The sequence below is a fragment of the Xyrauchen texanus genome, chromosome 37 (genome assembly GCF_025860055.1).
Source record: "Xyrauchen texanus isolate HMW12.3.18 chromosome 37, RBS_HiC_50CHRs, whole genome shotgun sequence".
NCBI classification, from domain to species: Eukaryota; Metazoa; Chordata; class Actinopteri; order Cypriniformes; family Catostomidae; genus Xyrauchen; species Xyrauchen texanus.
The window spans coordinates 30,470,481-30,579,346 of NC_068312.1; the positions used below are offsets into that span (position 1 = coordinate 30,470,481).

The 108,866-nt window shown below is 38.4% G+C and overlaps 4 protein-coding genes and 1 pseudogene across 5 annotated transcripts; 1 reads left to right on the forward strand and 4 right to left on the reverse strand.

Moving 5' to 3' along the window:
• The first annotated feature begins 30,389 nt into the window (after window positions 1-30,389).
• On the forward strand, window positions 30,390-67,556 carry LOC127630589 (spermatogenesis-associated protein 6-like; annotated as a pseudogene).
• A 4,834-nt stretch (window positions 67,557-72,390) lies between these two features.
• Window positions 72,391-78,777, reverse strand: LOC127630871 (uncharacterized). Its single transcript, XM_052108713.1, has 7 exons — window positions 78,703-78,777; window positions 74,666-76,794; window positions 74,187-74,328; window positions 73,983-74,078; window positions 73,437-73,601; window positions 73,100-73,209; window positions 72,391-72,954 (listed from the first exon to the last, which is right to left on the reverse strand). The coding sequence occupies exons 1-7, from the start codon at window positions 78,775-78,777 to the stop codon at window positions 72,846-72,848; spliced, it is 2,826 nt and encodes a 941-aa protein (XP_051964673.1). The 3' UTR covers window positions 72,391-72,845.
• A 296-nt stretch (window positions 78,778-79,073) lies between these two features.
• Window positions 79,074-89,906, reverse strand: gclm (glutamate-cysteine ligase, modifier subunit). Its single transcript, XM_052108725.1, has 7 exons — window positions 89,662-89,906; window positions 88,786-88,851; window positions 87,393-87,477; window positions 87,255-87,311; window positions 85,894-86,096; window positions 80,445-80,559; window positions 79,074-80,325 (listed from the first exon to the last, which is right to left on the reverse strand). Exons 1-7 carry the CDS (start codon window positions 89,782-89,784, stop codon window positions 80,153-80,155), a joined length of 822 nt encoding a protein of 273 aa, XP_051964685.1. The 5' UTR covers window positions 89,785-89,906; the 3' UTR covers window positions 79,074-80,152.
• Window positions 89,907-95,168: 5,262 nt separating this feature from the next.
• LOC127630880 (39S ribosomal protein L55, mitochondrial-like) lies at window positions 95,169-96,444 on the reverse strand. The gene is made up of 3 exons (XM_052108726.1): window positions 96,261-96,444; window positions 95,578-95,779; window positions 95,169-95,437 (listed from the first exon to the last, which is right to left on the reverse strand). Exons 1-3 carry the CDS (start codon window positions 96,308-96,310, stop codon window positions 95,285-95,287), a joined length of 405 nt encoding a protein of 134 aa, XP_051964686.1. The 5' UTR covers window positions 96,311-96,444; the 3' UTR covers window positions 95,169-95,284.
• A 1,497-nt stretch (window positions 96,445-97,941) lies between these two features.
• Window positions 97,942-106,658, reverse strand: paox1 (polyamine oxidase (exo-N4-amino) 1). Of its 2 annotated transcripts, none has more exons than XM_052108720.1 (8): window positions 106,443-106,658; window positions 106,048-106,234; window positions 102,471-102,897; window positions 101,812-102,071; window positions 99,451-99,700; window positions 99,204-99,316; window positions 98,891-99,048; window positions 97,942-98,698 (listed from the first exon to the last, which is right to left on the reverse strand). In XM_052108720.1, exons 2-8 carry the CDS (start codon window positions 106,196-106,198, stop codon window positions 98,537-98,539), a joined length of 1,521 nt encoding a protein of 506 aa, XP_051964680.1. In that variant the 5' UTR covers window positions 106,199-106,234; window positions 106,443-106,658; the 3' UTR covers window positions 97,942-98,536. The 2 variants fall into 2 exon arrangements, with proteins under 2 accessions (XP_051964680.1, XP_051964679.1); XM_052108719.1 differs by having other exon boundaries at window positions 97,943-98,698; window positions 106,048-106,204; window positions 106,443-106,657.
• Window positions 106,659-108,866: the final 2,208 nt, after the last annotated feature.

Genomic DNA, 108,866 nt, shown 5'->3' on the forward strand with positions numbered 1-108,866 from the left:
AATACTTTTATGGTGCTTTTTATAACCATCCACTTTCACTATTTAGGACATTCTGCCTAGACCTAACAAAACATTTATATAAATATGGGATCTCCCTCTCTTTCTGTCAGTCCTCTATCCCTCATTCTCTCTTTTCATCACACAATCCTCTGTTTCTCCTCTGATATCGCTGACCCTGAAGTCCACTGCTGGCTGAAGGAGATATGATAAAAGATAAAGTGTGAAACTGATTAAGGACAAACTCTTCTCATTTTGTCTTACCTCTGCAAACTTGTCCTGACTCAAAGTGAACTGTGTCTCAGCTCTGATTGAGTTTTGGCATTTAAGATATGGAATTAACAGGTTTTATTCAAAGCTGTGTATGGCTCATGCCGGGTTCACAAATCCTCCATGAGAGGGGCAAGAGTGAGGTGTGAGTGGCACATTTTCATTTCGATGCCCATATTGACAGATTACACTGTTACCACTGCAAGAAGCGCCCCAGATGCAGCAGTTAGCAAATAGTTTCGCCGTTGAGCCTTTTTTTGCCGCATGGCTCACACTGAGCTCAGCAGCTCTGGGTACAGTACAACACTAAAATAATCAGGAGATTATAGAAAAGACACAAAAGCAAATCAAAATGATTCAAACTGAACCTATAGTGCACTAAGATTTATATGTCTGCATGCAAGAAAACGTAATAAAATAACTTAAAGGAAATAATTAATAAGCTGCCAGACCTTTTTGCCATTCTGTGTATATAGGTGGGCATATTAGACACAACATTAACCAATCACAACCAAGTGTGCTGTTAAAGATGAAGTGCACGTTGTCCTTGAAGTAGCCATAACCTCATCTTATTGTGACCTTATCAAAGAAAACATTTGGGGAAGGACCCCATAGATAAGAGACGCGAACAATGTGAACATCCAACGTGACCACCCTGCTCACGCCCCACTCACAGAGGATGTGTGAACCCGATGTCAGATTATTGATATGTTGTTTTAAGAGAGGCAATCTTTGAAGAGTACAAACCCAGATAGACTCTAGCAGTTGGTTACAGGTCGTATGTGAGTTGGTTTGGTCAGAGCAACAACATCTCCACTACCTAAAAGGAACTATCCATTAAAATTCCACTTTGAGCTCATTTTCAGTTTCTTGGCTGGTGAATGTCATTAATATAATATCCATAAAATATCAATTTCAGAAAACCTTTTTACTACCTTGTCTCATTGAAACCCATTACTATACCTTCATTTTTGCTAAATAATTTTTATGTGGCTTGTGCATATTACAGCAATTTCCTGGTCCAATAAACACAAGAGGCGCTACAACAACAACCTCTATTCACTTTCACACAAATCACAAGTAAACAGCTGATTATCAGTTCATCAACACTTACCCATCAACACTTTTCACCCTGTTCCTCACACAATGCTTTCTAATGACATCAGAACACTTGTACTTTAGTGCATAACTTATATAGACAGATTTTAAAGTTTGCATTAGGCCCTACATAACCAACAATAAGTTAGTTTGAATGAGATCAAATTGCACGTTAGCTCAAATGATAGAGCGTTGCTCTTGCAAAGAACTGAGTAAGAGTCCTGACGAACACGTAAGTCAACATGTGAGCCGAAAGTGTATGTTTTTCATCTACATTTACTTTTATGTCACGATTGGTTAGGTTTAAGGTTTAGGGTAAGAACGTAGGTCTAATTGAACTTGATAAAGTATTAACCTTAAATAAAACACATTTTTTTCATCTCACATTTAGGACACTATTGGTTAGGCTTAGGTTTTACGTTTAAGGCAGGGAGGTAAGTTTTGTTGATTTAAAACTCGATAGAGCATTATCCTGCTTTTTAGTTGAGTCACAGTGGACATTTAACCTGAAAATGCTACAATACGTGTAATGAACCACATACTATCATTTTGCAAAAATGTTGTCATTGTCACAAAATGTTCATATGATCAGAGTGGAGAATAAACAGCTACTTTTGATTTGCCGTCAAAGGAGAATTTTTTATCTACCAGCAAGTGCTGTCAAAAACCACTCGAAGCTTGACCCTCCAGTTCAAAGCAAGCCAAACATTGATAAGCAAACAGCCTGGTTACTATGCATCTTCCTTTAAGACTCTTACTCCAACTACAGTGATAAAGAACTCCAGTCTCATTGGATGTTCCCCCTCTTGAGGAACATATGGATGACATAATTTTCCCAAATCAATGCTGCAGCTCCAATGACTTGTGCTGTCATTTCACTCTTTGAAATGATCTCTCCAATGTTGCCACACCATACTGGGGTGGTGTCACAGCTCAATAATGAAGGCTAGGGTGATAATGTCACTCTATTAAAGCTCAGCTCTCTTCCCCGTGTTTGAGCCACATGCTGGTCATACAACTCCATCTCCATATTTACCGGGAGCGATGTTCGCTCATTGATCTCTTAATTATTCTGGGAATCATTATAAGAGAGCGAGGCTTTGTTGGCCTAGCTGGCTGCTAGACACGAGATCGGCTGGCCAACAGAAGTGTGCTGATATGCTCTGTTGTTGTCATGTTCATTGGTGTCTTTTGTCTTCGTGCTTTTATTTTGAAGTTCAGTTTAGTCCTTGTTTCCTGGTTCCTGTTTCCTGTTTGGTTTCTGTCATGTTCATTGGTGTCTTTTGTTGTTGTGCTCTTATGTTGAAGTTTAGTTTAGCCCCTGTTTCCTGGTTCCTGTTTGGTTTTTTGTAGTCCTTTGTAGTTTGTTATTATGATTGGTGTTCCCTTGATTGTTTCTTCCAGGTGTCCCTCATTCCCTTGTTTGTTCCTCTTGTATTTAAACCCTGGTTTCTTGTTCAGTCCTTGTCGATCGTTGTTTGATGTATGTGCATGAATGTTTGCTGCCCTAGTTCTCTGTTTGCCCTGGTTCTCCGTTTAAGTTTATTTCCCCCTTGTGGGTTTTTCCTTTGTTTATTCATTTGTTCATTTAATAAAAGTCTAAACTGCATTTGGATCCGCATCTCCTCGTCTGCCTCGCTGCTCAAACGTAACAGTTGTTGAGTTGTGTTTATGTGGTGTGATATGAGGGTGAGTATGTCTGTGTGTAAGCAGATATTGCATTTGTTTTTCAGTGGATTAAGGACTAAAGGTCCAATTAAAATTTTTTTGGTTTAGAATGCAGGAGTAAATAATAGATGGGTAAACGCTACAAAATAAAAAACACTATTAAGGAGATAGTTTACCCCAAAAGGGTAACAAACTCACCCTCATGTCGTACCAAACCCATATCACTTTCTTTTTATCTATTGACCACAAAAGGAGATGTTAGGCAGAATATAAACCTCAGTCACTGCTCACATTCATTGCAGCCTTTTTTTTACCATACTCTGAAAGTGAATGGAGGCTAACATTCTGTCTATAATTTATTTTTTGTGTGTCATATATTTGAAACAACATAGTAAATAATGATAGAATTTTCATTTTTGGGTTAACTATACCTTTAATTTTTGTCAACAAGAGCATATACAATACTAATACAATAAAGCAATTTAATTTCACAATTATCAAATCACATTTTGCTAGTTTGATAGATTTTTTATCACACAAAATACAGTGTAAAAAAATTACATTAAATACTGTACATTAAGCGAGGAAAAAAAAAACACTATATTTACCCTGTGTGGTGATGGGGCGTGGCCTAGCAACATGTGTAGAGAGCGAGGCTGGGAGAGGAACAGTAAGTATTTACACCTGTGGAAAAATATCAATAACAGCTGTTCTGTGTTGCAGTGAGAGTTGGAGAGGGAGAAAAGAGGCAATCCAGTCCGCCGGAGGAGAGAGAGTTGCAAGCAGTAGTGTGGATGTGTGTGTTACACTGAAAAGTTTAATAAAAACATTTATGTTGACTGTTCACCTGGCCCTTGCTTCCTCCTTCAAAGAGAGTTTTTGACTTGTCACAGTGGTGCCAAAATCCAAGAATAGGAGAAGTCATCAAGACTATCCAAGAAGGTATCCACCAGACCCAACATCAAGCCCTCTTGGACTTACATTTGGAGCAGGAGCAGCATTTCCAGGACCTACTCCAAGCCCAGGTGGAGAATCGACAGGTATTGCTGAGCTGGATTGCAGAACCAGTCGTGACCCCTGCAGCAGCCATAGCCCAGTGGGGCCACAAGCTGATCCAGAGAAGCGTGGGGCTGGCCCAACACCCAGTGGGCCGCCCGATTGCTGCCCTTGCTGTCCAGGAATGCCCAGCTCACAGCCCAAAAACTTCTGGTCAAGAACGTCATTGAGTACGCAGACCTATAGCAGGTCATCTTACAATGGGTCAGCCTTAACCCCGAACAACACCAGCAGCGCTTCCATATGCTGCTGTTAAGCGAATGTGGTCACCTGTTTGACTTCACCCAACAGCTCTGCAATGCCTGTAGGAGGTGGCTGCTGGCAGAGGATCGAGACACCGAAGCTGTCATTGATCTTGTGGTACTGGAGCAGTTTGTCGGCCGGTTACCAAAAGGAATGTCTGCGTGGGTCCAGTGCCACCACCCTGCATTGCTGACGGAGGCAATCCAGCTGGCCGAGGACCATTTGGCAGTGTATTCGGGGGCCAGCGAGCCCTCTTCTTCTTCTTCTTCTTCTTCTTCTTCTTCTTCTCTCTCTCCCCGTCTTTTCCCGGCAATCGTGGGGATGTAAGCAGGTGGTGTGCGGCATGCCGTGAATGTCAGCTGGTGAATCTGCTGGCCACCCCAAGAGCGTCATTTTGCACCGTTCCATTGATCGAGGTACACTTTCGAAAGAATTCCTCATCGGGACATTAGAGAGGGCAGCATGCGGACACTTTGTATTGGGTCTAGTGGACTATGCAGTGCGGTATCCAGAAGCAGTGCCTCTGCGCAACATTTTAGCGTGAAGCGTTGCGGAGGCACTCTTTCTAAAAGAAAACCTCACTGATCAGGGCACTATGTTTATGTCACATACACTACATGAACTGTATGAATTATTTGGGATTAAATCAATTCGGACCAGCATTTACCACTCCCAAATGGATGGCTTAGTCGTAGTATTTAATCAGACCCTAAAGAATATGATTTATAAGTTTGTGCATGAAGACACTTAAAATTGGCTCGAGCCCCTTATTTGCAGTACGAGTGGTCCCACAAGCTTCCACAGGGTTCTCTCCATTTTAATTATTGTATGGGCATCGACTGCATGACGTGCTCGATGTCCTACAGGAAAATTGGGAGGAGGGACCTTCAAAAAGCAAAAACGAAATTCAATACTTTCTTGATCTGAGAGCAAATCTCCACACACTGGTGCAACTTACACTGGAGAATTTGCTTCAGGCTCAAGAAAGTCAAAGCCGGCTGTGTAATAAGGGTTCTCTACGACAGTAATTTATACCGGGAGATAAAGTTCTTGTATTGCTCCCCACATCGAGCTCTAAATTTTTCTCTGTAGCAAGGACCATTTGAGGTCACATAGCGGGTTAAACGAAAGGACAGAGGCGGAGCATGTCAGATTTACCACCTCAATCTCCTAAAACCATGGAGAGAGGCGGTCCGCATGAATTTGGCGATGGTGGTTCCGGAGAGGGAGGAGCTCGGACCGGAGGTGAACTTAGGTTAGCAGAGGTTGCCAGGTTGCAAGTAGAATTCTCTGACGTGTTCTCGCCTCTTCCTGGTTGTATGAAGCACCATATCTCATAAAGCACCATATCGAAATGACCCCGGGGCAGTGGTACGTAGTCATCCCTACCAATTACCAGAACACAAAAAACAAGTGGTACGGGACGAATTAAAGGCCATGCTGGACATGGGGGTAATGGAATAATCCCATAGTGAGTGGACCAGCCCGGTGGTTTTGGTTCCTATGATCGGCGGTATGGATTCTAGAAAAGTAAGTGCGGTGTCTAAAATTGATGCATACACGATGCCTCGTATTGATGAACTGCACAATGGGTTAGGCGCAGCTCTCTTTTATTCAACACTGGATTTAATGAAGGGATATTATCTGATCCCCTTAACTCCCATGTCCCATGAAAACATTTGGATTACACCAGTTTGTCACCCTTCCTTTTGGTTTGTTCAGGGCCCCGGCTATGTTTCAGCAGCTCATGGACAGAATCCTCAGACCGCACGCTGCTTACACTGCTACCTATCTGTAACCTATCTGTATGTCATCATTATTTTCTGTAATGATTGGCAGTGGCACCTGCAACTATATTAAAGTGGAAATACATCATCAAACTCTGTGAAAAGGGTCCACGTCAAAGAGAATGAGGTCATTATACTGTGTGTGTGTGTAAAGTTTCTCATGCTTTTCAACCTTGTGCAAACACTAACTAGACTAGAATCAATTTGGAAGATTATATTGTCTCCAGCAATACAGATCCAGGGAGCATTGGGGAAATTGTGGATAATTTTCTTTTTCTCCTTGAAGCTGTGTGCAGATTCATATCTGAGGTTGAAAGCTGCTCGATATAAATGAGTGAATTTCACAGACTAAAAGGAGTTTTGTGCAAAACCGTGCAGAGATAGTATGTAGCTTAAGTGCCCTCTAGTGATAGGAATAGGCTGTGTTGAACTTTGCTCTGTGTGCGTGTGTGTGTGCGTGCGTGCGTGCATGCATGCAGCATGTTATCTTTTTTGTTTTATGTAATCTTAAATTTTATATATTTCTTTATACAATATGATAGTAATTTATTCCACACCTATGTTGTTTTGTTATTAATTCCTCTGAAGACCTGTAGTGACCTGTAGCTGTCAGATATATGTACTCTCAGAAGGGAGTTTTACTTTCATAAAAAGAAAATTCTAAAATCACCTCTAAAAGCACTAAATGAATCATTGTAGAATCTAACATGGGGACATGTCAAATATTTAAAATGAAGTTTTGTTTATTGTGTAATGGCATCTTTAATTTACAGCCACTTTTGTAATTGATATTATACTGTAAGAAACATATTCTGATTGAGAATTTAATTTAAAGGGTTAGTCCACCCAAAAATAAAAATTCATCAAAGAGTATACTCACCCTTATTTTGTGCCAAACTCATATGGCTGAATAAGTCTATGCGACTCTTTCCCAAATGATGAAAGTGAATGGTGACTGAATCTGTCAGTCCCCAAACATTTTCTCCTTTTGTGTTTCAAGGAAGAAAAACAAAAAAAGTTAAATGGATTTGGAAGAAAATTATGGTGATTAAACAACGACATAATTTTCATTTTTGGGTGAACTATCAGTTTAAGGATTTAACAAAATTGACGGCCCAATGATTGGTTTGGTCAGAAAAACAGGGCAAACATTGCTCCTTAACACAAAAGTGTACACACATGTGTGAGCCACTTCACCTGTCATCGTATAACTCTGTCACGCACACAGCTGCTACACGCTCATATTTACAGGCTTCTCTTGCATTAATATATTTATTTGTCGGTTGTTTATCTCAGAGCGAGCTGTAAAGCTGCTGACTGATGCTGTAAGTTTTCATCGCTTTTACTGTTTCTCTATGCCTGCCCGCTGCCTTTGTGGGCTGTCATCTCCAAGGCCCAGCTGCCTGAAAAGCAGTAATAAGAAACCTATCCATGTAGAATTACTCTGCAGCCCTGCAGACTATTTTCCCTTAGTGACAGAGACAAGATAGAAACAAAAATAAAGGCAATTTACAGCATGCTGTAAAGAGTCATAACTTACATGTGAGGCCTTTCTCCTTGAAACAGGTTTTTTTCTCTCTCCATCACTTAAAACAGCTGTGCTGTGAAGAAGCGACAGGTTAGGGCTGGTTGTGCACTGTGTCTGAACATTGTGCAATTTATTAGTTGTGTGCAAAAACAAGCTGCATGTATCTCAGTGTTGATTACTTAATGTTCTCTTGTTTACAGTTTACATTGGGTTTGTGTGTGTGTGTGTGTGTGTGTGTGTGTGTGTGAGAGAGAGAGAGAGAGAGAGAGAGAGAGAGAGAGAGAGACTTGACTTTAACAATCCTTTAATTACAAATTTTCGTTAAAATAATTACATAAATACTTAAAACCTACACAAAAAAATCCACCACACTTATTTCATAACACAACCACTTAGATATACATTTGCAGAGAACCATCAATGCAAATTTCACATAAACACTTTTCCACTCCCCAAGTATAGTTAAAGGTTCCCATGTCTTTAATTAGCTGATAGTACGCATATTCCACCTTTATCCTTGATTTGATTAACCCCTTTAAAATAGCCACTGCATCAGTTGACCCCACACCATTTAATTTACTTTTACGTGACAGCCATATTGCCATTTTGGCCTGCCCAAACAAAAAATTAAGTATCACATGGATCTGCTTCCTATTTTTGTTATATTTAGGTCCATAAATAAAAAGTACAGGTGAGAACACTTCTCCTAAATTTCTACACCAATCTTCTATTTGAGATAGCAAAGCTTCAAGTCTGCCACAGTAAAAAAATAAATGTAAAACAGTTTCTGTTTGTTCACAAAATAGACACCCCTCCCCTTCCTGTGGATCAATGTGTGCTCTGTATCTGTTTGTAGCTATTATACCATGCACAATTCTCCACTGAAGGTCCCCGGACCTTTTCTCAATGGGAGGTTTGTACAAGGACCTCCAGCTACCTTTAGGAGAAGTGCCTGATCCAAAATTCTTCTGCCATTTAGATTCTTTTATTCCCTCTAAAGAGTTCATATGTGAGACTTTAACACATGTGACATACAGTGCTTTTCTCCCCGTTTCACTGAAAAGTTCCATTTCGGGAGTCTTGAAGGTAAGCAAAGACCCTTCCCTTTCTTGAAAGGCATTAAAAGCTGGTGCAATTTTTAACTCTGGGAAAAAGTCATTTATATCTTCATTTGATGTCTCCAACCCATGTTTAAAATCCATTGGCAAACATTCAAAAAGCTCATTCAGCAGTCTCTGTGTCAAGCGAATTGACCTCACACCCAGCTTAGCGGCCAGCATCTCAGCAGACATCCATTCATTTGTTGTTATTAAATGTCCAATGTTTGTAATTCCAGCATTCCTTAAACCAGACCTCATTGTCGATGACTTCAAAATGTCTAAATCCACAACAGGATTGTACAACAGGGGTTCTTCTCTCATCCAAAGGCCTCACACATCCTGGAGATTCCTTGATATATGTAATATTTGCCAGGCTTTCAACATGGATTGATAAAAAGGTGTTAATCCAGACAAATCAACTCCTTGAGTGTCCATTAGAAAGAGATGTCGGTCTAGCCCCATACTGCCCGCTTTCCTTAGGAGGGCACAGGCTACTCCAGCCCAGCTTACGTTTTTCCCATAAAGTAGTCTTTTTGCTGTCTGAAGTCTAAAAGTTTTTAGTCTGCTTTTAATATCCACATAGTCCTTGGCCTCCTTCTTGTTTGGGCAGATATAACACAGCTGCTTTTAGCCAATGCTGACCAGACCAGAAAAAATTCACCAGATGTTTTTGGACACTTTCCACCAATTCCTCGGGGGGTTCTAAGACAGTCATTTTATGCCATAAGGATGAGGCTACTAGATTGTTGCAGACCAAAACTCTTCCCCTATACGATAGCTGGGGTAGCAGCCAATGCCAGTGAGACAACCGAGCACACACCTTTTCCATCAGGCCCTCCCAATTCTGTTTCTTATATTCCTCTCTTCCTAAACATACCCCTAAATACTTTAAGTTTCGGACCATTACAATCTACACCACACCATAGGGCATCACTTTTTTCCCAATTTACTTTGGCGGATGAAGCTTTTCGATAACTCTCTAAAATATCTGTTAAAACCTGAACATCATGACCATTTCTTAAAACCACAGTAATATCATCAGCATATGCTGAAATTTTTACACAATCATTACAATTTAAAACATTTGTCTGTAATCCTGTTAACTTTTCTCTCAATTTGCAAAGGAAAGGTTCAATGACCAAACTATATAGTTGACCTGAGATTGGGCATCCCTGTCTTATGCCTCTTTGTACTTTAACAGGAACACTTAGTCCACCCACCATTTTTATCATACATGTGGCATTCTTGTACAACAATTTTATCATTGCAACAAAATTGTGTCCAAAACCAAAAGCCTTTAAAACTTTGAAAAGAAACTGGTGATCAACTCGATCAAATGCCTTTTCCTGATCTAATGATAAGATTCCTATATCAACATTATTCTCAAAGCATAATCAATAACATCACGTATTAAATGCAAATTGTCAGTGATATATCTATCTTTAATACAATAGGATTGATCTTTGTGTATAATTCTGTACATTACTTTGTTTAACCTGTTAGCCAAACACTTTGATATTAGTTTATACTCTGAACATAAAACTGCAACAGGTCTCCAGTTCTTTATTAAAGTAAGATCACCTTTCTTGGGAAGCAGAGTTAAAACTGCTCGTTGACAACTTTTAGGCATCAAACCTATACGAAAAACTTCTTGTAGTACTTCATAGAAATCAGTTCCAATTAAGGTCCAGAAGTGCTTGTAAAACTCACCAGGAATGCCATCTATACCTGGGGTACGACCTGAGGCAAGTCCTGATACTGCAGCACTTAATTCCTCAAAGGCAAGTTCTGATTCCAAAGTTTGTTTATCTTCAGCGTTTAAACAGGGAAGGTTCTGTAAAAGTTCATTTTGGCTCTTCTCATCTGTGTTCTCAGCAGAATATAACTTAGAATAAAAGTCCACTGCCAATCTCCGCATTTCTACGGGATCACTTGTATTGTGACCATTACTGTTTTTCAAACTATACATTTTTTTTTCTTGTATACTTTTATGTTCCAAGTTAAAAAAAAAAGAAGTAGGTCCATCCATATCTTTCAAAGATAAAAACCTGCTCCTCACAAGAGCACCCTTGACTTTCTCATTTAGAATAGAACTCAACTTTAATTTCTTTCTCAATCCATTCTAAAGTCGATTTCAAACACAAAGTTGAGTAAGATGTATATTGTTGACAGAATTCCCTTATATGTGTTTTACCAATTTCCCACCAAAGAGTTACATTTTCATATCTACTTTTTTCACTTTTCCAAGTTTCCCAAAATTATTTAAAGGATTCACAAAAAAACTTGTCTTGCAGTAACTTTACATTAAAATGCCAATACAAACTCTTATTTCTTCTATGTATCAAAGTACAGTCAACAGTAATAAGTTTGTGATCAGAAAAAAAAGTGGGGACAATAGCTGTATGTACAATTCTGTTTTTCATATTATTTGATAAATACAATCTATCTAAACGTGCAGCTGAAATTCTCCCCTCATTCACCTTTACCCAAGTATATTGTTTAACCAAGGGATTATTTTCTCTCCAACTATCTGTGAAATTAAAAGTTTTAATAATATTAGCTAAAACAGTAGGTGACAGAAAATTAGGTGCTTCTCCATTTCTATCAAAAGAAGGATCAAGTGTACAACTCCAATCCCCCCCTAAAATGATCAAATCATTAACCTGCTGTTGTTTTAAAAAGATCTTCAATTTATCAAAAGATTTTATCCTATCAGATCCAGTATTAGGTGCATATATATTAACAAAAACAAAAAACAGTCCATTAATCTCAGCTCTAACTGTCAATACCCGCCCTGGCTCAATTTCTTTTTTTGACAGAATTCTACCTTTAGTGCTAGGAGAGAAAATAATTGCAGCTCCTGCACTCAGGTTAGTCCCATGAGTAAGAACACACTCATTACCCCACCACAGTTGCCAGTCAACCTCATTATTCACATCACTATGAGTTTCTTGCAGGAAAATCACATCTAAGTTTTTCAACCTGCTAAATTCTACGATCATTTCTGCTTTCCTCCTATCCCTCATCCCATTAACATTTAAGGATCCCACCCGTAAAGTGTCCATAAGGAGAGAGAGAAAGAAAGCAGGCACGAAAAAAGAAAAAAACGTATTACCCATAGTGATTAATTAGATTTTTTTCCCCTCTTTGGCCTATTTTTTCCAGTTGTACTTTTTTGTCGAATTGAAGTGATGTGTTTTTTTAATCTAAAACGCTTCTGCTGTGAAAGCTCTTCATGATTACTATGTCTTCTTGCCCACATGACAGATGTTATAAACAATTTTTCTACCCTTCGTATCGTCAAGAAATTCGTTGATTTGAGCCACAGTATACAAATCTTCTTTCAACGCTTTTGACATCTCTGCTCCTTCCAACCATTGATCAACATCTTTCATGCTATCATCAGTACATTGAGACATTCCATCCAACTCATCTACTGAGCCTTCCTCTGCTTGTACATCTGTCTGAGTCACATTCTCACTATTAACCACATCTTCAACTTCATGACTTGAATGCCTTACAACAGCATCACTACATCCAGCTTGCTCACCATCACCATCGCTTTCACTCACCTCATTGTGCCCGATGACTCGCTCAACAGGCCTTTTCTCTGTCACTTGTTGTCGTGTAGTTGTAAATTCCACGATATCTGAACTGTTGTTATCTTTAGACGATCCGATCTCCGTTGAATGGACAGGCAAACGCTGTTCATTATCCTCCTACTTGTACGGGCAAGAGAAACGTTTGTGGCCTAAATTTCCACATTCGAAGCACTTAAGGCTGTCGGTACTAGCATACAGCATATATGAACTTGTTCCATGACTCACACGGAACGAGATCTCTAACGTACGCTCAGGAGCAGTGAGAAACATCAGAACCTGCCGCCTGAACGAAAGAACGTGTTTCAATGCCATGTTTTTACATCCCAGCGGGATCATTCTAACTGGACTTGCAATTTTTCCATATCTAATTAACTCTTTAGTAATGGCGTCATTTGAGATGAAAGGAGGCACATTTGAGATTGTTATTTTAGTGGCTGGAGCCGCTAAAGGAGTCATAGGCACAAAACTTTCAGCTGGTTTACTAACTGCTCCGATTTTAAAAACACTACAATCGCCTTGTTCATTCGTGATGCTGAGAGAATATTCTGAAAACCGATCAATTCTCCCACCACCACGAGTACATCCTCCACGCTAACGCCGAGCTCGGGCACACACCTGCACCCATTTCGCATCGACACATTTGGGTTTACCTGTGCAGGGTCAGACGCCATACCATCACGCGACAAAGCCGCGAGCGGCTAGAAGTACAAGTTACTTTTACTATATAATAATAATTTAACCAAAAAGGGGGGGAAAAAAAAAAGAAGAAAAAAAAGAAAAGAGAAATTGAAAAAAGAACTATTTTTTCCGCTCACTCAACAACACGCTCCACTCTTCCAACCACACTCGCACATGTGCACACAGAGAGAAAGAGAGAGAGAGAGAGAGAGAGAATGAGTGGGTGCGTTCGCCTGTTGATGATGCTGTAGTCTGTTAGTCAGCTTTCTGAATATATTGTCATTTTTGTTAAATTCATCCTATTTTCTCAGTGGAAAAATAGCCATCTAAGTAGGGGTATTCCTCCCTATATATCAGTAGCTTGTGCGCAAGAGTCTTTCGCTATAGAAACCTCAATGTCCTCCGCCATTTTGAACAGAACATTCTCTCTAATGTGGAAACTCCGGTAAGATGTAAGCGTCTTGAGATTGTGTAATTAATCAGTCTGTTGTGTCTCTCAGCTATGATGAGCCTTAATGCTTAAGTTGTTAGTTTAAAGCCATTTAAAGCTATTTCCTAGCTTTAGCAGAGTAGTAGTAATACGAGCGATCATGGAATGCTGTTGAATGTAAACACTGACTGACGCTGACTTACTTCACGTCACCAACTGGCTCATATTACACACAAAAATGGCCTTTTGCCTCCAACTGCTGTTTAAAATATGTAATGTTACAAAATGTAATTTAAAGAGGCAGATATATATATATATATATATATATATATATATATATATATATATATATATATTTCTCGCATTTCAGAATAGCATTTTGATATGCTGTTCTTCTCACTATATTTATACAGAGTGATTATCTGAGTTTCTGTAGACTTTGTTAGTTCAAACCAGTCTGGCCATTCTCTACTGACCTCTCTCATCAACAAGGCATTTCCGTACACAGAACTGCCGTTCACTGGATGTTTTTTTTTTTTTTTTGGCACCATTCGGAGTAAATTCTAGAGACTGTTCTGCATGAAAATCCCAGGAGATCAGAAGTTACAGAAATATTCAAACCAGCCCGTCTGGCACCAACAATCATGCCACGGTCCAAATCACTAACTATGTTTCCATCCAAGGATTTTTGGCAAAAAAAGTTTTAGCGCATCAAAATAAAGCTGATGGAAATGCACATTATCGCTAAAAATGTCACAAATGTCGACATATTTTTCCTTTTAACTCAAGTGCATTTACTCTATGTCAATACATCAAATATCGCAAAAAAATGGTTTGGAAAAACTTTTTGTCGATAAAATTGGCATTAACACGAAAATGAGTCACATGACAGAGTTTGCCCCAATCGTTAGCCTGTGTTAATCATGACAACAGTATTGAAAGCCAATTTATTGTACGTGATTATGGATTGATCTTTATGGCATATAGAGCCGATCTGCAAACGTGACACTTCCAGGAGTGCCAACACAAATATTTCGTGCACGTTGAACAAATGTATGGCCACTGTTTGCGATTAATTTTATCGCAGTATCCATCCATTTATTTATTAAAGTTTCTTTTCCACACCGATCAAAATAATAGACGGCAGTCACGGAATTATCCCACAGTACAAAAAACATATAATTTCTGTGCATAAATATGTTTTAAATTAAGAATAAATACACAATACGAGGTGAAAAAACTTTAAAACGTTTAAATATTTTAAATCTAACCCTCTTTACCTCAGATCGCATTTACTGCTTCTCCAGAAAATATAAATTTGCATTTTGATAATCAAGTTCAGTTGGTCGTTAATAGTTGCTGGAGTAATATGCGGGACATAATGCAGTTGTGATGGCGATGCTTTTGATTAGATGATTGTTCAAAATATTGAATATCAGGTATATATCATATGTAAACCCTGATATAACACCACACCATTTTTTTTTCTTTAATAGCTGTGCACACCGCATATACACATCTATTGATGGTCCTTATACTGAGACAGAAAGTTTCTGTCACTACTTGGTGCAGGTTGCCAGCTTGAACAGGGCCATGACGATCCGCATTCGGGTCAGAACCGGTGCCACCCTGCGATATGCGCAACATCAGGACCAATATTACAGTCCTGTCAGAAGGGCAACTGCTCCCTTTTGATTGCAATTCCTCCTCTTCTGATTGCTTTTATTTATGAAATTAAAATGACAGTAAGCTGACTAATGTCAATGAATTGCCTGAATACTCTCTCCATTTTATCAAAACTTCAGAGGAAAAAATTTGGGACATCTGTGAGACTAATTAGCAATAAATACACATTTCTGAATGGAAACGGCTTCAGGGCAGATTTCTTTTGCGCTAAGCCAAAACTTATGCAACAAAGTGTTTTTTTAGGCATGACATCACGCACACCCTTTTTATTGATACAAGACCATTTGAATGGAAACGGGCAGAAGGCGGCAAATGCCGCAATTTTATTTTGCGCATTTTCACTTTGTCAATAACAAAATAGCATGAAAAGTGGATGGAAACTAGGCTACTGAGATCACATTTTCCCCATTCTGATGGTTGATGTGAAAATGAACTATAGCTCCTGACCTGTATATGCATGATTTTATGCACTGCACTGCTACCACACAATTGGACACAATATATATATATATAAAACAAAAATAATAATAATTCAGATTATCAAATTAAAATGCATTAAATTATTGTGGCAGATGAGTAAAGCATTGATAAGACGATACAAACATTGGCTTTAGAATCCAACATGTTTTACATTCCCATATTATTGACCATAAGCCAGTCATTGGCCTAGAGTTCACAGCAATCCTTTTGCAATTAAATTTGTCAATCTTTCAGAGATCTATTTATTATTGGGGCTTTTTTAAGGACGTGTCACTGTACACATGCATCAGAAAGACACTTTTCAATTTTGTAAAGCCTAATCAAAATATAATGCAATGTATTTTGTTATTATTTGAAGACTCACTGAACAACTCAAACAAAGAGGGCACAGAAAGCAAATCTCTCTGACTTCCTTCAGGTGCCCTCCATCTAGCTGTTTGAAAGGAAGAACTCGTTTTGTGTGTGTGTTCACTTCTTTAGAGTGTTGAGCTCTGTCTCTACCCCAGACTGAAAGTCAGCTGAGCAACTGCCATTGAGAGGAATGAGAATGCTAAAATTAGCTTTCTCCAGGCAGTAAAGACCTGTTTGTTTTAGATAGTGTTGCTATGTTGGGCTGGTCGGGATTTTCAAACAATATCGAAAATAATTACTCACTTCACCTTTAAATGGCATGTAAAGGTGATTACGTTGTAAAACTGTGTGTGCATGGCAAACAAGAGTTGAGGGTGTCAGCTTCAGTAGTGGAAGGGTATTTGCCATGGCATGTAGTGCAAAGATTGGGGGCAAAAAGGTCACCGGAATCTGACATGTCACTTTTTACTTGCCGGTTGGCAGGTCTATGGAGCGTGCAGTGCAAATTATCAACAAAGACCTTTACAAATATGAATTAACTCACTGATAAAAACAAAAACAATGACAACCATATAATTACCTGCAGAGAAATTAATTTACCCTTCCTAACCCCACTACTTAAACACACACACACACACACACACACACACACACACTCACAAACACATACATGCATAATGTCAGTGTTGACAGTGGCACCACCTGAACAGAGACCTCACATTTTTTCATTATTCCATATTCTACATCAAAAAGACTTTGAAAGATCCTTCATCGAAATGACACATTTTAACTATTATACCCCACCCCGAGTCATTCACCATTGTCTCGTTATAGAATTCTGAGTATATCACGAATATAGAGCAGTGGCACTGGGGGAATAATTTAGCACATTAGATTTATCCCCACCTGTAATGTCACATAAAATTGGGTAAATTTATGATGGATGCACGGCTCAGTCGCTTTTAACCTGTAACCGAATTTTACTGTCGTCAAAGTGTCCCCCAGGCATTATAAGCTGGTTAATGCCTCTGGCAGGAAGGTGCCTCTGTACGTGACTGCTGCAGGTGTTTATGACTTCTTATGAATTTAGATTGACAGCACAGAGAGTGGTTTGAAATGACCTTTTGGAGCGAAGAGTCCTGAATGAATGCATGTACATCCACAATTGAACAGTGCCAGCTGTCGTTAAAAATGACCAGTTTAATAAAAACACATTTTACTATAGGTAGTACGGCTGCGCAGTTATGACAAAAATCCTTACAGTGAATTACTCCCATTGCTATGGTAATTATAACTATTTTAATTAAGACAATTTGACAATTTAAATAATAGAATAGTGTGGCTGGGTGGAGGGCGGGCAGGCTGATCGAGCCGGAGAGGGATAAAGGCGACCGGAGAGAGAGAGTGAGAGAGTTACGGGCAGCTGCCCGGCATGTGTTTGTGTTGGCCTTTTTGTTTAAGTTAATCATTAAACTATTATTTATATTGTTAAACAGGTTCTCGCCTCCTCCTTTCCATTGAACTTCGTTACAAATAGTCAATTATAATAAAATATATTTAAATTAATTGTTTTTTGTGTGGAAAAAAATTCTATGTTGGCTACATATCCAAAACAAACCAAGAACTGCATTTCTGAATTATTTTGTTACTATTTTATACATCATGCATGCATCTAGTACAGTAAATCAAGACAGTATACACATAATATAATAAATGTGGAATGTGGAAAGTTTTGGACTCCCACAAACACTTCTTTGTTTTAGTGTTTTAGTTTTGATGCATTGCTCAGTTGCAGTGTATATTGGTTGTATACCATCTAAACTATAAGCAGTTGTTATTGATAGACATGTGCCTAATTTAATCACCTCTGATTTGGTATTGCATTCATGCACAAATATCTATGATTGATTACCAAGGCCATAGCAAGGAATTACTGTAAGTGTCCCCTGGCTGTATATTGCTCTGGGCCCCTTACCTATTAAAATATATACAGTTTTTTATTTGTTGTGGCGCTCCGCTGGACTTTTAGGCCTCTAGAATTGTTACCACCTTCCAGGTTACTGGCTACACTCATGCCTAAAGGTGCTGTATAAGTGAATTTGTTTCATGAACAAATATGCAGAAAAAAAATGTCCTACTCACTGGTCATTGTGACAGCTTGGTAAACAGCGAACAAAAATGTGTCCACAAACCACAAGGTTTCTGTCCCCCTGTGGCTAATTCAATGGCTCAGTCACGTGAACGTTTCTGAATGCTAAAATCGCTTACAGCACCTTTAACTGCTGGAAAAAAACAAAGCAAAAAAAATAAATTACATTAATGTTGACAAACTTAGTTAATGAATTACATTTTCACTATTAGTTAATCAAGACAGTTGTAATCATAATGTTGGTTATTTATTAGATTGTGCAGCTCTACCTCAATGTAACCACAATGAACCATCATTGTCATTTACCTGCAACAAAACAAAGATTTAATTATTGATTGATGAATGAACACTTTGTGTCCAAGTTGTGCTGCTCCGAAACTTCATTTGCAAAAGTGGAAGAAACAATGACCGACTATCTTCAGAGATCCCATTTAAAACCCAGCTGGATGCTTTGATAGAGGGTTCTCGCTCTATGACTTTCAATTCACTTTGTACGGTTGTCTCAAGAGTTCGTCTTCTTAATAACTTTTGAAGTTTTGTTTGTTGGGATTATGAGACATGTAGGTCTCTGTAACATACAGCAGCTGTTGTATGTGCTGTCATGTGATCAAAAGTTAAATCCATTTTGTTTACTTTTCTGGACAATATTCCCCTCATGAAACAGCATTCACAACTCAATTTACTTTCATAATATGACAGAGTGACCAGGATTGTCAGTGATAAATAATGCAGGGGACCATGGTGAATTGATTGGATTTCGAATTTTAAAGGCAGAGCCAATTATTACAGTTTGGTGAAAGATTACAAAGACACATGAAGACCAAGAACACGTATTAAGAAAGAAAAATGGTTACATTTTGATTTTATGTTGACCTTAACACAACCAAAGTTGTGCTTTGGGGACTGGTTGGAATGAGGGTGACCTTTGAGGTTAGATTTAGAATATGAGTTTTTGGTCAAACAATACTTTAAGGTTAAGGCTTAGCTCTTGGGTAAAGATTAGTATTTGGCTTAGTGCTGCACACGAAATAGGGAATGTTTCAGTGAAATATTCAGAATAATCTTGCCTCTGCCCTTTACCAACTGACAGGTTAACAAGTCTTCTACTTCCTGTCATCAATGAAAAGAGACAGAGAAACCGCACGGTGTTATGGCGACTGTGCCATTTTCTTTTGTCCTTTAGGCTACAGACGGCTACTGAGAGAGCTGTTATCCCTGGGCTGCGCTATAAAAGTCCCACTCAATCAAGCACCACCCTTCAATGTCAGACGCCTCAGTTTGGATCCTGCAAGCTTAAATGTTGCACAGCCATCTTAAGAATGGGTCATACATATAAAGTGATACAGCACAAGCGCAACATGAAACAGATAGCTCAGTGGATCCAGTTGACTTTTATATCAATCAATCAGAGGATTTTCTGTAGACAATTCAATTGATCTGTACACTGCCAATGACAGATGGGAGATCAGCCAAACAATTGTGGTAAAGAACATTAAATTGGACTTATGAGTACCAAATAATATAATGCTATTTCAAGCTTAATAATACAAGACCACACGCATGTATTCTAGATTGAAGCCTCTCAATCAAGCTAAATGGTATAAGAGGCTCTAAACCAGTAGTTCTCAGCTGGTCTGTTGCAACCCAAAAATGGGTTACAAGTCTGTTGTGATATGGTCACAGAAAGCAGGGCAAATACTGTGGTAAATATAAAACTAACCATATAATCGTGTAAAGAGGGTGCAAATTACACCGTGACCTTCAGGGGGGTCAGAGCGAAGTTTGGGTGGATGATTTAATTTACACTTTACTTTAAGGTTATGTACATTAACACATGCACATGTAACATGTATTACATTCCAAATTTGGTTACAAGAAATAACAGTGAATATTTTTCATTGTTTGTTCATGTTAGTTCTCAATTATGTTATTACATTATTTTTTATTTTAAACTGTATTAGTGTAAGTAGAAATTGACATGATACCATGATTAAAATGTATAAACGTTGTTAATTTTTCAAATTAATTAATTGTGTAATGTTAATGTTTACACACAACCTTATTGAACTGAGCTTCTTGGTTCAAACGGTGCATTTGTGAGTAGGGTTGTTTCATTCAACACTATCATCAGGATGAGTTGATTTTATTTATTCATTATTCTTAATAATGTTATTATTTATGGCATGAGAATGACATGCCATCCTCTTCAAAAACCAGAAAAACTCTTCAATGTAAAAGAAAATACAACCCAAACTAAATTAAACACAGGATTATTTGCAATCTCAATGATACAGTATAGCCGCAAATGGGAATTATCGGAGTTTGTGGACATGTGATGGAAGCATGACCCAAATAGGCAAATTTGAAAGAATGGATCCTGTGGAGATGGTTATTTTGGAGTCAAATTGAAAGGATTTTCTCAAGTTTAGTGCTCCATAGAATAAAAATGTAATTGATATAATTTGGCATGTGCCTTAAGAATGTCCATGTGTACCAAATTTTGTTAAATTTGGGTATTGCGCTCACAGGAGATAAGCCAATTAGTTATTATAGGCCACAACCAAAAATATATTGGCTCATATCTTCTAAGCAATTCAATTAATTAAAAATATTATTCATAACTTTTTGTCAGGAGCATCTCTAGAAGATTCAAACCAAATTTTGTGCGAATCACACAAAGGGCCTAGGATGAGTTCATAAAAGTTGTTATTTTTTTGTTTTGTTTGTTTTTTAAATGTGGTAGAAAACTTTTCTTGTGGAAATGGAAATCCATATGACGAACTGATTTGGAAGCACTGGATGATTAAAAGGAAATGTACATTTTTGTTCTAGCCCTTATAGAACAATAATGTGAGTGTGCAGAGGCTTCTCTGAGAATATGGAAATCAATTATATACTTGCAGAATTAAGCCAAGTATTATATTATCCTGAATGTATTAAATTTGGAACACTAGGTGACCATGTTTTAACCAGACATGCAGAGGCGGAAATCGCGGGGGGTCGGGGGTGGGGTGGGTGCGGTCAGGTGATGCTGAGTAATTAATAAATCATATCAAAAACAAATATATGATTGTGTACTTGTGTACCAGTGTACTTTTGTCACTGATGCAGTCTGCTATGTTAGCGATTATAACGTTTAACGTTACCCTTGTTTAATACAGTCTATGCGTTTACCTAGCTTGTTTAATACAGTAGTATATCCCCACTCACACACACACCACGGAGCTTTCGTGTATTGTGGAGACTGAAGACGTGGCTAAGGGCTACAATGGGCCAAGACAGACTAACAGTCTGTTAGTCTGCAATGTTCACAAAGACAGGCTGGACAGCCTTAACATAAACAAGATTGCCAAGAGTTTGTGGGGCCCAGTGATACCAGGAAAAATACATTTGGTACTTTTGTTTAGTGCCTGTCCTGTCATGCAAGTTTGATTTAAATTACAGCTATTTTTTATTACTTAATATAGAGCAGTGACTATAACATAATATTTGTTACAAAATCATTTTATTTCTTTTATATGGGGACACTTTTTCATAATATTGACGTTTTTCATTACTTTTAAATTTAAGTTGAAAACTTATCTTTTTAATTTAGCTTTAAGTTAAGGGTATTTGTTAATTGAAGTAATAACTTATTTTTATTTCGTTTTTTTCCCTCTTTCTTGTCTATACTCAAGTCAAGTCAAGTCAAGTGGTTTTTATTGTCGTTTCAACCATATACAGTTAGTGCAGTACACAGCAAAACGAGACAACGTTCCTCCAGGACCATGGTGCTACATAAAAACAACAAAGGACCAACATAGGACCACATGAGACTACACAACGAAATAAAATACCTATATAAAATACATATATATGCCAGTGGGGATTTCTTTAAGACTGCAAGGGAAGCTCAGCTTCCCCTATAATGTCAAAATGAGAAAATGAGCTTCCCCTCTTTGAAAGACCAGCAGCCGCCACTGATATATGCCTATATAAAGTGCACGTGCAAACATGTGCAAAGTACGGGACAGTACAACAAATTACTGACAATGAACAGGACAATAGACACAGTGCAGCGCCGACCAGTACTCAGTAGTGCAAAAAGATGACAGTTTCTAAAAACGTAAACATAACATACTATGAGATAGTGTTCTATGCACATAGCAGTTATTGAGGTAGCAGACAGTTATAAAGTGACAGTAATTAAAGTGCAACTCAGGACACGTGTGTGTGTGTGTGTCAAACCAGTCTCTGAGTATTGAGGAGTCTGATGGCTTGGGGAAGAAGTTGTTACACAGTCTGGCCGTGAGGGCCCGAATGCTTGGTACCTCTTGCCAGACGGCAGGAGGGTAAAGAGTTTGTGTGAGGGGTGTGTGGGGTCATCCACAATGCTGGTTGCTTTGTGGATACAGTGTTTTTTGTAAATGTCTTTGATGGAGGGAAGAGAGACCCCAATGATCTTCTCAGCTGTCCTCACTATCCTCTGCAGGGCTTTGCGGTCCGAAACGGTGCAAGTCCCAAACCAGGCAGTGATGCAGCTGCTCAGGATGCTCTCAATAGTCCCTCTATAGAATGTAGTGAGGATGGGGGTGGGAGATGTGCTTTCCTCAGCCTTCGAAGAAAGTAGAGACGCTGCTGGGCTTTCTTGGTGATAGAGCTGGTGTTGAGGGACCAGGTGAGGTTCTCCGCCAGGTGAACACCAAGGAATTTGGTGCTCTTGACGATCTCCACAGAGGAGCCGTCGATGTTCAGCGGAGTGTGTTCACCTTGTGCTCTCCTAAAGTCAACAACCATCTCTTTTGTTTTGTCGACATTCAGGGACAGGTTGTTGGCTCTACACCAGTTCGTCAGCCGCTGCACCTCCTCTCTGTATGCTGACTCGTCGTTCTTGCTGATGAGACCCACCACGGTCGTGGTCATCGGCGAACTTGACGATGTGGTTCGAGCTGTGCATTGCTGCACAGTCGTGAGTCAGCAGAGTGAACAGCAATGGACTGAGCACACAGCCCTGGGGGCCCCAGTGCTCAGTGTGGTGGTGGTGGAGATGCTGTTCCCGATCCGACTGACTGAGGTCTCCCAGTCAGGAAGTCCAGGATCCAGTTGCAGAGGGAGGTGTCCAGGCCCAGCAGGTTCAGCTTCCAATCAGGTGCTGGGGAATGATTGTGTTGAATGCTGAGCTGAAATCTATGAACAGCATTCGAACGTATGAGTCCTTATTGTCTAGGTGGGTGAGGGCCAGATGGAGGGTTGTGGCGATGGCATCGTCCGTTGAACGGTTTGACCGATACGCAAACTGTAGTGGGTCTAGTGAGGGGGGGCAGCTGGGTCTTAATTTGCCTCATGACGAGCCTCTCGAAGCACTTCATGATGATGGGTGTAAGTGCGACGGGACGGTAGTCGTTGAGGCAGGACACTGAAGACTTCTTTGGCATGGGGATGATGGTGGTGGCCTTGAAGCACGTTGGAACGACGGCGCTGCTCAGAGAGATGTTGAAGATGTCGGTAAGAACATCTGCTAGCTGGTCTGCACATCCTCTGAGCACTCTGCCAGGAATGTTGTCTGGTCCAGCAGCCTTCTGTGAGTTTTCCTCACATCTGCCATGGTAAGACAGAGCACCTGGTCGTTGGGAGGAGGGGTGGTCTTCCTCGCCACCACGTCATTCTGCACTTCAAACCCAGCGTAGAAGTCGTTCAGCGCATCTGGAAGGGAGGCATCTTTGTCACAGGCAACTGATGTTGTCCTGTAGTTGGTGATGGCCTGGATGCCCTGCCACATGCGCCGCGTGTCACCGCTGTCCTGGAAGTGACTGTGGATTCTCTGGGCGTGTGCGCGCTTTGCCTCTCTGATTGCCCGTGACAGTTTGGCCCTAGCTGTTCTTAGGGCTGCCTGATCTCACTATACAGTTGTGTGAGGGTATATGTCTAAGAGTGTAGTCATGCCTTCATTTGCTAGGCATGGTAAATGTTTTTATGTGTGTTTTCATTATAACTGTGAAGCAACAACGTTGCTATTAAATGTGATATATAAATAAATAAAAGTTGAAGTTCAAATTCCATTGTATTTTGGTGGCTTGATTGTGTAAACAACTTTTTACAAAAAAATTATGGTTTTGAAGAATTGTTTGGTCAATTTAGTCAGCTTTTTCATTAAACCAGAAAGAAACTTTGAGAAGAAGGATAATGGAACGGTCTCCATGCTACACTAATAATAGTAGTAAGGCTTTCCTCAGTGTACACGTATCCTTGCAAGTACAATTTTGCCTGTATTATTGGTGTCCCTTCAAAAATTGCTCTTGAGAATTGTTATGTTTATTGTCCCCCCCAACATTTTGATGAAGTTTTCACCCCTGCAGACATGTAAACCAAACAAGTCGTTTTTATTACCACAGCCTTCCTATCCGAATGATGGAACTCTCTAAATGACTCATTCACGACTATTATATATATTTTTATGTGATACTGATATGTTTGCATCAGTGATAAATTAGCAATCTAATCACTTACTATTATGAATCCTTAAAAGGATTTTCTCACGAATACTGGCAAAATTATTAGATGGAAAGGATGGTGTTTAAAAGCACGTTCCATCATCCATTATTATCAGTGTTCAATTAGATCTTTTTGTTTTTTTATATTCAGTGGCTGATACTATAGATGGCTCAGGCTTTAATGTTTTCCAATGTGACTGAAGTTCAAGAGACTTCTAATGGTTCAGGAATGGATATAGCTCTACACCGTATCGTTAGACCAGATTGTCTTGAGAGGTCATCAGATACGGCAGTGTTCTGTTCTTTGAGAGCTTTATGGCATGAAATGGATTTGTGTAGGTGCAGTCACATGCAGCCTGTGGCCAATCCAGTCAGTGTACCTCTGCATGCTCATAAAGCCAATATTTCAGACCAGAGTGCTTATCTCAGCCCTTCTGTCCATGGCCATCTCCTTCCTATAAACACTAAAACAGGGCCATCTCTGATGGGGAAAATGGCAGGGAGTGCTCTGCCAAGTGTCATCGTGTGAGTTGCAGGCTGTCTAGACATTTGTGTGTCTGAGAGTGTACGTGTACATTGAGAAATATATTTGATTAAATGCATAGATGAGTGTTGAGGCATTTACTGCATCCCGTGCCATCGGAAGCATTATTGTAATTTGCTACTCAGATTCCATGCCAAGGCCGGGCTTGGGCACATTTCAGAATTTAGGAATTGTCTCTCTTTCAATTTATGAGTTGGAATTTAAATTGAAATGGCCACAACCCATGCCCAAAGCATGTCAAATTGGAATTTGAATTAGAATGACAGGAAGAGGAATTTACTGATTTGTAGTTAAAAGAATTTCAACACATTCACATAAAAGTTTGCGGTTAAAGATAATAACATCATTATAGTAGATAGAATAAGTCTATTTATTCCCTCATATGTGTAATAAATTATTTTTTCAACTGACTGGATATTTATTTAAACTAAGTTCAATACTTAGTTTAAAATATTGAAAGCAGCCGCAAATTGTCCACCACATTATTATCAGATTATTTTATAACATAATGTTTTTAAGATTGGGGTAAATGGGATAAATTCAAGCATTCTGGGAAATACATAAATAAAGCATTTTTGCAACATGGTCCATAAAATAAATGTGTGTATAGATATGTAAAATTCTTGTTTTTTTATTGGTGACAATTCAAACTTTGATTATTAATATCATCTAATATTTCAAGAACCAATATGCTGTGCGTATAATTTTTTTATGTGCAATTTATCCTAAAAATTAAATGTATTAGTAAAAACTATATTTTAAGTATTTATTTGAATTTCATTAGATTTTATTTCCATTCTACTTTCTTAAATTTAAATTTAAATTACAATTCTAAACCCTGTTTGATACTTTTGTTCAAATTCAGTATTCTAACTGAAATTTGAAAGACATTCTCAATTTGTTTCTTAGTGGCACCAACCCTGCCAAAGTCAAAGCCCAAGTTTAGCATTCATGTCCTCTTCAGCAGTTAATTTCAGTCTTGTCCTACAAAAGAGGGACAAAAGGTCCTTTCTGGGCATTTAAGCTGCGGGGAGACAATGCCTGCGTGCTTTATGTGCTCTTGTTTACTGTTTTAATTAGCATTGTTAATTGGCACTTTGTGACACCCTGGTGACAGGCTTGTCACTCCACTGTATCAATGCCAGTCTTGTCCCTAATTTGTCTGCTTGTTAGCACACGGCCGGATCCAGACCAGGGTGTCTTGTTCCTTGTCATTGGGGCATTATTGTCTGTTCGGGAGGCTGCGTGCGGATACACAACCTGGTAAACAAATTATTTGTCAGCCCATGGAAACGTCCATCTCCCTTTCATATCATCAGCCCCTTGGAGACTCGTCCTTGAGTCACAACAAAGACAACAATCGATTCAACGATCCGAGCGTATGCTGATGACATTAAGAACCTCACACGTACCAATGACACGGACTGAGTGTTGCATTCTTCCACAATGTGCTGTAATGAGCTGCGCTGACATTTTAGACCTTAGAGTCATCTGAAATGCTGTATTATCATTCATGCATATAGTTGATAATAAGAAGGTAAAAATTAAAAAAAATTCTCAGGGTTGTAAAATACTTTATTACGATATGATATAATTTGGTGTTTGCTCAACCTCTACTGACTTTGAATTCTAAAATCCTAAGGACCCTTTAAAAGTAGAAATATACTTCTATATTATTCTCAAAAAATACAATTTAAAGTACAAAGGCCATCACTTGGGTGGTACACTGTACCTCTAGCTAAAATGTATAATCCATTTTGGGCACACAATTGTATCCTAAGGACCTACTGTGTACCTTTAGTGGTTCTGTTTTGTGATTTTTTTTCCCCTCTGGGAACAAAAAAAACATATGTTTTTGTCTCCTTAAAGGGGTCATGGTTTTTCTACTCCCTTTACTGTTTGACCTGTCTGACCTGTCGACAAAATGTTTTTTTTTTTGGTAAATGATTTTGATTTCAAAGGATGATCTTACACAATATTCTTCTGAAGAAAATAAACTTAAAATTGACGATTTATTAATTTGTTTTTATTCATGTAAAATGTAATATTAGACCACTGGGTGATATCTAAGAAATATGTTCACAATATTAATTTTATTAAAAAAAAAATGTTCCTCCCTTACCGGAGTACTACATAATTTTGGATGCACCGCTGGGATGGTTGTTGGGTGGTCTGACTCCTCCATCAGTGAGACCCACCCAGTGGTTCTCTACTTACCCAGACCAACAGCAGTGAGGCAGCAGAGTGAAGTGGAGAAACAAGACTGATTAAGTGGTGCATGCGCTTGAGGCACAGTGATCACAGAAACAACGGTACCCAGGTCAGTCAGGTAACCACCATTCTCAACGCTGCTAAACACTGCAGAGAGGGGTGAAAAAAGGAGAATGGATGCACTTCAAAGTCTTCAGGAGGAGATAGGAGAGAAATTATGCATGCTGTCATGAGAGAAATTAATAGAACTTTTTTACACATCACAGTGAAAGATGTGACAAATGTGACCCGCCTCTCACTCATAAAGTATCTCAGCAGCTATTTATTGAGGAGTAAGCAGGAAGAGCTAGAGGATAGTGGTATGACTGAGTTAGTGAGCATTAATGAGAAAATAAGTGACCTCACAATGGCCACCGTTGACAATCTAGATAAAAGGGTGGAGCATGATGAAAGAGAAATGAACATGCCCCAGAGATCAGTGAGAGAAACAAACATTATAGCTGAGTCGTTCTGAGCCATGCATATCAATACTGCTGTTGCACATACCACAGCAGGGATGCAGGCGACATCAGGTACGGGGCTGACAGATCAGTCACAACCACCACAGAGACACAACACGCCAGTGATTTGGCATAAAGATTTCAAAATCTCGGGCTTGATTGGTGACAAAAGGATAGATTATAATTTTCTAGTCTGGCTCGTCAAATAGAATGTGGGCTGAGCAAGGGGTATCCTGAACAGGAAATCATAGACTCCGTTATCAGATCCATTACGCCTGTGCTTCAACTGCGTAGCTATCTTGAAGGGAAAGCTGGTTTAACTTGTCCTACACTAATACAAATTCTCCGTTCCCATTATCAAGAAAAAAAACGCGCCCAAATTATACACACAATTGACCACTGAGGGCCAGCGCAGCAAAGAGACCCCACAAAACTTCCTGATACTTGCTCTTGACCTGAGACAAAAAATTCTGTTTGCCTCACAAGAGGATGAATCTGGGATGATGTATGACCCTGTTTTAGAGCAAAATATGTTTCTGAATTCAGTCCTTACTGGTCTTCAGTCCTTATCTTTCTGATGCGTCAATTTCCAATTAAGTATTGTTGGAAAAACGTAATGTTGCTTGCTCTCATGAGACGAAAAGACAGAACAAACGGAAAACAGAACGTCAGGCCGCTGTTAACGTAACAAAGCTAGATGAACCTGTCTCCGTACAAAAATGTCAGCCTAAACAGTCAAAGCTTGATTTGATATATCAGCTAAAAAGACAGATGAAAGAAACAATTCAGCAGCCACCAGACATATCTAATCAATGCTTTGCCATTAACAATGAAGGGTTAACAGTGACAGTGACACGCCGACATTAACCGGACATTCTACAGATCAGCCAGCTGCCGCCAGAGTGGGGCTCAGGGCCAGGGCATCAAGTCCAGAGATCGGAGCCGGTCACACATGAACAACAACTATATCAACTTCAATCACAAGATCCGCAATTGGGTGCTGTATCATAGCAACAGTATACAACACCACAACTGCTTCATTTCTTGACACATTTTGCTCAACAACAGTAGCCCCAGCACCACCAGGTTCAAATACCCCCCAAGCCAGTCAGTCACTCAACAATACCCTAATGAACGGCTGTCGCAACCCCGACGCCAGTTTCAACAGCCCAGACGCCAGCAAGCTAGACAATGTTTTCAGAGGGGAGCTGCAGAGCTGTGCACCCATTGGTATTATTGGGGCAAAAGTGAACATTTTGCAGAGGGTTGCAGAGTACAGGGAACAAGAATCCAGAGGGAGGTTCAGTTAAACAGGTATGGGTTGCTCCAGAGGGACAGGGAGTGACCCAATAGACAAGCATGTCCCAAGAACGCTCAACACAACAGTTAAGGAACGAACTGCAACACTCTGTGCCTCGTGGCATAGACAGCATAATAACAGCCCAATGCCGAGTTAATCAGCACTCCCCAGTAACTTCCTGGTGGTCTGGTACTTGCAAGGGCATGAGACAAAGACTTTATTGGACACAGGTTCCCAGGTGTGTGATGAGTATGGGAAAGACAGGTACATACCTGATGTAAGACTGAGAGATATTTCCAAAGCCACGGAGACACCCCATCGCCTAAACCTTGTTGTGGCCAATGGTACTGACATGCCATACAGAGGATGGGTTGAGGTGACATTCAAGTTGGCCTACCCTGGTGAGAGGGTGAAGGAATTAGTCATCCCTGTGCTTGTTCGGAAGGGTCAACAAGTTCCTAAACCTATCATTTGGATTTACTGCAATCGAGAATGTGATGAAACAAAAAGATACAGAAAATTTGGATAAGGTGACTAACAGGCAGCTGTACCAAACCATTGTAAGTGGCTTCCCCAACCCGAAAAGCGGCAAAGTGCATAATTTCATCTATCTGGTAATGGTGGATGATCTTGGCGAGTATCCAGTGTGTACTGCAAAGGGACCTGTGAACATAGCAAAACACATGATTATGCAGATACAGTGTCAAGTTAAAATGCCACATCTGAGACAAAACAGTGTTACTGTTTGAGCCATCCATTGACCCTCAACTCCCTGAGGGCCTGGAACTGCTGGAGGTGAAAAAAGGTGCCTGCCCTTCAGTCACCTTGAGCATGCAGAACAAGACAGACCATGATATTATCCTAGGAGGTAGAGCAGTGTTAGAGATAGTGCAACCAGTTAAGTCAGTCTTTCCTGCGGCGATGATCTCTCCAAGGGGAACAGGATCTGTGACCCAGGTTAAGGTCGAAGTAACATCAAGGGAGACAGAGGAAGACAGCCTGTGGTACCCACCAGTCGACATAAGCCACCTAACTGCACAGCGTCAACAACAAGTGAAGAAGATGTTAAAGGAGGAGTGCCAGGCTTTCTCAAAATCCGACGATGATATTGGTTGCGCAAAGGGACTACAAATTAGTTTTTCCTTGAACGACAGTACACCTGTATCTTGAACATACAATTCAGTTTCAAAGCCCTTGTACCAGGAGATGAAAGACTACCTACATGACTTAATTGCTCAAGGATGGGTAGAAAAATCAAACTCCTCTTATTCTTCACTGATTGTGTGTGTCTGAAAAATGGCCTCAGACTGTGTATAGATTACAGGGACCTGAATCAGAAGACAGTGCCTGACTACCAGCCGATTCCTCTAGTGCAGGACGTCTTAAATGGCCTGGGGGGCAATTCTTGGTTTTCCCTGCTCGACCAAGGGAAGGCGTACCACCGAGGCTTCATGACCCCAGAGAGCAGGCCGTTAACAGCATTCACATCACCAGTCAACCCAAAGTTCAGAGGTTTACTCCAAGAATGGGACAAGTTAGATGAGCATGGCATACTGTACCGTAAGACGTCACAGCAGACCCAGCTTGTGTTACCGGCCAAGTTTAAGTACATCGTCCTGAGGGGACTACATGATGAGATGGGCCACCAAGGGCTGGACCAGACTACAAGCCTTATCGGAGATCGGATTTTCTGGCCGCAGATGCAAAAGGAAGTTGAGCAATATGTCCTGAGGGTGTGTCCATGCATTAAGCAAAAAAAACATGTCGGGAGAAATGTTTTTGTGAACCTCGTAAATATTTTAACATAGCATGCATAATACCTCAAGTACATACTCAGATTTATTCACTCCATGAAACTTGGTGAAGTACATTGATTGGAGAAAGTATATTTAAATATGCAAGTTGATGCATTTGTTGTGCGTAATAATTGTCATCTTGTGTAATTACATCCTCCCTTACAGGGATACTACACTAGTAGGCTACATATCTAAAGACAATTATAAATGTAACAATAATAATGATGATGATAATAATTTCAACATAAATCAATTTTAGGTTCAAGGTGGACTAGTTATTTGTATTATTTTATGATTTAATTACACATATATAGGCTATTTATAAAGTGATTTATTATTGTTCATACAAACTAAACTTAGAGTAACTCCTGAGACAGTCTGAGGTCATTTACAGTGTTCTCATAGATGACACTATACTTGCAAACAGTTTTCATATGACTGGAAAAGAAAAGAAAGAGTGTGAACTCTTTATATGCACATATTCCACAAGACATGCTCCTGCAGCATGCCTCTGAACAAACAGTGCATCAGACTTGCACATCAGCAGCTTTTTCTTTCGTCTGTTCTTTGAAATGTACTAAAGTGTGTTTCTTCAAGCACATGTCTTTGTGTCTAACAGCATTTCTTGTCATGTATCATTCCGAGACATCTTACAGCCCGCCACAGTTGCTGGTATATAGGCAAAATTGCCTACCATCGCATGATATACAGTGCATTCAGAGTATTCAGACCCCTTAATTGTTTTCACATTTTGTAATGTTGCAGCCTTATGCTAAAATGCTTTAAATTATTATTATTATTATTATTATTATTATTATTATTATTATTACATTCATCTACACTCCATACCCCATAGTGACAAAGCAAAAAAACAGATTTTTGATAACTTAGCAAATTTATTAAAAAGAAAAAAATGAAATATCACATAGGCAAAAGTATTCAGACCCTTAACTCAGTACTTAGTTAAAGCACCTTTGGTAGCAATTACCTCCAGGCCTTCCATGTTCACGCCTGCCACAGCCAATGAGCTTATTCTTGAAACCTCGTCCATCCCAGAGCCAGCATTGCAAGCCTCTCCCGTCCCAGAGCCAGCTTCCTTTAGATTTCCCTTATGCATAGACTTCATTTCCCAGAATGCACCTTTTGTTTATTACCCTCACCTGCCCTGTTACATTTGATTTTCCCTTTTTCTCAAGTATCATATTTTCATCTTTATGTATTCATCTTCTGAGTTACATTAATAAAATGAATCTACGTTTGGATACACACTTTCCCGTCTGGTCTCTCCCATAAATGTTACAGCTGCAACATAACAAAATGTGAAAACAATTAACGGGTCTGAATATTTTCTGAATACACTGTAGGCTACCTGCATTTGACAGGTGCTATTTAATGTAATGCTAATAAAACTCTATAGCTTTGTAATTTCCCCATGTTGTCAGTCATCGTCTGTCAATGAGTGTTGCAATCGCCATCAGGAAATTTGTCATGTAGCCTATCATCGATATCCAATTACGTCGCCCTATCACCCAGCTTTAAATATTAACCTACACTACAATATTTATTATTAAACAAGAGTAATGATACAATAACTCAATTTAATCGTAATTCATTTTATAATTTAATGTTTCATTGTTAACGATCACCTTTTTTGCTTAAGTGCATATAAAAGGAAAAATGGGAGAATAAAAAATTCACTAGTAGGCCTATCCATCACAAGTGCTCTCTTCAGTTCAGCAGAGCCCTGCCCACAAGCATGACAGATCTCTCTGAAACGTGATGCTATTTTTATGAACATAAATTACATATACTGAAAGTGAAAATTGTTGGGTAAATACTGCATAAATACAATTAAATATATAATATAATATGAAATCTCGTTAATACTGTTTTCTCAACAGTCTTGCTCACTAGGGGGTTCATCAGCACCCCCCTTCCCGCACCTTTGGTCCGCACTTCAATGCTATTGGCTCACACTATATTCAGTCTTCTTACAGTCTTACGCTTCAAACTAGTGCAGTGCTGCGGCTACTGCTGATTTGTACTGAACTGGAGTATAGTTTCAATGTATTTTTTACACCCCTGGACATTATAGTTAATAGATGGTTTGCACAGTTGCAGTTGGGGTCCATTTGTGATTACCTTTCACTTTTAACTCATCTCACTTGTTAGTTTTCCCTTAGATCTTAGAAATTAAAGGTGAAGCCTAATTCTGCTTTTTGATGTTTGCAGTCTGGCATCTGTTTTGCTTTTATAAGATCGTGACTTCACAGCACGGGATGCCTAACCTTCATGACTCATTATTATGCAACAACTCTCATCTACTGTCCAGGTGGAACGGTGAATGTTTTGGAAAATTCCACCCCTCCACAAGCCACCTCCCATGTTTCTGGCAGTAGCTCACATTTCCCCCTGCTTCCAGGTTGTTCCAGCCGTTCTGGTTGCTGCTGGGCTGTGGCCAGCAGCCAATCAGAGCACAGAAGAGTCCCACTTGCAGCTGTGATGCTGATGAAGTCTTCTCCTCTTCATCATCAGACCTTCTATCTCATATTTCCTGTTATAAATGTGTATGATGTGACATCACAGGTGGAGAGGCCATCTGCACACGGCAGGGTCTCTGGCTATTTCTGTCAGGGTTCCGAGCACACACACACATGCTGGCTGGAAGAGTTTCTGTTTATCAAACGGGAAGCAAAAAACTTTTTTAGAGGTCAAAGCAAAGATGTCACGGATGAGAGAGATTTGTGGAGGCTTTGGCAGAATGTGTTGTTACTTCTGCCAGACGTCATAACACTAACGGCATAAACTAGACTAGAAGTTCTAAACTGGTGGGACGTGACAGGTCTGTTCTGATATGGTTGCAGACAGCAAGGGAAAACAAAATGCTAACCATATAATTGTGCATGGATAGAATAGAAAATTAAATAGGATTCGCAACTTTTAAAGGGGAAGAGAAAAACCTTGCTATGTCTTTTGTTGTGGACATCAAGGGCTGTGCATCCAATCAAACCACAATATTTTGCCACAAATTCAACTGTCACTTGTTAAAAGTCAAATTAGGCAGATGCTAACATGGACTGGTTGTGTGACATCCCTGAAAACCATGAACACATAAATAAGATCCATTATTAAATATGGGGTTCTTTAAACAAGTGAACATTTGCAAAATTTCTTATTTTTCATGCTATTTGTTAGTCAGTCATGTGAAATTTAGAAATAAAACAGAATGCTATGTCATGCCATATAATCCTTTTAAAGTGAATCGTGCCATCTTTCCAGCCTGGTATCCAAAAATAGCAGTTGTTTTTGGAGGGCTGCAGTGTTTGCTGTCCTGGCCAGATGGGGTGTGAAGACAGTGGCTGGAGTCATGGAGAGAGTTCCCATTAGCCCGCTGGGTGAGGGATGAAGCCCAGAATGACTCCATACACTGCAGTGGCTGTCAAGGCAGCAGAGGGGTGATGAGGAAACTGCTGGATCCAGGAGCCCAAATGGTGGAGTTTAAACACAGATGCTGTGATCTCTTTGATAATCAAGGTCATGTTGGGGGCCTGTTTATTTTGCTGGAAAATTGTTACACTACACTGCAAAAAATTATAGTATAATGCAAAAAAAATATATTTCTTAGTTTTTGGCTTGTTTTCCAAATTTAAACTTATCTAATTAGTTTAATTAAACTTAATTGTTTATTTTTAAGTTTAAATTACATTTTAAATAAGAGAAAACAAGTTTAGTTTTCTTACTCCATTGAGGGTTTTTTTAAGCTGCAAAAAAATGGATTTTCTTCAGTTTTCTGTTTGTCTTGTTTTACAGTAACAAAAACAATATCTAAACATAATTATAAAAACATAAATATTTTCGAACGGAATTTAGGAAGGTGTTTGCTTAAAAAAAAATTGCCAATGTGGTAAGAAAATTATATTTATTTTCTTTAATTAAAAAACATTTTAAGCCATAAAAAATGAAAAATTACATGTGTTTTTCTTATAATAACAGCTATTTTTTCTCTTGTTTTAAGCATTAACCAAAATAAATGTTGTTAAATTTTAAAACAACACTTAGTTAAAAGTCTTGTTTTCCAGTAAAAATATCTAAACAGCAAATTAACAAAAAAATTAATGTTTCAATATAGGCTACTGTATATTTGGATATTGAAGCAGTAATGAATAACACATTAAAGGGATAGTTCACCAAAAGTTAAAATTCTCTCATCATTCTACTCACCCTCATGATATCCCAGGTGTGAGTGGCTTTCTTTCTTCACCAGAACACATTTGAAGAAAAACAGAAAAATATCTTTGCTCAGCAGGTCCTTAAAATGCAAGTGGATGGTGATCAGATTATTGAAGCTCCAAAAATCACAGACAGTTAGCATAAACATCATCCATACGACTCATTAACTCATATAAATTATGCTTCTGGTCAGTAATGGTACGCACGTGTGATGTAATCGCATTGGCACTTGAAATGCACGTGAATCACAGCAGGAAGAGCAGCTGGATGTCTCAACAGAGTGGGGTACGTGAGATTACCTCTGTATCATGGCAACACGAATACATCACTCGAGAGACAGCTTGAACTCTACCCTCTCGTGAAGCTCACCGGAAGCGATAATTTACAGTTAAAAAATACTTAAAAACGTATCTTTTTTTCGCACCACAAGTGATCGTATCGCTTTAGAAGAAATCTATTTAACCGCTGGAGTCGTATCGATAACGTTTATGCTTACTATCTCAGATTTTTGGAGCTTCTTTATCCATTTTGTGCATGAGTCCTGTATGTGTGTATTTGTGTATCATACATGTACAAGGCAGCTCGTGAGACACAAAGTCTTTTGGTTGGACCGTTCAATCCACGTTGGATTGTTTATGAGTTAAGTGCTTTGGATAATAGGATTTCAGCCATGACCTCTGGATTTATGTGGCCAGGGAAATTTTTGACTGGAAGAGATTGGAAAAATAAATATAAAAAACGACTGAATTGCCTTCCACCTTGTTTTCCTTCCAGGGCTCTTGTTTTAATCAAACTGCCTTGACAGTCAGACATGTCATCTCAGAACATCGGCAGAGGGCTAACAGCTAAAGGTGAAAAATAACACCTCTTTGTTCGTTCATCAACAGTGTACAGTCTCAAAATTGTTTCCCTGGTTAACCACAACACACAACTGAGGGAAAACGCTGCTTATTAGATCTTGATGGAACATCTATTCTAAGCCAGTGTCCTTCAAGGCAGTGATCTACCACATTCCATGACACACAAATTTACTGTATGCTCTAATTTAATGGTTTTCAATAGTTTTTTCTTCAGAAATCCACCATGGTAACAGAAATGCACAAAAATCAAAGCAATGTACAAATAACAAGAATGTCCTTAACATCACAGGACGAATCGAGTGAATAATTCATTGTACAAAATATGTTTACAAACCATGTTTGTTACCAACCACATTGCAAGTATCTAATGTATCTGGTTTATCTGACCTTAAAGGACTATTCCAGGTTTACTACAGGTTAAGCTCAATCAACAGCATATGTGGCAAGATGTTGATTACCACAAAGTCTATTTCGACTTGTCCCTACCTTTATAAATTATAAAAACAATCGCAGTTATGGTAAGGCACTCCTAATGGGGCCATTCCGTATACATTAAAATACTCACTGTTTTAAAAGTATAGCTCCAAGTCATAAACAATTTGCAAGTTAATATTAATGTAGTGTCACTTAAAACACTGTCACAGTCACCGTGTTTCCAAGGACTATTATTTTGAATTGATTTTCTTCCTCTGTCTTCAGTTTCCCCAGGACTACGTTTCCCTGAATGCACTGCCCTCATCACTGCCATCTGTTCCTCATCACAGCCACCTGTTCTCTATTCCCTCATCAGCACCTTGTGTATAAATACCCTCTAGTTTATTTCCATCTATGTCAGTTCTTGTTCGTTGTTACATTGTTTATGTTAACCGAAAAGACTGTCCAGTTTTGTAACCTTTAGTCATCGTCTTCTGTGTATCCTTGCCTTTTGTTATTGGAAATTAAAGGATTGCTGCACCTATATACTGCTCTCTCATCAATACTAAACGTGACAAACACGAGTTATAACAAGAATTAATGCAAGTGCCCTGCTTTTATAAAATTGTAAGCAGCACATTTCTGCCTTTAAACCCTCCAAATATTGGCCACATCCACTCTACATTGTAAGTGCCTCACTGTAACCTTGATTTTTGCGTTTTTAAATATGAGAGACGAGTCAAGTACAATTTATGTGGTAATCTACATTAGCCTATACCACAAATGTCGATTGAGCTTAACCTGTATTGAACCCAAAGATTATTTTAAGATGTACTCTTGTTCATGATTTTCAAGGCATGTCACGCAACCTGTCCATGTTGGCATCTGCCTAATTTGGCTGGCATCTACCAAGTGATAGATGAATTTGAGCCAAAATACTGTAGGGTTTTAGAGGACAAACAGCCTTTGATGCCAACAACTTAAGATGTGGGAAGACTTTTTTCCCTTGTAAAAGTTGATAAGTATTTATTTTGTTTTCCGAACTATGCACGATTATGTGGATGGTTGCATTTTACTCTTTGCATTTAGAATTAGTTTTTTTTCCGTGTTGTGTGCAACCCTATTAGAACAGACCTGCAACTCACCAATTGAGAACCACTGATCTAAATCACACTGGATCTATAAGGTTTAAGTGAAAGGATAATGATTTTAATGTTTGCCTTGTGTGTGGCTCTTAGTGTTAAATGGCTCCCACCATTTCAGTTGAATAGTAAGTGCCCTCACAGCTCTTTGATGCAGTGCTTTTGGTAATTGCGGTGCTCTGTAATGTGGGCATGGTGGAGGAAGGGCTTGTTGGGGTAGGTTGTGGGATAGATGCATGAATTTAAATAAAGCTCTGTCTATAAGTAACCACAGGAATGAGATGCATTTTTTTCCCCTTTTGGTTGACTTGACTGAGAGGTGTTTGATTTATTCTCACGAGGAACTGAGCGCTGGCTCGTCTGTCTGGCTTATTTACTCTCTGCATTGCTCTGCTGGGTATTGGCCAGTTATTTACTGCAAATGGTCCCATTGGTACAAGATTGAAGAAAATCTGGCATTTATTTATTTATTTATTTTTCAATTAATACCGGTACGTCGGAACAGAGATTTAAAGGTTCCACAGGATCTGACATTTTAACAGCGCCGGGGCCTAGGAGACGTTCTGATATTGCTTTGTTGTCGACTGTCTCTTTAGGAATACAGAGACAGGTCGCTGGAGTGGGCTCAAGGTGTCTGACTCTTATATGCTGGCACAGTTCTGATTTACTATGTCTGTAAAACAGGGGGGGGCCTCCTCTTACATTTATGCATTTGGCAGACACTAAAGTGGCATACAGTTCATCCAACTTATGCATTATATCAGTATAGTACATTCCATGGGAATCAAACCCATGACTTTGGCATTAGGGCCATGCTCTACTATTTGTGCTACATGCATTTGAAGCATTTAGTCTAGATATTTAATTTGAGCAATTTTTGCCTCTTATTTTCTATCTGCATTATAATCTGCATTAAATCATCAATAAGTCAATTTGTTCTCTAGATATCGGCACAAAACATTTCCTTAAAAAACATTGGTTGATCACTAATAAGGAGGGTCACTGTATGTTTAAAATTCTGTGAGGTTTTGTAGACATGCCAGTGGTTATAAACTGTAGTTTAGAGGTGCTGTAAATGTAATAATCTTTATAAAGCGAGCTGGAAGGCCCCTTAATCTCCCCTTTACAGACATGAAGCTGGTTATAAATGTGGCACAGACATTCTTGGATTACTACAAGCTCAACAACCTGATAGATGAGACCAAGCTTACAGGACACATTAAAAGGTGCATAATGGAATTTCATGTTTCACAACATGGAGCAGATGAAAATGTCATCTTACAGGAACAGGGCTGATCGTGTGTTCATTTTGGCTGTCCAAATCCTCTAGAGGTGTCATGCACCAATTTTCTTTTAATTATTGTTATAAATTATATAAATTAAAATGATCAGATCAGAATCAGAATGAGCTTTATTGCCAAGTATGCTTACAAGGCATTTGTATTGATGACAGAAGCTTCCAGTGCACAAACAATACAACAACAAGACAGAGATCATAAAAAATTGAATACAAATAAAAAGCGAATAGAAAATATAAGTATATATATAAAAAAATATATATATACTATATAAGTATGTACAAATACAAATCTGTTATATACAGATAGTGCAATGGAATGTAATGGCAGAAGAGGAAGGATATGTTGGATAAATATAAATAGACTAAGCTGTGTATTGCACATAATTATTGCTCAATGGGGAAGTTTTAACTGTTCATGAGATGGATAGTCTGAGGGATAAAAACTGTTCTTGTGCCTCACGGTTCTGTAGCTCAGTGTTCTGTAGCGCCGTCCAGAAGGCAACAGTTCAAAAAGGTAGTGGGCTGGGTGAGTCATTTTTCCAGCCCCTTTCCTCTCTGGAAGTGTACAGTTCTTGAAGGGTCGGCATTTGGAAACCAATAATCCTCTCAGCAATCTGAACAGTACTTTGTAATCTCTGATGTACGATTTCGTAGCTGAACCAAACCAGACAGTAATTGAAGTGTAGAGGACAGACTCAATGACAGCTGAGAACTATAGTACGATACTATTACTAATACTATTGCTACTATATTATAGAATTATATAAATAAACTGTATTGTTTTATTTATTTAATTAATTAATTTGGGGGGGGTCCAGTGGCAGTCCTACTTAATAAGGAACTGTCATTTATATGTTATTGGCCTATATCTTTATTTTTTTAAATCAGCATTTTAGCATTTTAATTTAGTAGATATTTTAAAATACTTTGTTTTAAATTATTTATGTCATCTTGTGCCTCCAAGTTTGAAGATGCCCCTTGGTTGAGAACCACTGATCTAGACAGTCTTAAAGACACTATTTGCATTATCATCCCATTCTGACAAAACACTCATCTAATAAACATCTGTTATATCTTTCAGCACTTTCGACAGAACATCCATCAGTCATCAAGGGAATAATACTGGAAATGGGAAGAATCAGGTGAAAGGTGATAGAAAACTAAACTTAACACACAGGGACATAAAAGAGGATCCTCAGTGAGCATCACAGCCTGGAATGTTCTAGCAGACATTGTGAACTATAGTATTTTCAATTCACCAGATATTTGTTGATGAGTTTTTACATAATGATAGGACTCAGCAAGTGTGGATAAGTCCTCGGTATTAATTCTCACTTGTGAGATATTACATAGGGAGCACATCAACTGTAAATGATCCCACCAGCCACATTTATTGCTTTTTCAGTGCTTTGGTGAATACCAACTACTTTCTTTGCCTTGCTATTTGGAATTGCCTTTTATGAGTAAAGAAATTGTATTTCACTGAGCTGTAAAGTGAGTGATTGCAATCATAAAGTGATTGCTTGTATTATAGTTTATGAATTCTTTTAATTGTCATTATAGTCATCTTAGTTGTTTGTTCAAATTGGAATGCTTGAAAATTGCTTAAATATAAAGTAAATGACCTTTAATGTTTTGTTATATTCATGCTTTGTGTTTATACATTTAATTCTGTTTGATAAAAACAAAAACATTTTCAGTTTCTTATTAAGTGCTTATATTGCAAAGCAGCAAAAGTAAGTTTGAATCGCTGTTAAGAAAACAATGTTTTTAAATACATATAAATCTTAGGGCAAGAAGCATCAAAACATTGTCTGTTGTTCACCAAAATATATCTCTAATCTTAAATACTTTCTATACCTATTTACACATCTCACTAAAAATTCGTACATATTTTAAGAGTTGACTATTTTTTAATGTCTTATAATACACCTTATGAAATCTTATTCTTATAAAATCTATTGGATGTTGACTCTATAATTCATTACAAGTGATCGTTCATTACACTCAATGAATACATATGAATAGGTTAAGTATTATTAGGATCCAAGCACTGAAAGTGCAGAGACCCTATTGTTCTTCTAAGATTATTATTATGGCCCAAACACTGAAAGAGACCCTATTGTTATTCTAAGAGTTTTTTTTTTTTTCAAGGCTTTTTGGTACTTTTGGGGTACTGAAAACATAAGATACAGCAATACATTTATGAAAATGGGAAACAGGAAGTTTCTTATATCTTCTGTTTGTATTGTGTGATTTTGATGAAAATTCAGCCGTATGTTAGGTAATGGGGGCTGAACACATTGATGTGGCTAATCACGGTCACAGCTCCACCAACTGGCAGAAGGAAGTATGGTACTTTTAACAGACTTTGAAATGGCCCTCTTGTGTTTACATGAATTGCTTCAAAATTATTTAGAATAATGTGAATACACTGCTGATTTAGATTTCTAAAGGAATATTTGATATCTTTAATACTGTTGCCATGGCAATGCATTCATTTTTATTATTCATTTCTACCTATATTTTGATGTTTCTGAGGCACTTGGCATGCTTTCATGAAATTATGCATACACATCGTTGGCCATTAGGACTGGGCAGAAGTTCACACATCTGGGGGGGGGGGGCTCTGTAGTGCCCCCTTTAAAATGGGCATGTAATGGGGTCTGTATCACCCCTGTTTTCTTCGGCTCTTACAACAGACTTTGAAATAGTCCTCTTGTAATTATGTAAATGTAATGTAAAATGCCAAATACATGTGTCCACCTTGCATTGTTTTCTGAAAGCCACCAGGTGAAACTGACCTATGGTGCTTGGTCCAGTCATCACAGCTTGCAGCTGTATTAATGTATTAAAACTGTAGTTGCAATTATATAAGAATTTGTAACATATTATATGTGTATTATGAGACATTATGAATGCACTGATGCATTATAATGCATTCATAACCTTTCCAATGCAGGTGTCATAGAAAGTGTTACCAAATATAATAATACAGATTTTGTTTAAGCCTGTATGGTAGTGTTTATAAGCATTGACAGATCTGTTCATACACAAACACATGCAAAACACAAGTGTGAGGGGCTCAAATCCAGAATGGCTGAAGCTATCAGTCAAGAAGGGTGTGAAATGCGTGTATTTTTCAGGCCAGTCAATCGGAATAACTGAAGCAATCAGTCAGAAAAGACAAAAACAAATAACTCGCATTTAGATGGCAGAGGATAAGATGGTGAGAGCTAATGTGAATGAGAAAACACATCCATCTACAAATCTCAAACACACGCACAGGTAATGGGGCTGTCATAACTAAAAGCCTTTGTGCTTATAAAGAGCTTCACCTCCCCACTGTGCTGTCATTTTAACCTCGACCCATTAGTCCCTTATGCTTGGCTCACCTCACTGCCACAAACACATCCTAATTGCTGTTGTGAACTGTTTGCATTTCCCCTCTTAAACATTGACATGGCTCATTCCTGTGTGCAATTGAACTGGCCTCCATGAGTCACTGTGAGGTCTGTCACTTAGTAATAGCTATAGTAAGTGGTTCACCTAGAGGAAAGCTCCATCATTGGGCATCATTTTAAGCAGCTTTAAACTGGGACTTAGCAATCTTTATATCCAGAGTAGAAATATCCCCACCACTTTTAGAAATTTCCATTTGTTCCTCATAATTTTTAGAGATAACCATTACTTTTCAAATTCCAATGCCTTAATGTGTCATTCTTACATCCTTGGCTTTAAGTGTTTGTGAAAAAGCATGGTTAGTGCTGGCTGCATTTTTTACATAGATAAATGTTTATAAGTAATTCATACTGAAACATGAAATAAGCTATTTAAACCCTTAATTTATAGCAGTTACATGAAATTGTTTGAATTTCATGCTGTTGTGATTCCACTTATGTCCAATTCAAATTAAAATTTTACATCACGTTCGCTATTTTAATTTGAATTTATTAATTCAGTTGTAATTCAAAAGGCATTCTTCATTCATTTCTGAATGGCACACCATGATAGATTCTGGCATACTAAATCTATTGAGGACATTGCAGCAGTTAGGTCAAAAACTAATCAAGATTATATAAAAATGAAATTCTCAAAAAAAAATTGACTTTACAAATACTGGGTTCAAAGTTACTTTGATGATTTGTCTAGGGCTTAAAGTAAAAAATGTCATGTGGTGTAGCTGTATGGAGACAAAATAAAATAAAATAAAAGAAGAATCACAATAAAAGCTGAAATTATTGGGGTGGGGGTAAGAAGTGTTGGCATGAGTAGTACAGAATAGCCTTTTTTTATTTTGACTAAAACTCAAGCAGTGAAGCAATCTTCTAAATATTTGAAACACCTTTGTCTACCTAAATCCATCTGGTGGTGTAACAAATATGTTGCTTGACTTTTGTTTTAAAATAATTTAATACAATTAAATAGTCAAACATAAAATACAAATAGACACTCAAGACTGTGTGTGAAGTTTTTAAAAGATATCAGAATTTTATGAAATGTTGTTCAGGTTAAATGGAGTGACCCTGAGAAAACATATTCATTTGATTCTTGACTCCAAATTAATGATATTTAAAAAAATGTAAACCAAAAAAAGTTGTGTACATTCTAATCTACTGTTTTTTTTTGTTGTTGTTGTATGAAACCAACATGGACACAAAAAAAATATTTCTGCCAACTTGACAAGTTGGTTTTTAAACGTAATTTTTTTTATACTAAATTGTACTAATCTGCTGACAAAAACAGCTAAAAGTCTCCTAAGCTGGTTTGCTTGATTTAGCCGGTCGCCCAGCCTAGTCAGGCTGGTCAGTTAGCTGGTTTTAAACTGGTTTTGGGCACTTTTTAATTGGTCAAGCTAGGAGACAAGCTAGACCAGCTTGGCCAGGCTGCATGACAGCTAGACCAGCTAGACCATCTTAGGCTGTTTTTTTGTTGTTGCTGTTTTCAGCAGAGCAATTGTGAAAAACATTTTACCTGTGATAAGCCAACTAAAAATACAACAGTTAAACCTATTATCTAGTAGTGATTAATTATGCTTTATATATGGAGATGATCGGATATGTGTAATGAAAATGATATAAGCTCTTTAGTTTTGGGTGATGTCTATCTGTATCAACAGGTATCATTGTTTATCTCCTAAATGTTACTTTACAAAGTTTAAAATCTGTAAACCACTGTCATTACAGTAACATCAGGATATGTATTGGTTTAGATGTATAAAATGTCCACATTGTAAACAAGATACACAATGTACATTATATATATATATATATATATATATATATATATATATATATATATATATATATATATATATATATATATATATATATATATATATATATATATATATGCACTGTATACAATAAGTAGCCAAAATTAAAAGAACAACCTAAACATTATAAACAAGAGTACATCATCCAGAATTCTAAAGGTTTTTCACAGAAAGGACCTATTGTAAAAGGTTGCAGACACTTGTAAAGGAGCATTCAGAAATGTTTCACTCATTAAAAAGGTGAGTACTTTGGAAAAATGTGTTTAAATATATACACACTCACATGAGATGGAGACTCTCGTTACATGATTAATGCAGTTGGTTAATAAGTGAGTCACGGTTAATTAACAAGTCCTACATGGACTTGCTAATGACCTTACAAAAAGTACTGTGTTGTTACCAGGGTAGATTGATGGTCTCTGATACTATGAAACTTTGATATATAGCCCTATATGATTATATGATTGATTACCATGTACCTTTGCATCATACTCCAAGGCACTTGGTATCACAGAAAATTAACTAGTGTCGTTAGATGAGGAAAATACACAAACGTGATAAAGAATACAATGCCAGAGGAGGTTAAAAATAAAGTCCAGTAGCTCAGTTCTAGGTTTGTAAAAGTTGAACGAAATTATGTTTGGTATGAAATCATGTTAATGTTTTTCTGCCCAATAGATCATTTGTCCTGGGGTAGTGTTACCATCACAATAGGACATTTATCTGAGTTTTCAGATAATCGGTAAGTATCAGAAGTCTAAGTGTGTACCTCTGTTCTTCCCTCTTGTGCTGCATGAAAAAAATGGTGTTTGTGAAGGTAAGATTGTACAGACTTTATTTAAATAGCCTTTATATATTCCAACCTGTGACATCTATCTTACAATGTTGAAAATCTCTGTCTTTATTTTCTTTCTACTCTCACTCTCTCCACCAGACCTTTGAAGGGGTGGTTGACCCAGGTGTTATATCCGTGCATCTGGAGTTTAAGAATCCTTTGGGGTATTTTTAGTTTGTCCTGTGTTCTTTCATAAACCTCAGATCAAAAAAATGACACCCTTCCATTGTGTTTTTTCTCCACGGTAGATGATACAACCTCTTAAGAGCTCATTCAGCTTGTTCCTCCAGGTGAGATCTCACATCCTTTCCAGCTGTAACCCTTATGGATATTTTGAGACTGTAAATTGAATTCAGCATATTGCTCTAAACTGTAAACACTAAAGGGATAGATCACCCAAAAATAAAATCCTCATGTTGTTCCAAACCTGTAAGACAAGAAGAGAAGTTAAGGCCTTGATGTACTTCCTACGAAATCCAAGAACGAACAGGTGTGACGTCATTTAGAACAAAATCCGGCCAAAAAGGCTATTGGTCCACGTCATTGTTAGGTGTGACCTGGAGCTCCACCCACCTGTTTATGTGTTTAGTAGGGCTTCCCCTAACCAAAGATTTTCCTAGTCGACTTGTAGTCATTAATTTAAGCCATTAGTCGACTACTCATCGCAGGTTTATGATATTAATTTAATTGCTTATATATTAATGTTGGGGGGCATCAGAAAATGGTTTGAGTTCCAGTTCTGAAAAAGAATGTTATAAGTAACATTGCTAACACTGTTCTACATTACAGAGAAATATTAAACTGTAATAATGAGCCTTTAGTGAGTCAAAATCTTCTTGGCTGTTTAGAAATTCTTTTCACTCCTGAACAAAGAATGAAAAGGAACTTCTCCGGTATATATCGAGGCTTTTCCATATATCGCTGATTTTCCATACAATGAAAGTGAATGGTGACTGAGGCTTTCATTCTGCCTGACATCTTTTTGTTGTGTTCATAAGGGAATGGAACAGCATAAGGGTGAGTCAGCATGACAGTCAATAATCCCTTTAAATTTGAGCATGGTTTTGACATTAGATTGAGGGCCCCAGCTTCTGCATTTCACACAATGCCTGAATTGTTGGGCCTGCTACCTTAATATCCACAATTAGCCAGCATCAGCAGGAAATAAATACATGATTGGGTTGAGATTTCTCATTACAGTATGCATAAATCATGTGCCTTTCCACAGAGGTCTCTTGGGCTGGTCATTTTTTGACACATGTTAATTTCTGTTGTGTTATTGCTTCAAAGTTATTTAAAAAAAAAATAAAGCTTTACTGCCAAGAAACTGAATTGAACATTCCATCATCTATTTTTTATTTGACTGTGCAGAAGGTGAAATCCTGGCTACGTTTAAAGGGTTTCTGTATACAGGTCCACGCCTGTTTCCCAGAAGCTCCGGCCCAGAGAGAGAGAGTGTGATGAAGAGATCCGTCTCCTTCCCCGTGTGTGTGTCTCTTCCTCTCAGCGCTTTGTCATATCTCTGATGCATCTTAAAAGGCAAAGGCATTTTCCTGCTATTTGCTTGAAGACGTAGATTTGTTTTGCTAAATTGATCTGCCAAGAGTGTTATTATCTGCATTTGCTGTCTGTCTTTTCATCATTTTTAAATGTTAAATAAAAAAAATATTATTCTATTCTACTATTCTCCTGACATATTCCTTCAGGGTATCTCTCCCAAAGTGGTGTTTTCAACGACGTCCATTATTGAGGAGAGTTATGTGAAGCAGGGTCAGCCTGCCATGTCTGGGAGTCTCTGGGCTTTTGCTATTAGTGGCGCTTGCTAAGGCAAGCATAATATAAAACAAGGTAAAATTATAAATAGACATACAAAAAATATGATATATAACAGAATGGCGTCTGTACATGTGCAAGTGTTAATGTATGTGCAAGGTAGCGGTATGTTCAGTTATTGAATTAAATATGTGAATATACATATGCACATGAGATATGTATTTACATTATTGCACTATGGGGGAGTCTTGAGGCATTGTTCATGTGGAAAATGGCCTGTGGTGGTGGGGGAGTGGTTGAGCGCCAGATTGTGAATGGAGACCAAGATCAGGGGATGAGAACGGAAAGGATCTTCACCTGGCAATGATTGACTCTTAGCAGCTGTTTGTCATTGCAGTGAGAGTTGAGAAGGGGTTTAAGAGCGAGCCGGACACCAGTGAGAGGGAGAGAACTGCCACGCACTTACTGAGACTCTGCTGTTTTGAAAATTGCGCTGAAAAGCAAGTTTGTGTTTGAGAAAATACATTTTTGAGTTGGATCTCGCTGTCTCCCACTTCATCCTTTCCATTAAAGTGAGATTTGTTAAAATATCCCAGAATAATAATAAGTGAGTCCGGGTGTTGTTGCTGTTGCATCACTGCGTTCACTCATGCTATGGCAGGATGAACACACTCACCAATGCATTCCACCATTTACATGGCCTGAGGGTAAAAACTGTTCTTGTGCTTGGATGTCCTGGCGCTCAGTGCTCCGTAGCACCAGCCAGAGGGATCCAGAGTGATTCTGCCTGCACGTTTCCTCACTCTGGAGATGTAGAGGTTTTGGAGGGTGGGCGGGGGGCAGTAATCCTCTCAGCAGTCCTGACTGTCCATTGTAGTTTCCTTCTGTCTGATTTGGTGACTGGACCAAACCAGACAGATATAGATGTACACAGGACAGACTCAATGATGGCTGAGTAGAACTGAGTCAGCAGCTCCTGTGGCAGGTTGAACTTCCTTTGCTGGCAAGGAAGTACAACCTTTGCTGAGCATTCTTCACAATGTAGTCTATGTGGGTGTCCCACTTCAGGTCCTGAGAGTAGAACCCAGGAACATGAATGACTGCCACAGTGCTGTTCAGAATTGTGAAGGGGAGCGCAGAGAGATTTCTCCTTAAGTCCAATTTCATCTCCACTGTTTTGAGCATGTTCCGCTCAAGGTTGTTGTGACCGCACCAGACAGCTAACTGTTCAACCTGCCATCTGTATGCAGATTCATCACCATCGTGAATGAGACTGATGACCATGGTGTCATCTACAAACTTCAGGAGCTTGACAGTGGGGTCCTTTGCAGTGCAGTCATTTGTGTTCAGGGAGAAGAGTAGCGGAGAGAGAATGCATCCCTGAGGAGCACCAGTGCTAATAGTGAGGGTCCCGGATGTGAATTTCCCCAGTCTCACTAGCTGCTGCCTATCTGTCAGAAAGCTGGTGATCCATTGACAGATTGGGGTGGGCAAAGAAAGCTGGGACAGTTTGGTTGAGAGAATATCTGGCATGATGGTATTGAAGGCTGAACTTAAGTTCACAGATAGGATCCTTGCCCCAAGTGTGTCGAGGTGTTGCAGGATATAATGCAGTCCTCTATTGTCAGCATCATCCACAGACCTGTTTGCTCGGTAAGCAAACTGATAGGGGTCCAGCAGGGGTCCAGTAATATCCTTAAGGTAGGTCAAATCCAGTCTTTCAAATTACTTCATGACTACAGACATCAGAGCAACAGGTCTGTAGTCATTAAGTCCTGTGATTTGGGGTTTTTGGGGACCGGAATGATGGTGGAGCATTTGAAGCAGCAGGGAATATCACACTGCTCCAGTGATCTATTGAAGATCTGTGTGAAGATGGGGGCCAGTTGGTCAGCACAGACTTTCAGACAGGCATGTGAAACACTGTCTGGGCCTGAAGCTTTCCTAGTCATTTGTTTCTGAAAGACTTGGCACACGTCCTCTTCACAGATCATAAGTGCAGATTGAGTAGTTGGTGGGGGAGGAGGGGGTTAGAGGAGGTGTTGGTGTGTGAAGTTAAGAACAGAGCAGGGGAGGGGTGTGAGACTGGGCCTTTCAAACCTGTAGTACAACATATTCAGTTCATCAGCCATTAGTTGACTCTCCAGAGAGTGAGGGGGAGGTGCTTATACTTTGTGGTGATATTCAGGCCTTTTGATATTCAGGATCGTTGGCTGAAAACTGATTTTTTATATTTTATAAATCCTATTTGGTATGAACTGTAAGCATCCTATTTGGTATGACGAAGCTGTCTGAGTTTTTTCTGTAACCATGGTTTTTCGTTATTGAATGATAAAAATGTCCTAGTAGGGATGCACATATCCTCACAGAAACTGATATATGATGTCACAGTATCTGTGAGCTCGTCCAGGTCTGTGGATGCAGCTTCAAAAACACTGCAGTCAGTCAAAGCAGGCTTGTAGTTCTAACTCTGCTTCATTACTCCATCTATTTATAGTCCTTACTACAGGTTTAGCTGATTTTAGTTTTTATGCTTGTAGGGTGGGAGAAGATGAACCAGACAGTGATCAGAGAGACATAAAGCTGCACATGGGACAGAGCAATATGCATCCTTTACAATGGTGAAGCAGTGGTCCAGTAAATTTCTGTCTCAGGTGGGCCATGTGATGTGTTGTTTGCATTTTGGCAGTTCACAGGTGAGGTTAGCGTTATTAAAATCTCCAAGAATAATAATAAGTGAGTACGGTGTTGTTGCTGTTGTTGTTGCTGTTGCAACGCGGCTTTCACTCACACTGTGGCGGGATGTACACACTCACCAGAATGAACGAAGAAAACGCCTGTGGTGAGTAGAAAGGCTTACAGTTGATGAAGAGTGCATCTAAATTAGGAAAGTACATCTTCTTCAACGCTGTTACATCTGTAAACCCACCTTCGTTGACGTAAAAGCAAGTTCCGTCGCCTCTCGTTTTACCCGATGCGAGCCTTGCGGTGACGTTTTGAAGACATCTTGTGAAGGTGTTAAAGTGTTTGTTCCACGTTCCTCTGTTATATGCATTGTTTGTGAGTTAATGTTACCTTATAGTTGAGGTTTTTTTTTTACGTTGAGATTATTGTGTGGTGCTTTCATCTCTTGTAGAGACATTTCGAATGAATGAAGACCACAAGGAAAAGGCCCGCAACAATCTCCTGGAACAGTCAGAAGCTTCCAGAGAGCCCTTTCTATTTCATTTTGTGATCAGGGATGACATGGAGTTATTTTAGCAACAATGTAAGGACAAAATGGGCCTGAGATTGAATTCCTCATTTGATACATTTTAAGTTTAATTTATACAGGATTGTCATGATAAAATGGGCCTAGGGGTGAATTGGTCATTTGTTGTATATATTTTTATTGTTTCTTTTAAAATTATGCAGAATTTTCTCTCTTTTTTAGTTTTTTGACATGTTTTATTTTACATAAAGAAAAATGCATGCTGCACATGTTCTTGTGAAATAAAGTATATTTTATATAAAATGCCCATAAGTTTCAAGCATTTTTTTTCACCATCATGATCAGGAAGTAACTCTCATAATACAATGAAACGGATAACTATATACAATTATATTACACAAGATCAATGTTTTAAAATGCTTATTGTACTGTACCTTAAAGAATCATTATAACATACATTATAAAGTATGATGTTTCGTTTGTAATAAAAGCAAAGTACTCTCCAAAACGTTAGGTGGCGCTACTCGGTTTCGAACGTAAGCTCCGCCCCTCACTTCAGGTTCTGGCACTGGGGTTCTGAAACTGGTGGTGTAGCCTACTTTCCAAAACGTTAGGTGGCGCTACTCGGTTTAGAACGTAAGCTCCGCCCCTCACTTCAGGTTCTGGCGCTGGGGTTCTGAAACTGATGGTGCTGCGGGTCTGCAGCTGGATACTATTGAATCAAGCTGACGAGAGGGATAAAGGTGGCCAGAGGGGGCAATTTGGGAGAGAGAGAGAGCTACATGCAGCTGCCCTGTATGTGTTTATGTTTTTGTGTTTTTATTTAATGAAATATTACTTTGATGCTTCGTCCAGTTCTCACCTCCTTTCCGTTTTACCCCGTTACAATGATTAAGTGTGAAAAAACACTGTAAATTCCAAAAGCCTAAAATGACCATATAAATAACGATTTAAGCAACTTTACAGCTCAAATACTTTTGACAGAAGAATTAATGTAAGTGCTTTGATAAAATTATAAGCATCACATTTCTGCCTTTAAACCCTACAAAAATTGGCCCCATTAACATTCATTGTATAAGTGCTTTTTTGTTTAAAAAAAAGAGGGATGCGTCAAAATATTTTTTTGTGTTCATAAGCATTATGCTACAAAAATTTGATTGAGCTTAACTTGTACTGAACCCATAATATTGCTTTAAACAAACCACAACCATAAGTATTTACCCTCATGCCATCCCAGATGTGTCTGACTTTCTTGCTTCTGCTGAACACAAATCAAGATTTTTAGAAGAAACTTTCAGCTCTGTAGGTCCACACAATGCAAGTGAATGGTGACCAGAACTCTGAGGGTCCAAAAAGGATATAAAGGCAGCAAAAAGTCATCCAATAATCTCATAAGACAGTTTTAAATCCATATCTTTAGAAGTGATATGATAGGTATGGGTGAGAAATAGATCAATATTTATGTCCTTGTTTAATGAATATCTACGATTTCACTTTCACATTCAGCCACTTACTGGTCGTGGCTGGTCAAATGAGGAGATTTATAGTAAAAATATATGTGTGAGTATGATGGCTCTCCATGTCAATCAAAACTGTCTCCTACAATCTGTGCTATTTGTTCTGTTAGCTGCTGTCATTCTAGTGGTCTGACACCCCATCTCAGGATGCTCTTTTAGTAATTACAGAGAATTGAGAATTCTCAAACCTGTCTGTCTTTGAGGATGGCCCATTTAGAGATGCTGATGGTGTCCTCGCATCATTCATGTCACGTTTCTTTGACCCTGTCTTTGGGATTGTTTCATGTAAAAGTCCTCCCTTTGTGGATGCCTCTTGCTCGGACTTGACATGGCATTTTGTAAAACAGGCTTTCTCTGCGTGATTTGCATGCATTTGAACAGAGCTTCTTGTTTTTTGTTTAATAAGCTACTTGTGGTGCTGGCTTTTGTTGTTTCAAGGACATCCGGCTTTATCTCCCATTACCAACACCAGCCGAGCCACTAATCACATCAGACAAGCACAACTCCTGCTTTAAAAAGGCCTCTTTGTCTCTCAGTCCAAAGAAAAAGGAAGAGAGAGAGAGAGAGAGGGAAAGAAGAATAAAAAGAGAAAAAGCCACTTAGTTTAATTTCATTAAATCTCTACTCTTCAAACAGCAATCTCTATCAGGGTTTACTTTTTTCTTTTCTGCTTCATAAAAATGGCTTAATATGCCAGTATGTTCCACTTAGCATTTAAATTATCGTTGTTTTTTACATCCATGTAATGCCATTATCATATTAGGTTTAGACTGGCCATCAAATGCAATTAACATTTTTAAAAACGTATTTATTCAGGCAGCGCCTGCAGGAACAGAGTTATTGAGGCTCAGAATTATGTTAGCTGAGATTAGAGTTATTGAAGTCATTTGCCTGCAAAGGTGAGATTGGAACACTGAGAAAAGGTTTACATCAGGTTACATGTATACAAAAGAAGAAGATTAGTGGATTAGCACTATAAGAACAGAAAGACTTAGGCAATATTACTGCAATAAAGTTCAATCTTATACTTTCTTTCTATTGAAGTTCTTTCATATCTTTGTTGGAAAAATATATTTTATTTTTTATTTAAAAGGTGAACTGTATAATTTCTGTGCTAAGACAAGCATCACTATTAGTAGGCACATACTTAGGGTTAAGGATTTAAGAAAGAAAAAACCTTACCCTGAGTATGAATCTTTGGCGTGTAATTAACCCCACACCATTTGTGCTACGGATATGAAGTATACTTAAAATCATGTAGCATGTTGAAAAGAGGTGTTCTATTACTTTTATAAGCAATTAGACTTATGATTTTCACCTGGCGGTCCATAAACAGGTGGAAAAGTCCCATGCGCTTATATTGACCACACATGAACTTAAGAAAACAGAGTCTTTGCAGAAAGCAGCATTTGATAGGTCATGTAAACAAGAACGCAGATTTCCGTACACCGTTTAAGGGATTAAGAGAAAGTGGTTTAACACACCGAAGTTTCTAACAGAGAACATAGCTTATGTAGTCATGTATATGCAGGGTTGGGGTGTAACGGACTACATGTAACAGGATTACATATTTAAAATACAAAATATAAGTAACTGTATTCTACTACAGTTACAATTTAAATCATTAGTAATTAGAATACAGTTACATTCAAAAAGTATTTTGATTACTGAAGAGATTATGTTGCATTTTATTGTCATTTGTTTCATTTAAAATTCATTCCTTTCAGAAGGAAACATTTCTACATATAAATGATGCGATCCAAAGTGCATTTGAACAGCGGTGAAACACTTTCTTATGATGTGTGACATTCATACGAGCAGACAGAGAAGTAAGTTTGAACTATGTTTGGAGCAGAAGAAATAGAAATAAAACTTGTCAGCTTTATGCTAAGCTATAATGCTATTTTTAGCCATTTTACATGCACATGTTACCAGGCACAATAATTTTTTTTTCACCAAGAAAATTCACGTTGGATCATAATTTCTTTTTTTCTAGTAAGATCTTTGATATTAGGGCAAAAATCGTGTTCCTGATAATAATTTTTGTATTGTTTTCCTGTAAAAATATAAAAAAATCCTTAAAACAAGATCAATTTGTTTTATCTTTTTTTAGAAACAACATTGCATAAGAAATTTATGTTTTTCAGAGAATGTATTTTTAACATGTGTATTATGTCTTACTGTACGAGCAAAGTTTTTATAGTCAAAACAAGTGAAGGTGGGCCTGGTTTGCTAATTGGTAAATACTCTTTAGTGCTACCACTCCTGGAGTTCGCTAGTTCGAAGAGTAATCCAAAGGATTTAGAATATGTTACTGACCTTGAGTAATCTAATGGAATAATGTTACAAATTACATTTTACAGCATGTATTCTGTAATCTGTAGTGGAATACATTTCAATAGTAATCCTCCCAACCCTGTGTATACACTTAAGCAGCGTTCTTACAGGTTTTTTATGAGTTCACATGTGCCTGAACAGACCGGTTAACAAAATTCATAGGATGGTGCCCAAGAACAAGTTAACACAGTGGAAAGAATTCAACATATTTGGGAGTACAGTGAGAAAAGCACATACATTCTAAACTACACCCATTTTCATGCCCTAATGTAATATATCGACTGTCCCTCACATTCGCTTATATGGACTTAAGTACATTGGGGGAATCCCGGAGTTTGACATAAGAGGGAAACTCCACTATTGCACAATTCCGCTGCAGGTAAGGAAACAAACACAGCAACAACTTGAGCAGCGGAGAATAAAAAAGCGAAGTCTTCTTCGGATGCCATGTTTTTTATTTACTCAATTGTCATAGGGAAATTATGTTGCTGTGGAGAAAGCTGCTTACTGAACAAGCCGCATGTATACGGGAGTGAAGGAATGCTGCTAAAATAGCTCATGTAAGAGCATACACAGATTTTGAGCCTTAAGCATCTTTCTCACTATAAACAGCTTTCTGGTGTCCATGTAAATGTGGTCATTGAAGGACTTGGGGATGGGTTACTTTAAACTAGGGCTAGTCCTGCAGTTGCCTAGCAACCACCCAATCACCCTACCATCCACATTGCAGCATGTTAAAAACCACCCAGAACACATTTGCAACCACATAGTAACACCCTGGCAACCCATCCACAACACTCTAGCAATGTGGTGGAACCAATCATGTTTAAATAATTTTTGTCTTGTTTTCTTGAGATCACAACTTGTTTTATGGCCTCTGTGGATTTCCATATGTATAAAAAACCATCATTATTTTTTGCAAATCCTTTTATTTGCACTAATGTCGCAGACATGTTTTATGGTCACAGTGCAACAAAAGTTTTAGAAAGTTCACAGGAATTAAGAGCCAGTTGTATGTGTGATTGCTGATGGTGTCATAACTGCTAGTAGTGTCACATAATCGCATAATTTAATTTTTTTTATAATTATTCAAGTAATTAAATTTTTTACTTATACCACAAAATTCCACAGGTATACATTATGTTTGATGCATTATGTGTCCTTTTCCATATCCAGTTATGTGGCCCTTCCTCCAAGCCCTGTCATGTAAGAAATAGCCCTGCACCTGCAAAGAAGAGAAAGCCACACACAGCGCCACCTTGTGGATACGAGAAGCCAACGGTGGCATACCAGAGCCACTGCTCTTCACCGTACACTCATCGTAAGATGTGCCAGCTGTCTGAAGACATCAGACAGCGACTACATCACCTCAAACTGGGGCTATATACGTTTAAGAAAGAGACTGTCACTCAGGGTCCTTTTGTGGTCGGTGATATTTGACTGATGATGCAATGGCAACTATTATATTTTATATATTTTGCTTAAAGTCACCCAAACTATTAAATAATACAAATGGATGAATGGGTATTGTGTACTGTGTGGTGACAAAATAATGTGAAATCAGAGCTCTGAGATTCTTTAAAGTAACACCTTGTCACGTTCCTGTGTTGTCTGGCCTATGTTCTCCGTTTCACCTATCACATTCCATGTCACATTCCTTGTGGTCCGGTCCGTGTTCTCTGTTTCACTCAGCACGTCAACTTCCATGGCACGTTTTCCTTGTTGTCCGCCCCGTGTTTCACTGTCTGTGTATAAAACTACAATTCCCACAATTCCTGGCCTCTCTCACTGCCTGCACTCTTCATTGGTCTCACCTGTGTCTCGTTTAGTCATCATTGTGTTTGTGTATTTAACCCGGTTTGTTTCACCATTCCCCTGTCGGTCTTTGATGTTTGTGGATGCCTGTCTCCGTGCTCCCGCTGATGTTTATCCTGCCTGTTCTACCTTTCATGTTTTTCGTGTTTCCAGGTTTTAGTGTCGTTTTACCCATCGTGGTCATTTCCTTTGTTCCTGTTTGTTTTGTCTCACTTTGATTTACAATAAAGTACACTGCATTTGGATCCAACCCATTGTCTGCCTCCTCCTGCATCGTGACAGAAAGACCGACCCAATAATGGATCCAGCAGCGGTTTTCACCGAACTGGCCCAGGCTGATCTGACCGTTTGCGAGTACTCGCGTCTCTTCTCCACGGTCGCCATCAACTCCGGGTTCGACGACGCTTCCCTGAAGACCATCTACTGGATCGGGTTACCATCAGCCCAGTGGTGGGAAGCGCCAGAACCCGGAGACCACACGTGGAGGGAGTACGTGAGTCTCGTCCTAAAGAAACTTGCGCCCGACGAACCACCCCTCAAGATCCCGGTTTTCGAGCCTGAGCCCACGCCTGCCACGGCCAGCGAGCCAGAGCCCACGCCTGCCACGGCCAGCGAGCCAGAGCCCACGCCTGCCACGGCCAGCGAGCCAGAGCCCTCGTCTGCCCCGGTCTGCGAGCCAGAGCCCTCGTCTGCCCCGGTCTGCGAGCCAGAGCCCTTGTCTGCTACGGCCAGCGAGCCAGAGCCCTCGTCTGCCCCGGCCAGCGAGCCAGAGCCCACGCCTGCCCGGCCAGCGAGCCAGAGCCCACGCCTGCCCGGCCAGCGAGCCAGAGCCCACGCCTGCCCGGCCAGCGAGCCAGAGCCCACGCCTGCCCGGCCAGCGAGCCAGAGCCCACGCCTGCCACGGTCAGCGAACCGTTAGCCCCGATGTCAGTGAGCCAGCGCCTGTCGCCTCAGCCGTCAGCGAGCCAGCGCCTGTAGCCTCCGGCGTCAGCGAGCCAGCGCCTGTAGCCTCCGGCGTCAGCGAGCCAGCGCCTGTAGCCTCCGGCGTCCGCGAGCCAGCGCCTGTAGCCTCGGCGTCCCTGAGCCAGCGCCTGTAGCCTCGGCCGTCCCTGAGCCAGCTAGCCAGCGCCTGTAGCCTCGGCGTCCCTGAGCCAGCCTGTAGCCTCGACCGTCCCTGAGCCAGCGCCTGTAGCCTCGACCGTCCCTGAGCCAGCGCCTGTAGCCTCGACCGTCCCTGAGCCAGCGCCTGTAGCCTCGACCGTCCCTGAGCCAGCGCCTGTAGCCTCGACCGTCCCTGAGCCAGCGCCTGTAGCCTCGACCGTCCCTGAGCCAGCGCCTGTAGCCTCGACCGTCCCTGAGCCAGCGCCTGTAGCCTCGACCGTCCCTGAGCCAGGCCTGTAGCCTCGACCGTCCCTGAGCCAGCGCCTGTAGCCTCGACCGTCCCTGAGCCAGCGCCTGTAGCCTCGACCGTCCCTGAGCCAGCGCCAGTAGCCGTGACCGTCCATGAGCCAGCGCCAGTAGCCGTGACCGTCCAAGAGCCAGCGCCAGTAGCCGTGACCGTCCAAGAGCCAGCGCCAGTAGCCGTGACCGTCCAAGAGCCAGTGCCAGTAGCCGTGTCTGTCCAAGAGCCAGTGCCAGTACCCGAGCTTTCCAGAGCTCCGCCTTCCGAGCTTTCCAGAGCTCCGCCTTCCGAGCTTTCCAGAGCTCCGCCTTCCAAACCTTCCGAGCTTTCCAGAGCTCCGCCTTCCGAGCTTTCCAGAGCTCCGCCTTCCGAGCTTTCCAGAGCTCCGCCTTCCGAGCTTTCCAGAGCTCCGCCTTCCGAGCTTCCCGAGCTTTCCAGAGCTCCGCCTTCCGAGCCTCCCGAGCTTCCCAGAGCTCCGCCCTCCGGGCTTCCCAGAGCTCCGCCTCCCGAGCTTCCCAGAGCTCCGCCCTCCGAGCTTTCCAGAGCTCCGCCCTCCGAGCTTTCCAGAGCTCCGCCTCCCGAGCTTTCCAGAGCTCTGCCTCCCGAGCCTCCCAGGGCTCCGTCTCCCGAGCCTCCCAGGGCTCCGTCTCCCAAGTCTCTCGAGCCTCCCAGGGCTCCGTCTCCCAAGTCTCTCGAGCCTTCCAGGGCTCCGCCTCTCGAGCCTCCCGAGCCTCCCAGGGCTCCTCCTCCCGAACCTCCCAGGGCTCCGCCTTTCAAGTCTCTCGAGCCTCCCAGGGCTCCTCTCGAGCCTCCCAAGCCTCCGCCCCTCAAGCCTCTCGAGCCTTCCAGGGCTCCGCCTCTCGAGCCTTCCAGGGCTCCGCCTCTCAAGCCTCTCGAGCCTTCTAGGGCTCCGCCCCTCGAGCCTCCTACGGCTCTGCCTCCAGAGCCTCCTGAGCCTTCCACGGCTCCGCCTCCCGAGCCTTCTACGGCTCCGCCTCCCGAGCCTCCTAGGGCTCTTCTCCCTGAGCCTCCTACGGCTCCGCCTCCAGAGCCTCCTATGGCTCTGCTCCCAGAGACTCCAGAACCTTCTAGAGCTCCGCCTCCCGAGCCTCCTACAGCTCTGCCCCCAGAGACTCCAGAGCCTCCCTCGGCTCCGCCTCCTAGGCCTTCCTCGGCTCTGCCTCCTACGGCTCTACTCCCCGAGCCTCCTATGGCTCCGTCTCCAGAGCCTCCTATGGCTCTGCTCCCAGAGACTCCAGAACCTTCTAGAGCTCCACCTCCCAAGCCTCCTACGGCTCCGCCTCCCGAGCCTCCTACAGCTCTGCACCCCGAGACTCCAGAGCCTCCCGAGCCTCCCTCGGCTCCGCCTCCTAGGCCTTCCTCGGCTTCGCCTCCTACGGCTCTACTCCCAGAGACTCCAGAGCCTTCTAGGGCTCTGCCTCCTGAGCCTCCTACGGCTCCGCCTCCCAAGCCTCCTACGGCCCTGCCCCCAGGGACTCCAGAGCCTCCCAGGCCTCCTAGACCTGTCCCTGTCTTGAGGCCGCCTCCCAGGCCTCCTAGACCTGTCCCTGTCTTGAGGCCGCCTCCCAGGCCTCCTGAACCTGTCCCTGTCCTGTGGCCGCCTCCTGGGCCTGGACCTGTCCCTGTCCGGTGGCTGCCTCCCAGGCCTCCTAGACCTGTCCCGGTCTTGTGGCCGCCTCCCAGGCCTCCTAGACCTGTCCCTGTCCTGTGGCCGCCTCCCAGGCCTCCTGGATCTGTCCCTGCCCCTTGGACTGCCCTCTTGCCCTTGTGCCTCCGTGGACTGCCTAATTGCCCCTTGTGCCCCCTTGGTCTGTCTCCGTGTCCCTTGTGCCTCCTTGGTCTATCTCCGTGTCCCTTGTGCCTCCTTGGTCTATCTCTGTGTCCCTTGTGCCTCCTTGGTCTATCTCTGTGTCCCTTGTGCCTCCTTGGTCTGTCTCTGTGTCCCTTGTGCCTCCTTGGTCTGTCTCTGTGTTCCTTTGTGCCTCCTTAGTCTGTCTTTGTGTCCCTTGTGCCCCTCTGGTCTGTCTGTTTTCCCCCTTGTCCAGCCCCCCTCTCCTTTAACCTCTGTTTATTTTTCCTATTCTGTTGTTTCTTAGGACCGTCTGGAATGCGGTCCTTTTGACGGGGGGCTATGTCACGTTCCTGTGTTGTCTGGCCTATGTTCTCCGTTTCACCTATCACATTCCATGTCACATTCCTTGTGGTCCGGTCCGTGTTCTCTGTTTCACTCAGCACGTCAACTTCCATGGCACGTTTTCCTTGTTGTCCGCCCCGTGTTTCACTGTCTGTGTATAAAACTACAATTCCCACAATTCCTGGCCTCTCTCACTGCCTGCACTCTTCATTGGTCTCACCTGTGTCTCGTTTAGTCGTCATTGTGTTTGTGTATTTAACCCGGTTTGTTTCACCATTCCCCTGTCGGTCTTTGATGTTTGTGGATGCCTGTCTCCGTGCTCCCCCTGATGTTTATCCTGCCTGTTCTACCTTTCATGTTTTTCGTGTTTCCAGGTTTTAGTGTTGTTTTACCCATCGTGGTCATTTCCTTTGTTCCTGTTTGTTTTGTCTGACTTTGATTTACAATAAAGTACACTGCATTTGGATCCAACCCATTGTCTGCCTCCTCCTGCATCGTGACACACCTATTGCCTAGATTACAGCTCTGCATTCTCCGGGTATTCTTTTAATCAACTTCATGATGTCCAAACTGAGATGTTTCATGAGGTCCTCTTGAGGGATTTCCCATGTACTGTATGATTGTCTAGTCACTATCCAATCATATTCTTTAAAAAAATAAAAAGTTTTGTAAATATATGTACTTGTCTTTAGAATTCATTAAAAAGTATTTAAGCATAAGTCATAAGGTCAGTTTTAAGATCAAGTGAAATTGAATTTAGTCAAGCGCATCCAAACTTAAATTTTTTTACAGTTAAACATGGATTCAAATATATGCACAAAGTGACATCCAAGTACTTGTGTCCATTTTCACTAATTAACATGTATGGTGTTATACTGTTAAGACTTTTTGATGTGAATTTTCATATTTTCATTTCTCTGTGATTGCACTTGATTAAAGCCGACAGACGGTTGTGTCAAAATGTCCGCCTAATTCTTGACTGGCGTAAAAAACATCAATTCTCCCTCTTGTTTCTTTTCCTGTGTTTTCTAAAACAACAGTCCCTCCTGGGGTGCAAATATCAAAGCTGTCATGTTATAAAAGGCAGCTCTTGGATTTGCGTTTGATATCATCGTGGCATTTTCTGTCACAGGCCTATTAAAAAAAAGAGTAGCCTTTTCAAAGGAAATCCGGAGGCTACAATTAACCTAAGTAATTAAGAGTCAGGCTATGATTAACAAATACGTCCCTCTTTATTTGAGCAGATTAGACTGCTTAGTTTATTATCATTATGTGTTTAAAGTCGGCACACTTGTTTTGCATGAAAACTAAATAGCTTGTTTCATTAGCCGGCGTGGTACCTTTACTATTTAAATGAAGTGGCACCGGTCTAATTGAAGTTTGAAAGTTGGATTGATACACAGACACCTGAATGAGTTTGAGTCTGAGTTAGTTAAAACTAAAAGTTTGTTGTCTCGCTTTCACCTTTTCACAGAAGTGATTAACCCTGAAATTAAAGACAAATGCATTTAAATAATCAATGCCCCATGTGTCATTGGAGAGTTGATGCACATTGCTTCACCTGTTAAAGAGGGGCGAAGTAGCTGATTGCATTTTCTATTTGCAGGTGCCCCGAAGCCCAGACGCATCATTGATATAATCCCCTACACATCCTCCATCTCAGTCTTCTACAAAAGGAAGCCCCCTGCATCTGAGATCACGGAGCTGTGCCACAGACATCACAGGTCACAATGGGTGTTGTGTTTTTAAAGGAATAGTTCACCCCAAAAAGAAAAATCCTGTAATCATTACTCACCCTCATGTTGTTCCAAACCTGTACAACTTTCTTTTTCCCATGGAACACAAAAGTTGATGTAAGACAAAATGTTAGCCTCCGCCACCATTCGCTTGGCGACTGAGGCTGTCATTAAGCCTAACATCCCTTTTTTGGTGAACTATCTCTTTAGTTTCAATATTTGGGCCCTCAAGAACTAGTAATGCCACTAATAAATATTATTAGAGGTGGTTTGCGTGTTGTGTATTACATAGAGTTAAAGTCAGAGGTTTACATACACCTTAGCCAAATACATTTAAACTCAGTTTTTCAAAATTCCTGACATTTAATTGTTGAAAACATTCCCTGTCTTAGGTCAGTTAGGACCACTACTTTATTTTCAGAATTAAAGTAGAGAGAACTGTTTATTTCAGAATTGATTTATTTCACCACATTCCCAGTGGGTAAGAAGTGTACATACACTTTGATAGTATTTGGTAGCATTGCCTTTAAATTGTTTAACTTGGGTCAAACGTTTTGGGAATCCTTTCACAAACTTCTCACATTAAGTAGTTGGAATTTTGGCCAATTCCTCCAGACAGGTTTGTAGTCCTCCTTGCTCGCACACGCTTTTTCAGTTCTGCCCACACATTTTCTTTTTGAAAATTGAGGTCAGGGCTTTGTGATGGCCACTCCAATACCTTGACTTTGTTGTCCTTAAGCCATTTTGCCACAACTTTTGAGGTATGCTTGGGGTCATGGCCCATTTGGAAGACCCATTTGCAACATAGCTTTAACTTCCTGTGTGATGTTTTGAGATGTTGCTTCAATATATCCACATCATTTTCCTTCCTCATGATGCCATCTATTTTGTGAAGTACACCAGTCCCTCCTGCTGCAAAGCACCCCACAAGATGACGCTGCCACCCCCATGCTTCACGGTTGGGATGGTGTTCTTCGACTCGCAAGCCTTACCCTTTTTCCTCTAAACATTACAATGGTCATTATGGCCAAACAGTTCAATTTTTGTTTCATTAGACCAGAGGTCATATCTCCAAGTAAGATCTTTGTCCCCATGTGCACTTGCAAATTGTTGTCTGGCTTTTTTATGGCAGTTTTGGAGCAGTGGCTTCTTCCTTGCTGCGCAGCCTTTCAGGTTATGTTGATATAGAACTCGTTTTACTGTGGATATAGATACATGTCTACCTGTTCCTCCAGCATCTTCACATGGTCCTTTGCTGTTGTTCTGGGATTGATTTGCACTTCTCGCACCAAACTACATTCATCTCTAGGAGACAGAGTGTGTCTCCTTCCTGAGCGTCATGATAGCTGCATGTTCCCATAGTGTTTATAATTTCGTACTATTGTTTGTAAAAATGAACGTGGTACCTTCAGGCATTTGGAAATTGCTTGGCTGATTTCTTTTGATTTTCCCATGATGTCAAGCAAAGAGGCACAGAGTTTGAAGGTAGGCCTTAAAATACATTCACATGTACACTTCAATACACCTCTTATAAGAAGCTACTTAGCTAATTGTCTAAAGGCTTGATATCATTTTCTGGAATTTTCCAAGCTGCTTAAAGGCACAGTTAACTTAGTGTATGTAAACTTCTGACCCACTGGAATTCTGACAGTCAGTTAAAAGTGAAATAATCTGTCTGTAAACAATTGTTGGAAAAAAATTACTTGTGTCATGCACAAAGTAGATGTCCTAAATGACTTGCAAAACTATAGTTTGCTAATATAAAACCTGTGGAGTGGTTAATAAATTTGTTTTAATGACTTCAACCTAAGTGTATGTAAACTTCTGTCTTCAACTGTATATAACAGTATTCACCAACAAATGCTGTCTAGATCCCTCTCTCCTTGGAAGTTTCAGATCAAAGCCCACCCAGATACATTACAAAGCAATCAGTTTGTCAACATAGAGGCTGTAAAGGAACATCAATTTGGATAATTTGGATTCATGTAGGATACTGCTAGCCTATTTTGACCCTGATTTCTACACCATGTCCTTTTAGAAGGTGTCCACCCAGGCAGCCAGGAGTGCTCAGAATAAAGTCCCCAAAGACCATTCGACCCCTGTGTCCAGCATTCTCAGAAATCAGAGTCATGTCCTTACCTGCTCTTCCCTTAGAGAACGGTGAGTTTAACCCTTTTATTTTTTAGTTTCAGATTAAAACAATATTCATCAAGAAAAAAAAAAAAAAAGCCTGGATTCGAATTTACCCATTGGGAGTTAATTGGATCATTATTAATGATCTCTAAATGACAGGTGGTTGGAGGGAAGGGGCTAAAAATAAGAGGGCTTGGTGATGTCAGCCAAAAAGTTAAGTAATTTCAGAGGTAGAGCAAGTTATTAAATTAATGAAAGATTATGCAGGCAAACATAATTATTTTCTTTTGAATAACATAATGCGGATAATTCATTGACGATAAGTGGGTGTTTCTTCAAATACACGCAGATTTAAACTTTTGCTTTTTGTTATATGAAGGTCTCATTAAAAATGTTACTATGCATTCATAATTTATTTTTGATATTATTTCCAGAATCTGATGTTTGGCCATGTTTGTTCATTACTTAAGAGAAAAGGGGGAAAAAAGAAGGGTTTCAACTAGATCAGATTTATTAAAATAAATTTAATTTTACACACAATTTACAATCATATTTGAATCAAACTACAAAATTATTATTAAGACATTTAGGTATTACAGTTTAATTTTATGTTGAAGCATGATTTTCTGTAAAGTTGCTTTGAAACGTTATGTGTGTTGTGAAAAGCACTATACAAATAATAATAAAAAATACTTTTTAAAAGCCTTTTATGTGTGGATTTTACTGTTTTAGCATTGTCCCCGATTTTCAATATCTAAAAATATAAATTATTATGTTTAAAATGGATAATCTAAACAAAGAGTGAAAAAAATAATAAACTATTTCAGGATTGTATATATATATATATATATATATATATATATATATATATATATATATATATATATATATATTTATTTATTATTTATTTTTAAATACATTTTTCCAAAAATTACGGCTATCCAACTGTTGTGGCGTCATTTCCACCACACTTAACAATGTTTTTCAAAAGGTAGTTTACTAGATAACCAAGTCGACAACAGTATCAGTGAAGAGCATGCTTGAGATGAAAAATGGAAGTTAGGGAATGATGAAGTTATATTTGAAGAAAACAAAGAAAAGCATAGTAAATATCACTTGTGAGTGGAGTATTTTTATTAGGTGTCATTTCCCAAATATAAACTGTGAAATTTGCATTAGCAAGACAGAGTCGGCTTTTAAATAATAATAATAATAATAATAATAATAATAATAATTTCCATCACACAATTCTGTTAAACACAATACAAAATTTGAGATGTAGTGGAAATAACACTTTGTTTGGCTGGAATTATAATGGTTTTCTGTGATGCATGTTGGGCATTGTTAGTAGACAAATTTAAAAGAAAATTGTTAGTGTTAAAAATGGATAAGCAAGACTTTACTATCTAGAAGTCCACAATGCCAAAAGTGTCTGAAGATAAAGAAACACCCAAGACCAGGAACATGTATTAAGAAAGTAAATATGGTCAGTTTTGATTACTGTTGACTTTTAAAGTGAACTCAGCATTTATAGTACATACTCTTCATTGGAGTTAAACAATTAGTAGGAATTTATCTTTGTTCTTTTCTTGCTGTTTGTTTTTGTCATTAGACTGATTTATTTTTTCATTAGGAACAAACAGAACCATTATACTCATTTATCTTTCCATGTGTGTTTTTCATTTTATGCTGTGCCCATGGTATTTTCCCAAATCCATAATAGATTATATGCATTTTCCTCTAACCTACCAATATGCAGTGAACATACATAAAAGCGCTACCCCATAGCCTGTTTCCTTATGAATTTCCAATTACATGATATTGACTAAATGTGCGCCTCATAAAAACAAAGGCCAGTAAACAGAGAGTCCATTCCACAAATCCATATTGTGATCACACAACAGACAAGATGAATTTACTACCCCACCTTCAGATGACAGAATCTGATGTTTGGTCATGTTTGTTCACTACTTAAGAGAACGGGAGAAAAAAAGAAGCTGTGAAAACAAGAGGAAATGTTATTGATTGGGTTTCAGCGAGATCTAATGCGTTTGACCCGACGCACAGTTTAATAAATTCTGAGAGACCCGTGTCATTGATCTAAACATCAGCTGCAAAACCAGCAAATGTTTGTTTGTTTGCTAGTCTCTCTACCGCCTCTTTTTCCACAGGGGTAAGAGCAAACATTTAAAATCAATAGACAATCTAAGACTTGAGAGTAAATAGTGAGAATTGTGTGATACTATCCTGTCAATTGAAAGCATGGCCGGAGTCAGAGACCAGCAGATTAAGCTTTGCTCCACAGATGCATGCAATGAGAGAGCATGCACGTCTTTTCTGAGCTGCTGATGGGGGAGTGAAAGAAATGTTGGGTTCTTAAGTTCAGTCTGCACTTTTATGCTTAGTTTGTGCTAATTATAAAGACTGTCTCAAGCAGTTTTCAACTAGTTCTGCTTTTAGGCCTAAATTTTAGGCGGTTACATTACACAAGTGGTGAACCAAAATATTTGTTTAGCATACCAAAATGTTCTTAAAGGGATAGTTCACACAAAAAATTTGAATTCCGTCATGATTTGATCTATTCTCATGTTGTTCCAAATCTGTATCACTTGTTTCCATTGTGAGGAGGAAAAAGATGACATGAAAGTGAATGGGGACTGAGGTTATCCTTATGAGGTATGAGGACTCATATATCCTTTGGTGTTCCAGTCATATGTGTTTAGAAAAACATGAGGATAAGTAAATGATGACAGAATTTTCATTTTTTAAATCAAACATTGAAATGTATTATGTTGGCTTGAAAAAAAAAACATTCCCTCATTCTGTAAACTTTGTTGAGGTTTTTTTTTAATTCCTAAACCAAGACAGAAATTTCAATAACTTTCAAGCTACAGCCACCAAACTCAGCACAGACATTTAGACTGTTCTGAAATAGTGCACCATGTCTTTTCTAACTAATCAGACTTACGGTTTTTGCACAGCAGAAGATCAAGTTTGGAAAAACCCCATAGACTTGCATTGACAGAATGTTTAAAAGGGCCAATAGAATGCTCGTTAATTAACAGCCAGAAATTCAAATCAGTGCATCTAATTTAAAAAAAAGATATATTATTATTATTTATTTTTTGCATAGTGTTGTTCATAATTTTTTTAGGATGAGGGCATGTCATTTGCCATGCTTCTACCACGTGACAGAATAATTGTATTATTTGCAATGAACATTGTTATCACAACCCGCAAACAAGTTTTGGGACATGACCCTCTGATCTAAAGCACAGCTTGCTTTATGGCATTTAAAGATGAAGAACCATAGTAATGCATATTCTTTTATACAAATTTGCTATTTTTTTTAACATTTTTTCCATTTTGTTTCTTCTTTATACAGGTTCTTATTCATTAGATATTATATCATTTTATTACTAGTTTATTCCTGTGCAGGTTTTGACACTCTGAACCCCAGGACAGAAGTTATGTGGATAATTCTTCATCTAAGCCTCTCTTTCTCTCTCTTGTGGCATATTTAGATGCATAGAATGAAAATATCAGCATTTGCTACAGGGCTGCAGATAAATGTCTCTGCGTGTGTATTTGTGATTTAACTTTATGATTTAACTGGTTTGAAATTTACAACAAGCCATCTGGATTTCCCAAGGTAATAGCACTCCGCACTGAAAGGGCAACAGCACAGACTAGTGGTCAGAATTGGTATTAAACTGTCGTGGTGTATTTACTCCAGTGTCCTTGATGTCATAACTAGTTCTAATGGTTCACTACATAGCCTAAATTGCGGTGTGTGGACATGCCATTCTAATCAACGGCTTTTTCTATTTCAGCTACATCCATTACTTGAAGGTACCAAATAAGTTTCCATATTAATGCTCATGGTTTTAAATTTAAAGGGTAGTTCATGTAAAACTGAAAATTCTGTCATCATTTACTCTCTTGTTGTTACAAACCCATTTGATCTGCTTTCTTCTGTGGAACACAAAAGTAGATGTTAGGCATAATGTTAGGGACTGACAGCCTTTCATTCTCTATTCACTGTTTGCATACAAAGAAAGTGAATGGTGACAGAAACGAAACATTCTACCTAACATCTCCTTTTGTGTTCCACGAAAAGAAAGTCATATGGGTTTGAAACAGTGCCAGAAATTAACTTATTGCCCCTTAATGTTTTTCAGCTGAATTTTTTCTCACGAACCCTTTCAGTTCTTAACAAGCACATATAGGTGTGGGGTTCATGTGTCCAATACATTTGGTCATGGAGAAATTTAGAATTTGACAGTTTCATTGCTTAATCGAGATTCATTCATTCATAAAAATCTAAAAATGTCTCTTTAGGGTGAGACTTCCTTTCAGGCATGTCATGTTTCACTCTTGCAGGTTCCAGAGTTCCTCCTGTCCCTCACAGAGGGACAGGAGAATCTTAAACACCCATGAACTCCACTGCAAGCTTTCCTTTGTAGGCTACGTCTAAGACAGCAATTTCTAGTAATGCTGTCATTTTGCACACAGGTTAACTTGTGCATGCTCAAAAATCACTCATTACTGTAAATGTCATTGTTTCAAACATTATCAATTTGCTCTGTCAGCCATTCTGTATTCTTCACATCCATTGTGTCAGGATGTACCACCACTGCCTTCCAGGAAGTGAACATGCTAATCACCTTACATGCTTATTCTTCACGAATCGCTTGTGCAGTAAAATCGTGGGCCGTTTAAGCGCATCGCCACCCACACTGCATTCCACTAGAACACCCTGATGTGATAGCAAAGCGAAAGAGTTCTAATTACTCTAAAGCTTCTGCAAATCCCCCTTAGAGGAAAAAAATAGAAAGTGTGTTCAGTGGGAGGGAGGTCTTGGTGCTGACGGCTGTCGTTACAGGCGTATCTTTGCAGATGAAGGAGAGAGAAAGAGGAGAGGTGCCACTGTGGCACAGTTGGGTGCCTAGCACAACGTGGCTGAAGCCCAGCTCAAGTATAGAAATGTGTAATCCACTCCAAAGTTAAATAGAGGGAAGAAGAGGGATTTATTATAAGGATATTAATCAAGCAGTTCAAAGGATCTGCTTTTGTAAAGAGTTTCACTCTTCATTGCATTAGCAGCTTTTAGAGAAATGTAATTAGCTTGGGATATTCAGCAGCACTGTTTGCATATCTTTATGCTAATTTCACCATGTTAGAGAACTGAACATTTTTTTTTTTTACAGTGTTAATATAGTGATAATCATTTGGAAGATCATCCATATTTTCAGAACTTCATTGTTAATTATATTTTGTCCTGTTTGTGTTTGTTTTGTCAGGATGAAGTAAGAAGGAAGGGGTCACAAAGAGTTTACCTGGCCCTGTCTACCATGGGTCACTGATTGACAACTGCTTACCATAGGACAGGTAAACACCCCATGTATTGCAAGGTAGCACTGTATTGATATTCCTCAAACATTCTGGTTGATTCTAAATCTCTAACACTAATGGCTCTTTTTTTCATTTTTATGAATGCGCAACGACCGTGCACTACGTCTTATCCAATTTCCATGAGCGTGCTAATTTTTAGCGCAGTTTCCATACCATTGGGGAGAGTACCAACGTAACATTCTGGCATCTTTCACAGTTTATCAAAGACAATGGGTTTTTGAGTAAATTGTATTAATATATTTTGATCATTGGAAAGCTATTTCAGGGGATAAAATAGTGTTGAAAAAATCTTAATGAAATCAATAGGCAGTCTCTGCAGTCTACGCATGCGACCTAGTAGGTCTAAATTATAAGAAACGTATATACAGTATAACATTATATTAGCCTTGTTTGATAAGCATAATTGTAATGGCAATAGAGAGAAGATATGTTCTTATTAAACAGATTATTTAAGAAGACACTAGTAAAGTAACGTGACCATGCAGTTTAAAATTTAAATATGTGGTTAACAAAGGAGATTAGAGTAAAAGTGGGCATCCAGGGTGCAGGCCCGGCTCCACAGCGGGGCCTGGATGGTCTTGGCCCACCCAATCATGAACTTGGCCCACTTTGAGAGCAACACCTACACCCACCCCTCCAACTGTCTGTCTTACCTGGTGGGTCCGATGGCCCTCCTTACATCTTAGAGCTGGAGCCAGGCCTGCCACGGTGCGATTTTCGGCCTGCCATTTTTTTTTTTTTTTCAGGTTTTATTCCACGAATGGAGTCAAGCGGTTTACGAGCAGCTCAAGACCTCCCTTTAATTTTTTTTAAATGTCAAAAAATTCGGGCCAATATGGTGATCTACCTGAAGTTGACCAATCAGGATAAGGTGTTACAATTCACAAGATCAATGAAACTGAATGTTCAAGCTTTTCCAAATTTTGAGAAAAAGGTAATGTTAAAACTGTGTTTTTCCAAAATTATTCATGACCAGATCACTGGGAAGGATTCATGAGAAATGCTATGCTGTTCTCTGCTCTTCAAACAAATAATTTGCCATACCGGTTCACTGTGACAGATAATGAGAGAGCTGTAACATTTCTGCCTTGGTCAAATTGTATTCGTCATACTTGTATTTGTTTCTACGGAAACTCAAAAAGGCCTTGTGTTATTATTATTTTTCTGTCTTGTTTTCACCTGATCTCGACATAACAAATTCTCGTGATCTCGACATAACAAAAAGTTGTTTTCAATAAGGCTATCTGGAGGCAACAGCTAAACGCATTGCTGCATAATGGATAACCAAATATGTCATTACTTTGATCAAGGACTCACTCAAGCTTAAATAGCTGTATGTCTCTCAATCCTTGACAACTTCCAGATTAGTGTCAGCAGGGCCAGACTGGGACACAATTTCAGGCCGGGAAATCCTACACCCATCCAGGCCATCCTATGCACCCAAATAAAATTTAGAAACACGGACAATATGGGTCTGCACATAACGTCCTGTGCACTGCAATTACAACTGCAATAAATAATGTTATGAGATTGATGTTTTAAATAAATGTTTGAATATAAAAAAATGCAATACTTAAACATCAAACTAAACCGCCAATAGGTGGCGGCAAGTGACCGTCTTAATTAGTGAGTCATTCATACTAAAGATTCGTTCAAAACGCCGCCCTGCTGTAGCTTTCTTTGGAACTATTTTAGTCGGTGAAATAGAACAAAAACAGTTAATATGGTTTGTGTCTAAAATGTAAGTAACTTAATAATAAATATTAACTACGCTACTTGTTTATTGAACAATAAATTCAATGTAACATTTTCAATCGTGATAATGTTCAGCAAAACAGCTCCCTTAGTTGTGTTATGTTAAACTAAATCATATGTTATAAAAAAAATAAAAAAAAAAAAAAAAAACAACAATTAGAATTTTTACCTCAGTACTTTTCTGTGTGCACTCATTTGTTTTGATTTCTCCACGACTGTAACGTTAGACGGGCGCTGCTCGCATTTTCTGTTTAACCGTTTGTCTGAGGCGTAAATTCGAATCGTAGCCTTGCCAGTCAAGACGAACAGATTCATGATTTAATGTTTTTTATTGTTATTAATATTAATAATAATTTTATTGAATAACGAATTCAAAAATGATCACTGGTAAAGGTAGTAATATAAAATAATAATAATGAAAAAACAAAATGGAAAAAAAAACGCTGGCTGGCAGCAGGCCAACTTAGTCGCCAGGCCAGCGGGAATTGTCCCGGTGCTCCCGATGGCCAGTCCGGGCCTGAGTGTCAGACACCTTAGAAGAAGACTATCACGTCTACAACTTTGTCGTAGACAATACAGTGACCCTGAACGTTTGGTCAATTTAATTGCCAGCCAACTTGAGGGACCGGGACGTCTGCATGACTGCGGTCAAGCCAGCCGCGATTTAGATCCGAGTGCGCGCATATTGCAGTTATAACGGTACTTTGCGGAAAGAACGGAAAGACGCGCTTCTTGGCTCCTGTTGAGTGCAGAAGAAAGCGAGTCTTGCTATATTGATGGAAAGCGTTTATTAAGTGTTTGTGAAATTCTGGTGTTTATGAATATGTTTGATTTAGCCTATGTGAAAGGTGCTATATTGTCTTGGTGCTATATTGACTGGTTTAGAAGTCACTTGGATAGGGCAGGTGAATATTTTATAACCAAAGTGTAATGAATTAACATAAAATTACATTTACATATTATATAATACATTTTACTTTTCTACCAAGGATCTCTCATTGTCCTTCATACCTTGTAATAAACTTTGAATTGTAAATCCTGTAGGTCAATTAAAACTGTATATATAATATTTTTTAGAAAATTTAAAGGAAAATCACAAGACTGGCTTGGCCAGTGGCTGCATTAGCTAAAAACTCAGCGCAGCTCAACATACTGAATTAAATTAATCCATATCTAATATCTTCTATTTACAGATTATCACGATGTTTCTTGTTTATATCTTGCAGTATAATTTATTTCGTCATATTTTCATCAACTGTAAGCTTTAATAAAATCATTTAATAATCTTCATGATGATCCTTTTTCATCTTGTCTTCCTTTATATATTCCATCAACAAACCTTTTTATCATTGATTCTGTTGACAAGATTGATCATGTAAAAATAATAAGGCTTACATTTATATCAAATCAGCTGTATCACGAGCTTCACCTCTTAAATTGATAAATATAATACAATGCAAACATTAATAGTCGATAAAACGCTTCAATAATATTAAAATATACTTGTAACTGGTGGAGATTCAGGAGAGTCCCCTATTCTCCATGTAAAAGCACTTTGAGTGTAGTGTCAGAATATTGTGCAATTCATGCATTAAAAATATGTAAATAAGAGTGTTTAACTTCATCAAAGCAAGTTTACATTTTTAAATGTTTAATTGTATAACATAATTATAGAAACATGAAAATAGCATGTTATAACTAAGTTTTGAATATCTTCCAGTCATGATCACATAGGCGGGGTCCAGGTAACCTAAAATCATGAGATTCATGCACCAGAGTAGTAGTATCAAAACATGACTGACGTAAAGTATTCTTCAGCAAATTGCTTGCAATTTTTTTACACTTCAACCACAGATGTCGCTAGAAAGCACATTTCTTATTAATCCTCAAATAAATTTTTTCATTCTTAATTTCTTAAATTAAAAGTGAAATGAAAATATTCTGATATTCATTTTGACATTCCAAGTGAGTTAAAGTAAACAGAGTATACATTTTAGGACTTTATTTGTGGATGTTTGCTACTCAATCTACAGCCCTGTATCTCTACCATATTGTTTTGCTTAGGCTATTAAAGATTATGATTTAAAAACAAAGTACAAAATAAGGTGAGGAAAAACATCAGAATCAGCCAAACATTTTGATATCAGTGCAGTGTTTTAATGAAATGAACTTGTATAATGATGTATAGTCCAACATAATGATAGTCCAACAACAGTAGAGAAGATAAACAAAGCACACATTTATTTGACTTGATTTATTGTGAATCCACAAAACCAAAAAAATAAGCCATGTTTGACAATGACTGTTTGCACTTAATCGATCAATCGTCTTTTTTCCATCTGCACTGTTGTTCTGTTCTACAGAGTTTTTTCTTTTCAATGGAAAAACTTTTAAAATGTGTAAATTCAGTTTTTCTCTGTACAAATAACATGTTTTTTGGCATATGCAAAATGATTCAATCATGCAAGCACTGAATTTACAGATGTTGCAAAAAATATATTTGCCATTTATATGAATTGTCTTATCTTTACATTTAAAATGTTTTATTTAAAAAATATCACAAACAGACAATAAAAATCTAATTTGCCTTATGACATTATTTATTCATTTTCTTTTTCTGAAATGTATGCTTCTTTTTGTGCATCTTGCCAGCAGCTTGTGCTGCTTTTTCTGTCATGATCTCTTGATATTTCTTTTTGTTATAGCTGAAAAAGGGGGGAAAAGTTGTTTTAGAACAATGACAATTTAAAACAATTGTGATGGCACAATTCAACTTTCAATAATAAAATGCCACTGTCATGAATACAAATAATTCAACATGTTTTTCTCCATATAGTTTCATGAGCTTACCTTCTAAACTCTGCATCAGCAAGCAGCTCTTCCACAATTGTCCTTTTTCTATGTTTCTTGGGAATTCGGGAATTATAAAAGTCCACTGGGCTGTCAACCACTGTGCCAACCTGAAACAAAAAGTGAAACTTTACTGAAAAGACTAACAATTTAGAGTTGTCTGCTTTCTTTGAACATGTACGGCTGTGGTTAATTGCAAAGCACTTTTCTACTTGTAGCTTTATCAATCCACATACGATTCTCAACTTTTTTTGTCTTAATAGCTTTTTGGAAAAAGTCGTTAGGACTTAAAGGGAACACAAAGTCTGTTTAAGGAATAATTGCTGATAAGGACTACCTGAAAGTACTTGGGAAATCCGTCTCTGTCATTTTTCTTGTAGAAACGCTTTGGGTCTAAGGCCGAGCGCATCTTCAATGCCTTCAGGTCATTTTTTAGCTCTTCTGTTAATTCAGGGGCTTTCATGTTGAACCAGCTATCACCAGTAGTCTTTTCTCTTTCTGCCTGAATATCACATTGTACAAATAAGATTATTAAACATTCACAATATGCAATTTATATAACCTTGACCCTAAAGCCTAAAAATCCAAAAGTTAAAAAAAATATATTGCAATAATAATTTGAGTGAAAACACATGTCAAATATATCGTCAGTAATAATTCTATAAAGTTTTGAATAGGTTATAATGACCTTTAAAAAAAAAATGATATAAATCCCCTTGAGAAGATCCAAAATGTTAAAGTATTTGAATATTTTATCTTATGCACTTTAAGGATGAATGGTATAAACAGGTATGCATTAGGTAAAAAGACAATCATAAAAAAAAAAAAACAGAGGGTAAAATGCTCTAAGACCATCCATGCATTCAAGAGCTCATCTGTCTACCTTGCGCTTGAGTTTAGCAGCATGCTTTGATTCCTTGTAAGGAGGCACTGCATCTTTCTTCTCCAAATCGGGAATGATAACACTCTTCTTCAGCAGCTACAAAATAAATGTTTTCACTTGCAACTCATATATGCAACAACCATTATATCACCTAGAACCTGTAGATATAAATTATAATCTACAGAATTGATGACATTCATTCACCTCATCCAGATTGTTCTGGCCCTTCTGAGTTTCCAAACTGTTGGAAAGACTCTTTGCTGGCTTGCTGCCATCAAACCTGATGTACAAACCACCAAGTTCCTTCATTTTGAGACCTGTGTCAATGGAACTGGATAATTGTGTCCTAGGAGAAAGAGACAAAACCAGTGCTTTGTCTGAATGGTTTCAAACTGTAAGAAATATATAAAGGTGAAATATAAATTTCTGCCTAAAAAACATAACCATAAAAAGGAATATAACATTAAAACAAAAATTGGCATCATCAAACAGAATTCCAAAAAATAATGGCTGATTTCTGACACCCCCGGTCTTCCGTTGAAGCCAAACAGATTGTCCCTCCCCAAACTCACACCATTGGTTGAGGCAGTGTTGCTTTGCTGGGCTGGTTGCAAAGCTCAAACAAACAATGTTTTGACTAAATAAATAGCATCAACATAACAGGGACAATAAAAATAACTTACAAAGGCTTTCTGGCTGCAAAGAGCACTCTTGAATCTTCGTCATTGTCATCATCCTCTTCATCAATAAAATCTTCCACATCCTCTTCCTCTGTTTGCTTCACATCAACATAGTACTTTTTATCAGGCCGTAGGCCAGGCCTAGTGTCTATGACAAACAGTCCATTATTGTGAGCTGCTGCTTCTACTGACATCTGATTTCCATTATGGTACATCAATTCTTCACTCTGCATGTCCTCAGCTTCCTGTGAACAATCCTCCTCTTTTTCATTTGGAGACAGACCTTCATCATCATTCTCCTCATCCTCACTGCTGTCTAGTAAACTGATCATTCCTCTCTGTGAAGAAGCTTTCTTAGATGGTTCCTCTGTAGTAGTCAAATCTGCTTGAGTAATCAAGCTTGAAGAGAGGGCTTCCACTTCAGTCAACATTATAGAGGTTTTATCCACAGTTGCCTTAACGGTGTCACTATGATCTTTGGTAACTACTACGCCTTTCTCACAACCAATACTCTTAAGTTCTTCAACATCTGTCACAATCTTCTCAGCTATAGCTGGTACAGGATCCTCTGGGATGGCACCTACTGTATCCTCCATGGTATGGTCAAAACATGCCTGATCATCAACAGCATGGTTTGCTTCCACAAACTCTTGCTCATTTTCTTCCACTGCAAAACCTCCTGTATTTCCTTTACCTTCCATGTCTGTAAGATCCATTTCAGCCACGGCTTCTTGATCTGTGTGCGTTTTGGTCCCACAGTCCTTCACCAAGTTGGCGGTTTCAAACACAATCACAGCTCTAACTTGAGACTCTGTCTCTTGTGTGCTCTGAGGTTCCAGCAAATCGACTTCTGCACCTGCACTGTCAAGACTTTCGACAGTCTCATCTTGCTCGAGAACTAGAGTGAGTTCTCCAACTGTGTCTTCAATCATGGTGCTCTCCTTGGCTTTACTTGTGTCCATGGTCATGGTGCGGTTAAGTTGTTCCACTGTGTCCTCAAGTTTCTTGTCTTCTCGTACTAGAAAATGTTCAGGTTGGGGAGGTACTAGCTCATGTTCCTCTGCCTTTCGTTCTTTCTCAGGCATGGTGGAAAGAGTTGTTAAAGGTATGCTCAAATCAGAGGTATCTCTTGCTTTGCTTCTTGTCCTGGTAACAGGAATAGCCTGGTTACTACTGGTTGAGCTGGTTCGGCTTCTACAAGGAGTTCCCTTTCCTCTTAAAGAACTTGGACTACCTTGAGAGGCGCAAACATCAGTAGCAACTGATTCAGAATCTGACACGACAACCAGAGTGTTTAGTTTGGCTTGACGTCTAGTGGACCTCCAGGGACTCATACTAGGACCAGATTTGCATCCTTCAGAGTCATATTCCTCTTCTTCAACTCCTGACTTTGCCTTGCGTCTACAGCCTCTTGGTCTGCTGGACCTTGGAGAGGAAGTGATGTCTGTGGTATCTTCAAAGTTCAAAGGGATTGGTCCGGTAGGTTTTACCTTCTGGTTTCGTGTGGACCTGCGGACCATGGAACCCTGAAGGCCGGAAACACTGGACGAGCATGACTCTGGTTCTGACGGGTCTGCTTCAGTGGAGGCAACCACAGTTTTCTTGCAGCTTCTGGTTATCCTACGAGTGTCCAGAACTTTGAGAGACAGAACAGAGCTGCAAGACTCCACCCCTGACAAATCACCACCATCATTATCCTTTGCGGCTTTAGAGGCTGCTGGAGTCTGAGATGTTTTTTTTAGACTACTTGTTGCTCTGCGTGAACGGGTCATAGAAACTGAAGAATAGCAGGATTTAGCATCAGATGCTTCGTCCTGTGCTGTGCATTTCGATTTCTCCCTGACCATTGTTCTTCTACGAGTTCTAGGAGTCACCTGCACATCAGCAACTACAGAGCTGCAGGATTCTGATTCTGAGACATCAGCTTCATGGGTAGAGTCAGGCTGTTTTTTATTTGCAGGAAGACACCTGGATCTTCTAGTCTCTTGCTTAAGTGGACTTGCTCGTAAGGAAGGGGCAGCACTGTCATCTATTGGCTCATCTGGCTGAGAATCACCAGTGAGTTCTGAATGCAACTGGTTCTCCTCCTTTATAGTTCTACGTTGTGTTCTTCTGGTCGAAGGAGTGGGCACCTGTTAGATCAAGAAGATTTGTATCAGATCATGTCAGGATTTATCATCATCAGCTTTCATGTTATTAATACACAAGTGTGACGTATATGGCATAAATAAAAAGCTAATAAATTATAGATCACTATTAGCACACAGGGGTGGGGGTGTAATCACTGGCACACAAGTAAGTGTGATGCATGCCAATCTGCCTTTTGATGCAATCCTTCCTCATAATCATGCAACATGTTTTATTTAGTTATGAGTGTGGAAACTATTAACACATCACATGTGTTGGTCATGCGGTGCAGTTGGAGGATTTCCAACCGTAGGATGGAAGGGCAAGACTCATTCATAAAGCGCTACCTTACCTGCTAGGGTAAGGTGTAAGGGTAGAGTTAGGGTTGGCTAACCTATAGTTCCTCTGACCAATCAAATCAATTTCCTTATATTACTGAATAGTCCACAGTGGCACACTGATTAACAAGCAAAAATAAAAATGGCATTCAAAAAATGTTTGCTGACACCTGTAATAGATTTAAATGTGCATGGACCACTAATGTCCGGGCCTTAATTCACCCACAAATTAAAACAAAATGGTTTACTTTCACTTAAAATGGAACTAATAATTTTGTTGTCTATTAAAGGACAATTCAAATAAACTTTGCATTGACATTTTCCTAATCCTCAATACCATAGTGTGTGTGGATTGATTTTTTCATTTGTTTGCAATTCTCAATACTGCAACAGTAATAAAAATGATCCTGTCCAGATACATTTATTTGAAATTTAAAAACAGCACAAATGCAGAACAGAAAAATCTTTACAAATATCAATAGTTTTAAAGAAATACAAATAAATAATGGTAAAGCTAAAGGGTGGACAAAGAACATTATTTGAGGTCAGTAGGTCACATGACCAAGGAGCAATTGAAATTAGAAAATTAAAAAAATGCATGTAAAATAGTGTGATGAAAATGGATTAACTAAATGGTGTGCAATATAGAAGGGTAGTCAATTAACAGTCTGGCCCTTATTTGAGGTCAGTAGGTCATCTGACCAAGGATCTAATGAAATTAGAATGTTTAAAACATTCATGCAATATGGTGTGAGACGAAAATGGACTAAATAAATGGTGTGCAATATAGAAGGGTAGTTAATGAATATTCTGACCATTATTTGGGGTCAGTAGATCACATGACCAAGGAGCTATTGACATTAGAAAGTTTTTAAAAAATTCATGTAAAATTATGTGAGATGAAAACAGAAAAACTAAAGAGTAGTCAGTTGATATTCTGACACTTGTTCAGTAGGTCACATGACCATGGAGCTATTAATATTCAAATGTAAAAAAGATTGTACTTTGTACGCTCCCAAACTAATTTGACTAGGAATACAGCTCACATTTCCAATGTTTATCAGCTTTGGAATGCGAATTAATGACCGAATCGTGAAAATAAAACATGTGCAATGTCCTCCCAACATCATGACACTTGTTTTGAGTCTGTGGCACAACTGGGTTGAACGTTATTGAGGTTTGATAGAGCGAATATCCGTCAAATATCCAACCTGAAACTTTAGCTAGGTTCTCTTGAGTTCAAGGCTACATACAGTATAACTCTCTTACATTTTTGTTTTGGAACGGTCGAGAAAGCAGAATGCAAAACATGCGACATTAAATAAAAATAAGGCAGTATTTTTCTATTGAGGCCTACATGCTTTCGTTTTCTTTTTTCATGGTAAATGTTTATTCTCCCTCCCTAGAAAGTTTCTCCACACTTCGAGCAATCTGGCTTGCCCAGGCATGTATGTATGGACACGTGCTGCAAATAATTTTTGCAATAAAGTACATTAAGCACAATATTTCTAATCATTGTCGCTTGCGGAGAATATTATAACCATATGGCTAACGCAGTGACAGTATACTGCTTACAGTGTGTCCAGAAGGTTCATCGCTGGATATTTTCGTTGGGTAGCTCACACGCGTACCTCTCCTGGTGGCCACCATCTTGCCACTGATGATGACGCCCAGCGCACTTCCGCCTGCGTGACGTGCATTCTAAGTGCACATGCGCGAGTAATCTGTGCTTTGGGTGAGTTACAAGAAATGATATGGATTCTCTAGGTTTTACTAGTGACATAATCTAGTCTAGATCATTCATATTATATAACATAATATAATACGAATTTCTAAAACATTAAAATGTTTCTATACCAACTACATTACAAATAATTATCTAAATGTCAAGTTTTACTAGGTCTACAGGAAGACACAAGCATTTGAAATGAATGAAAACACAATGGTTCATTTTCAATTCTGAAGTTTTTAATGTAGGTTAAAAGTATGTATATGTATAACACAATATGGGATTTGAAAATAGTAATTACATGTACAGTACATGAAAAATGTTCTTATACGTTTTGGACACAACAGGAATCGTCTTGACAATTTATAAATAACACAGGTAAAAATATATATTCTTACAATCCACTAGATACTGATACTACTCATTTTTTTTCCTTCAAGTGTGGAATTTTCCAGTGTTTTATATACAACTAATTAATGCTGTTCATGCAATGCATGCTAACAGCATCCCAGTTACAGAGTTACAAGTTACTCATTAGAATATGTATTTTATATCAGATTAGCAAAGCATTACATTTACACAGGGATGCAAAGGGTACAGAATTTTCTATTGACAAGTAACAAAACATCTAATTAATATTTAATGCAAAGCATCAGTCAAAATAAGTTAAACTTAAAATCCCAACAGGACTTAAAATTTAAAGTAAAATCTTTGTGGCATATTGTTTGTAAAAACTAATTCATGGTAAACATTTTAAAATAAAACGCATGACAAGTTGTTTGGGGAAATACAGGTATTTCTTCTATAAATCTGGTTGAAAATAACACTTTTTGGTGTTCTAGTCCTCTTAGTTAAAACTCTGCTCTTTCATGTACTTAAAAACCTAACTAGCTCACTAAAACAACCTTTCGGGATTTGAAGCATCTCCATTCCTTATTCTGCAGACTCGGCACCCAATGTTAACAGTTGTACAGTTCATTTTACCCACTGGACAAATACTGGGGATGAGCAATGAGGAAAACATAATCAAAATGGCTGACAAAAACTGACAAAGAGAGGCACTTTGCATATGTCTACAGGAACAGATAACATCTGAAAATTCTAAATTATAAGGAAAAAAGGCCAAAGAATAGAAGTTGTATTAACAATATTCTGTTTGAGCTTTTCAAGAGTCAAGTGAATTTCTATTTCTTCCATTAAAAATAAAAATGACTCAAATTCACTTTGAATAAATCACAGATTAATTATGTTCTCTAAATTCAGGGGGGGGGAGGAACCCTGCTCAAACAGGATGCGTTAATGGTCGCTGCTCTTTTTAGCATGAACGATGTAGCCCTTGGATTTTATGATGCCTCTGCTCTTTACTATGATGGAGTAGCGCAAGACCCACTCCAGCCTCCAGTCAGCCACATGCAGTTCCTTACTGGTCTCCTGCACTGCATCCTGGAAACCTGCTGCACTGATTAGCTCTACATACAGAAACAAGATTGGCAACACTAGCTGTTACTAATGTTATTTCATCATCACGTGGCAGAGCCGGTTCATGCACACAATCATTAAGCCAACTGACTCAGCATTAAATACACACCTTTAGGGTCATTGTGAGTTAGCAACTGTATGTCAAACTCTTTAGCAAAGGCAGTGAGATCTGGAGGCATCACACAGCAGGAGGCCAGATTCACCTGATTACTGCTTGGCTTTACCTGAATATTGTAAGAGTAAAATCAAAACACTGTCAGTTATCTTTTTAATTGCATTGTAAATAATTCCAACTGTTATGCATGATTTGATTCTAATATCATGTGTTTGATAAAAAAAATATATATATTTAATATATATATTTTAACACCAACACATAAATCATATAAGTTTAGACACATTTGACTGAATTAGCTTCTAATGCTGAAGTGTGAAACATTTTTGTTAAAATTAGTGTTGCGAAATTTAATTTGTTCATTTCTGCAATTGTTACATGTAAAAAAAAATCCGCAATTAATGCAGCATGTTTACTTCCTGAAACTTTCAAGTCGGTGTAACTGGAGACTGGAGACCTCCAAATGAGGGCGGGGTTACTCCAGAAGGGGTGGGGTTACTACAGAAGGGGGTTGCACCAACTCCAAAAGGGGGCATCACTTCCACTCACAGTTAGGATTAAGGAAAGGGTTAGGTTAGGGGCTCCCTATGGGTGATTCTGAAATGAAAGGCTGCAGCCAAGTAAGGCTGTGTCTTTTCTAGATCAGTCCTGCTGTGGCTGTAGGCTAGGCTCCTCTTCAGCATTCAACGCTATGAATGAGACGGTCTAGTAAGTTCGCATGGCTACATCATCTGCCTCTGCGGTCATGTCGTGAAAATCTAGAAAAATAATTGTGAACCAATGATTGAAGGCCACTAAGGATGCACCTGACGCAGCCTCCAAAATGTGGCCAACGAAGGCTGAGTGTGGAATAATTGAGAAAGCCTTCAACGTTGCTTGCTGACGTGGCAGCAGAGATATCCAGCCTAACTAGGCTGCAGCCTTCTGATTGAGAAGCACTCTATATCTTTGCTACCGGTTTGGAGCTCCCGCCTCTTTTTGGCACGATGAATACAGCTATATACTTCTCGAAACTTTGCACGATGGAGAAAACTGTCAGCCTTACAGACTCTGATTAGAGTGGGAGCGGGCTTAGGGCATCTACTGCCTGCCAGGAACAATGTACATTTGTGCATGTCATTCATTACGCGTGTCCCAGGCATAATAAAAACCGTAATGCTGTATCTCTTTACATAGCCCAAAACTGCTCACTTATACTTTCATCTGAACCACTGTCAAAAGCTAAACCACCCAAGTGAGACCCAACGTGTGCTGGCAAGCTGCAGCCAGGTATACTTGTACAAACTGAACGGCCTTCCAAATACGCAATACTGCTGAATACACCTTCTGTTGATCGAACAAACAAAAGTCCTGCCCCCAACTCATGCCATTGGTTGATTCAATAAAAAATAATATTTATGAGATTTTAAATATTCAACAACTTAAACTTTAGCATTTAATGTTTTATATCTGTAGATTTATTCCAATTTGTAATTATAGCATGTCCACTGATTTTATGGCATGTATTGTACTTATACAGTGCTTGTAAAAACATGTCTAAATATATCTGATTCTGCAAAAAAAAAAAAAACATTTAGCAGTGGCTAAAAGTGACATCCGACCAAGGAAAATGTACATCTTTGGCATTTATTCAAACATATTATTAAAAATTTATTAAAGATTTTGTATGCATGTTGTAGTGGTGCTTGGAGTGTAAAACTAATGTACAATTATTCGATTTGTCATGAGGCAATGAAACATGCCAATTTGCAAATTCCAATCCATCATATAAAGTTTGCACTCACTATTCCCACCCTATAATTGCTACAGGTGTGTCAGTTAAATTGTTGGCTATGTAATTAATCGTTTTATGTGGGTTTTGTTGAAAATAGCAAAGAGGAAGGAGCTGTCCTCTACAACCAAAGAGGTTATTGTCAAAATGGCTAAATCTTGTCAATCAGCTTCGGATACTGCCCGTGTCGCACGGTCCGCGAAATTATTACAAAGCACCGTGAGGCCGGTACCATGCAGAATGTAAAGCGATGGGGCCAGCCAAGGAAGTTTAGGGAGCGTTTTGACTTAAAATTTGAGAATTAAAAATCACCTCAATGTGTGACCGCTTTAAAACAGCTTCCTAAGTTCTGGAAGAGACGTGCAATGGTGAGGAACCTCCAAATTCATCTCACACTGTAAGGCGACGGCTACACTAGGCTAAACTGAGAGGTTGTGTAGCAGTAAAGAAACAATTTTTTAGTTCCATCAACCACAAAAAACATCTTGCTTTTGCCAAAGAACATAAGGATTGGAGTGTGGAAAATTGGAGCCGCGTTCTGTGGTTCGACGAGTCAAAAGCCAACATGCTTGCTTCAGATTGTCGTCAAGTATGTTCGTAGGAGACGAGGGGAGCGTTTTGATACCAAATGCATACGTGGCACCGTTAAGCACAGCGGGGGAAACTTAATGGTATGGGGATCTACAAAGCTGTTGGCACTTGGAGAATGCACCAAAACTCAGACATCTTGCAGAACACAATGTTGCCGAGTATGGAGGATCTGTTTGGAGATCGAATGTGTATTTTCCAACATGATAATGATCCAAAGCACACCGCGTGTGCAACAAAGGCATTCCTTACTGCCCAGCATTTTGAAGTCCTCAAGTGGCCTCCTCAGTCCCCTGACCTTAATCACATTGAAAACCTTTGGGAAATTCTAAACCTGAATCGTGATAAGTCATGCAGGTCTTCCAATAAAGCTCAGCTTTGGGAAGGATTTAAGGAGGCTTGGCAAAAATTTACGCACGACACATGCGCAAAGCTTATTGAGTCAATGCCAAGGAGAATGGCTGCTTTAATTAAAAACATGGGAGGACCAACAAAATATTAAAAGCTGATTACATTGTAGTCAATGTATTCTTTATTTCCTGTGACATTTTTTTCCATGCATTTTTTGCATATTAGAAAAAACCCATATTCCATGATACGCTCAAGTTTGCCTTTTTTGCCAAATAATTTTGTCAATTAAATACCTTAACTAACTTTAGTGTTTTCTTCTTCTTCACAATATTACATACTCCTCATATTTTGATGGTTTAATTGAACCTGAATGGTCATTAAAAACAAATATTGTGCAAATATCCCCTCCAGACATCACTTTTGGCCACTACAGTACATATTAAAATAATTAAAATAAATGATGACTTAATTTCTGGCAGAGAAAATATGAAGTAAATATATTTATGAGGATTTTTTTCATGTTTGCTGTAATGTATCATGTACAATTATTTAATAGCGTTTAATCTCATAAAAGTGTGATTAATTAGTTAATCGATTCACAGCACTACTATGCAGAGGCAACTTTAAGTATACCAACTATAAGTACAGTTGAAGTCAGAAGTTTACATACACCTTAGCAAAATACATTTAAACTCAGTTTTTCACAATTCCTGACATTTAATCATAGAAAACATTCCCCGTTAGGTCAGTTAGGATCACTACTTTATTTAAAAAATGTGAAATGTCAGAATAATAGTAGAGAGAATTATTTATTTCAGCTTTTATTTCTTTCATCACATTCCCAGTGGGTCAGAAGTTTAAATACACTTTGCTAGTATTTGGTAGCATTGCCTTTATATTGTTTAACTTGGGTCAAATGTTTTGGGTAGCCTTCCACAAACTGCTCACAATAAGTTGCTGGAATTTTTGCCCATTCCTCCAGACAGAACTTGTGTAACTGAGTCAGGTTTGTAGGCCTCCTTTTTCAGTTTCGGATTGATGTCAGGGCTTTGTGATGGCCAATCAACACCTTGACTTTACTGTCCTTAAGCCATTTTGCCACAACTTGAGGTATACTTCATTGTCACAGTCCATTTGGAAGACCCATTTGTGACTGAGCTTTAACTTCCTGGGTGATGTTTTGAGATGTTGCTTCAATATATCCACATCATTTTCCTTCCTAATGATGCCATCTATTTTGTGAAGTACATCAGTCCCTCCTGCAGCAAAGCACCCACACAGTATGATGCTGCCACCCCCATGCTTCACAGTTGTGATGGTGTACTTTGGCTTGCAAGCCTTAGCCTTTTTCCTCCAAACATAACAATGGTCATTATGGCCAAACAGTAACATTTTTGTTTCAAGAAATGTCTTTGTCCCCATGAGCACTTGCAAACTGTAGTCTTTTTTATGGTGGTTTTGGAGCAGTGGCTTCTTCCTTGCTGAGCAGCTTTTCAGGTTATGTCGATATAGGACTCGTTTTACTGTGGATATAGATACTTGCCTACCTGCAGCATCTTCACAAGGTGCTTCGCTGTTGTTCTGGGATTCATTTGCACTTTTCGTACCAAAGTACTACATCTCTAGGAGACAGAATGAGTCTCCTTCCTGAGCGGTATGATGGCTGCGTGGTCCCATGGTGCTTATACTTGCGTACTATTGTTTGTACAGATGACTGTGGTACCTTAAGGCATTTGGAAATTGCTCCCAATGATGAACAGACTTGTGGAGGTAACCAATTTTTGCTGATTTCTTTAGATTTTCCCATTATGTCAAGCAAAGGCATTGAGTTTGAAGGTAGGCCTTAAAATAAAACAACAGGTACACCTCCAGTTGACTCAAATTTGCCTATCGGGGGCTAATTGACTAAAGGCTTGACATAATTTTCTGAAATTTTAAAAGCTGCTTAAAGGCACAGTTAACTTAGTGAGTGTAAACTTCTGACAGTGGAATTGTGATATAGTCAGTTAAAAGTGAAATAATCTGTCTGTAAAAAATTGCTGGAAAAATTATTGTGTCATGCATAATGCAGATGTCCTAAACGACTTGCCAAATCTATAGTTTGCTAATATAAAACCAGTGGATTGGTTAAAAAAAAAAATAGCTTTAATGACTTCCTAAGTGCATGTAAACATCTGACTTCAACTGTATAAGTCGAAAACTGTAAACACTGTCTCTGTGGTGCTATAAAATTGTTTTGAGTGGTCAGTCCAGCTCAATACAACAACATTGACTCAACCAATGGCATGAGTTGGGGGCAGGACTTTGTTTGTTCGATCAACAGAAGGGGTATTCAGCAGTATTGAGTATTTGGAAGGCCGTTTAGTTTTGAAATTTTGTTTGGTGGTGCTAGTGGTGCAGAACATATATACTTCAGTTGTGTACTTATGTATACATTTCTTTAAATTACTAGAAGTAAACTAATTTATTTAGAATAAATAAATAATATACAACTAATTAAATAAATAAATGTGTTCATTTTTATATTTTAAATGAATGAGATGGACCAGATAGTAAATTAAAACTCATTGGGTGGCTATTTCGAAGAAGCTAAAATATAATATAGTTTAATTTATAAAAATGTTTAAGTCACTATATATAATAGCCATACTTCTGTTCTTTTATAGATTGAATGACTTTCTTAATATTAGAAAAAAGTAATGATAAAGAAAGATGAGGTGAGTCTAAACAGACCTGAGCCCAGTTATAGAGCTGCTCCAGAAGGGTTTTGTCCAAGTCTGAAGTGCCAATGGCAGCGATTTTCTGGCTATGCACGAGACCCTCCAGCTCTTCCCACAGCGGCTGCAGATGAGCTAGCGTCTGAGGCTCGCCCTCAGGGAGTGAAGGTGGGGCAATGATCACAGAGTCCAGCTGAGACACACCTAACGACAGACAAGCTGAACAACACATGTGAGAGGAAACTACATTATTCACCACAGATCAGAAATGAACACACATAAAAATAAGTTGAAAAACATTACTTTTGTCCAAAAGACAAATGACTAAACTTCCAGAATTATCTCTGTACTATTCATATAAGATGACCTACATTTTTGGATTGCACTTTGTTTCTTAAGTAAACTGGTATAAAGTATGTGAAATAAATGCTAGAAATAGAGTCTGCAGCAGACATGCACACATGTTCAGATGTCAAATTCCACATGCAAATCTATCTTTCCATTTCACATGCATATCTTGACATCTTTTAGCTTTTTTTATTCAAATTGGCTAGTGCTGGATTTTTTTGCAACTGCAAAACAAAAAAAAAACTTTCTGAAGTGTATCTCTTTCTAAAAACAATCAAATCTATTTGATATTAGTCTTCATTCTCTCCATCCACAGTTTTCATGAGCAACCACTGGGTGGCGCCTTGATGATTCTAATTGCCCGTTTTCTGTTTCTGGTCTGAAGAAGCAATGTAAAAACTACCAAAAAGAGCTATCCAGACCCAAATATTCTCTCATTATTTACTCACCCTCATGATATCCCAGTTGTGTGTGACTTTCTTTCTTCACCAGAACAAATTTGAAGAAAAATAGTAGTCCATAAAATGAAAGTGAATGGAGATTACTCTTTTGAAGCTCCAAAAATCAAAGTCAGCATAAGCGTCATTGATACGACACCAGCTGTTAAATTAATGTCTTCTAAAGCAACACAATCACTTTTGGTGTGAAAAAGATACACATTAAAGTACTTTTTTAACTCTAAATCTGTAATATGACAGATTTAGTCCCAGATGCAATCTGCAGACTTTTTGTTGCCTTTTCTGCGTTGAATTTAAGGGGGTGGCAGAATTCTTTGAAAGGGATTTAAAACATAATAACATGTATTAGATGAAGCTGAGAGTACTACGCTATTATTGGTAGCTGAAAGTATCATGAAATCAGTCAAAATATTTAATAAACAAATATGCAAGGGGTGGGGAATGCATAGAACGTCTTGGAATGATAGTCATTACAATTCTGCGGAAATCTGCTGCCTGATCCTGCCTGCCCATTGCCACTGTATCTACAGCCATAATCTTAAACATGTCAATCATATTAAGTAGGACTTACCCATATCCACAGCATTTCTGATAGATGAGGGGTCTGACTCAGAGAGAAAAAGCTTGACTGTAAAGACAAATAAACCACTTTTAAAACACTGCAATAGACACTGCCACAGATTTATGCAAAAGCATCAGTAACCCTCACCAGACACTTTCAATTCCTCTCTCTCCTCTGGGGTAATGGCCTCTGTGTTTTCTGGAATGGTGCAGTCCAAAACATCGGGAAGCTCCTGAGGAAGAAACAGAGGTTATAGTACAAAAGTGGTAAATAAATTGCACAACCATGGTATCACAAAAAGTATCTGCTGATAAAGTAATTGCCTGGACAATGCATTCAATTTACATAATTGTTAATTTGGTGTCTATGAAGCTCCCCAGTCTTTACTTTGCCTGTGACACCTTGTTAACGGAATGCATTAGAAGAATGCATCAATAAGCCTTATCTATTGTAAATTAAGACCTTTAATCTCTACTCAATGTGCTGACAGGGGCAGATTTGCTGACAATGGCAAAATAAGCCGAACAGAGGCACACCAGCTTCAAAGAGAGGCCAAAATGCCATGAATGATCACCATAACAACTGTTTTTCATCTCAGTTCCTATGCTTTGATGTTGTTGTTGACAGACAACTGTGTCACTATACTACAATGCACACAGTGGTAAGACGTTTATGTTCAGTAAGTCTGATTTAAGCAACTATCTTGTTTAGGAAAAGATGAAATCTTTAAAGGAATAGTTCTCCCAAAAATTATAATTCATCATTTAAATCACCCTCATGCCATCCCAGATATGCATGACTTTCTTTCTACTGCAAAACACAAAGATTTTTGAAGGATATCTCTGCTCTGTTGGCCCATTCATTTGCATTGAATGGTGACTAGAACTTTGAAGCTCCAAAAAGTATATAAAAGGCAGCATACAATTAATCAATGTCTCCTGAGGCTGAATCCATTTCTTCTGAAGCAACATGGTAGGTGTGGGTGAGAAACAGATCAAAATCCAAGCCCTTTTTTTACTATAAATTCTACCCCCTTACCAGTAGGTGAAAACAAAAACAAAAGAAGAATGTGAAAATAAAAGAGGAGATTTATAAAAAACAGAACTTAAACTTGATCTGTTCCTCACCCACACCTATTATATAGCTTCTGAAGACATGATCCAACCACTGGAGTCTTATTTTTAGTGCTTTTTTGCACTTCAAATTTCTGTCCAACGTTTACTTGCATTGTATGGACCAACAGAGCTGAGATATTCTTCTATGAATCTTCTTTTGTGTTCAACAGATGTAAATCAGGATCTAGAATGGCATGAGTGTGAGTAAATTATGAGAGAATTTTCATTTTTTTGTAAAAATTTTATAAAATGTTTCTCTCTTGCATTTAAAAGAGCACTTAAAAGTTTATTACTTCCCAATCATTTAAAAACAGAAGACATATTTTCAGGACTTTCTAGTTGGGGTGGCATTTCTTTAGTTTATACGTTTTTTCATGCTTTCTTTTTTTCCTTTCACTTTCATATTGAATCATCAAAATGCTTACGGATTCAAGAGTTGATGGGATTGAGGCAAACCACTCGCTCAGCGTGCCTTGGATGCAGTCTAGAAGCTGAAGATTGAATCAGGAACCATAATAAAAAACATGTTAATAGACAGGATAGAACACAAATATTTTAAAACTTAAAACTTGCCAACATGTAATCCTTTATCATTTCACAATATTCGAGAAAAGACATTTTATTATCTAACAACTGCAGAACTGTCAGCTGAGATTTGACCATTACTTGGTTTTTAATTGAAGAAAATAAGAATGTGCAGTATTTATGAATATTTTTGCATCAAGAACTGTACATGTTAAAATTTTAGATATTTACACATGTTTGAAAATAACAGCTAATCACCTCATTCTTGTGAACCGGTTCTTTTAAATGATTCGGTCGAAACGGTTCGTTAATCACTAGATTGCAAGGTAGAACATAGTAAGTTGGGTGATAGGCTATACTGGAACCATAAAACAGCAACATTTTACACAATATACCATTTTCGCACAGATACAACTGGTACACAAAATTCAAAATGTTTACTCTAAAACAACGGTAATAACTAAAATATAGTAATTTATATTAACATAATTTAGTGAAAATAAATATACAGCAGTGTGTAAAGAAATATTAATTCAAAATAACTACAAAAACAACACGTAAAATGTATTTTAAACACTGGCTCGTGGAAATTAATCATTCAAAGGAGCCGATTCTCTTAGATGAACAACACCAACGAAGACCTTATAAATATAAATAAGGGGTTGATCGTGGCTAAACACAGTCACAGAACAAAATCACTCTGGAAAACCCGTCAGAGCCGTGATGTCAAGGTTGACCAAAACGAACAATGAGCACTGCAACCCCATGTCATTTACCTCCTCGCTAGGCGAAGACGGACATTTCTTCTTAAGTCGACTGCGGTTCACTAAATTCCCCGTGTGAAGCTTCAGGGTTTGTGCGTGATTAAAAAGCCGTTTCGCGTTTACGTGAGGCTCCATTGCACCGTAACTGAAAATAAGTGATGTCTGTATGTAAATATTAACCGTAAAATGCCCTCGGGGCCAGCGTTTTCCTCTCTACGTAATACACTAAACAGTGTAGTATGACTTCGCACTTGTAGTCCATAGCAGAGAGGAGGTCAGAGCAGAGCTGTACGCCCACAATGAGAATAGAGATGGGTTGCACTGAAAATCCTGGCGAGGATCAGTCCAAAGTGGATCTGGAAGAGTTATTCAGAGACGTCTTACCTTTGCGATGATTTGTCATCATGACACAGCAAGGGATATTATATGGAATGAATGCAATTATTATTGTGAGGTCAAACTGCTTTAAGTGACTTTTAAAATTAAAAGTACACCAAATGGGTCTTATACAATTGTCCAGAATCCATCTACGGTGGCCCAGGTGTGCACAACAACAAAATTAACAAAACTAATCCACCGCACAATAAAAGTATATATATAAAAAAATGATTATTTTCGTTGTGCTGTGGCTTAATTGTTTTGTGTTGTGGCTTACTATTTTGTTTTTTGCTTAATATTATGTTGTGGCTTAATATTGTTATTTACATTTTACATTTATGCATTTGGCAGATGCTATTTTGTTTTGTTGTGGCTTAATTGTGTTGTGGCTTTTTTTTTTTTTTTTGTGGCTATATTGTGTTGAGGCTTAATTGTGCTGTGTTGTGGCTTTTGTGTTATGTTGTGGCTTAATATTGTGTTGTGGCTTAATATTGTTATGTTGTGGCTTTTTTTTATATTGTAGCTTAATTGTTATGTTGTGGCTTTTTTGTTATGTTGTGGCTTAATATTTTTATGGTGTGGTTTAATTGTGTTGTGGCTTTTTTGTTATGTTGTGACTAAATTGTGTTGTGTCTTAATTTCGTTATGTTGTGGTTTAAGATTTTTTTGCAGTGGCTTTTTTTTGTTGTGTTGTGGCATTGTGTGATATATATATATATATATACATATATATGTGTATATATATATATATATATATATATATATATATATATATATATATATTATTTTAATTTTTTGTGGCTTAATTTCTTTGTGCTGTAGTTTATTTCTATTGTGCTTTTTGCTTAATATAGTTATGTGGCTTAATATTGTTGTGTTATGGCATAATTGTTTTGTGTTGTGGCTTTTTTGTTATGTTGTGGCTTAATATTGTTATTTACATTTTACATTTATGCATTTGGCATTATGCAGTCATTTATTCAAAGCGACTTACAGTGCACTTATTACAGGGACAATCCCCCCGGAGCAACCTGGAGTTAAGTGCCTTGCTCAAGTACACAATGGTGGTGGCTGTGGGGATCGAACCAGCAACCTTCTGATTAACAGTTATGTGCTTTAGCCCACCACCACTCCTCTTGTTATGTTTGTGGCTTTTGTGTTATGTTGTGGCTTAATATTGTGTTGTGGCTAAATATTGTTGTGTTGTGAGCTTAATATTTTTATGTTGTGGCTTTTTTTGTTATGATGTGACTACATTTGGCATTGGACAAGTTTTTGGCAGACAGGGACCTTTACACTATCACCTTAAAAAAGGAAATGCATTTAATTACTTGTTGTAAAAACTATGTTTAGAATGTGCCAATTCAAAAATGCCTATTAATCTTTGTTACATTAAATTGACAATGCTCAAATACTCCAATCTAATCTAAATTCACAAGGCATCATCTTGTATTTCACCTGGTCTGTGCACCCATGTGGCCATAACCGTGAGACTAAAGATAAGGCCAGGCCAGGGAAGGTCTCCTGTCAGCGGATCTCTAAAGATATGAAAGCCATCGGCCCGAGGAAGGTGACACGTGGTGTTAGGAACCGTGAGAGCATGTACAGCTTTCTCATACTGAACCGGCAAACCCTCGTACCTTCCAACTTTGTCAAATGCTGCCAGGGTGAAATAAATTTTAAGTCAAATAGCACACTTAAAAGTTTAGTTTACCCCAAATGTAAATTTCTGTCATCATTTACTCACCCTAATATTGTTCCAAAATTGTCTTTATTGCACTAAAGGAGAAGGCAGAATGTTCAGTCTTACCATACTTTTTCATTGTATGGCAAAAAATACAAATAGATAAATCAATGAATGGAGATTAAGGCTAATATTCTGTCTACCATCATTTTATGTGGGCTTGAAACAACATTAGGGTGAGTAAATGATAACTTCTCTCAATCTAAAGAATAACTTATTATAAACAAGAGATCTATAACTATGAACATGAGGACAAATGCCCCTATTACCATGATTACAGTCTGTAAGGCATCAGTGTAGATAACTGCTGTCAGCCCACCTACATGAAAACAAGCCAGCAAGCATTTCTTTAGAATCACATTTAGATAAGTTACCGCAATTATCAATATAATACATTATTGTATTACCAGCTATAGTATAGAGTGTGGTGACAGCTAGCAGCATGGCAGTGGACAGATACAGGTCCCATCCAAGGGACACTTGGATAAACAGGCCCCCTGAAAAAATGTCTGACTGCAAAGAACACAGCTAATGGTTATGATCAGCAATTTGCTGAATGGCTCTATTTCCTTGTTGATTAACCTTATTGCATTGTGACTGTACTGTAAAGCAATGCTTCTCTACTGTGTGTTATGACCTAAAAATGGGTCACAGCTCTGTTCTATTAGGGTTGCGGACAGCAAAAAAAGCGAAATATCCAAATAATCATACATAGTAAGGATAGCAAACTTAACAGGCCTTTCAGCTTTTAAAAAGGAGGAGAAAACACTTCCCATACCTTTTGTTGTTGACGTAAAAAGCTGTGTATCTGACTCTATGGCATTTTGGCACAAATTTACCTGCCACTTGGTAAAATGGCCAAAACAGACACTGCACTGTACAATATTTAGCTTAGTGTTTATTTCTTGTGTTAAGCTGGTAAATTACATGCTATTCTTTTCAGCTTATATCACGTTAACCATTTGCATTATTGGCCATATATGCATTTCATGGTCAGTTGATTTCAAATACATTTTTGTTTACTTTTGTACAATTTTGACACTGGGTCATTACTTGATGTGCGATGTTAAATTGTGATCCTGAAGCAAAACCAGTTCACAACCACTGCTGTATAGTGTACAGCAGGGCCGTTTCTAGGCATAGGCGAACTAGGCAGTCTCCTAGGGCACCACTGGCTGGGAGGGTGCCAAAGAGGTGGCCTCTGCCATCTGGGTTGCCAGATAATATTTGCAACACCCAAATCAGAGATTTATACTTGCACAAATTGGAAATGCCTTATGATATACTTTATTTATGCAATTGGGCAACCATGCATGCGTGTGCATGCGTTTTCTCTCCGCAAAAAAGCAAGCAAACAACAACGTAGTGCTCAATAGTGCATGGAGGGGACAAGCGAGTAAAAGTGAGGAATACAGTATATTTATTCTTTGTGTTATTTGTATAATGCTGAAGTCCCTCAACAGTATGTGAATGTTACGCTGGCAGTAATCATTTATCAGTGTCATGCAGCCTGTTTTATTCAGTGGTGTGCTTAATGGGGTGCCAAACATTGACAAGACCCACATCATGACCCATGAGCATGTAAACAGGTTAATAATGTTCTGAGAACACAACAAGTAAATGGGTCCACTTTGTTGCCAACATTAAAATAAGCTTTTAAAATCACTTTCCCAAATATTTTATTTTACTTTTAAACCAGACTCCTGATATAGAGTGTTACATTGAATACTGAATTACCACCGCACTGAAGTATGGTAAAATAATCAATTAATAATTTTAGTCAGCCTTTATTCAGTTTTACTAACACATAATAGAAAGTATAGCAGCAAATCTTTAAGCAATCGCAGAATGGTCCCATCAGTCTGTGTACACTTCAGAAAAATTGTGCATAATTCATCGAGTGCATGTCTGGGCTTAAAAGATAAAACTATGCAGAACTTTTTATCTTCTCTGTTCCTTACTCTACTTAATGGCTATATACTATGGCAGAATATACTATGGCATACTCGTTATTTTCATGCAATTTTTGTGTGGAAATACTAGAGATCCTCAATCTTGCCATTATTTCAGTTAATTTTTAGTCATTCATTTAATCAACTCATTCTTGTCCTTGACAACAACGTACAAGAATATTGTTTTGGAATATTGGCTTATTGAAATTGGGATAACTCATTGACATGCAAACAGAATAGGACTGTAGTCCACATTAATCTGAATTTTCATGTGCATGTAAACATGGTCATCCTCACAAGTGAAATTAGTCATTTCTGTGGTAACACTCAAATCTTGCAGTATGAGGACTGATTTGTCCTAAGTACATTCCACTCAAGTCTGACTGAGAGTCCACCTGCAGCCCCTGTTCCTGCTAATCCAATGAACAGACCACTTTCTACATTAATGGACATCAAAGAGGCACCAATCTGTTAACACAGTACAACAAAGACATACTGTGAAAACACTCTCCTAACTAAAGGTAAACTATGATCAATCTTAATCAATGAGCCCTGCCCTCACACCAAAATGCAGCTTTAAGGATAGTAGTTATTTGTCTAAGATATATTTAATCTAATATTAGATATATATATTAGTATCTTTATTTTACTAAATCACAAAATGTGCTATTATGAAAGAAATCATTTTAGGACTTTGCAGTGATTTACTGTAGTTATTCACCTTTCCTGGTTCTAATAGTTCTAATAATGGGAAGTCTCTGAAAATCAAGATGCTTCCTTGTGAATATGTACAGGATGGACTAATGGTGACTAAAACTTTGTGAATATGTACAGGATGGACTAATGGTGACTAAAACTTTGAAGCTCCAAAAAGCACACAAAGGCAGCATTAAAGAACAACTCCAGTGTTTTAATCTGTGTCTTCTGAAGTGAACTAATCAGTTTGGTGTGAAAACAGACCAGAATATAACTATTTTTTCCACTGTAAATCTTGATATCAGCAATCTCCTTTGCAATCTTTATTTTGAGCTCAATCAAATTTCTTAGTGCCATCTAGCACTCTACAAATGTGTCAATCACAAGGAAGTGTAATGGAGCTCGAAATCATGATCGCCAAGGAGACTGATGATGTCAAGGTGTACAGTGAAAAAGGAGTTACAATTTGGTCTGTTCTTACCTAAATTTAATTAGATCACTACAGAAGACATGGATTTAACTACTGGAGTTGTATGGACTATATGGATTATTATTTATGTGCTTTTTTGAGTTTAAAAGTTTTAGTCACCAATCACTTTCATCGTAAGGACCAACAGAGCTGAGATGTTCTTCTAAAAATCTTTGTGTTCTGCAGAATAAAGTCACACATCTGGGATGGTATGAGGGTGAGTAAAAGAGAGATTTTTAATTTTGTGGTGAATTATCCCTTTAAAAAAAAAAGAGAGAGTCAAAGACTTTAAACATAAAACAAGACTTTTTAATAAAAAGGTGACATAAAAAAAATTGTACATGTGAGACAATGTATACTTTGTAAAGAGTAATCAACTACAAGATTTCAGTCCATTCATTTCTTTTTCCAGAATTTGCTGTAATCATCCACTTTGAAATCATCCTCAAACTCCTCCAATTTCTGTTTGACAGCTCCCCTCTTTGGTTCTCTTTTCCGCATCCTGATTTTCCTCTCCTCTTCAGAGAGGGTGGTGATATCCACAGGCATCTGGCAAAAGAGCAGAAACTGTCACAGACTATCCACCCAAATCTCCCAACCAAGCAAATCAAACTATAATGTGATCAGGCATAGTTTCTCTGTAATACATGTAAACAGACTTAAGGAAAAGTAGCATGAAATCCACTAACCATCATTATTCTTCTAGGCTCTTTATATCTGATGTTGATGGTAGAGCCGTCTGGTCTAACGAGCAGAACTGGATACATCCTCTCATATTTCTGCCTCCCAAAGCAGACCACACAAGTCCTGTTGGAGTTTGACTGAGAGACTGTAGAGTGAAATTTGGATGTTGCTTGCAAGCACCTGTGGGTGACAACTGCCTGAAGACACCTGTGCAAAATAATAAAAGGAAACTCACAATCAGAACAATGTTCAGCATCAATGAGGATGCTTCAACTAGCTGCAGTGAGTGTAATACAACAATAATGCAACAATGCAGAATCTGACCCATTTGAGATTATTCAGAGTTAAATCAGATGAACTGTGTCATTGCATTAGTAGAGATTTTGGAGACAATTAATACACATTACAAATAATTTTTTTTGTAATTATTGCATTTGTAATGAGAAAACTATTTAAGTAACCAAAAGCATTCTTTGAGCTAGAAAAATGCATCGCATTCTAATTTGGGGCATCTGCGTGTTCAAGGGGTCAAACGACATTTTAAACGTGGTACTTTATACAATATTTTTTAAAAGCAAAAGGGCAAGGACAACCACCACATATCTTAGTTGAGAGAAAAAAAAGAACTGTCAGCTCGCTCTATAGTCAAAAGTGTCATTTATTAAGCTGATATCAGTTCACTACTTACCTAAACAAGTCCTTGCAAGGCTGGCCAATTGCGTTTAAAGCCATGATCATAACATCTGCAACGCTGGAAACTACAATCAAACAACTATCAACATATGTGTGTGATAATAATAGTACGAATTATGTTACAGAATGAAGAAGGTCACCATCAACAAACAGCATGGAGGTGCGTTGAAATAAAGTGCCCGTCTGGAAACTTGCGTTTCAGCTTCGAATAGTTCCGCAATTTATTAAAGGGATAGTTCACCCAAAAATGAAAAATCTCTCATCTTTTACTCACCCTCATGACATCCTAGATGTGTATGACTTTGTTTCTTCTGAAGAACACAAATGAAGATTTTTGAAAGATTGTTATTATTATTATTTTATCTCGGCTCTGTAGGTACATACAATGCAAGTGAATGGTGGCCAGAACTCTGAAAGTCAAAAAAGCAAATAAAGGCAATGTAAAAGTAATCAATTTCACTCCAGTGTTTAATTCCATATCTTCATATCTTATGCTGCCAATATGTGCTTTTCGGACCTTTAGAATTCTGGCCAACATTCAACATTCCCTTTGCAAATAGAATTGAAAAGAAAAAGAACAAGGAGCACTACAACAGATGGCATGGCCCCCACAGAGCCTGGATCTCAACATTGAGTCAGTCTGGGATAACATAAAGAGACAGAAGCAATTGAGACAACCTAAATAAATATAAGCACTGCTGTGAATTCCCCAAGAAGCTTGGAACATCCTATCTTCCAACAACCAAGGAAATTTGCATCCAGGTGTACCTAGAGAATTGCTGCTGTTTTGAAGGCTGTCACACCACATATTGATTTATCTTTTTATGTTTACTGGACTTTGTATGATGTTAGTAGATAAGTGAAAACTATTAATGGCATTATTTATGAAGACATCCTCACTATACAACATTTTTCACAAGTGCCTAAAACAAAATGTTATTTCAAACAGAGAGAGAAATATATAGCCTATATATACTGTGTGTACGTAAAACAAGTCCTATATTGACATAACCTGAAAGGCTGCTCAGCAAGGAAGAAGCCACTGCTCCAAAACCACCATAAAAAAAGCCAGAGTACAGTTTGTAAGTGTACATGGTGACAAATATCTTACTTTTTGGAGAAATTTCCTTTGGTCTGATGAAACAAAAATGTAACTCTTTGGCCATAATGACCATCGTTATATTTGGAGGGAAAAAACGACTTTCCAAAACTATAGTCATTTAGATTTAATGACTTCAACCTAAGTGTATGTAAACTTCTGACTTCAAGTGTATATACTGTATATATATATATAAACCTAAAATAATTTATGATAGTCAAGAAAAAAAAAAAGGCTGTTATCCATTGATTTGTGTAAATTTACAAATAATATATATAATTCAAAGTGTGAAATTTCTAATCTTTTAATCTGAAATGTTACAACTGGGGCTGTCAATCGCTAAACATTTTAAATCTAATTAATTACATGGTGTCCCGATTAATTAATCGCATTTAATCGCATATACAAATATTTGCTGAGAAAGCCCCTCATATAAATATAATTCAAAATATAATTATGAAATAATGATATAGTTATCTTTAAATATTTAAAATATATATATATATATATATATATATATATATATATATATATATAAAAAATATTCAGATAATTAAAATCCATTACATTCTTGTGGCAGAAGAGTTAATCATTGATAAAACAATGTATTGTTTACTACCATATTATTGATCAATCATTGGCATACAGTTCACAGCAATCCATTTAACAAGTGAATTTGTCAATCAGTTGGAGATTTATTATGAGGGCTTGTTTAAGGACCCGTCAATGAACTCCTGCGTCAGAGATGCTTGTGTAGCGTCTTGGATGTGTTGCTTCATAAACATAACATTTTTAGGTCACTGTGTCAAGTAAAATATAGTTTAATACTCAATTTTTAAACACATCTTGAGATTCCTTAGTTCCGATTTGCGCTTCATCAAGTGTTTTGAATGCAAGAAAGTAACACATGTTTGTGTTGTATGCTGGATGGTTGTTTTCTTCACTGTATAATCTGTGCATTGAAACACAGCTGAAGTTCCACTTACTGCCCTCTGGGGTAAACAGGTGGTACTACAAACTTGCATTTATCAGGAATCTTCCATATTACGGTCCGGGGGCATTGCGATTAATGGCGTTAATTTTTTTAACATGTTATTTTTAGTCAAATTAATCGCACTGAATTAACTTGTTAAATCGACAGCCCTAGTTACAACACAATGTGACTTTAATTGTCAAACTGGATTGTCCATTGAGGCAGTGACAATGGGAAGCATTGACTTCTTATAATATGCTGCCAGTCTGTCTGCCTCTCTGTGTCCTGACAGCAGAGCTCCATGCACTGTGCCATAGAGAGTCTTCATTGTTGCCTCCCCTGCAAACATGACCTGAAGATCCTGAAATATATACAGCAAAAATAATAATCATATGATTGTCTGGACACACATTCCTATATCAAAACAAACCCCTACACTTTGATAAGAAATTATGTAATCCCTCTCCAACTTTGTGAGTTTTGAAACATTTAAATTAACTTTTGAAACATATTTATCTATCAGTAACTTCATGGTATTTAAAATGGCTCTTACTTCATCAGGACGCTGAACTCCTTTTAGCGGTTGTGCCAATGTATCCATCACTTGCCCGTCTACACCAACTGGCAAGAAAGTGTAGGATCCACGCGTGAGCCTGTTACTGCGCCATTTAGTGCAGAGTATGGACTTCGGTGGAGGAATGTTTGGATTACCTGGGAAGCAAAGGGAATGTTAAACTTTACATGATTCCTTTAAATAATGCCTTTTCAGGAACATCCATGGCAACTATAAAGTACACACAATTGTTAATGAGGAAATATTTGAATAGAGGATTCTTGAATGGAATGTACTAATTTAAATTATTTACCAAAGAACATTCTGAGATGTCCAGTAATGGCAATTGAGACTTCCTCCTCTGCCATGGTTTCAATCAGGTCAGCTATGTCTCCGGGACACCAACCAATCAAGGTATTGTCAAACCTAGATAAGTTAAATTAATAAATCCTAAAATACAGTTTTGTTAAATTATGTTCTTCTTTTATCATATGGATGTACTGTGTGCATCGAAACAGATATTTATAACTGAATATTTTATAAGTTAATACAACATAAACCTTTCTTTGGGTCTCATGACAGTAAAATACTGCATGTTCCTGAGCCACTGAGTTTTGTTGGTGGTCACTGAGGCAGGAGAGTCATCTTCATAAATGAGGCTGAATGTACCAACATCATTCTCCCAGAATGCCTCTTCATACTCCAGAAAGACTTTGGCAATATTGCCAAAGCATAGCTTGTCAATAACATCCATCTTCTCAGCTGGGAGACTGGGGATGAAGAGGCTGGATGCTTGTGTCTTTAGACAGCCTGCAAAAAAATTACAAATGAAAAAATCTAAGTATGCAATGGCAAAATGTATCTAATCGCCAGTTAAATATTTAAACAAACCAATAGCATTCTGGTTGACAGAACATAAATGGGGCGGGTGTGGCTCAGGTGGTAGAGTGGGTCGGCCACTAATCGCAGTGGTTCGATTCCCGGCCCACACGACTCCACAGGCCGAAGTGTCCTTGGGCAAGACACTGAACCCCAAGTTGCTCCCAATGGCAGGCTAGCGCCTTGCATGGCAGCTCTGCCGTCATTGGTGTGTGAGCGTGTGTGTGAATGGGTGAATGAGACGCAGTGCAAAGCGCTTTGAATACTGCTAAGCTTAAAAAGGCGCTATATAAGTGCAGACCATTTACCAAAAATGACAAGAACAAAAATATAGTCATAACAATAGCAACTTCTTTTCAAAAAGCATGATCATTGGAATAAAACAAAACAAAATGAGGCACTGGTGCCATATGCTGCTCCGTTGTTCTACAGATGAAAAATGTCACTCTCCTTAGGCCAAATATTAGACATAAGCCTCAGAGTTTGTACTTGCAAAACTCAATTCTACATGCAATACTTTCATTTCTGTTGTAGTCAGTATGTTTCTGAGCAATTTTGGATCTTTACTGCAGTACTTCTTAAGGTGCGTACACACTGCCAGCGACTTTGTCGCTGCAGGTAGCTAGTGGCTGGCGGTGAAGTCGCTAGTGGGCGTTCCCACTACTGGTTGCCTAGTAACGTTTATAAATGACATTCACGGATGTCATTCCATTGCTGTTGACAGCGAATCTCTTTTCTTGCCACTAAAAACAAACATTTTGGAGGGAAAAGACTAAATATAAACGGAATCAGTACATAAAATGCTTTATATCAAAGATGAATGAGAAACAAAGCGTGCTGTTTGCCATAGCGTCTGTTTATCTGCGGCGAAAATGCAAATGCTGTCTGGGTCCATAAAACCCCGCGATCTCAGATACACCTTTCCACGCAGTATTTTTCTTAAAAATGTCCTTGTACGTGGGAAGAGACATATCATAGAGCACTGGAAAACTTCTAACAGCAAGAATTAGCCTTTCATCCATCTTTCCGTTACTGCAGGAGCTGAGAGAGAGAGTAAATAAGAATAGAGAGAGAATAAACTCCAATGTTACTCGACCCTCAATAGAACCACTAAATTGGCCAATTATCTATTTATTAAACATTTTAAAGAAAGACAAATCCTCTCCAAATACAGATTAAGTGACCATGACCTAGAGATAGAGAGAGGAAGACGTAGACAAACATGGACAGCGAGAGAGCAGAGGATCTGTAGACATTGTGATCTACAGCACATAGAGGATGAGGAACACTTTCTGCTCTTTTGCTGTAAATATAACAATATAAGAGAAACGTTTCAGCCCAAATTTGAAGCCTTGATCCCATCATTCTATGAACTGAGTGACACTGAAAAAATGTCCTTCTTACTCGGAGAAGATGATAATAAAGCTGCACTAGCGGCTAAATATGTGCTAGCTATTCACAACGCCAGAGACAGCTAATTCTCTAGAGTGACCCAATGTATTTATTTATCCATCTATTTACAATGCTACATGTGACATGATTTATACATATATGTTTTGTTTGTTTGTTTGTTTTATTAGTTATATATAATATGTTGATGCTTTGGCAACATTGTGTTACACAGTCATGCTAATAAAGCAAATTTGAAATTGAAATTGAGAGAGAAGGATCACGTGAGCTCTCCCGTCTTCTCTCCTATTTGCTGTCGCTTCCGTTAGTCGCTCTTCATTTGAATAAAGTTGAATTGTCTCAACTTTGTCACATCGCTGGACACGCCCACATCTAGCGCCAACGGTCGCGACAGCTCGTGTCGCCGGAAGTCGCTGTACTCTCATTGAAAATGAATGGTATGGAGTCGCTGTCGCGCGCGATGTCGCTGGCAGTGTGTACGCACCTTGTGTACGCACCTTTATGTTGCTGTGCCATTTGAATGAATCCCTTAAGGTGTATTGCTCATTTGTGTGGCACTTTGGATAGAAGCATCTGTTAAATGAAGAAATGCAAAATGTAAATGCAAATTAAATTCTTATGAAAACACGTACCCAGTGAAACAGTGACTATTACATGATCAGCTAGAATCTCTTCTCCATTCTCACAGACAACACAAACAGGAAACTGCCGGACTGTCCCTTCAGAAATGGATTCAGTTTGAGCAGTGAGAGGTTCATCATGAGGAACGGGCTGCATGTCTTTTCCTGCAGAGAAGGCTCCATCCCATCTGATCTTACTAACTTCTCTTTTGAGCAGCACACGATCTTTAGGGAAGTCCTCCAGTAGCATATTCACCAGTTGAAACATTAACCTGAGATACGCAGAAAAGTGAATCCTACATAAAACACTGATATATGTAATATCTGTGCCACAAGCATAACAAAATGCAATTGAAAAAGTAATGATTGTTTTCAAATAGACTCCCTAAACACTCTCTCCATCTGCTATGATTGGTCAACAGATAGTCCCGCCCCAAACTCATGACATTGGCTGAGTCAATATTGCTGTGCAGGGCTGGCCGGGATGTTCAAACAAACAGAGCAATGTTTTGATTGCACCACACAGCCACAGTGTTTACACTTTCTGGGAAATCAACCTACAAATGGTTTACTTATAGCTAAATATTTAGCTGGGATAGAAGTATTTTAACATTGAAAACATGACACACTTTGGCTTTAATTATGAGAAGATCTGTCTCAACCCAACATACCCTGCAACACTGAGAGTGTCCCCCATGTCGACATAATACTGCCAGGAGTCAAGAGAGATGCTATGGAGGTTTGAAGCTCCAACATCTATCAGCATGTCTTTCCCGACCAAAGCAAAAACACTCTGCTTTCTCTTCTTCTCTTCACTGTCTTGCAGGCTGTCAATCACAGCCTGGGTTTTTTCTGCAAAGTGTTCCCCCAAACTCCTCCTCGTGTTGATGCCACGGTGTCGAAGTATGCCCTCACCATCATCATATGCACTTCTGGCGAATTTTTCATCCACTTTTTGCCCCTTGTTACTGTAAAATGCTTCTGATCCCATATCAGCAACCTGGCTTAGGAGGCCAGACTTCTTTAATAGACAGTAGAGTGGGTTTTTTTCTGTTGCCCCATGGATAAACTGTGCCCCAGTATCAACACTTGCTTTTCCTTTGACATAAAAAGAAGATGAATATAATAAATGTATAGATGGACATAAATACAGCATAGAATACAAACACTTCTGAAAGGCACTCACTGCATAACCTCTGATGGATTTAAGATCATGTGATACAATCTACTGATGTAGCCAAAAGTATTTTGGACAATATAATAGAAGAGAAAGTGTGTCCATAGATACAACACCATTTCCTCTAACAAAATGTTTTTTCCATTTCTTTAACATGAATTTTATATGTATTATTTATTTAAAGAATGGAAATAATTATAATAACATTACTAATATGTTAAATACTAACTAATTTATTATTAATAGTTATAAAGAAATATAATAAAACAATAAAAAATGTATAAAAATTTATTAATAATTGTTATTGAAATATAAAACATTATTATTACTAATATATAAAAAAATTATTAACTTTTCATTTTTAACCTTTAAACCGTATTATCAGTTAAAAAAAAATTAAATCGTATTTATTTATTTAACATAATAAATGAGCTAAAATAATTACAACCCCAATTCTGAAAAAGTTGGGACAGTATGGAAAGTGCTAATCAAAACAAAAAGGAGTGATTTGTAAATTCTATTCACCCTGTGTTGTATTGAAAGCACTACAACAACACATGTTTTACCTTGTGAATTAAATCATTTTTATTTTTATTTTTTTAATATACACTAATTTCAGAGGATTGCAACATGCTTAAAAAAAAATTGAGACAGAGGCAATTTAGGACTAATAACTACCTGACAAGTTGAAATAAATAGGTGATGTTAAACTGGTGAGGCAATCGTGTTAAAGTATAAAAGGAACCTCGGACAAAAAACCCTTGACCTTCAACAGCAAGGTTGGGTTGAGGCTCACCAATTTGCCAACAGATAACTCACCAAATAATCCAGCGATCTGAGAACAGTGTTCCCCAAAGACAAATTGGAAGGATTTGGGGCATTTCACCCTCTACAATGCACAATATATTTAAAAGATTCAAAGAACCCGGTCAAATCTCGGTGCATAAAACCACGTCTAAATGTGTGTGATCTCCGATCCCTCAGAACCACTGTCTTAAAAACTATCACTCATATCTAATAGATATCATGACATTGGCTCGGGAATTCTTTGGTAAACCTTTGTCAGATACCACCATTCACCGCTGCATCCACAGATGCAAGTTAAAGGGATAGTTCACCAAAAAATAAAAATTATCTCATCATTTACTCACCCTCATGCCATTCCAGATGTGTATGATCTTCTTTCATCTGCTGAACACAAACAACGATTTTAAGAAGAATTTCTCAGCTCTGTAGGCAAGTAAATGGGTGCCAAAATTTTAAAACTTCAACTCTGATGGTTAAAGCCATATCGTCTGAAGTGATATGATAGGTGTGGGTGATAAACAGATTAATATTTAAGTCCTTTATTTTTTTTTACTATAAATTCTCCTCCCTGCTCAGTCAATCTCCACTTTAACATTCACATTCTTTTTCTTCTGTTTTTGTTGATTGTTCATTTTAATACATATCACCCCCTACTGGGCAGAGAGCAGAATTTATGATGAAAATTATTTTTTTATCATAAAACAGTTTTTTGGTTATGATCTGTTTCTCACACGCACCTATCATATCGTGTCTGAGCACATGGATTTAATCACTGGAGTCATATGGAATACTTAATGTGTTAACCACCTTTATGTGGATTTTGGAGCTTAACATTTTGGGCACCCATTCACTTCCATTGTAAAGGACCTACAGAGCTGAGATATTCTTCTAAAATTATTAATTTGTGTTCTGCAGAAGAAAGTCATATATATATGTATATATAGTCATATATATAGAAAGTCATATATATATATATGACTTTCTGGCATCCCTATATATATATATGATATATATCTGGCATCCCATATATATATATATATATATATATATATATATATATATATATATATGGGATGCCAGAAGGGTGAGTAAATCATGAGAGAATTGTACTTTTGTACTTTTTGGATGAATTATTCCTTTAAGGCTTTACTATGCAAAGCAGAAGCCATACATCAACACTGTTCAGAAGCACAGCTGACCTTTCTTGCCTTAGTCTCATCTGAGATGGAAAGTAGAACAGTGGAGTCATGTTTTGTGGTCTAACGAGTCCACATTTCAAATAGTTTAGGAAAAAAAACAATTGTTCTCTGGGCTAAAGAGGAAAAAGACTATCCAGGTTGTTATCAGCGACAGGTCCAAAAGCCAGTGTCTGTCATGGTATGGGGGTGTGTCACTGCCCATGGCATTGGTAACTTGCACATTTGTGAGGGCAACATTAATGCAGAAAGATAGGTGCAAATTTTGGAGCAATTTTATGCTACCATCCAGATGCCGTCTTTTCCAGGGATGTCCGTGCATTTTCCAGCAGGACAACATCAAACCACATATTGCCCGGATTACAAGTGCATGGCTGTGTAAACAGAGAGTGTGTGTGCTAGATTGGCCTGCCTGCAGTCCTGATTTCCAATCCTTATTTTTTTGGTCTCCAACTGAGAATGGTTTGCGCATTAGAAAGCGTGCAATACAGCAACAAATGCCACGTACAATTTCCCAGCTAAAGACCTGAATAATTGATGAATGTGGAAAAAGTCTGCTTGCTGAATTTAAGAAACTTGTGTCTTCAGTGCCTAAATGCTTATTAAGTGTAATAATGGTGATGTTTCACAGTGGTAAACACTCAGATGTTCACACAGATGTTCCAACTCTTTTGGAGCATGTTGCAAACATCTGATTTGAAATGAAGGTATATTTAAAAAATATTATTAATAATAAAATGTATTATGTTCACAAGGTACATTTTTAAGTAATGCATTGTTGTAGTGCTTTCAAAATAGCACAGGGTGAATAACATTTGCAAATCACTCCTTTATGTTTGAATTTTCCATACTGTCCCAACTTTTCATAATGGGGTTGTATAATAGCATAAATATTGCTTGTAATAATCCCATACTAACTGAATATAATACCCAATTTATTATTAATGCTATAGATTTTTTGTATGATATTTTTTACCTTTAAATCTTATTATCCGTTTGTACATGCTTAGTCACATTCAAATAAGTAATCTAATATACAGTAGGCTACAGTAGGTACAAAATATTCACCAATAGCTGCAGTAGCTACTCGTCCTCCGACCTTCTCGGAGGCTTCCAGCACAGTAACGTTGTTAAATCCACATTCTTTCAGCTTCTTGGCTGCAGCAAGTCCTGCCACACCAGCACCAACCACCACAATAGATGGATCTCTGTCCGTCATGACTGTCTATAGTTGTGGAGAAGTAATTACATTATCCTAAAAATTAAGATGCATTATTATGATATCAAACAATTCCTGACATTCCACCCAAAACAACTTTTATAAAATACATGTCCCTTCCATTATGTGTTTTTAGCTCTGGTTGAATCAATTTAGCGTTGAACCCAAATATAACAATGATTATTGTTGTATATGAAGTTAAAGTTAGAAAAGAGCTACAGCAGTAATAGAAGGTTTTACTTACGTTGTAACAGCGTTAAATGCCTGCTTCCCTCCTTAAGCAATAGCTGCATACATAGCTCAGTTCCACTTCCTGTTTTACTGTCATGAGTTTTTTACGTCGAGGAAGAGACTGTGATTTGTTCTCAGACCAGAGGTCTGGATAGCTAAATAAAACACACACGGACCATATCGTGAACACTTAAAATCTCAGTTCATCTAATGACACAGAACGGAACGAATGTTCAGGTCATTTTATGCACTGTGTTTGCCCACTAGGGGGTAGAAAATAATAACAAAGTAAATACGTTGGGTGAACGTTTCAATGTGGTTCATCTAACATTTACTGGTGATGTCGTGTGGCTAAACTGTTCTAGTTTGTAATGTTTCATATTTTGATCCATGAACTACTGAGCTTTTGCTTTGAGTAAGACATGTAACCCCAGGTTACTCAAGAGGAGGGACTGTTTGATATGTGTAGGCCTACTATGCCATTTAAGATTAAAGTGTCTGCTATTATTAATACATATTAAAACAAGTGTTGTCAATGTTTTTATAGTAAGATAAATGTCTTATGAGTTATTCTTGATTAAATGACCCAGGATGAAGCGGAAATGTTAATCTAAGTGGAATGACATGTTCAGTTGAGTCTGAAATATTAAAAGCAACCTGCATTTTCAGAAACCGCCCTGTTACCCAAACACTGAACAATTTTATTCCTTTAATTATTATTATTATTATTACATTTCCATAACAGTAGTTCTCACAATTTTAAAGATTTGTCATTTTTACACAGTATTTTGAAGCAATAAAAGGTGGATTGATTCAGAAACTACATCAGATAAATATATATACAGTACACAACATAAATGAGTACGCCTCCTCTGAAATCTAACAAATTCAGCTCTTTCTCTTTACAAATAAGACATATCTGGTGTTCATTTATAATGTAATGTTTAAGCAACTCTGGTTTATCAGACACTAATGAAACAAAATGATAAAAGGGCATGTTGCAAAAATGAGTTCACCTTCCTGAAAGTTATAATATTAAATTTAAATAATTTCTGGTGCTAGATGAGGGACATTGATCAGCAGATTATTCTAAGGAACATCACACTCAAATAGACATTGTTGTTTAAAGTGTAAAGGTTTTACTTATCTCATTGAATCACCCTCAGACTGCGGACAACAAATGGACCACGTGGGAGATAATCGTCAATTGAATGAAAAAAGAAAATGATTTAATTGCACAAAAGGAAACAATGGTCAGGTTTGGGGAGTAATGGAATACATGTAACTGGATTACGTATTTAAAATACAAAATTTATGCAACTGTATTCCACTACATTTACAATTTAATAATTGGTCATTAGAATACAGTTACATAAAAAAAATATTTTGATTACTGAAGAGATTACTTTGCATGTAAATTGTCATCTTTATGCTAAGCTAAAATGCTATTTCTAGCCATTTTACATGTCACGATTCCCCGTTGTCTGCTCAGTGTTTCTCCCCTGTCACCTGTCCTGAACTACACTTCCCATAATCCCCTGCCCTCATCACTGCCAGTGTCATTGTTCTCACCTGTTTGTAATTTAATCATCATCCCAGTGTATTTAAGCCCTGTTTTTTGTTCTTTCGTTGTCGGTCGTTGAATGTTATGGTTGTCCTTGACTGTGTTCCTGCCGTGCCCTTTGTCTATGTCTCTCATGTTTATAATTTGTTATCCCCTTGTGGATGTTTTGTTTGTTCCCTGTGTTGTTTAGTTATTTTTAGTTATCTTATTCACCTTTTGCTCCTTCACTAATAAATGCTGCATTTAGATCCTCACTCCTCGTCTGCCCTCGTCTGATTCATAACATTACATGCACAATCATATTTTTTTATCAAGAAAATTCACGTTGGACCATAATTTGATTTTTTTTCTTGATATTAGGGCAAAACTCATATTCTTGATAATAATTTTGTTATTGTTTTCCTGTAAAAACATCTAACAATCCTTAAAACAAGATCAATTTGATTCATCTTGTTTTAGAAACAACACTGCACAAGATATTTAGGTTTTTCAGAGAATGTATTTTTAACATGTTTATTTTGTCTTACTGTTTACACTCTGCCATTACAGTACACAGTACACTCTGCAAAGAAGTGGAATGCATGATTGTCATACACACAGGAAGGCACTGCTGAACCCAAAGCATAAAAAGCTTGTTTAGCTTTTGCCAAGGCCAATACTGATAAAGGTGCAGACCTTTGAGAATCTGCTTGTCTCTTGAGCCAAAAGTCATTTTCAGTTTTTGGATCTGATGGAATCCAAAATGCATGGCATCACACCGCAGTACAGTGGGAAGTGCATGGTACCCACAGTGATGTACAGTGGTAGTAAAGTTCTTATAGGGGGATTTAGGTGTGGGGGAATTGTACTTCATTATTGGCATAATGAACTCAC

Bases quoted from the DNA above. Each gene is read 5' to 3' on its own strand.
- LOC127630871 (XM_052108713.1), bottom strand. From the start codon at position 78,777: ATGGTGGCCACCAGGAGAGGTACGCGTGTGAGCTACCCAACGAAAATA. The intron at 76,795-78,702 runs GTAAGCAGTATA...TTGATCTAACAG, and splicing joins ATGAACCTTCTGGACACACT to GTGCCCACTCCTTCGACCAG. The intron at 73,210-73,436 runs GTAGTCCTTATC...TTTTTGTTTCAG, and splicing joins GATTTCCCAAGTACTTTCAG to GTTGGCACAGTGGTTGACAG.
- gclm (XM_052108725.1), bottom strand. From the start codon at position 89,784: ATGGAGCCTCACGTAAACGCGAAACGGCTTTTTAATCACGCACAAACC. The intron at 88,852-89,661 runs GTAAATGACATG...TTCAATCTTCAG, and splicing joins CGTCTTCGCCTAGCGAGGAG to CTTCTAGACTGCATCCAAGG. The intron at 87,478-88,785 runs GTAAGCATTTTG...TTTCTTCCTCAG, and splicing joins TCCCATCAACTCTTGAATCC to GAGCTTCCCGATGTTTTGGA.
- paox1 (XM_052108720.1), bottom strand. From the start codon at position 106,198: ATGACGGACAGAGATCCATCTATTGTGGTGGTTGGTGCTGGTGTGGCA. The intron at 102,898-106,047 runs GTGAATATTTTG...TTTATGTCAAAG, and splicing joins AGTAGCTACTGCAGCTATTG to GAAAAGCAAGTGTTGATACT. The intron at 99,049-99,203 runs GTAAATAATTTA...TTTGCTTCCCAG, and splicing joins ACATCTCAGAATGTTCTTTG to GTAATCCAAACATTCCTCCA.
- LOC127630880 (XM_052108726.1), bottom strand. From the start codon at position 96,310: ATGATCATGGCTTTAAACGCAATTGGCCAGCCTTGCAAGGACTTGTTT. The intron at 95,780-96,260 runs GTAAGTAGTGAA...TATTTTGCACAG, and splicing joins CCTTGCAAGGACTTGTTTAG to GTGTCTTCAGGCAGTTGTCA. The intron at 95,438-95,577 runs GTTAGTGGATTT...CTCTTTTGCCAG, and splicing joins AGCCTAGAAGAATAATGATG to ATGCCTGTGGATATCACCAC.